We start from the raw sequence: 144,179 nt of genomic DNA, 5'->3' as shown, positions 1-144,179 counted from the left end.
AAATAAGTTTTTCACATTTATTGCTACATTTGTCTTTATTCAATGCTATTCCCACGACTTTTCTAAATAATCAAAGAGATTCTTATTCTACTTCATCAACAAAACTTAATTCGAATGTAAATAGAATTGTTCAGAAAATAGTAATCTTCTCTATAGCACCTAGTATTGCATGCGAGCCGTTCTTAAATATTATAAATACCTTTTTTTAATTTGTTGACTGAATAAGTAATATCCTGAATAGTATTCCAAAAAAAAAAAAAAAGATTTCAAGCAGTGCTACAATATCATTTTCTTAACAAAGTTTTTAAATTAGTGAAATAGCTGAAATATATATCTCATTCAGAACTAACTCAATCTGTTATTAAAATGCGGTATTCTGTAGTGTAGTATTAATGCATAACTGTACTGTCTTTCAACTACACAAATTTAATTTCATATAAATTTATAGTTGATAACATCTTATAGAAAAAGTGCTACTCAAACGCACAAAATACATTCAAACATTTCTTCAACGAAAATGGCCATTCTGCGCATATGAAATTGTCGTCGCTTTTGCGCTGTTGGGATCAGTGCAGCGGGGGATATTATTTATCGATTCGTTATCATTCATAACAACCCAACGATTATAATGAAGATTTAACAAGTTTTCAACTAACATCTTCAGAAGCTGAAATTGATCATCATTAAAGAGTTTAAAAGAAACCAAAAATAGGATTCCTTTTCTAGCACAACTGTCATCCTTTAAAATGAAGAAAATAAATGAATTTATGGACGTATAGGGTTAGTTTTATTTGCAAATAAAATGGCAGTTAGTCCATGTACTAAACACTTATTCTTCTTTCATTTAGCACGTAGAGTGGACATAAGTCATGGAATCTTAGAAATTTTATTAATTAGTGTCCATGTGATATGAATCGTATTATAATTTTATTTTATTATTTCTAGAGTTATTATATAAAGTCAGAGAGAACATTTTCTTATTGAGCCTATGCTATATAATGCAGTAAGGTCTTCATAATATTGATTTTAAATGGTAAGGTAAAATATTAGTAATTTTTTGACTTATAAACCGTATCTTCGATGACGTGAATCTCCACTTGGAAGACATCGAGCCATATATGCAGCGCGACCGAGATACTACGAAAGTATTATTATTTATGTAGCAACATAGTTACTTTCATTTTTCTTAAAGGCGCACTATTTTTTATCTCTCAGTCCATATCTAATAATTAATAATAAACTTGTTAGTAGAGATATAATATAATTCATTAAAAAACAAAAACATTTATTCCAAAAATTAAATTTTACAAAATAAATCTCAATTCCTTTCATACTAAGATATTTTATTACACCTTTCACATAGAAGCAAGCTAATACCTACGTTCACCAATGCGTTCTACCAATTCTGTTCGCCGAAATCGCGAATAATATGGAATCAAAAAGGTTTTCTAACGATTTAAAGAAGTGTGATTTTCTCCCATCTCATTTACCTACATACTCTTATCAGCCCCTTGCGGTGAAGTGGTTATAATATTCTCGAGGTAAGGCGTTCCAGTCGTAAAATGCTACTAAAATCCCGACACTTGTGCAAAAAGTATACATGGTAGTAGGTGTTGCCCCACCCTACGACACTTGACCAGTGGTGTGAATCTGGTACTATGAAGGTCAGTGGCCCGCAGTTTCGGCTGTGCTGACCAGTTGAGCTTGAACTTGTAGTGGCTGTGGTTAATACCCAAACTTATGCGGGATGAATGATTTCAGGTTTGTTTGTCATTTGGTGTAGAGTGGCGTATTCATCACCTGGTGCTGTGATCCAAAAATTAGCAGAGGTTTGTAGGTTGCCTCGCACCAAACCAAAGTGGTAGTTATGTTTTGCACACATTTTTTTATTGATACCGGCAGAAATTTCTTTTGAAATTCCAATGGAGATCTAGATACTCTTATCAATCATTTAAGAGTATTAGTTTGACAGTATTAGTTTGACATTAGTTTGACAGAATACTTAACTATTAATAATTGAATAATTTAAACAGATTGTTTGCAGTAGCTAACTTTAGAGTAAACTACCTAACCCAGTTATTTGATGTAAATGCAACTTATGATAAACACTTATAACAACTGCGATGAATTTTGAAAACATTTTTTCAGTAAACTTTATACCTGATATAAATAACACAAACTATCTAAACCGAAGAAGAAGAAAATTGGTAAAAAATAAACATATCTTTAACAGCTACAATGCGAAACTTTTTTAACACCAAAAACTTTTGAAGTAAAAATGATAATAAAATAGATACTGTGAACTGAACTGAAAATAAACAGAAATATTACAAAATTTGAAGCAAAAAAATATTTAAAAAAGGTAAAACTGTCAGAAAAAGTATTTCGAACAACGAACAAAAAATCTCTGCAATTGCAATAAACCCGGAAACTAGGGAAAAACATAGGCAAAAAATATTACCGCAACATGCGATGTTGTCCTCCGTGTTTGCAGTAAAACTTAACCGATGCGAAAAATTCAAAATTAATAGAAAAAATTCTTTTGCATAATCCTCCGGAGATAATCTAAAATTACCAAAAATTTAAAATGCACAGAGAAATACTTGCAATCTGAGACGATACCTTCTGCAGAAGGTATTAAAAGCTTAAAAGAAGATGATAAATGAATGGAATAGAATATTCTCTAACGAGAAAAAGTAAATAGCTAGGCAAGGAAACCTCTAAATAGGTATTTCTAAATATTCAAGCAATGCAGCAGTTTCACATACACTTAATTAAAATAAAATCAATTCCAAAGGTCATCGAAATATCAACTTTTTGGTTGATATAGTATACTTTGGATACCGAGTCATATGAATGTATCGTTGAACATGCACGATATTCCCTGTTAGCTATTAAAAAATAACCCTAAGTTGAGTTTCATGTCCGACGAATGTGATGAAATTGGAGCACGCTAATTAACTTGTCCCTGTTCCAAATGTAACGAGAATCGAATTCGCTTATTACCTAGTGAGACTCAGTGCCTCTTTGACGGTACTTTTCCTAACAAACTCTGTTCCAGTTACTCACAGGAATTTATTGATGCATTGCCACTTTTTGTGACAGGCAAAGAGGAACTGCTTGTATGTTTTTTTTTCAGTAACAATGTCAAGAGCGATATCGCTTACATTCGAATCCAGAACTTAACTTTTTTCCACATGAATTTGGTGAAAATAACTGAAATAATAACGGTTTTCACAAAACGATGGACTATGAGACGATATGTGACTAAGCCATGATAATTGAAAGTGTTGTAAATAAATTTGATAAAAATTAAACCCATGATTATCAGAGATATATTCCATGCATGGACTCTGCTTATATTTATTTATGTATTTCCATTTTAATATGCTTATATTAAATGGATTATTTATATATTAAACAGATATATTCAATAAATTTAATTTACCAAGCAACTCCAAATTTTAAATTGTGACTTAAGTACTACGAAAAGATATATCGAAATTCAGAGCTAAAATGGCAAAACCTATGGCTCCCTAATTTTTCATTTAATTACAGTCCATTACAATAATTCCTTCCTAATAACGAACATATGCCAATTAAAGTAATCGTTTTCAAACTTTCAAAGAATTTGCACAAAGGTACAAAGTTATTGGAACTAAATTACGATTCCATGATATTTGTACTCACTCCAAGAATTGCTAGCTAATGAATGCATCATACAAACTCTCAAAAAAACAAAAACATCTAACTAGAGTAGAAGTATGAGAGCGAATTCGCTGCAAATTACCCGGATTTCAAAGTTTCGATAAAATTAGTAAGTTGCTAACCGCGAATATTCTCAAAAATATGAAATAGTGATATACCATAATCGAAGATTTCACTCGAAATTTGTGTGAGAGTACTCTGTTAAGAGAACGAGACTACTATGTCACAATACTTATTCGTAACCGAGAAACTATGCAGAACTCGTACGAAAACCATGTATGCATCATGCAAACCATCCGTCCATTGTAACAGAATATATATGAATGGTGTATATCAAACCTTTCAGAAGTTAGAAGCTCTTCTTGCTATCTCAAACTCATTGCAAATTGAAGGTCATTTAAGGACACAATTAAAGACTTTATGTATGCCTTATGAAAATCGTAAATAACTTCTTCGCATATGTATGTGTTATAAATAAATCATGTGCTCATATGAGTTATGTGTCTTAAGTAGAGGATCAGAGTTCTATTGAAACATATGAAGAATATGTATGATGGCTATATCTTATACGAGCATGGCTATATCTTATGGTTCAACTCGCTGTAATGTAATCGCCAATAATTTTAGATTTTAAGATGACAGCAGCAATTATGGCACTTCCAAAGGGCATTGCTATTCTTTACGTTAGTCATGTCTTATATTTCCACATGATACTAACTATAAGTATACTTTAGCATAAGTATATTAGTATATTTGTAATATTACCATATATATAAAAACAAAAATAATAAAAACAATTATGTAGAAGAGTGTTATAAATTGAAAGTTGAGTTTATTTGCAATGAATGAGAATTAACTCCATATGTATGAGTTAATGGATGGAGCATATTCAGTTCTTGCAAACACAATATTCTTGAAACTCCAATACTTAAAAACATTTCTTTCCATTCATACATTTTATCTAACCATGGATGGTTTATACGATACATACACAAATATTCGTCTGTATTGATCTTCTACTCTATTCTTCTCACTATGAACTTTCATAGTAAACCTCTGTAAATTTAAAAAAGGTTGCAAACTAAACTGATTGAATATAGCATACACACATTGAAGCAATCGAATATATACTTTTTCTCCAAGCAACAAAGAAATATTAATTAGCAGAAACTGAACATAGATAATATCTGTGAAACTCATGAAAATTAATGTTAGCGTCTGTCACTCGCTTATAGTTCTAAATTCTTTGTGTTGAAACCTTCATAAAAAAAGTCTCTGATTTGGTTCTATTGGTTCATAAAGTTCAATACTTCGTGGGTTAAAGAACTATAATTATACAATATATAAAAAGAAACTCTTTTCACAGCGAGGATTGAACTCAACTCTTTAAAGCTATAAGGCGTGAGCACTGATAACTATGGTACCGGGGTTATAAATCATCTTATTTATTTTTAACTGTTGGAATTAAAGAAGTCAGAAAATTCATTTAAGAATCTATAATGTGTCTGTGTCATCAGTTAATTTATTTAGTCCGAATATACTTGCGCGTGACAAGTGCGATACTAGTGCGATATAAGCAGGGGAAAGGAACGATTTAGGCGCGAAATATTGGATAATACTAGGTATTCAGAAATTCAAAATTTATAGAAAGTAAATACGTTCTCCAATTTAAATATAAGAGAGAAAGAGATATGCATATGATTACAAAAAGCTTCAGTTTCTATGAGTACTTTCTTCTCTTTTCGATTCATTGAAAACGGACTTAAATTATAATTTTATACACATTCCTGAATAGTTTAAGTGAGAAGCTTGCATTAAAATTTAGGCATATAAAGTATCTTGAATAGACGTCATTACCAAATCATAAGCAAAAACCGTATGAGAAATGAGAATATACTGGATCAAACACTATTTGCTGTTATTTACTATTCATACATAGGCAATTTATATTGAGCTTGCCAAAGTTGAAGTTGTCATCATTTTGCTTAGATAGATTTGATCTTCTACTCTATTTTTTTTTATTTTGGATTCTAAATTCACCAGTTGATGTTCTTGAGTAACTTCAGTCAATCAAATAAGTCATGCATATTCAGATGGCAATATCTTATACATACTGTCTCATTTTCTGTTTGTATCTTTATGTATGTAGATGATTAATTTTGATCGGCATTTGGACCAATATTGCCATTGTTTATTCTAAACATACATAAGTCAAATACATCTAATTGTTCATACTTATAAGAGGAAAGAACGAGGAACGAGACATAGTTATGTGTCGTGAGTTTATTGGTTGTGTGTTACCCCTATTAGTTAATTCAGAAATGGAAATGCATGGAGAGAAACCTACTACTTGTATTGAATTTCTGAAAACCGAGTACTGTGTAGCATATCTCTCCAATACTTCTTCTTCTATGAGATGTTTTTGTTTTCTTTGAGAGTTTGTACGATGCATTCAATGCTTAGACTGAGTACAAATATTATTGACAAATTATTCAGTTCTACTAATTAGATACTTTCAACAAATTCTTTTAAAGTTTTAGAACGATTCCTTTATTTACTGTTCACATAACATAAGAGCATGTGTTCATTATTAAGCGGAAAATAACATATTGCGATAAAAAAAAAAATGTTAGGAAGGTATAGGTTCCACCATACTATGTCCGAGTTTACATCTCTCTTTGACTAGTAATTAAGAATTTATAGTATGTCAAGTATGAAGTTGTTCAACAAATTAAATTGATTGAATAAATCTGCTTATGCTTAAAACAATCCGTTTAATATGAACATATTTCATATTTCAAAGGATGCAAATAAATTTATGGTAGTAACATAGCAATCACATGTGATAGTTGTATTCTCAAATAATAAGTTTCAAGTAACATACTCGTATCATATCGTCACGTATGAATAATGTTTTATAAGGGTTAATATTTTGTCAATATGGGAGATATCGGAAGTTATTACCAAATAGCCACTGCTCTATATTACGTCTGTTATAACATCCTTTTAGCGCATGTGAATCTTGAATTAAATATACTCAAATATAAGTGCATTTGAGTTAAGCCCAACATGTGTGTTCTATATAATTAATATATTCGTAATGGGTTACTTCCAATAGAATTGTCTCTGCTAGAACTGATGGTGCTTTTCTGTGAAATGAAGTGTTAAAATTAGTCAGTTTTTGTAGAAAACGCTAAGTCATCCCTACCGATATCGAATTAAAATATCAGAACATGCTGAATTCTAATTGAATGCGAATATATAAATATATGTGTATTATTTTAGACATCCCTGTATTTGCGTTGATAATCTTTTCTTACTAGATTAACTTATGTAAAAGAAAAACATCTTCCATTTCATAGCCTCGATGGCGCAGTTGGCAGCGCGCAAGTCTCATAATCTTGAGGTCGCGAGTTCGATCCTCGCTCGGGGCAATTTTTTTCTGCACTTCCATTACTACTTCTTTTTTATTTGTTATCTTTTATTTGAACGTTTGTTTAATTTAATTTTGGAACATATAGAATTTAATAAATATATTACTATGCTTATGTTCTAATTATACTGTAGATTAAAGCCACATTAAGAACCGAATAAAGCCTACCTTTTAAAAATTAATGAGAATTTCTGTGATTTTACTAAATTAAGGGAACGAATAAAATTAATAACTCATAACATTAATATGCAGTACATGCGTTACGCTGTACAGTATTTGTTGTTAAGTTTCCTACGAAACCAATCCATATTCATGTATATGTCATCTATGATACAAACCATCCATTGAAAGTGGTAAATATATGAATCGGAAGATGTTGTAAGGTATTCGGGCTTTAGAAACTTATTGTTTGTAGAAACCGAATGCACATTAAAAAAATATATCAAACTTTTCACAAGTCATAATTATTTCTTTCTCCCTCTAACTAATTACGAATACCAGCAGATTAAATGCCAATGACTGGCATATGAGACGTATTAGCATGGTAACTATCTGATTTACATAAGCGAGTGTAATAATTTAGTCTTACGATTATATGGATTAAATAGTTAATACAGAGGTTTAGAGCTATGTTGAACATTTCCAGAGAATATATGATGACTATATCTTACTCTAGTTTATAGTTAAATTCGCTGCGATGCATCCGCTTAATCGATTGGATTTTATGACCGCTACAACATTGCCAAGCTCAAGGGACATAACACGGCTTGCTTAGGAACAGTGGATGAAAACAAATAATGGGAGCGTATATAAGTTTTTGCTCTTTTTGCTCTTCATGAAGATATATAAAGATTATTATATAAGTATGCGCAAAATTTTTTATTAGAAAATTTAAAAAAAAAACCAATTATGTTGGAGAATGTTTTGAAGTGAATTAAGCCTAAACGCAATGAGTTAGAGTGAGAAAGGTATATTGTTACATTTACAAGCAACTCTTTTTTGAGCATGGATTATTGAAGAAAATATATTCGGTTTCTACAAACGTTTAATTTCTGAAAGCCTAATACCTTGCTACATTCGTAAACTCATACAACTCTTACCATGCATGGATGGATGGATTGATTGTATGGTATGATTCGTCACGAATACGTACGTGTTGGACTCGCACGATATGTATAGACAGATACTAAGCACTTTGCGGAAAGTAATTAGTTTCTAGGCTGATTGTACTGCCATACTGAATCCCAGCAAATTCAAAAAAGTGTTTGTCATTTGGAATTTAAATGAGGGCAATTACTAATTATAACGTTGAGATATAAAATACTTACAAAGAGTATGCGCGTCTTGCTTTGTCTGTTTTAAATTTAAGCAAGTCTTGCTATCATTATATATTAAGAATTTAGTGACTGAGGGTTTCCAATAAAATAAACTGAGTGTAAATCCTCCAAAATAAAGTGGGTATTTCGTTCCTATGAGCGTGGAGCTTCTGTGTACATATTCTAGATTCTTTGCTAATATTAAACGCTTTATTTATGTGCAAATTAGATATATTCAATTAATTTAATATTCAATTATATTTAATACTGAATTTAAATAAACACACCCTACAATAAAATCAGACTCAATAACATTATAAAGTGGAGTGGAAATTCGGACCTAGCACGGAAAACTGCTAGGTCCTATTGCCAGTTTGATGACATGATCCTATTTATTTCAAAACGTCTGATGTTGCATTTAGAATATATAATTATAAAAAAATCAAGCAACAAATCAAATCTATGTAACCAAAACCCGTGCAAGTCTACCTTACTTAATGGCCTTAACAAAGTAATTCCTGGCCATCATAAACTCATGCATCCGTACTAATGCCAGTAAACATTTCATTAGTTACTGATGAATGAATTTCAATTCTACTAAGAGAGTACATTCAATATTATTTTAAGCTTATACTTGGAAAGTAACGCTCAAGTCTCGGAGGAAACTTGAATGAGAATAAGAAAGAGGGGCAAGTAAATAGTGCAGGATCAATCAGGTCTTACACGCGCGTCCAGCATACCGGACAGACTTCCAACACCTTGTTTTGAATAAAGCTTGTAATGATGACATTCTTAATTATGAAATATACTTAAATCAGTTTTTTTTTGTTATATTTAAACAATTAAGGTTTTAGTCCTAAACGAAGATAATCCTTATTGTTTTTTAATGAAAGCGCTCCATCAGTTTAGATTCATTGCGCCCCTTCTGCATTACAATCTCACATACATAAAATTGGCAGGAAGTTGAGCAGATATTAATACAGACTAAACAAGACACGTATGTCTAATTTCGTCAATATTTCATATCTTTGAACTAAGTTTCTTGCTTTACGTAGGTACACACATCCCGGCTAAGGCCAAAGAAAAACTTTGTGGAAAATTTGTGTAGCAGCACCCAGTTAGGACAGAAAAACTAGTGTATCAGTACTACTGTTTCGTAACTGATTTGAAAATGGAGAAATAAAGTAGTAGAAAGGTATTAGGGTCTCAAAAACGAAGTATTTGTAGAAACTAAATGCACATTTAAAAGTATATCAAAAGTTTCGCAAGTTACAATTATTTCCTTCTCGCTCTTACTTATGGTGAATACAAGCAAATTAAACACAAGTGATTTCATATGACTTATTGACATGGTAATATACTGTTTTGCATATGTATATGTAATAAATGAGGTCATTGTAATTGGGTCAAATAACTTATGCAGAGGCTCAAGTATATATGATGACTTTTACTTATACTACTTCATGGTTGAATTCGATCCAATGTAATAACTAAGCATTTGGGGTTTTATGATAATAATGATGACATGCCAACTACATGTCATCATTAAAAAGAAACTCTTTTCACTGCGAGGATTGAACTCAACTCTTCAAAGCTATAAGGCGTGAGCACTGATAACTATGGTACCGGGGTTATAAATCATTTTATTTATTTTTAAATGTTGGAATTAAAGGAGTCAGAAAATTCATTTAAGAAACTATAATGTGTCTGTGTCATCAGTTAATTTATTTAACCCGAATATACTTGCGCGTGACAAGTGCGATACTAGCGCGATATAAGCAGGGGAAAGGAACGATTTACGCGCGAAATGTTGGATAATACTAGGTATTCAGAAATTCCAAATTTATAGAAAGTAAATACGTTTTCCAATTTAAATATAAGAGAGAAAGAGATATGCATATGATTACAAAAAGTTTCAGTTACTATGAGTACTTTCTTCTCTTTTCGACTCATTGAAAACGGACTTAAATTATAATTTTATACACACTCCTGAATAGTTTAAGTGAGAAGCTTGCACTAAAATTTAGCCATATAAAGTATCTTGAATAGACGTATATGTGAGATGTCATTACCAAATCATAAGCAAAAACTATATGAGAAATGAGAATATACTGGATCAAACACTATTTGCTGTTATTTACTATTCATACATAGGCAATTTATATTGAGCTTGCCAAAGTTGAAGTTGTCATCATTTTGCTTTGATAGATTTGATCTTCTCAGCTTTCAAAATTTCAAAATAAACAGTAAAATACTTTCAATACATTTCTATTTCTGAAAAAAAAGCTGTACCACAAATTAAGATTTCAGACGACACAAGTGTATCTTTCTCGCTCTTTCTGCTATAAGAATGAATAAATTACGAACCACGTCAGCACGTTTGACTTATAAGACTTTTGAATAAACATTAGCAACATTAGTCGAAATGTTGTTATTTATTTTTTAGGACGCAAGACTAATCATCTACATATGTAAAGATACAAACAGAAAATGAGGCAGTATGTATAAGATATTGCCATCTGAATATGCATGACTTATTTGTGTGTACAATACCAACTACATTTGATTGACTGAAGTTACTCAAGAACTTCAAGTGGTGAATTTAGAATCCAAAATAAAAAAAAATAGAGTAGAAGATCAAATCTATCTTAGCAAAATGATGACAACTTCAACTTTGGCAAGCTCAATATAAATTGCCTATGTCTGAATAGTAAATAACAGCAAATAGTGTTTGATCCAGTATATTCTCATTTCTCATATAGTTTTTGCTTATGATTTGGTAATGACATCTCACATATACGTCTATTCAAGATACTTTATATGCCTAAATTTTAGTGCAAGCTTCTCACTTAAACTATTCAGGAGTGTGTATAAAATTATAATTTAAGTCCGTTTTCAATGAGTCGAAAAGAGAAGAAAGTACTCATAGTAACTGAAACTTTTTGTAATCATATGCATATCTCTTTCTCTCTTATATTTAAATTGGAAAACGTATTTACTTTCTATAAATTTGGAATTTCTGAATACCTAGTATTATCCAACATTTCGCGCGTAAATCGTTCCTTTCCCCTGCTTATATCGCGCTAGTATCGCACTTGTCACGCGCAAGTATATTCGGGTTAAATAAATTAACTGATGACACAGACACATTATAGTTTCTTAAATGAATTTTCTGACTCCTTTAATTCCAACATTTAAAAATAAATAAAATGATTTATAACCCCGGTACCATAGTTATCAGTGCTCACGCCTTATAGCTTTGAAGAGTTGAGTTCAATCCTCGCAGTGAAAAGAGTTTCTTTTTAATGATGACATGTAGTTGGCATGTCATCATTATTATCATAAAACCCCAAATGCTTAGTTATTACATTGGATCGAATTCAACCATGAAGTAGTATAAGTAAAAGTCATCATATATACTTGAGCCTCTGCATAAGTTATTTGACCCAATTACAATGACCTCATTTATTACATATACATATGCAAAACAGTATATTACCATGTCAATAAGTCATATGAAATCACTTGTGTTTAATTTGCTTGTATTCACCATAAGTAAGAGCGAGAAGGAAATAATTGTAACTTGCGAAACTTTTGATATACTTTTAAATGTGCATTTAGTTTCTACAAATACTTCGTTTTTGAGACCCTAATACCTTTCTACTACTTTATTTCTCCATTTTCAAATCAGTTACGAAACAGTAGTACTGATACACTAGTTTTTCTGTCCTAACTGGGTGCTGCTACACAAATTTTCCACAAAGTTTTTCTTTGGCCTTAGCCGGGATGTGTGTACCTACGTAAAGCAAGAAACTTAGTTCAAAGATATGAAATATTGACGAAATTAGACATACGTGTCTTGTTTAGTCTGTATTAATATCTGCTCAACTTCCTGCCAATTTTATGTATGTGAGATTGTAATGCAGAAGGGGCGCAATGAATCTAAACTGATGGAGCGCTTTCATTAAAAAACAATAAGGATTATCTTCGTTTAGGACTAAAACCTTAATTGTTTAAATATAACAAAAAAAAACTGATTTAAGTATATTTCATAATTAAGAATGTCATCATTACAAGCTTTATTCAAAACAAGGTGTTGGAAGTCTGTCCGGTATGCTGGACGCGCGTGTAAGACCTGATTGATCCTGCACTATTTACTTGCCCCTCTTTCTTATTCTCATTCAAGTTTCCTCCGAGACTTGAGCGTTACTTTCCAAGTATAAGCTTAAAATAATATTGAATGTACTCTCTTAGTAGAATTGAAATTCATTCATCAGTAACTAATGAAATGTTTACTGGCATTAGTACGGATGCATGAGTTTATGATGGCCAGGAATTACTTTGTTAAGGCCATTAAGTAAGGTAGACTTGCACGGGTTTTGGTTACATAGATTTGATTTGTTGCTTGATTTTTTTATAATTATATATTCTAAATGCAACATCAGACGTTTTGAAATAAATAGGATCATGTCATCAAACTGGCAATAGGACCTAGCAGTTTTCCGTGCTAGGTCCGAATTTCCACTCCACTTTATAATGTTATTGAGTCTGATTTTATTGTAGGGTGTGTTTATTTAAATTCAGTATTAAATATAATTGAATATTAAATTAATTGAATATATCTAATTTGCACATAAATAAAGCGTTTAATATTAGCAAAGAATCTAGAATACACAGAAGCTCCACGCTCATAGGAACGAAATACCCACTTTATTTTGGAGGATTTACACTCAGTTTATTTTATTGGAAACCCTCAGTCACTAAATTCTTAATATATAATGATAGCAAGACTTGCTTAAATTTAAAACAGACAAAGCAAGACGCGCATACTCTTTGTAAGTATTTTATATCTCAACGTTATAATTAGTAATTGCCCTCATTTAAATTCCAAATGACAAACACTTTTTTGAATTTGCTGGGATTCAGTATGGCAGTACAATCAGCCTAGAAACTAATTACTTTCCGCAAAGTGCTTAGTATCTGTCTATACATATCGTGCGAGTCCAACACGTACGTATTCGTGACGAATCATACCATACAATCAATCCATCCATCCATGCATGGTAAGAGTTGTATGAGTTTACGAATGTAGCAAGGTATTAGGCTTTCAGAAATTAAACGTTTGTAGAAACCGAATATATTTTCTTCAATAATCCATGCTCAAAAAAGAGTTGCTTGTAAATGTAACAATATACCTTTCTCACTCTCACTCATTGCGTTTAGGCTTAATTCACTTCAAAACATTCTCCAACATAATTGGTTTTTTTTTTAAATTTTCTAATAAAAAATTTTGCGCATACTTATATAATAATCTTTATATATCTTCATGAAGAGCAAAAAGAGCAAAAACTTATATACGCTCCCATTATTTGTTTTCATCCACTGTTCCTAAGCAAGTCGTGTTATGTCCCTTGAGCTTGGCAATGTTGTAGCGGTCATAAAATCCAATCGATTAAGCGGATGCATCGCAGCGAATTTAACTATAAACTAGAGTAAGATATAGTCATCATATATTCTCTGGAAATGTTCAACATAGCTCTAAACCTCTGTATTAACTATTTAATCCATATAATCGTAAGACTAAATTATTACACTCGCTTATGTAAATCAGATAGTTACCATGCTAATACGTCTCATATGCCAGTCATTGGCATTTAATCTGCTGGTATTCGTAATTAGTTAGAGGGAGAAAGAAATAATTATGACTTGTGAAAAGTTTGATATATTTTTTTAATGTGCATTCGGTTTCTACAAACAATAAGTTTCTAAAGCCCGAATACCTTACAACATCTTCCGATTCATATATTTACCACTTTCAATGGATGGTTTGTATCATAGATGACATATACATGAATATGGATTGGTTTCGTAGGAAACTTAACAACAAATACTGTACAGCGTAACGCATGTACTGCATATTAATGTTATGAGTTATTAATTTTATTCGTTCCCTTAATTTAGTAAAATCACAGAAATTCTCATTAATTTTTAAAAGGTAGGCTTTATTCGGTTCTTAATGTGGCTTTAATCTACAGTATAATTAGAACATAAGCATAGTAATATATTTATTAAATTCTATATGTTCCAAAATTAAATTAAACAAACGTTCAAATAAAAGATAACAAATAAAAAAGAAGTAGTAATGGAAGTGCAGAAAAAAATTGCCCCGAGCGAGGATCGAACTCGCGACCTCAAGATTATGAGACTTGCGCGCTGCCAACTGCGCCATCGAGGCTATGAAATGGAAGATGTTTTTCTTTTACATAAGTTAATCTAGTAAGAAAAGATTATCAACGCAAATACAGGGATGTCTAAAATAATACACATATATTTATATATTCGCATTCAATTAGAATTCAGCATGTTCTGATATTTTAATTCGATATCGGTAGGGATGGCTTAGCGTTTTCTACAAAAACTGACTAATTTTAACACTTCATTTCACAGAAAAGCACCATCAGTTCTAGCAGAGACAATTCTATTGGAAGTAACCCATTACGAATATATTAATTATATAGAACACACATGTTGGGCTTAACTCAAATGCACTTATATTTGAGTATATTTAATTCAAGATTCACATGCGCTAAAAGGATGTTATAACAGACGTAATATAGAGCAGTGGCTATTTGGTAATAACTTCCGATATCTCCCATATTGACAAAATATTAACCCTTATAAAACATTATTCATACGTGACGATATGATACGAGTATGTTACTTGAAACTTATTATTTGAGAATACAACTATCACATGTGATTGCTATGTTACTACCATAAATTTATTTGCATCCTTTGAAATATGAAATATGTTCATATTAAACGGATTGTTTTAAGCATAAGCAGATTTATTCAATCAATTTAATTTGTTGAACAACTTCATACTTGACATACTATAAATTCTTAATTACTAGTCAAAGAGAGATGTAAACTCGGACATAGTATGGTGGAACCTATACCTTCCTAACATTTTTTTTTTTATCGCAATATGTTATTTTCCGCTTAATAATGAACACATGCTCTTATGTTATGTGAATAGCAAATAAAGGAATCGTTCTAAAACTTTCAGAGAATTTGTTGAAAGTATCTAATTAGTAGAACTAAATAAATTGTCAATAATATTTGTACTCAGTCTAAGTATTGAATGCATCGTACAAACTCTCAAAGAAAACAAAAACATCTCATAGAAGAAGAAGTATTGGAGAGATATGCTACACAGTACTCGGTTTTCAGAAATTCAATACAAGTAGTAGGTTTCTCTCCACACATTTCCATTTCTGAATTAACTAATAGGGGTAACACACAACCAATAAACTCACGACACATAACTATGTCTCGTTCCTCGTTCTTTCCTCTTATAAGTATGAACAATTAGATGTATTTGACTTATGTATGTTTAGAATAAACAATGGCAATATTGGTCCAAATGCCGATCAAAATTAATCATCTACATACATAAAGATACAAACAGAAAATGAGACAGTATGTATAAGATATTGCCATCTGAATATGCATGACTTATTTGATTGACTGAAGTTACTCAAGAACTTCAAGTGGTGAATTTAGAATCCAAAATAAAAAAAAAATAGAGTAGAAGATCAAATCTATCTAAGCAAAATGATGACAACTTCAACTTTGGCAAGTTCAATATAAATTGCCTATGTATGAATAGTAAATAACAGCAAATAGTGTTTGATCCAGTATATTCTCATTTCTCATATAGTTTTTGCTTATGATTTGGTAATGACATCTCACATATACGTCTATTCAAGATACTTTATATGCCTAAATTTTAGTGCAAGCTTCTCACTTAAACTATTCAGGAGTGTGTATAAAATTATAATTTAAGTCCGTTTTCAATGAATCGAAAAGAGAAGAAAGTACTCATAGCAACTGAAGCTTTTTGTAATCATATGCATATCTCTTTCTCTCTTATATTTAAATTGGAGAACGTATTTACTTTCTATAAATTTGAAATTTCTGAATACCTAGTAGTATCCAACATTTCGCGCGTGAATCGTTCCTTTCCCCTGCTTATATCGCGCTAGTATCGCACTTGTCACGCGCAAGTATATTCGGGTTAAATAAATTAACTGATGACACAGACACATTATAGTTTCTTAAATGAATTTTCTGACTCCTTTAATTCCAACATTTAAAAATAAATAAAATGATTTATAACCCCGGTACCATAGTTATCAGTGCTCACGCCTTATAGCTTTGAAGAGTTGAGTTCAATCCTCGCTGTGAAAAGAGTTTCTTTTTATATATTGTATAATTATAGTTCTTTATCCCACGAAGTATTGGATTTTATGAATCAACAGAACCAAATCAGAGACTTTTTCTATGAAGGTTTCAACACAAAGAATTTAGAACTATAAGCGCTGTTACTGGGAGTGAGAGATACTAATAATGTTCAGTTTCTACTAATATCTTTACTACTCATAGAAAGGTATATATTTGATTTTTTATATGAGTTCATGATGCAAAACATATTCTATCAGTTCAGTTTATTTGGTAAAGACAAGACAAGACAAGACTCGCAGCAGACAAAACAAAACGCACATGCCTGCCTCATATTCCTTGTCAGAGTTTCATATCCCAACACTAATATTTGCCTCATAATAAGTACTTGCACTCATATAAGTTCCAAATAAAGTGAACTTTTACGAATCTACTAAGATTTCGTATGGAGGTATGGAGTTAGGAACACACGATTACTATTCCATATAATTTGCACACAGACCATCTCTTATAAGATCTCCTATGAGATCCATCCATAAATGTGTATGCATCATTCAAACTATTCGTCGTAAGGGAAAATGTGTGAGTAGAGGAATGTTGCATGGTATTAGGGATTCAGAAATTGTCTATTTGTAGAAACTATATACACTTAATTTATTAACCATGAATAAAGAAAGAGATGTTTATTAACGGTTGCACAATATATGAGCTCTCTCTCTCACTCACAATCATTCCACATAAACTTTACTTTCAATTTAAAATACTCACCTGCATAATTGATTTTAATTTTTTTTATTTTTAAATAGAAAACTTTACTTATACGTAAGTACCTATGCTTCAATTTACTTACAGTTAATATCATGACCAACTTATTTCAGGTCTCAGTATTTATTTTCATCTACTATTTCGCAACAAACGGAGGTAAGCCCTTTGGAAGTGCCATAATTTTACTTGGTATCTTAAAATCCAATATACTTGGTTATTGCATCGCAGCGAATTTATATATTAATTGGTATATAAGATGTAGCCGTCATATATATTATCCAAATGCTTTAATGTAACCTTAACTATCTGCATAATCTATTTAATGAATCAATCATTTAAAATATGTCTGATTTATTAAATATACATATACAAAGCTATTAGTAACCATGTCAATAAGTCTCATATAAAATCACTGGTTTTCAATTTGCTTGTATTCGTTATGAGTTAGAGCGAGAATGACATAATTGTAACGTGTGAAATTTTTGATACATCTATTTTATGACCGTTCAGCTTCTACATACACGACATTTCTGAAGCCCTAATACCTCACAACATCTTCCGATTCATACATTTTCCCCTTGCGGTGCATGGTTTGTACGATGCATACGCGAATATAGGTTGATTTGGTAGGAGACCTAATAAGAAGTACTACACGGAGAAGTGATGCATAATCAGTACTGAGCACGGATGTTACTTTTTGAATGTTTTCTTAGTTTAGTAATTAAATATTGTTTTGTGTACATGTAAATTTAACTACATAGAGTAATCTACTATTGCTTAATAAATATGCCTTTATTTGGTGAACCAATACAATGCAATTCAAAACAGACTCTTATATGTCGTTTTTAGAATTTTTATGGCTTTCCCATAAACATCACCGAAACTTAATTGGACCTATTCTTAGAATTGACACTAAAACATCCAAACATCTTAAAATTATTTTATTTCTATAAAATAAATTATTGTGCAAAATATTTTAAAATTCAGGTTCTGTTAACTTCAATAATTAATCATTTTGGTGATGTTATCAAGATGAAATAAAATCTTTGTAACTGAAGTAAAAAAAGAATTTGCCCCGAGTGAGGATCGAACTCACGACCTCAAGATTATGAGACTTGTGCGCTGCCAACTGCGCCATCGAGGCTATGAAACAGAATAGGCTCTTCTTTTATATAAATTAATTTGATAACAAAAGTTTTTCTAATACAAATACAGGGTTGTCAATATTATGTACCTATATATCCGCACTCAATTATATGTTCGCATGTTCTAATATTGTTCTAACATGTTCTTCTAAGTTGTGATGTGTAAAAAGTTTTTCTGATACAAATACAGGGTTGTCAATATTATGTCAATATTATATATCCGACCTCAATTATATTTTCGCATGTTCAAATATTGTTCTAACAAGTTCTTCTAAGTTGTGATGTGTAAAAAGTTTTTCTGATACAAAGACAGGGTTGTCAATATTAAGTACCTATATATCCGCACTCAATTATATGTTCGCATGTTCTAATATTGTTCTAACAAGTTATTCTAAGTTGTGATGTGTAAAAAGTTTTTCTGATACAAATACAGGGTTGTCAATATTATGTATCTATATATCCGACCTCAATCTTATTTTCACATGTTCTAATATTGTTCTAACATGTTCTTCTAAGTTGTGATGTGTATGGATAAGTCCTGTAGTATTAGTCTGCACTTAAAGCTGTGCGTTTTCTGTAAGAATCGACCAATCTTAACATAGAAAAGTTTCTGCACCTCATCTTACAGAAAAGTACCTTACTTATTACTTATTTGGCCAAAACAAACCGTCGCCGCGTTTCAGCCGAACGCTGCATTTGTAACCCCTCGCTTCCGCTGGATGCACATCTTCTTCGAAGAGCTCATATACCATATTGTGCAAAGTTTTATAAACATCTCTTTGTCATCAAAATCGATGAAGAACATACAAAGCAATTTCCTTGGTCAATATCTTTTTTTTCAAAATCAATTCTTTCACTTTAAATAATTGATTTGCGACATATACCAATACCCGAAGTATTGGGATTATGGAGGTTCTAGAAAAGTCAATACGAAAATTATTTATTCGATTTGTTTCGAATTGAGTTATATTATTTAATCGTTTAATTGTAAGTATACGTATACATATTGATAGTAATTTATATGCTTTATTTGAATAAAATTGAAGTGTTTTTATAATTAGAATTGTTCAATGTAAAAAGTAATCATAGTGTAAATTTTTTGGAATGATGTTTTGAATAAATAACAATTTATTTAAGTTCTCTTGTTAAAGAGAATAGCTTCATTGACTCACTAAAATTTCTTGCTGTATTTTATGTTTCATTCTGAATTGAGTTTGCTGTATTCTCAGGCCATATTCAGTTAATTTCTCAACTTCACAAGCACTAAGGATTTTTTTTCCATTTCCAACATCCATTTGTGTGAGGGGGTAATTACTTAGCTTAATAATTGTAATTATCTGATTAAATTTAAAAAGGGAACAAGTAAATTGGTGCTTTTATGTGAGAATTCTTTACTCTTCCGCTTTATTGTATTGTAAGAATATTTCATTTGAGGCTAATTATGCATACTTAACCGGCAATCTACTTTGCACTTCAAGAACAATCCAACGCATTCCGAACCTTCGTTTACCATTCTGAAGCTCTTAACTCTTTGCTGTAATTTTACTTTAACTTTTGCGCCTAAATTTATGCAAAGCTTTATTTTGCATTGCATTGCATTGTATTGCATCGTGATGCGTGGCTCATGAGTCATGACTGAGCTGAAGCAAAGCGCACCGCACCGACTGCAAATGTGCGTGTATGCAATAATTCAAAGAGTGCTTGTAGTGTGTGCTTATGATCCTCCAGCCTTGCTCGATGGACAAGAGGTGAGGATATGTAAGGAACTTCACTTGCTGTGGAATCATTTTAAATTCATTTATGAATTTATAAATTTACATTAATGCGCAAATATCAAAAGTGGGTGTTTCACAATGAATGAGGAATCTGAGCATGCGAAAAGTGCATAATTTTTAGTTTTGCAACTTTTGCCTTTTCGAAGGAAGCTGAAGCTGAAGCTGAAGCTGAATCCAAAGTTGTCGAAAGTGCAAATTACAAACTTTTTACATAAAACTCATGCTCAGCAGGCGTGCTAGGCACCAATAATCATTAGGAAAGTTTGTGTAAAATATCTTACTCTTTATCCAACTCAAACGTTAACTACCCGAAATAACACTGCAAAAACTAATATGAAATCAAAGTTAATGGATTATGGCGTGCTATTATTATTGAATTTCTCAGATAGAATTTTGTTTTTGTTGCTTTTTCCCATTGGAATGGCAAAAAGGAAATAATTGCACGAGATTCGTTTAGAAGTACCAATAAAGTTTAGTACAAAACTTTGTTTACTTAATATAATTCAGTAACTTTATTTAGTTTTTTTATTTTTAACAAAGATTTGTTGTGAAAGTATATATTATCTATTATTATTAAGCATGTAAATTTACATGCCAGTAGCGCATTGATGTAACATATATCACCATAAATCTATCTATATTTTATTTGATTTTGTAAATATTATTACTGAAATTGAATTACTCAAAATTAAGACATAAGAAATTTTTTACTGTGTCCTCAAAATAAATTAATAATATTTATAGATTTGTTTATAATGAGGTTTCTCGAACAGTAGTGAACTACAACAACAAAAATTTATTTTATATTATTTTAATTAATTGAATTTTTGGCTGACCATACAGCTGTTTTGAGTATTGCCAAATACCCATCATCAGTGGTCTTGGAAATAATTCTTGTATTTAATTATTCGTAAAAAACTTTTTGAGACTGCGTGTACCAGGATTTGAACTCGAGTCCTATCAAATTTTCCCTTTATCGCAGCGGCCTGAAATTTTAGATGTAGTGCTTTAAATAATATTTTTAAAATTTTAGAAAAATATCTACACAACTTTCTAAGACATGAATCTAAATTGATTTCACTCTCAGTTAAGACGTCTACATATAGTTTGTACAAAGTAATGAAAGAAAAAACATTTTTTGAAGACAAGTTATTATTAGAAAAATTAAAAGCTTTATATAAAAAAAGGAAGTTCGCTGATATAATGGTTTTTTTGTCTATTTTCTTAGCATAAATCACATATTGCATTGGAAACAATGTACTCATCGCAAAAAGATTTCACTCAAACCAACACAGACTTTGGCAAAAAATGACAGCTACCAACAATTGTGATGGCTCCACTTTGTCATAAGGGACTTTAGCATTACTTCCTGATTCGGTGTCAGCAAAATACGTCGTCCAAGTATCATTTCTACTGCGCTCATCAGTTTTACTCATCATTTTTTTGTTTGCACTACGATTTGAAGCCATTCATATCTGTTTGGCAACACCTTTGAGGAACTTCCTTCGTTGATCCTTTGTTTTTAACCTTGGGCGATGCTCTGTATAGATAATATAAGATGCCAATCCAATGGCTAGAGGTTTGCGCACCAATGAAAATAAATTGCTCCTATTTCGTTTCAAGTCAAGTTCTACTGGTTTCTCAATATGAACCTTTCGTTCAATTTTAGAGCAAGCAAGCTAATTTGCATTACCTATTATCGTTTAGGATTTTCGTTGTATTTATGTAGAGTGGTTTATATGGTTTCAGTGATGATATATTATCTGACTAATGGTAACTTGCAAACTACTTATGAATGTGAAAGATGGATAAAAATCTCATTTACAAGTGTGTTTTTTTCGTTCACTTTAGGAACCATAAAATGGATAACCATATATGTTACAGTGATAAAGACATTTCAGTGATTTGTTTGATTTAAAATTTAATAATTCCACTATGAAAAATAGATTACTAAAATGAATCTAGAAACGTATTGAAAGTGAATAAATTTCTCAGAGGTAATGTGTGCGACGAACTATTGAACTGACATTAAATTCTAAAGAACTCCATTTACGAGGAAACATCTTAGTAACATTGCCTTCCTTGGGCTCAAAGTTCAAAGTTTCTTACTCCATCAAATAATAGCGAATAATAAAACTGACGTCGTCAGCATAAAGAATTTATTAAAATTAACTTGTTTAAACTCATCTCTAAGGATTATTATGTCACATTATACTCGCATAAACTCAAACTCATTTATCATAATAATATAATTTTATATAAAAATTTGTTATTAAAAGAGTTTATATAAATATTTTCTATACACTGTTTTATTTTTCTCTTTCTATTTTGTTTTATTTTTTCAAATTTTTTTTTTGTTTATTCTATTTATTTTATTTTTTGAGGCCATCATATTTTAACCCAAATGCGTGCATGTGGCTCTATAGGTTGTGTGCCTTTTTCTGCTTGTCATCCATTATGTGGACCTACGCATTTTGTACACATATCGACTAGAGCGAAGCACATATATGAAGTGCTTGCGTATCCCAAAATTTGATAATACGTGCGTTTACTTTGAAAGAAAAATCGTTTGTAGTTCCCCGCATTTTTCTGTCATAACTTCTCGAACTATTTTGCTGAAAAAGGACTTCTGTTTTTGGCTCTGCCGTATTGCAATCGGGAGCGTGTGTAAATATTTTAACTCGTTTGTTTTCTCATGAAAAATTATCAGCTCTGCAAAGTAAACACATAAATCCAAATCATTTAGGTGGCACCATCGGAAAAAGGGTTTCAAAGTTTGCGCTGCGACGTACGCAGCAGTAAAACAAGCAGTAAAATCAAATTTTATTATTTCATATTTTTTGAAATAATTTTTGAGTACATAAATTGGATTTTTACGTCTTTTTTTCGGCAGCTGCTGTTACCCTCGGCCACTTTCTTATTGATTCTGTGTATATTACCAACCTAAATTGATGTAATTTTCACATCTCAAATACTGGACAACAAATGCCAATAATAGCAAAGCTTGTTATATTTTACGATTGCCTTAAATAAGTTCAAATCTTACAATAAACACACTTCTGAAAGCCCTTCCAACAATTGTCCTAGTAGTAATTAATGTGTTAAGACATATATATGAGTTTCACTAAAATTCACTTTGTACAAATTATTTAAATTCATTTTGAAATTGCTTTAATTAATTACTGGTAAGTATTTTTTTTTTATTAGGAATTAGTAAGAATTTTAGCTTTTCGTCACCAGATACAATCCAATCAGTTATATTCTAAGGTTACTTCAAATAAAACTTGATAATAAAGCAATTTATGTTTTTAAAAAAGGTGTTAAATTACAACGACAACCGCTATTCAAAATACCTCTCTAATAAAAGTATATTTTCTTATAATCAACATGATTTCCTTCGTAATAATTGACTTTAAACAACAAATTTAATTTTTAAAATCAATAAAAAACTAAACAATTGAACTAATGAACTAACTCCACATTTAATCATATTTTTATATTTTTAATAAATGTTTGATGCTTCGGGTTAATGTTTGTCGTTTCGGAAAAATCAGATAGAAATTGTTAATGAATATAAATACCTCGGAATATCAACCCTCTCCTACAATAAACATTTGACCGCTAAACTTTTATTGGGTAAAAGTGCAATTAACTCCGCGTGGATACATTACTATATTACTATCTTTTTATAGCCAGTATTTAAAGTATGCATCTTAAATTATTTCACAATAGTATTAAAACTTTATACAAATGGTATGAACACGATTCCTTTGTCGCGAATGCTAGGTTGGGATCTCATGACATGTACCCACAGTTGCAATACGTAATACTATACATTATTTTTATTACGAAAGCACACAGCAACTGTAAAGCCAAGTTAGATAGTTACTCAGAATACCCCAGATAAGGTAATATTGCTTGTTGTGATATGTACCAAGCAAAAAATAAAGTAGCTACTCTGACAAAATATCTATAGTGTTGTAAATTAATCTCAACTTCTTGATTCTTCTTCTTGAGTTAGTGCTATCACGGACTTTTACTCTATAATGGTTGAGGGGCTTATCTCTACCCCACTCTAGATTTTAACTAGGCTAAGAATTCATATCATTTAATTAATCTCGAGTGTTATATAGATTTACTAATCGAAAATGAAAATTGCATTAAGAGTTAAATTCGATTCAAAAATTACCCCAGTTTTACTCATCGAAAAAGCCATTACTATTGCATGAAACGGTATTTCTCTTAGATGTAACTTGAAGATTATAGATGTGGTAGAAATTGACTCCTGTCGAATCTGTCATGAAGAGAAGGAAACATCAGAACATGTTCTATGCAACTGCCCAGCGGTAGCAAGACGTAGACTCGATTACCTTGAAAGCGGGATATTAGTCCCAACTCAAATAGGTAAAATTAAGCCGACAGCAATAACAAGATTTATAAATAGTCTAAAATTGTCCTAGTTGGGCCTTTAGGCGCACAATAGATCTTTTAGGTCGGGGTGCTTTAATAGCCTTTTACTTAAAATAAAAAAAAAAACGGAACCCCGAAAAGTATGCAACAAAAATATTTATATTTGTATTTTACTTCACACGATCCCATACGTATGAGTTCTTTCTAAGATATGTGTTTAATTAATTTTTTAATTAATTAATATAAACAAAAAAAATTAAATCAAAATCAAAATAATAAGTGAATAAGAGAAAATTATCTATAAATTTTTAAAAAGCGATCACATAATATGGATCGTGCTTAACAAACGTGAATGTTAAATGAAGAAAATGTGTGAAAAACTTGATTTGAGAAAAATAAATTGAACTTAAATGGTGGCCAATTACTTAAATTGAAGTTTATGCGAAATTATTTCGCTTTAAAAGTAAATCATTTTAAAGACCAAAAAAGCAAAAAAAAAAAAAATAATAACATGTATATGTGTATTTTGAGTTCAGAAAAGTTTTCGACGACTTGCAACATATGCTGCATAGCAATTGCGGTAGAGCAAGCAGTAAATAATTTACTGCGTTCGTTTATATTTTTATACATTTTATTTACAAAACATTTTTTGCAGTTAACATTTGCAACAACAACAATAACAACAACAATAACAACAACAGCAGCAACAACAAAACAAAATATAACAAAACAGAAAAAAGTAAAATTCTGAACCAAACTTATGTGACCAATTTCAGTAGATTTATTAACACAAAAAATGCAGTGGAAAAGGGCAAAATCACAACAATAACAGAACAGAACAAGAAACAGGAACCACACAGTGTGCATGCCATAAAGGACATTCTTATTGGAACACACAGACATACACACACTCACACATACCACATGAGAACTGAAAATCGCCACACTCACGCATTCATGCTGCCATGAGATGAATTGCCTTGCAGTTGAGCTCTTGTGTATTTTGTGCTGTAGCCAGTCAGTAATGCGCACTGCTTGTTACAGCTCAAGTGAAGCGCACTTCGACACTCGAACATGTACACACACTGTTTCACATACACACACACACACACCAATGGATACTGCGAAGTTTCGTTTCAATACACATGGCTTTTGTGTGTGTGTGTGCGTGTGTGTGTGAGTGTGCGTGAGTGCATGAAAGCTGTTTAGATTGTTGCAAATAAAAATTGGTTTCGTCGACTTGACAACGTAATTTTGCAGATTCAATTGCAGTTGCAAGGACTATTGTTGTTGTAATAATTTAGAATAAAACACAACTTTAGCTACATGTCCTGCTTGAATTCATTTCCTTTGTAATGGAGTTGAATATCCTTAAAGTATTTGGATTTCGTTTGTATCATTTATTTGAGTGCATTATCCGTTAGCACGGTTTGCAACCAAAATGTAATCTGGTGTGGTCGTAAGTACCGGAAATAAACCTCTGCTAACGTGCATCAGCCTGGAAGTTACTTACAAACTGACAACAATGAGATGCTCCACTACTCCATGAGTTATGCTCACAGGTGGTTAATGCTCATTTGGAATAAGTTTGTGTAATTGCAGAGCTTGTCAACAGAGTGTTATAGTCAATTTGACAAGAAATTAGTAATGCAGTGCAGTTATCATATGAGCTTGGTTTAGAGATTGGTTTTAATTTTAAGTCTTCATCTAATGTTCTGCACAGATTTTCGTTTATTCTATTAAGATATCTGCAGTTGAGAATCGCATTCCTCGGTTGCTCAAGTAAAGCATATTAAATAATTTAAAAATTTCATTTATCAACGCAATTTAGAAAGGAAACTATACTGATAAGTTTATCACGATTAAGCTTAGAAGATAATGAAAATTCCTTATTTTACTTTTCTATCTTAAAATATGACATTACAACCACTTACTAATGATATTATACAAATTGAGTAGTTGTAAGCTATTGATTGATTTAGTCTACTTCCAAATAAAATATGTGACTATTTACTAAATAATAACTAATCACAGTAAAATGATGACCATAGTGACAGATTTGTTGCTGCGTGTGTGCCTAAATAGACACTAAATACAGTCAGATGATACTAAAAAAAATAAATAACATTAAATAATAAGGAATAAAGTATGTATAAAAATAAGAATTTGTTTTAATTTTCTATTTTGAAACATAAAATTACAACTACTAAAAAAAAGATTATTTTAGAATCACACTATTTTAAATAAAGTTAAGTACAAAATAAAATTATACAAATTAAGTAGTAAAAAGGTACTGATTGGCTGATTGACTATGTTTACATAAGATAAGTGCCGTATGTGCCTAAATATATACTTATTACAGTAAAATGACAAACATAATGAAACATTTGTTGTTGTGCATGTAACTAAATAGACACTAATTACAAAGAGATGATAATTAAAAATAAATAAAAAGCTTAATACAATTAGGTATGTTAATGATTGAACATCTTAATTACTCAAGAATAAGATAATAGCTACATGTTCATACTTGAATACCTTGACATCTGCATTTCTATCAAAAATAGGATATAGTTCAGAAATTATGGTTTAATACCAATGTGTATAGTTATTTATATTTGTGAAAAGTTTTTGTATTAGGAGACATGAATAATGTAACTTTAGTACTTGCTACTAATATGTAAATAAATATTTTTGACTGAAACTATCCAGAATAGCCATCCTTTCCTGTGCAAAAAGAAGTTCTTCAAATATTTCTTATATTATTTTTTGCCTACGCTTACTTGACTTTTATTAAATCAAATGAGTACTAGAAAATAAAACCAAAAGACATTTTTCGTTTGCGGGCAACTTTAATTTATCTAGATTACCTTAGGTCAGAGATACTCTTTAGGAAAGGAACAACAGAATTTAGAATGAATTCAGAAATAAAGAATTCAGACAATTCAAAAAGAATTCAGAGAACTCTGAAAGAATTCAGAGAATAAAGTAAGAATTCTAAGAATTCAGAACCAATTCTAAGATTTCAGAAATTCCAAATTTCCAAAAATTAAGAAAGTCTCTCGAATCATAATTATACAATCAAATATTTTGTTTGTTTCTGAATTCTTTGCATTCATTCTGAATTCTAAAAATTCTTTTAAAGTTCTCGGGGTTCTATCTCAAATTGACCTGTCTGAAGTGACCTGTATCGCAATAGCTGTGATTGAAACCCAATGTTTCGCATCTATAATGACTAAATTTATTCCTTAGCTCTCTCCCAAGCAAGAAACTATTTCCAGTATAGCTTCAGTTGGTACCGACAGACTTCTCTAGAATTCTCATGAAGCGTTTATGATTGTAATATACTCATGTTAAGAGCACCGTGGTGTCGATACTTAATGACAAATAATCATGTTAAAAAACTATAAACTAGAATCAAGTACTAAGATTTCTTTTTGATCACATATCAATGTTCAGCATTTATTATTTTGGTAGCTGACAAGTTTTAAAAAATAATGAAAACATCTTTAAACTTACATATAAAGATCTCTTTATTTTTCATTTAAATAGATTTAAGAAATTGATTTAAGTAATTGATTTGAAGAAAACTAAAATGAAAAATAAAAACTAGTGTTTGTCACCAAAAAATTAATAATTTATAACCCTTATAACGCGTTTTCATATTACGTGATTTCAATCCCACGTCTTATCGAAACCTTCTTATCTTCAATGAAAACCCTATACGGTCTCTTTGATTTAGGCTTGTAACTGTCAATCTTTCAACGTAGAAATCAAACAAGAAGAAAACCATTTCTCTGAAGTGAGTCGAACAGTGACATAAATTGAGCGAGTGTTCAATTGCTCTTATTCTAACAACTTCCACAAAACCCTCTATAGGGGACATCCAATTCTGTCGGGTACATAACTGTCAAACAATGGCTTGTAATAACAGACGTCAGCAGTTGGACAACATTTCTACTTTGTTCTCTCGTGACATGTATTCGGCTAAACTTGCCATTATCATATGACAGATTTGATTCCATCTTTTAAAATTTTTCTATTTTCTTACTGTTGTTATTGGTCCAACAAGACACTTTAAAAACTAAAGCAGGATATCTATCTTGAATGATTTTGCATATCGCGGTTACTAAGTTTCGTACTACAGTAAATGTATCAATATTAGTTGTTAAAGAATAAGACTCATTTTCTCTACATATGTTTCAGATTTTTTTTGTATTGAAGAAATAATGAATTTAAAAATATTAACTACTATGTAAACAATTAATTTATTAATATTAATATTTAAATTACTTCCAGAGACCCATGACTCCATTTGAAGTCAGTTGAACTAATATTGTTTTTCAAAGCACTTAAGTAAATGTGAGGTGTACCAACATCATAAGATAAATTGCACAAATTGCTACAAGTAACGTTAAAGTTTAAATTCTTTTTCTGATTTACTTATCTTTCACAACTTCAAGTACATTTTTACGTTGTTGCAGCAGCACAAATGCATTGACAGCCTTGCCAAAGAGCAGGGAGTGGCCCCATTTGCCAGGTTATTCAGCGATTCAATAGTTTGTCTGCATGTGCGCTTTATATACTTCCACCTGACGTGCACGCATTCAGGATTTATCTCGTATTTCATTCAAGTGGCTTATTTGTCTACTTACTTGTCTATCTGTCTGTGCTATGGATAACTCGTGCTCAATCTACATATTTGCCCAAAACGATATTTCACCGCAAAGACAACTCATAAATCTTAAGCTACTCAGCCTGCTTGTCAAAGGATGCGCTGTTTACAGTAGCGATTTCACTTCATTGCGTTATTGTTTGCACAAAGTTTTCGTTTTGCTGCCATTTAAGACTTGCCTTCTTCATTCTGTTATGAAGTACACCTTAAACCATTTCGATTTCTACACAAAAAATTTGTCCATCAGTTTGTGACATCAAGATATACATATTTATTTTAGACTGTAATAGTCTATCAAACTTCTAATAGAAAAGATAACAAGTCTCTGAAGCATATCATCATTTATTTTTTTATCTGAATACTTTGAGAGAACTTTCGAAATGACCCATATGAAATAATTCCCTCACTCACAATTCATATAAGCACAATTTTGAATTAAAGACGGTTAGGGTAGTTTTAAAAGCGAGTCTACGACAGCCTCTATTTGCCCCCCTTATGGGTCCATTGCGTGTATATTGGATTCGTGTTTTAAGACATCCCACCTAAAGTAAATGGTTTTCTGGAAGGCTTAAACCACAGGTAACTTTATGTAAAGATTATGTATTTTCCTAATTTAGACCAATCTGCTTTATTTAAGTTAATTAATTTTTTCCCAAAATTTTGTGATACTTTTTTGGATTCCTCAAAAAATCTTTTTTCAAAAATTATAGTCCTGTACAATAGATAAGAGCTTAATTCTTCTTCTTCAGCTTGGTAGAGGTCGCAACGATCGACGACTAAAACTCTAAATCTTTGTGCGTTCCTTCTTATGTGTTGACCGATTGCTAGGAATATAATATTATTAGTCATCTGCAAAATCTCTGTGAATGCCCAGCTCTAGCATCCAGAAGATATAGGTTCTTAGGAAAATACTTTTGTGATAGTTTATCAGACTGCTCAATGGTGAAGATGAAAGACCTATTAAATTACTCTACTACTCTCTCCTCTTCTATATTAGGGTTCTTGCGAGGAGCGTGGTAACAAAACGGCGAAAAATCGCTAATTGAGGTACATTTGAAGTTATCTTATGACCTGCCACTGCAACCAACCAACCAACCAACCATCAAATAGATTGCTTAAATTATTTCTCTCTTTTCTCAAGATCGCCGGCTAAAATTCGAAAATTTATTATAGTATATTTATTATATTTATATATTATTTATTTATTATTATATTTATCATTATATTTAAATAATGAAATAAACTATATTTATAATATAAACTATTGTTTTCAATAAAAATGTTTTCATCGAACAATAGTGAATTGCAACAACCGACATTTTTTTATTGTTTCCAATTAATTAAATTTATAGCTGACCATACAGCTGTTTCAAGTATTGACAAATTCCCGTAATTACTGGTTTTGAAATTATTTTTCATATAAAAATTCGTAAATTAAATTAAACTGCAAGTACCAAGGGTTGAACTTTCACCCTGCAATTTTTGAAGCTCAGAGTCAGTGTTCTTTAACCAACTGACCTAAAGCAGTACTGGGCTTATATGTTCGTACTTACTGTTTTGTTTTTCTTTTTCTTTTTGTCATTTTTTAAAAGAACTAGGTCCTTTCTACCTAGTTCATGCCCTTGCTTTCTGATTTAGATGAGCCTAGTTCACTAGGTATTAAATCTATTTTCTTATTCTTCTCTTCCATGATTACTGGAATGAAGTTTCCACATTGCTGTGGAAATCTTCTTTCATTCCTAAGAGGTGGTTTTAGTGGGTTCAAGTCTCAGACTGTGGCTTTCGATGCTTTCCACCTACTGCAAAAAAAAAAAAAAAAAAAAAGACGAGGATGTCGTCTAACCTCCATAAGACTTTTTTCATTAACGAATATAAAATATTACTTAGGTTACACTTATTGTTATTATTGTCCAAAAATATGAAGGATGGATGAAAACATGGATGGATTTTAAACTCGAAAATCCATCCTCGTTTTTTTCATCGTCCTATGATATTCTAATAACTACAGCTTTCTTTAAGTGTGCTAATTTTTTTACAAAGACATTTCTTTAACACATTATTCTTAACATACTATACTATATACTCCTATACTGTACTATATAGTATATACTATATATATATATAATACTACATGCGAGCATTTTGATGAAACGTGTCGTAAGGTCGGTACCGACTGTATGGATACTTATGTTGTCATATCCTTTATGTGCGTACTCAGATTGGTGTGGTTGCTGTAAGTCAATCAATATTATTGCTAAATGACACATAATTGAATGAATCTTTTTACAACTTTAGTGAAAGTATTTTACTGCTCTGTAAAGGATTTTGCGAAAATGAATTCAATTAAAACAAATGTGAATAATAAAATTAATTTAAATTATTTACAATAAAAATAATTATGTAAAAAATTTTTTTTAATTTAATTTTTAACGTAAATTTAAAGTAAATATTGAAAATATGAAAATTATGTTAAATTTATTGATTGAATTAAATTTTTCATTCTGCTTGATGAATGCATTTATACAACACGATAGCTTGATTGCCGCGCATTGGAAGTCTTCATATGACAGCATAAACATGGCCAAAATCAATATTTTCATGAAAATGAAAAATGACTTTCACCTGGCACCAAAACGTAAATGACCCCGCCACAGAACAAATGATCCCAAGGCGCGCTAAGCTAGCCCAAATGTCCGACACGAAAAATCATTTCATTTCAGAGGACATGTTTGCTGTACCGACTATCAAATCACCAAAGATAAATACACACAAGCATTCCGTAACGTAAACATTGTATCCGCCACTAATCTTCGCATCGTCGGGCAGACTGGCACTTTTTCATCCACTCTCTTGTAACGCAAACAAATTTTGTCAAACCAATGTCCTTTTATCCCGATTTCACTTTTTTTTAGGTTGGTAAAGTTTTTATGGTTTTTGCGCAGATAAAAGAATTGAGAAATTTGCTCGAACCCCGTGTTTGAGTGATTGCTTTCGTACCAGAAAAATTGACCTTATTTGAAAGACTGGAACAGCCAAGTTATGAGTAATGCTGCACATATCATTCATAGTAGCAATTTAGTACATAGGAGACTAAAATCAAGTAGAACAAATAGTTACTAATTCATTTTTTTTTTATTTTACTGATAATTAAAGAATGTTTAAAATATTTAGAAAAATAAAGTAGTTCCCTTCCCAAAAAATAAAAGTTTTAATAGTAACTCTATTTTTTATTGCTATCTCATTTCATCGAACTAATAATTCACTTTGTACTTCCCTTGAATGATAACCAATCGTTGAATAATTATATCCTGTCTGTTATTGATGGAAAAGGATGTTGTCACTAAATTATGCTTCGACGTATATAAAAATATGGAATTCCAGTTGTTATAGTTTTATTTATTATTTTTAAAAGAGGTTTTCGAAAAGTAGTGAACTACTACGAAAAAAATTCATTTTTATATTATTTTAATTAATTGAATTTTTGGCTAACCATACGAGTATTGCCAAATACCCATTATCAGTGATCTTAGAAGTAATTCTTTTTTAAGACTGCAAATACCATTAATCGAACTCATACCCTGTCAAATTTGTAGCTCAGAGTCAGCACTCCTTAACCAACTGTTCTAATTATTTTTATTTTATAGTTATGTAGACAATAATTTGCCGAACTCATAAAACAATATAAGTTGACAAATTAAAAATTTAATTTAATTGAAAATTATTTTTTGTATTTTGTGAAGAAATATGAATAATCTAAATAAAAAAGGGATAGTAGCAAAAAAATTATATATTTTATTTTAAATTATATATAATTTCTATGCACAAAAAACAGTAATGAAATCGTACAATAAATAATGCGTCTCCAAAATAAAAGTACCGAGACACAAATTTAAATAAAAAGCAATTAAATATATAAATATAATTAATTAATTCAATTATTCTGGTTTATGATTTCGTTGTAATATAAACACAGCTGCTTTATGTCAGTTGGCTTATGAACACTGACTCTAAGCTTTAAATTTGGCAGGGTTTGAGTTCAACCCTTGGTAATTGCAGTCTCAAAATTTATTTAAGAATAATTAAATATAAGCAATAGTTCCAAGACCACTGATGATGCTTATTTAGCATTAGTCGAAGCACCTACACGATCAGCCAAAAATTTAATTAATCAAAAATAATAAAAAATTTTTCTTGCAAAAAAACGCTAATTGAGGTACATGGAAAGTTAGCTGATGGCTTCCCATTGGAACCAACCAACTACTTAAAGCCTTTATTACCAGTAAGCAATTATATCAAGTATTAGATTTTTTTTTTAAACATGCATTTATACTTAGCATTAGTTAAGAAATTCTACGTCCTTGAAATGAACTGTATCATCGTGCTTAGTATGCTATTAATAAGATCTGTTTTTTATATTGTTTTATTTTTTTGTGTTCTTTTACGATTTTGTCGTTTAAAATCTTTAATGGTATTATCCATAAAACTATGCAGATATCTTCTTCTGATACAATGTGATAATCAGAGGTTAACACTGTATGTTTCATCTCCCAATTTAAGATTCTTGGCTCAAATAGTTAAGAGACTGGAACAACATACCTATATTATCTATCTAAGCTATACATTTGTGAAAAGATAACTTAATATAAATTTGATTCATTTCTATATACTCTATTTGTTTCTGTCTATCTATTCTATCTATTTCTATTTATCTGTAAGCTAAGCAGCTTAAATAAATATAACATTGGAATACTATATCTTTGCTATTTAATATATCCCGCAATATCCCGCAATATATTTGTGGGATGAGGTGCTGATATCAATTTGATCTATTTTGATCTATTCTATTTATTTCTATCTATCTATGAGCTAAGCAGTTTAAATAGATAGAACATTGGAATATCATATCCTTTCTATCTAAGCAATATATTTGTTGGATGAGGTATTGTTATCAACATAGTTCCATTTTCATCTATTCTATTTATTTGTACCTACATATTCTATCTACTGGCTAAGCAGTTTAATGAATTGGAGATTCGAACACCATTTGTGTGATGAACTATTGTTATGGTTTCGTATACTGTGCTATCAAAACCATCTATCGCATACATAAAGCAATTTCTTAAGCCTAAAATCCATTTTGCTGCACATACTGATCATACATTGCGATTAGTAATGTCAACTTTACCTTAAAATAGCCAAACCGTTTGTAGAGAAGAGCTATAGAACGCGAGTTAAGAATCTCCATAGGTGACTTTTTTTAGTCCTGGTAGACGAATTCTAGTTTAGATAGATTTGTGCGGTTTTGTTATATGCGGGTATAATTTACTGAATATGCAGTAAATAATTGATTTATAAATAAATATTAAAGCTCCACCAAAATGAAAAAGACCTTTCTTCCTCAGTTGAAATATATTATTTCTATTCTTATTGTGTGTGTCTTATATTTTGTAGGCATTACTAATACGTTAATCTGTAGAATCCAAATCAATTCGTTACAAATGGCATAAACAATTTACGTTGATTAAATTTTTCTATCAAAAGCACGCAATTTACACGTACCAAATTACAACAAAATAAAACTAAATTACGCTAAGGATATTTATTTACACATATTATCATATACACGACTTCATACAAGTATTATATACATACGTATATATATATATATATATATTAATAAGAGCAAAAACAAAAGCACGATGTACTGCTGTTGGTGTTGCATTGGAAGATATGTTCAGTTTTAGATAGAAAGATTTGTCTACTCATAACTTCACAAGTGATTCAGAAAATGAGGATATGTCAATGCTCAACACCACAAAATCTAACATAAATGCTTTCATCAAAACTTATCGCATGGAAACACTTGGAAGCGAATTGAATTTGTACAAATGTCAATACAATAGTAACAACAGCAGCAACAACAGCAACAACAAGAGTAGCAACAACAGCAACAACAGGAGTAGCAACAACAGCAACAACAAGGACTACATCAATTTCAATCAATGTCAACGATAAATTCGTCAATTACATATTCACAGCAGATACAAAATTTTCCTGTTGAAGTTCAAAATAGGATTATTACGACAAAAACATGCTAGAACATAAAAGGAAATCGAATTGAATATTTTGCCAATGAAATGAAAGGACCCAAAAAAAGGACGAAGCGAAACGAATATAGTTCACATGTGAATGGGAATCATATGCAAATGTGAGGCGAATAATTGAATTCAAATTAAACCAAATGAGACAACAAATGGTAGTACGGCAGAGAAATTTATAACGAAATCCTGTGAATCAACTATATAAATCGGATATGCAAACTATTTCCTATTAGGAATTTAGCGTCGGAGGCGTAATGATGTGATGTTTGTTTTACTCTTTAAAATTCTTGTATTATCTTTAACTAAAGAATTGATAACGAAATCATAGTAAAGTCAAATCGAAAACTGAAAAGTGAAAAGTGAAAACGGATATAAAATAAAGCAAAATCCTCGACAGAATAGCATAAATGAGCTACAAATCTTGTATCTTTGCTACGTGACACTCACACAGATTGCTTTGTCCCACAAAGCTGCTGAAAGATGTATCACACGTGTTTCTTATTTAAAAAAAAAAAACATCATTACAGGGTGTGGTAAACTATAATAAGCTATACTTCCAACAAACAGTTTAGCTGCAGTTGTGAATTTTAAATTTTTTAAATTTTAATAATTCAAAAACTACACCAATCAGGATTTTCTAACATCTCCACAATTTCTAATGAAATTCAAATCAATAAGAATATATAATACATCTACTCTCCCCACAAATCAGATGGAAGCAGGACAATCATATTTTATCACCCATTCCGGCAGAGTTCTGTTCAATTTTTATTTCTAAACCAATGTCTATCATAGTGTAGCACAGGTTTACAGCCAGGGGAGGGGGGAGAACTAAGACCTCCCTGTGAAATAAATAGAAAAATCGGTGTTGATATTTCATTGTTAAACCAACGAATGTCATGCTTCAAGACAGGTAGCTTGCTAAAGTGAGGACGTGAGCTTTAGAGGCTGAAGCCACATGTTATGGTTTATAAACTAACATATATCACGCTTTACGTTAGGCAAATATCCTCGAAATAAATAGAAGAACTGATGTTCAAATTTTATTGTTAACAACAAAAATATCATATTCAAACACAGGTATGCAGATATTAGTTTTTTGAGAAGCTGAATCCTTTTTGAGGAGCTTCAGTTTCTAAAGGCCAAAAAGCATCTTTAGAAACTGAAGCAACGAAATTTATTTAAAACTTATTTATTTATCTCATAATAAATAGAAGGATCAATGTTTAAATTTGATTATAAAACTAACAAATGTCAAGCGATAGCACATAATCAGGGGATGTTGAGAGACTGGAACCAATTGTATGACTGCTGACTGCAGTGCATCTTTTGACATACAATCAAGCCAATCAAATAACAAATGTTATGTTTCATTAGAGGCACATACCCAAGAAAATCTTATGAAGTTGGTATCAACCCTCGAAAAATGGAGTGCTCTTAAAATTTTATTATTAAACCCACTATATAACCCAACTGTTGTGTTTGAAGTAGAAAATCGTAAAACAACTGCACCATATGAAGAAGAAGAAAGTTCTCTATCACCTCTTTATAGAACCTTAAAAAAAATGCTCCAGGAAAAGATATTTTGCTCTAATAACAAAACCATCGCTGAAACTAAGACATATTTTAAGACCAAAGATGAAGCATTCTACAAAGGAAGTATCGAACTGTTTGAGAAGTGCTGGAATGACTGCATGCTATTGTTTTTGTAGGAGATTAAGTTGTGGAGTAAAATCGAATTTTGCCAAAATATTGTTTTATTGGTTATCTTATGGACTAATTTATGTAAAAATATTAACAAGATTTTAAAAATAAAATAAAAGAAACGTTGGAAAAACTTAAAAAAAGAAACTATGGAAGGACAACGATATTAGTGTATTAATGATAATAAGAGTCAGTTTTCTTTTTGTAATTAATTTAGTGAACTGCAAAAAAAAATTTGACACACAGACAGACAGAGTTCTGGTTACCCCAATGATCATTGGTGGTAGTAATTTGGCACCAGAATTATAATAAGAAACCATTCATATTATATTATTAAATAGAATTTATATTAAGATGTTATTAATATATGACAATATATTAGAAAACCGATCACAGATGATAGACTGAACATTTGATGAAATGACTTGTAAAGGAGATATTACCCACAATAAGTGATACAATTGTGATACGAGTAAATACTTGATTTTGTTCCTAAATTGTATTATGGGAGTGGCTTATGTTCACAATTAATGAAAAATTACTTAATTCAAAAATTTATGGCTGTAGTATCTAGTTAACCAATCGATTGTAAGACTGTTGAAGATGTACAGATATGCATTCACGAATATGTCGATTTGGATGCCGAATAATATATCATGAATGCAATTAGGCATTCATAAACAAGACAACATTAATGCAGTTAACAGCAATATTTCAATTGTCATTGCTGTTGTTAATGCTGATGATCATTGCCTGTATGGCAGCAACTTTTGCAGCCAGCAATGCCAGTGAATGTTTCAAATTACTTCGAAGCAGGAAATGAACGTTTCATTTGTGATAAATACGGCAAACAATAATAAAAACTCAACAACAAAAATCCAAAAGCCAGAATAATTGACAAAAAGAAGAATAATCAGCCGTGAACAATATCCAAAACAATGTTGAAATCAGCCACGAGCAAATTTCAAACAACATTCTTAATGACAAGTAACAGGATAATGATTTTAATTCTGAAATCTCAGTTATACGCAAAGCCGGCCACATAGGCGGACTCACATAGTTAAATATGCATGTGTTTACATTACAACATAAATGCGTTAGCTCAGACATAAACAAGTCAGTAAACAAGCAAATACATCACAGACTGCATAGGAGCAGTAAATTTGTTGCTTGATTGTGCTTATAATCGCATTAAGTCCACAGACACCGCACCGCATATACAAGTGCAAATTAAGTTGCATACTAGAAAACATGCTTGCATGCAGCTGAAAGTGCTCAATTAGCATGACAAAGGCATGTCCCATCCTCCTGTGAGCAAACACCTTTCATATATGTATTTTTCAAAATATCTCAAAATCGTTCGACACATAGTTTGCATGTCCTTCAACGCAATTCTTGTAAACAAACTCAGTGCCAAATGCTAATTGCCGAATTACAATCATAATTTCAAACATAATTCAAAATAATATCCAAATAGCAGAATCACAAGGTTCCCGTTTCTAGGTCGCCACAATTTGACAACCGATTTAAGTAATATCACCTATTCAAAATATCTTTTTTCACTGCTCTGTACGCCGATATAATTTAGTTCTAGAGATACGGAACGTTAAACGTTATTACTTTTTACAATGATAAGTCCATCTCTATCCAACTTTAAGTGGTATGTATAATTTTTACGTCGATAACACAAGGAACTGGTGACAATAAATAGACTGGCACCATCTGGCGCATCTACTAGTTTTCTGTAGTCTTCACATAAATATTTTCAAATTGAAGATTTAACAAGAAGTGAGAGAGACTTAAGAAGTCTCTCTCAAGAGAGGGACTTCTTAAATCCGTGGTTTAGTCGAAGTCGTGCCAGTGATGAATAATTACGATGCAATGGATCAGGATAAGTTAGACATAATCTTTCCGACCTTCATGCTAACTGCCACACTTGTCATGGTACCCTACTCTTAAAAGTTCTGGTAAATGAATCCACAGCGCAATAGCCATGTAAATAATTTATATGTACTACATATTTTGCAAGATAATGTTCATTAACTGCTTACAGATCTTGTTGTTGATGTGATTGTGTCTGTTGTTTTCAAACTCTCGTTGATTTTTCTAGTACAATGTATTTTAAAAGGGACACTAAAACATGTGGTTATAGTGTCTCCTGTAGTACATATCCACCGGAGCTCGAAGAAAAAACTCTAAAAAATCTATTATGTCTATGTTCAGGCTTGTCTAGAACCAGGCTTAAACTATTTGACACACCATTCTTTAATATACTTGACGATCTGGTCAGCATTAGCATTAGTCATATACTTGCTTTTCTCAATACATCCACCTGACCATTTTTCTACTCATTACTATTAGTAATGTGAAATCAAAAAAAAATAGCTAATTGTGTATAATTCGTTTCTCCTTCCACTACACCTAACCTAACAATCTTCCGGCAAACTAAAGTTTGTACTGATATATTTTTTGTTATTTTTCTTTGTGCTTCCTCGTAGTACAGAAGGATTATCACAGAAACTCTCGCATTATCACACAAGTTGCTTTGCTAGGTTCTTCTTATTTGCTTGCTCCACTCAAATTTTTAATGGTAACTACCTTTAAAGTAAATATAGAATATCAACCAGGATAACCAACATAGGGATTTACTCCACGAGTTTTTATTATACCATAGGTAGTATTAAACTAATTGGTATAAAGAAGATCGTTAAGTTTTATTTACATATTATATTGTAGAGTAATAATTTTATTAAAAGTCTTTTTAGAAATCTCTAAATATTAGTCAAAAATATAATTCAATAAATTAGGAAAATAAAATTTAATAAACAAATTAAATTTACGAAATTTCTATTTAAAGGGCTTTATGGATTTTTGGAATGACTTTTAGTGGGAAAAGCTTTAAAAACGTTGGTAACAGTGATTTGAATACACATTTCAGACTCATTTCATAAGAAACTTTAGGTGTTTAAGTGCAGAGTAGGTATTGCTGATACTCTACCTTTTTTAAAATGTCTAAGTCCATCACGGAATAACTGAGTAAATACCTCACCTAAAATGGAAATGATCTCATTTAAGAAATCATACTAGCAACATTACTTAGCAGATAGCGACTCTGCCAACAAACTTTTTCAATCAAATCTAATATTGAAATAACTTGTATTAGCGTTTTTACAACCAGACAAAAAAATCAGATTGATTTTTCAATAACGAATAATGGCTTAAGAACATAGAGTCGATTTCCATATAGTAAAAATAAAAACACTATATAACAAAAAAAATCTCCAATGTGATATTTAGTGCTTAAGAAGTGTTCAACCCTATAAATATAATCATTTAATAAGTAATCTTATATATTAAATTTTCAGAACTCCCAAGATACGTTTTTTAATATTTTTAGGATCACTCATGCAAAAGTGTTTCAGCCAAAGCTAGGTTATGTAGTGAGAAGTCATCTCTTTCGTGAAATAATGCCCAGTTTAAAGCATAGACATACAATAACATATATATATCAAATTTTATAATAATGAATTCCATATGATAAAATTTAATTTTTCTTTTAAAACTTTAATATTAATGAACATTGCCCTAATTTAGAACAATGAAGCTATTCACATATTATATAAATAGAAAGTGCATATTAAACAGCACTATATTACAACAACTGAACCCTTAATATATTCCTTAATCTATATAAACTAACAAACAGAAACTGCTATATTTTTTCAGACAGCAGTGAGTTCTGTATATCATTAATATAAGATTTTAAAATTGGCTCCCAATTTCTCCTTCTCTTCCTTCTCCCAAACACCAATAATTAAGTCAAACCCACCCAATTTTTTACTATGTATATAAAGTTATGTGTATAAGGACAATATTAACTAACTATAAACTTCCTATTAACCTGTCTATTTGCAACCAACTACAATTAGATTGCTCTGACTTGTTGATACTATAAAACGGAATAACTATCAAAACATTACACTATATTATATTATTTGAATGTGCGACAGTATAAATTACTTTCAGAGATAATTGCTTAAAAATTATTATAGATAACTGTGTGCAGTCGATCTGCAAAATATTGCAGTTCAAAATTATAGATTTATTACTGCCTTGTTTATCGTTGCTAACCAGAAAACATATTGTGACAGAGTGTTTTGAAGAATATCACATAATCATTCACAATGGATGAATACAAATTATATAGCAATTTTTTAAAAGATTTTTGAAAGTTGTACGTCTTTCCTTACTATTCGTTACCCTGAAAATAGTCTATCCTTTAGCAAATCTTTTTTTTTTACTCCATCTCACTTGGCATAGAGTAGTGGCTTATTATAAATTTCTATAATCAGTTATAATCTTTTTACTGAACAAAAGAAAGTTATAACTGACCCATTCTCCGTTGGATAATATATAGCTGAGCTACTGTCAGTTGTATGGCGAAATATCATCTAGAATTTCCTTAAAGGGATCAAGTCTGGTTCGATTTAGACCAATACGTTAAACGGTCAGAGTCTGCCTGTGAGAAATATGTGTGTAGCGATCTAAATAGCTTAAAATCGGATGGACTAATTTCAGATGAAACAGGCAGACAGACAGACACATGGACAAGACTAAATGAACTCAACTTGTTAAACTAAACTAGCTTATATATACTTAATAAGATCTACAACGTTTCCTTTATGCAAGCAAAAAATCAAAAATCTAATACAACATTTTTATACTTTTTTATGTGAAGATTAATGAAATAATTAAGAGTAAAACAATGATAATATTATTATTTGCCACTGTGTATTATATGCCCCTCTGTATAAAATTTCAAACAACTGGTTTGTGTGTAAAATATACAAATAATAAGTATAGCAAACAATTGGTTTGTGTATATGGTAAACCAACAAATATTTATGGTATTCCAGGATTAGTCGCAAAAGCTTTTCGGTGGTGACTTCTTGCGCAGAATTCAAATTCAAATAAGGCTGTATTTAAATGCTTGTTTAGTGAAAACTTTCAATACTAACGAGACTGAGAATCACTAAAAGTAAGACTTCAATCCACAATCCAAAGAAGACAATAAATAGGCCATAATATTTAGCAGAGTCTCATCAATAAATAAGGATATAGCATGGAACTAAACCTACAGCACATATCTCTTACTGACATCTGCTTCTGATTTTAGCAAATATTAAATAAAGTGTTTGATAGAAAGCTTTCAAAATTAACGGTCATAACTCAATACATCAACCACATAAGCAAAGTTCCGAATTACAATAGCATTGTATTTCTTTTCTAAAGTTGATTTTATCTGCCTTTTTTGAAAGCGAACTCAATGCTTTTTTTAATTTGCGAAAAATACGCTACCCCATTAACATATATTCTGAAAGATAATACCATTTTCATAAAATTTAGAAAATAAATAGATTTAATTAAACTAAATCTGGTTTTTTTGAACGGATCCAATTCAAATCTTAATGCGTTTTGAAATATCCCAAATTCTGCATTTAATTATGGGGACAGTATACTTAAGTGTATGGATGGATTATAATATATAATATCGATCTAAAAATCTCACGTTTACCACAAAGGTAAAGTTTTGAGCTTCAAACTAAAAAACTTACTTTGGAGTTTTAATCAATATCTAAAATTTTTACCTAAGAACAAGGCTTTTATTTATCATTGTGTACTGACAGCCATCTAGAGTTGTGGACTACACCAACACTGATGTAAATCGAAACAAACATCAAAAATCGCAATAATCCGGCGCTACAATCCAAAACATTACTTTGATCACAAATGCGGTCTGGGATATTATTAACAAGGATTACACAAACATCTCCGAGTTCCAACAATCCAAAAAAAAAATCTCTGAAACTATAAAGAAATATGCCAATCGAATATATAATCATTCAAACGATGGACCTTATGTCACTTTCAAATACCCTCACTATGACAAAAAAATTTCAAAAAGCTAAACGCTTAATTATTGCTGTCTTTTACTTTAATTCTCAACTGAGAACTGCCTAATTCATAAGGAAAAATATTGGTTAGTGATTTACATTAAAGAAAAAATATTAGTATATATAAAAATAGAAAAGGCAGTAATATTGACCATATGGCTATGATCACAAATATCCAGCTTTAGTGATCTTTTAAAACATCTATTAGTTTAACTGTTCATATATAATTTTAACACTGTACGTTTAAGTATCAAAATTGTTTCAGAAGTGAAAAGTTTCTTATTAACTCTTTTCTTACACAAAACAAATTTCTTGCCATACAACGTAAATATTTTTTAATTAAAAATAAAACATTTATTCTATCACTTAATGGTTGGAAAATTTATTTGAGAATTTCAAATAACTTTATATATGTAATAAATATTATTGTATAAAATACTACCCATTTTACTACGTGAAAAGTATTAATATGTATGTACAATGCTTATGAAGAACATTTAAAATTCTCACTTAGTTTAATGTCAACAACCTTAAATAGATTTATAGCAATTAATGGTATTGTATTTAATTTTAATATAATATATCTCTTGTTGCACCTTTAAACTTCTTTTAAATTATTATACTGAGGGTATATACTTTCTTCCTGCTTATGATTTGCGTACTATATGATGGCCCTGTTTTACTTTGCTATTAGCCCCAAATACAAATGCTTATGTTGAATAAAAATGAAAGCCTAAAACATTTATTTTGTTACTTAATGGTTGGTAAATTTATTTGAGAATTCCAAACATTTTACTACGTGAAAAGTATTAATATGTATGTACAATGCTTATGAAGAACATTTATAATTCTCACTTAGTTTAATGTCAACTACCTTTAAATACATTTGTAACAATTAATGGTATTGTATTTAATTTTAATATAATTTGTCTCTTGTTGGACCTTTACACTTCTTTTAGATTGTTGTAGTGAGGGTATATACATTGTTCCTGGTTATCATTTGAGTACTGTATGATGACCCTCTTTTACTTTGCTGTTAGCCACAATACAAATGCTTATGGTATGTTGGGTAGAAATAAAAGCCCACAATTTAAAAGTTAGAAAATATATAGCTTTTTAGTCCGCTGTTAAGTCTTTGAATATTGAATATTATTTTAAAATTTCAATTTTTAGTATGATTAGTGAATCTTAAATTAAGATATAAATAAATATGATCAAAACAGCGACTATGACACATGTCGCTCAACGACTTATAGTACCTATAATAGTAGTAATATAAATAGTTGTGTAATAGTGTGTATAATGGTAAACTAATATATACACGTTATAAATAATAAAATTATATGATATTATATTATAATTATTATATTCTGATATTAAGTAAGACCAGAATGCTATACAATTTTTTACATATTCTGCTACTTTTTGCCCATTGATATTGATACGTTAAAACTGCAGCTCAGCAGATATATAATATACTAAAAAATTTCTGAAAACATACAATTGGACATACTACGTACAATTGGACATACTACAGCTTTACAAATACACAATGATATATTGCGACAAATGGATTGCGCAAGAGTTACCGTGATGATGAAGAGATAGTGCAATAATTTTTTTATATCCATCCAAAACTACAAACGAAGTAACTAAAATATCTGGAACAATATTTTTGCACTGGCTTGGCAGAGATAATGAAAGTGAGTTTGCTGGAGCTCTTCACCTCTTTGGCGTTATCTAGAGAACTTAATAACTTAAGAAGGATAATATAAGCAGATAACAACGTTCAGTGTAACCCACCTCTCGTAAATAAATTTGAGAGCATCATAGTGATTATTCGATTAAAAATGTTGTTAGTTGTATTAAAGCGCTTCCCTCTTAATTAAGTCTAACCTTTCAAATAAATCATATATATTTCAAAATCTTTTTGGAGTTTTTTATTCATTTTTAATTATATATTTAATTATATTAATTAGCTCTTATTATATTGAAAGATTACTGTTTAGATATCATGTATCGTTTTTCTAAAATTGACAACAGATATATATATTTATTGTTGGGGTGTTACCACACCATACAAATGAGTTAAACTTAAAGATTCAAAAATTTATTAAGAAACTGGGAAGAAAAAGAACTGAATTGACAGTTTTGCATTACAATAACGATCTTTTATACAGTGTAGAAGAAACGAACAACTTCACTGCGCTCTCTGGAATTATACAATTTCGCTCAGCACCTAATTTCCCGGACCGAACGCTATAAAAATAAAAATAAAATGACTTTGGCAATAATGAGATGATAATTAGTGCTAATCTCGAAATTGGAAACTTAAAAAATGGGAGTATCAGTACACTAAAGATGACTATATGTTAGTTCTATAGTCGATATATCGGTATTAAAAAAATGTTTTCTAAACTAATTTAAAAAGCTGTTCTTTATTTAATTTGATTTAAATAATTTAAGTATTATATTTTAAGTATTAAGTATTATAATTTTCTTAAACCGGCAAATACTTTGGATAATTATTATTATTATAATTGTTATCATAAATTGTAATTAAATCAAAGTAAAAAATAATAATATATAATTAAAATTGTTAATATTTTATTTAAATAATTACAAAACTTTTTTGTCATTATCACGAAAATATTATTTTTATTTTGTGTGACAAAAAAAAAATGTTGGAGTAAGAAAATTGTTATGCTACCTTTTCTACTACATTTCACCAACTACTACGTTTTTCTATATTGATAACGGTAAGCCGTCGAAAGCTCTCTCAAATAACGGTAATTATTTTGTGCTTACGAATATATATTTATGTCAATTTCGAAAATCAATTTCGAAAACTTTTTACTCTCTTTCGCGCTAACATCTGAAAGAAAATGGGCTTTTTGTGGGATTTGTAGTGTGGCATTGCCTAAAACGCGACCGAACATCGACCGAAAACGTTGATAAATATTTTTGCTGTGCTGAAGGTGAACATGATTTATAAAAATTAATATAAAAAATAATATTATTAATTTATTGTGAATAAAATTATAAGAAATTTATTGCTTATAATTAATCTAAGAAATTTTTTGTCTTAATCTTAGTAAATTTTAGTAAAATATAAAAAAAATTGAAAAAATTCTTAAAAAAGAAAACGAAAATTTGTGAAAAGAAAATTCTTAAAATAAAACCGTACATTGAAAAAAAAACAGGAAAGAATCAAATTGCAAAAAAAAAAAAGAATAAAAGTGTGAGTTCTTGGTTAGAATTTAAAATTTTCTTATTATCTTGTGTATAAGAATTGAGGGAACTTTTTAAAGACCTTTGTGGGTATACAAAGATTAAGCATTGACAAATATATTTTTACAAATTTCTCAGGATTGAGTTTAAACAAACTATTTTAATAGTTTGAAAGGTTAATTAAATTTATTCATTCTGTTCTAATTTCAAATATTTGTAAAAACTTTTGTTTTGTTTTTATGTATTTTCATATTAAAATCTGATTTTATTTTTATAAAAAAAATTTTTTTGTTTATAAAAATTTTTTTTGAAAATTATAATTATTTATCGTTAAGTAAAATTTATTATGAATTTAAATAAACTACATTTATTTTATATTAAATTTCCCTCGAAAAAGCTTTCGAAAGTCTATAAATTACGAAAAGAAGTATTAGTATAGTTTAGAGAGAATTATATATTACTTTTCTTTTTCATATAAAAGAACGAAAACTAAAAAGTTAATAGAATAAAAAAAAATTAAGACTCTTGTCATATATTAAATAATAAAAATTGTATAGAATTCGAGTGATGTCCTGTACCGACATTGTTTCCTTCAAAAAGAAATTAACGTAATACAAAAGACAAAAAAAAAAAATATTTTAATTAACATAGAAACTCACCTACACCCACTTACTTACATACTTATAACTATTATTATTCTCTCAAAAAAAAATTCCACCACATTTGCGTTGCGTACATCGCCATAACATTGCATAAAATTTTATCAAATTTACTTTTGCACTGTTTTCTCTCTCTCTCTCTCCCTCATACTCATGCCAACTTTTTCTCTCTTCATTTGCTCAACATTTGTTTTCGTGAATTTGCGCTTTGTCACTTGCACATACCCATATCCATGCTTGTGGTAACGCATACATACGCAGGATTTTAGCCAACAGCACTTTGACCGACCGACCGTACAACCATCAAAATCATCATCACTTATACCACCACCACCACTACTAGAAAAAAAACCACAACAACAACAACAACAAGAACAACAAAATTTATAATAATAACAATTCAAAGAATTATTATTAAATAAAAAAACATCACGACCACCGTCACTTAAACATTAAATAAGTTGTACCAAACAAACAACCAATCAACCAATCAACCAACCAACCAACCAGCCAACTAACTAAACTAGCAAACTAGCAAACAAGCAAACAACAACAGAGCAAATCAAGCAGGCAACGCGTGTACATGTTCGTGTGTTTGTGTTCCAAAGTAATATCGATTTCATATTGTATGTGTCGTGCGCTCGTACTTTGCCTTAAGTGAAACACAAAAAAAAATTGATAAAAACATAAAAAATATAATTAATACAATTTAAAAGTATAGAAACAAACTACAAAAAGGAGTTTGGTTTAAAAATATACAGAGGAAAAAACAACAAAACAAACAAGGCGAAGTGAAGGAAAAATAGAAAGAAAAAAATCTGAAATCTGTGAAATCTGAAAGCACTCAAACAGTCGACCCAGCAGGAATAACAGAAACTGAAAGCAAAGTTAACAACTTCAGTTCTCTGCCAGCAGCGTTGCAACGTGCACAAAAATTAATTTCCTCACAGTTCCGCAGTGCGTCTACGACAACTGAACGAAAGCCGTGTACCAAATAATTTCGTTAACGCTACGTTACAATTAAAGGTGAGTTAAACAAAGAAAAAAATATATATATATATCCTAAGGCTTGCACATATAAATGTCTGAAGAAAGCATCAGATGGTTTTCTATATATAAATAATTATGAACAACGTCTTAAAAAGCTATTAAAAAGACAAGCTGAATTTTATATAATATAAATATAAATATCTGTAGAATGTATCAGCTCCTTTCCTAAATATCTCATATATAAATAATTATATGTTATATATAAATCTTCTTTTAAAAGTCAAACTTAAATTGGAGTACTTTTCTATATGTAAATATTTATACATATCTATATACATATAGCCTTTTTAAAAAGTCAGGCTAAATTTATATAATATAAATATAAATATCTGTAGAATCCATCAGATCCTTTCCTATATATCCTATTTATTAAAAAAAAAATCTTAAAAAGTTTTCCAAAAGACAAGCTGAATTTTATATAATATAAATATAAATATCTGTAGAATACATCAGCTCCTTTCCTAAATATCTCATATATAAATAATTAAATATATAAATCTTCTTTAAAAAGTCAAACGTAATTTGGAGTAACACCAGTACGTAATAAATTCTACATATTCATATATACAAAAATATGAACAAATTATCAGATACTTTTCTATATGTAAATATTTATACATATCTATATACATATAGCCTTTTTAATAAGTCAGGCTAAATTTATGTAATATGAATATAAATATCTGTAGAATGCATCAGATACTTTCCTATATATTCCATTTATATATATATAGCTCTTTTTAAAAAAGTCAAACTTGTTTTGGACTAACTCCAGTACATAATATATTGTACATATTCATATAAACAAAAATATGAACAAATTATCAGATACTTTTCTATATATAAATATTAATAAATATATACATGTGGTCTTTTTAAAAAGTCAGGCTCAATTTATATAATATAAATATAAATATCTGAGGAATGCATCAAATCCTTTCCTATATATTCCACTCATAAATAATTGTATATATAAAACTTTTTTAAAAAGTCAAACTTGTTTTGGACTAACCCCAGTACATAATACCCATGTTATACATTTTCATATAAACAAAAATATGAACAAATTATCAGATACTTTTCTATATATAAATATTAATACATATATACATACGGTCTTTTTAAAAAGTCAGTCTAAATTTATATAATATATATATAAATATATAAAGAAGACAGCAAATCCTTTCCTATATATCCTATTTATAAATCATTATGTACACATAGAGCTTTTTTAAAAAGTCAAACGTGATTTAAAGTAAATCAAATAATATTATTTAGCCAAACTTTATTCAAACTAAATAAAATTTACAAATTATTAACTCTAAGTCCATTAGGAAACAATAGTGCGACTAAGTGCAAAAAATATGAAAGAAATAAATTTCCAGAATATGAAAATCCTTACGACGCCGCTTATTGCGTGCAACTTTCCACTAATCAAGGTTACAAGACTTTACTGCTCCAGCATAGTACACAGATACACACTAACACATAGACATAATGTTGTTCCAAATCAATGTTGGAAGAAATCCAAAAACGCGACATTAGTGACAGCAATAATATATACATATACCTAACATATATATATATATATCTAAATATATATACAAGTTTTTCATAATGAAAATTATATTGCAGCAGAAAAGTGGCAGCAGTTCACTTGGCATTTGCAGTTGAACTGCACATATTCACTTAAATGCACACAAAGTTCAAGATTACAAAAAAAACTTGCAAATAAATGCACTAAAGTCAAAACGTTAATTAAATAATAAATTTAAATAATACAAAACACTTTCAAATGTACTTTGGCAGTAATAAAACCATGAGTTAGTTCACTTTAGTCAAGTAATGAGATTTTAGTTAAACTACATAGGTAAAGCCTTTAGAGTTTTTCAAATAAACAATACAATTTCGATATAATTAAAAAGAAAAAAAATTTTTAGTTTTTAAAATATTTTAAATATAATGAAAATTAATTAGGAGCGAATGGTTTGTATATATATTTAAGTTATAAATTAAATTAAACGTATAGCAAGTTTAAGTTCCGTCCGCCCAATAAGCAAACTCATCAACACGTCCTAAACTGGTAAGTACAATAGTTCAGTTTATAAACAAACTTAAAGCTTCTAAATATGTTAACAATATTAAACTACATTATTTATATTAATGTTAAACATTATTTATAAAAATTTTAAAAGTATTGTATTGGTAACATTTCACACTTAAAGTTACTATTATAATTAATGCTCGGTCAAGACATGGGATCAAAGAACAGTCGAGCTTAAAAATTGTTACAGATACATAATACTTTTTCTTTAAAAAAAAAAAATTACTATCTGAAATTAAAAAGGAAAAAAAACAAAACTAAAACTTAACTTTAAATATATAAGATGTTTAAATATACAATTTTAAATTGTATTGACTTTGGAGTGCAGTCCATATATAACGCACGATTTAGATTTTGGATCTAAAAAAAACGAGCTTGAAAATTATTATATATGCAAAATACTTCCACTTTCTTTATTTAAATATAAGCAAAATAAAATAAATATAAATAAAATTCATTCCAAAGTGTATTAAACTCGGAAAGTCACTTTATGACTGATTTTAGACGCAAAAAAAGTGTTATCAGAGGGTTGAACCATTTTGCATATATCAAAAAAAAAAACAAAAACTCTACCTAAAATAATGTTTTGTTAAAAATGCAAAATTAAGGACCAAGTAAAATTAACTGTCCAATATATTTTTATACTTAATGAGTTAAAACCTAGTAGGGATGTCTAAGATACTCTATGGAAGAGTTTTGAAACTATATTGAAGTCTTTTTTATATGATAATTGATCCTAATATTTAAAGAATTAAATATATTTATTGATTAGTTTATTATTATATGGTATATGTACATATATAAAATATATGTATATATGTATCATATGTATCATATATTTTAAATGACCATTGAGGTCACATTCATATGGTATATATTATAATACATATATAATATAAATATCAACAATTTTATTATAATAATTTGTTATCGGGCTAATTGGTCAAATTTAAATAGAAATAAAAAAGACATTATTTATATTTAAAAATCGTTTATACTTTATTAAAAATAATTCTTCCAATATTTCGACTATCTTAGGTAGTGATCTTCAGGGAAAACTAAACTAACAATTTTATGTATTAATTTATTTTATTATATATACATTGAAAAATATAAACGGTTTGCTAAGAAAAGCATGTTTTAAAATCATCGGATTGCATTTTCAAATTAAGCAACATTTATCCTTGAAGTTCTTACCAAACAAAACAATAAAGTTTTCTTCCCAAAAAATTATGTCTGAATCAGAAGTTTATATGCTAGCTATATCTAAGTCTGGGTTCTGGCTTTCATTTCTTTATAGACATTCTGGGAATCGATTTAAATCATTAATTATGACTGGAAAGTTAAAAAGTGTACTGAAGAAATTTTGAGAGTGTGCTCGATATCATTGACATTATTATTATTATTATTATTCTATCTAGATCAGCATCGATATAAATAAAATTTTGTTCATTTCCCTATAGAAATGTGAGTACATTCTATACCAAATTTTATGTCTTCAAAACATTCTTCAAAACAAGGATTATTCATATCCCATTGTTAGGTTTATTTGAGAGCTATAAGATATAATATAAGATATAGTATTCCGAATTTAGCAAATCCATATTTAAAGTATATTAAAAGCTAAAAAAATTTTCCTACCCAAAAACCTAAACCGACAGTTTATAGGACAACTACTTCTAAATCTGAACTGATAATAATAAGCAGAATTTATATAAGTTGGAAATTGTCTCACATATAAGTACATTTTGTACCAAATTTTATTTCACTACCTTTATTACAAACGGAAAACATAACATCCGATTGTTCAGTTTATATGCCGGTAATAGAATATTGTGGTTCGACCGCGTCAAATATAACAATTAAGCCATTACATTTTATAAACTACACCTAAGTTCCGAATTCTAGATAAATACATTAAAAAAATAAAACGATTTTTTAACAAAAATCAATCGAATTTGGTCGTTCACATAACAGCTATATCAAAATCTGATCCAATAAAAATAAAATTGTGTGTATTTTCTCATATAAATATAAAATCAGTATAATTTTATACCATTTTTTAGTTGAAAAACTTTATTAAATATGGTAATAATTTATTTCAGATTGTTCAGTTTATATGACAACAATAGGATATAGAATCCAATTTTAGCCAATTCGACAAATGACCGCAGTCCGCTCCGACATATTCCGAAAATTATGTGCAAAGTTTCAGTTTGATGACATAAAAACTGAGAAGGGATTTAATTTGAAACAAATAAGCGATTCGGCGGACAGGACCAAATGAACTCAGTTCATCTAGCTGGTTAATAAAATATATGCCCCTTATTTGTTTAACGACATTCCCTTTAATGCATGAAAAATATTTTGACAAACCTGCTAAACCTTTTAGGCACTTTTTTCATTAATAATTAGTATAATAAATAAATTGATTAACACTGATTCAGATTCTTTTTTAACAAATATCGGTTAAATTTTTATAAAATCTGCATTCATCTCATTACCTTTTCACTCTAAAAGTACTTTCTGCAAAATCAGTTTTAGAAAGGAGCTACCAATAACATAATTGTATTGCGTTGATTTTTTTTCAGACATTATATATTACATTATATTTAGTTTTGAAAATTTATCACCCAGGAATTAACTTTCGAAATGCATGGACTTTAATACAAAATAACTTGTTTAATTCTATGGTGAAAGGCCAAGAATTCTACTCTTATTATCTATAGTATAAAATTTAATGTAATGTTTTATTGTATTAATTATTAATTAATACTTTTAAGAAATTTTGTTATTATTCAATGTAACTTACTTTTTCGAATAGTCAATTTCGGTTATATTTTTTCTATAAAAAAAATTTAATACTTTTAAGACAAATTTCTTAAATTTTATTATGATAAATATATTACGTACTTAGTTTACGAATACTTCTGCTTTTTCAAAACAAAATATTTCCATTATTCTATTTTTTACTACCACTACCACTATTTTTATTATTATTGTACTACTGCTTCTACTACTAATGGTCCTACTTCTACTCCTGCTGCTGCTATTACTCCCACTACCACTCTTACTACTATATCTTTTATTTTCTATATCTTTATTATTTCTACTACTTCCCGTATCGCTCTTATTATTATATCTTTTAAAATTTATTGTAACGTGGGCTCTATATATCTTATTTCAAAAATAAACGCAACGCTTTCTTATTTCCACTCCTCTTTTCTTCATTCTAACCATAATGATTCTCAGTTCCATCACAGCCGTAGGATGCCTAATTAAAAATTTTGAATACTATAATCGTTTCAAGTGTGTTGGTTATTCAAAATATCAAAACATACTACATCATACTACAATCTTATTCATCATTGAGATAATGTTACTTGTTACTTTATTAGAAATCTTCCTGCTTTATTCATAAACAAAAGATTTATTCAAAGCTCTATCTTCAATACTTAAGAAGACTGTTTTTTTTCTGAGTTTTCTTCACATATTTTATAACTCCAGTATTCATTCTATTACCAAAAATATTTTATCATCTTAGAAAAGTAAATAAAATAAAAATATTGGATTCTCGTATATGTGTTTTCAAATCTGAAGATACTGAAGTGTATCCACTACCGTCATCTTTCCTAATATTTTTTTCATATTATATATGACTTTTAACTTTAATGATTATGAGTTATTTGAAATAAAATAAATCATAATGACATTTCTGTGATTTATGGATACGTAGCTGATATTGTCAAACCCTAACCTTACAAAGTGCCATACAGAAATTTATTCCGAATTTCGATTATTTTGATATAAAATGAAAATTTGAAAAATTTAATATAAACATAGGCTTTGCCAAAGGTTCTAGGTGCTTTTAAACCCCAAGTTTTTCTTACATATACGTAACACAATGGGCAAATAAGCCTAAGTGCATCCACCAGAGATCGCTGGTGTAAGCTAACCTAACCTAAGAGTTTTTAAACCGAAAGAACAAAATTTTTATTTTAATCAATATAATTTTTGGACTGAACAACTAATATGAATACTGCAATATACTCATTATCAGTGGTCTTTCAAAATATTTATTGCTTTGATCAGTCCATATATAAATATTAGTTCAACAGTTATAATATATATAGACTTATATATGGATAAGTACTAAAATTAAAACATTGAAATATTGTTATATTAGAAACAATGAATTTAAGCGTTTTACCTAAACGAGTTAAACTGCACAAACATTTTGGTAGATGAAAAGTTCCGGAAGCCACTGTGTGACACCTGAACTCTAACTTAAATCACCTCTTAGGAATAATAGGATTTCCACAGCAATGTGGAAACTTCATTTCAGTGATCAGGGGAGAGAGATGAGAACAGATAGGCTTAATAACTAGTAGACTATTTTCATCTAAGCCAGAAAGTGAATTAGGGAGTATGCGTGATACTGAATGGTGTGGGAAAGATGATATTTCAAAACTCTTTTATTGTTAAAGAAATCGTCTTTCGGCATACTTAATACTTAAGAAATTTTGAATTCAAAAATTTAAAATTTCATCAAATTAGTTTCTAAATTTAGTCGACTATAGTGCTATTTCAGATATCACCATTATTTATTCATTTTCATTCATATTTCAACCCATCTATTGATTTCATTGTTCGCAAATGATTTTTGGGTCGCAACTATTTGCGGGGAACATTATTTTTGTTAATAAATAATTAACAAAAATTAAAAAAATTTTAAATATGAATAACTCAAAGTGTAGGTTAGGTGTTAACACACAAGTTCACATTTAAAATGTAACGAGATTGAACTACAATTACTAATAATCCATAAATTATATAGCGACATCTAAAGTATTCAATGGAAATCAAGTATATGATTTTAATAACTCAACAAATTATGTGTTTTTGTATATTTTATTAAAAGAAAGCATAAGAGAAATATACTAATACTGACTATTAGTAAAACAACTTGTAGTGTTAATTTGTTAACGTGATGTACTCTTCCAGAAGATGAAATTTGCAGAAATTTTATGAAGAAGAAGATGTAAATCTTCATACTGAAGAAGTGAGCAGAATTTTCAAACAGTTTTCCAAAGAAAATAAAGATCACAAGAAAAGAATATATATATATAATACATATATTGATGAACATATATAGATGATGATCTTCGCATAATAAAACCCTTGTTAGAAATTTTTATGTGACGGAGGTAAACATGAAGACTTAGGAATCTTACAACTGTTAAAAATTATTATAGAAAACTTTTCTTTATCATTCTTGACCTCTGATATCCTTGACCTACTCTAGCTGTAGCTGTAGATTTATATCACCGAATATATAAGTTATTTTATATTAAATATTAATAAATTTTAAATAGATTTCTTTTATTCTATCCATTACAACGAATAGAATAGATCCTACATTGATGATGGATATGTACATTTTAGATATTTATGTGTTAGATATTTTATCAGATTAATAAAATTACCTTGAAACTAAAAACTGTTTTATGTTACTTGTCAATATTATTTAGGGATTACCCTAAACATGGTTTAGTTTACAAATTTCAAGCAAAAATTGACTGCTCCAGAGCAAATCTAGAGTAAGGTACGCTATAAAGTTTAATGAAATTCATGTTATCATAGTAGAATTATTAATATTAATTTTTTGTTTTTATTGTATATTGTATATATCTGCGGTTATTTGTATATACAAATATCTTATGTATACATATATTCATATATCTATATTTCAAAATTGTATATATTTATATAGTATATATATTTAGTTACTTGTATTCATATATCTGTATTTTAAAATTAATTATGTATATATAGTATATATCTCTGCATATTTGCTATAGTTTATATATATAAATATGTATATCTGTATTTATATATCATATTCGTATATCTATATTTCAAAATATATATATATATATATATATATATTAGATATATATATATATAATATATTATTTACGTTCTATACTAAGTTGAACATTAAACTAACATAAAATTGTGAATGATTTCTTTGCGTCGCTGATAGTCTTTCTGAAAGACTATCAAATCCCTTGGATGTGACCTCCATTTGTGGCACTCATGCACAAAATGCTGATAAGCGTAAAAACGTGGCGTTTCAAACTTTTTGCAATTTTTAATACATATTTTTTCCCATTTTTTTTTTAGTATTTTTTGTAAATTTTTATTTATTCAATAAAACATTCCTGCCTTCTAAAAAATCACGCACGGCAGTAACAACATAATTCTGGCATTTGGAATTCAACTAAAATCCTTAGGCACATACCAAACGTTAAAGCTGAGCCATTGGGCTCACATATTTCCACAGCTCTTTCTGGTACTGATAAACACATATTTTTCAATTATTTCACTTAAATAAATCGTTTAAATAAAATATTTAGATAAATTTAAAAGAAATTAATAAAGCTCCAAGCTTAAACGCATTTAAATAGACTTTGTAGTCCAAAATAAAAGCGAAATCCTAACCCAGTCATCTGTTTTCAACACTGCAAGGAAGTTTAACACAAGGACCTTGCACATTTACATCTATACGTGTAAGTGTGTGTGTTTGCTTATTGTTAAGGACATGATGTGTGTGTGTGTTTGTGTGTGCTGTGTTCGTGCCGTAATGGCATATATATTATTGTTTAAGTAGTTTAGCGAGTATGAATTTGTTTGTGTCATTGTGTGTATATTGAACCAATTTTATTGTGCCACAGATGCCTGACATCTTTTCTTTGCTCCAACATTTACTGCAAATCAATAGAATATGTTATATATATTTGTATCTCACTCACTCTTTCTGTTGTTCCAGAACAAAATTTCGCCAATATAAAAAGAAGCGACATAATGAAGTGGAAAATTAGTTTTTCGTAAGCTTATGCGCTTTTCATTTTGTTTCGTTGTAATTTTATCACACAAAGTTAAGAAAAATAATTCAATTTTTCCATTTACGTTAATTTTTTACTCGTTCATTCATTACGAAAATATAATAAAATGTTGAGCTTTCCTTTTTTCGAAAATATTTCGAAAAATGAGCAAAGAGTCGGAGCAGAGCTGACTGAGTATATTTTGATTGTCAAAAGTTTGGTTGACAGTGTACCACTCAATGTAAAAGAGAGCAAAAGGACCAAAACATCGAAAGAGAGTGTAAAATTCATGCGAGAGAATTGCGATATGCGAATTTACAAAAATGTGACGAAGAGCAAAATAATAGAAAGGCTTAATATGGAAAAGGGGTTGTATTGGGGTGGAATACGAATGGTAATGGGTTTCTTGTCATTCCTTAGCTTAATTTATATTTGGATTATTCATATTTTCTTCGTTTTCTTCTATTCTATTATGAGCAGACATTTTAAATATTTTGTTGAAAAACTTGGACTCATAGAAAACGTGTCTTGAGTTACATTTTTATGCATATACCGTTATGTACTAAATAAACAAATGTATCTGTGTTGATAACGTAAGTAGAGCGTTTAAAATTTTCTTCATATATTTTTTTTTTTAATGGTTTTATATTTATTTTCTTTATTATAAATTCATGGTCTTGGAAATTAAGATTGAATTATATCGACGAAAGCAAAATTATTAAATTATTTCTTTAAAGTAGTTATATATATTCAATTCTCAAATGAAGATTTTGTATCTAACCGAATTCATTGATACAAAAATATACACACACCATAATATATCTGTCCACATAGTTGCATGTATGTCCGGCATGTGCTGCTGGTTCGCTGTAGTTCAATTATGGAAATGATGGAATCGGTTTATTAATATAATTTCGCAAAAAGATTTAATAAAAAAATATTTTTATTTTATTTAGTTTTTAGAAAAATAAAATATTAATTTAAAGATAAAGATTTTTTTTTTTAATATTTTTTTATATTTTAATATTTGAATCACTTAATATAAACAATTATAATACACATATACATTTATGTGGACATTTGGACATTATGCAACTATATATATTATGTGAAGAAGTGATATACTAAGAAGAATTTTAATTAATTTTTTTTGTCTTTTTTTCTACCTGCTATCTGTACAATTTTAAGAGTTAAAAATAGTTAATTTTATGTGAAAAAGATACAATTGCAATATTCAATTAAAAAGAAAGAATATCAAGAAAAGTATAGCAAAAAAAAACAAAAAATTCAAAGAAAATAGTATAAAATATAAATAATATAAAATAATATAAAATTTTAAATTTTGGATTGTTACTGGACTTAGGTAGTTTAAAATTGAAAATGTTGTTTTAAATAAAAAATTACACCTATAACCTAGTTCTTAACTTGATTTGAATTTGAAAAATATATAGATACTTCTATAATATGATCAAGAGTTTGCATTCATAAAAGTGTTCAATATGAACATTGCTGAATACATCAAAAGTCAATAGCTCTATGCCGTAGCACCTTATTACCTTAAAAAATGATTTTTATCTTAATAGATTACTTGTATTATATAAAATTAAAGAATTTCAATTTTAAAACATTTAGTGATTTTTTTTACTACATTAATCTTAATGTTTTTGTGTGGACTATTAGGTCAAATTTGTTTTTGCTACCAGAATTAAAAATATTTAATATATTTAATCGAAATTTATGTTTAAATAACATGAATGTGATTTGCTCAAAATTTTTATTTTATTAAAGATAATTTTTTTAAATAAATTTTTTTTTATTTATTTTTAATTTCTTAAAAACTTTTTTTTATTTAATTTTCTTTTATGAACAAATCTTTTTAAGTTTTTATTATTGATTTTTTTTTAAAATATTTGTTATTAAAAACTTTTTTTTAATAAATTTTATTTTTTATCAAAAACTTCTTTTTCTTCTTAATTTATGACATTCTTTCTTTTTAAATTTGTCTTTATAAAATGTTTTTTATAAAGTTTCTTCTTTATTATAAAGATTTTTTATTAAATTATTTTTTTTAATTAATTTTGTTTATCAATTTTTTTTTTTAAATATTTTTTAAACTTTTAATTAATTTTTTTTATCCAAAAACTAAAATATGTTGGTTTTTTTTTTTTATTAAAATAAATTAAATTAAAATTTTATGTTGTTTTTTACAACAACATAAAATTATTCATTAAAAAACATCAAAAATAAAAGAAATATATATTATAAAAATATAAGATAAAATTAAATTTCACTTCCATGTTATAGAATAATAATTACTTAACTTGAAATTAATGTATAAATAAAATTTTATGTATAATATATATACATATATATTACTAAAACCATTTCGTCAACTTATAGAAAAATATATGATGTACAGTAATTTTTTAAATATATCTATGCATTTAAAAACACAGTCATGTTAGCAACATACATTTATATATATATGTGGGAAGCCAGAAGTAGCATTTGCCTTGATATTTTGATATCCATTTCAAAATTAAATGCCAAATTGAGTATGTAACTGACATCATCTGGTCAAGTGAATATTATTTTGTAATCTGATCTATTTTGTAACTACACAGCATTCAACTTTACTCAAAACAGAGGAAGAAGTAATTTTGATTATCTTGACAGTAACACGCAAAACAATATCTTAACTAATTGACAGGTTCGCAAAGTTAAGAACTTCCTTTGAGTTATAACATATTGCATTAAGGTGGGAGGAGGAGAACTTATTTGTCTTAGCACAGTAAGCCATTATTCCAGTTATAATTTAATTAATAACAATTGATAGGAAAGTAAAGCTAAATTGCATTTTTGTTTATTTTTGTTTTTTCGTAAATTATTGGTAAGTAATATTTGAAGATGTTGAGAAATGCTTAGTAAATTAGATGAAAATATTTTTCTATTTATGAAATTATTTTAAAATGCTTCAGACAATATTTTGATACATACTCCATAAATCTCTATTTGATGCTGAAATTGTGACTGACTGACTCGTACATAGTCTGCATCGCTTCTAGAAAAATGAGAAAAATAATGAAAATATTTTAACGATATTGCTCTATCAGATATTGTATTAGATATTAGTGTAAATTCAAAGAAATATATGCACACCTAAAATATAATTGAACTATAACACACCTTTTAGAAGAATATTCTACCAACCAATTATTTTTTATCTATAACACTTTTAACTCTTGATATGATTAATATCTTCTATGTTTAAAATTCATAAAAGAAAAATGTAACATAAAAACACCAAACTAAAGATACTAAAGATTTGAAAGATTTATCAATGAAATTGTTTACAAATTCATATAATATTTAAATAAAACATATTCCCTAATGCATGAGAGAATTGATAAAGCTTAATTAAGCTCTTTTAGAATCGAAATAAGTTAAAACAATCTAAACAACGTATACAAGTGAAAAAAACAATATCTTCATTAGCATTCCAAGCATTAAGTATAATTCATATATTAAAGTCATTCATTTCGGTACAACATCAATGCGGCGTAATACATATATCGTATATTAAACTGAATGAGAATTAAAAAACTTTAACCGTTTATATTTGCATAATTACTGTGGTATTTTATAAGAGTTGCCACAGAAATTTTATACTATTTTATACTGTAGAATACTATCTTAACTTACTAAACATCAATCAAACTACAGTCTAATTGGTTTATGCTGAGTTATGCGAATATTTAGTTATAAGGACATTGAAATATATGAACAAAAAAATGGGTAAAACTTAAAAGTAATAATTGACCATTGTTTTTATACATATATTATATTATATAACACATTTATATAATAAACGGCTTTTCCTATTTATATATTTATAAAACACATTAACCTTATAACACATTCCGAGGTTAAGTTATAAAAATGAATGATAATTTTCTTATAGTAAATAAATAATTACCAATTTGCATTTCCAACAGGGCTAAAACGGGACATGTACTATAGTTTGTGACACGATCCTGTTGCATCTATTTTTCTGTCATATACGGATACACAATTTTATGCCTAAATATTAATAATTATGTGACTTGAAAATAATAGTAAACCTACCTTAGTAGGGGAATCACATAGTGGAAAACTATAACAGATACTGCAAATACTAAGAAACACTAAACACTGAGGAATTCCAAACCTTATAATGTTCACATGTTTTTAAATTTAGGAAATTCTTAGAATTCTATTAATAATATTTGTTTTTCAATTGATATCTGTTAACAATATCACAAGTATTAGATTTTGCAGACTTCAATTTCTTATACCTTGATGACATTTTTTTTCTTAATGTTATTTGATTTTAATGCGCTTTTCTTTAATATTTTAATTACGATCAATTTAGTTATTAAACTGAAAATGAAGTTCCAAAGAATATTCCAGGATATCGGATTTATGTTATTTCAAATTTCATTTTCATTGAGTGTAGGTAGAATAATAATGTAGTTCTTAATGTGGAAGTTTTTATGTGATCGCCAGAATGCTATGATCAATTAATTATTAAATAAAAGGCTATGAATGCACTCCGACCTATAAGATTTATTATTAATCTCATAATAACTGTTGGCTTAATGTTACCTATTTGATTTGGGATAAAAAGTAATTCCTTTAATTCAAAAAAATTTGCAAGAACAAGCCTTTAGCAACTTGAAAATAACTGCAACGTAAGTTCTTTAGATGCAATTAAGGAAAATGTACAGGTGCACCTCAATAAACATCTGAAGCCTATGGGTTATCTCTTATTCGAGAAACTGGATGATTTCTTAAAAAAAACTTAAAATTAAATGAAATTAAATTAAAAAATGTCTTAATAAAAATTGAAAAATTTGATGTAAAAATAGAAATTAGGTTTCTGATTGTTAAATCTCGGTTAAACTTAATAAAGTTCTCTTGAACCGATTTGCAAATCATTTGAAAGTATGTACTGTATGCATACAGTACTGTTAATATTAGTACTTAAATATCAACAATTTTGATTGTTTAAACAATTTCATAAAAGTTCAATCAATTATCTTTGAAACGCTGTAAATTTCAAGTTTCTACCTTTTATAGAACTTGAGGTATAGCCATTTGAAAATGTGTCTACTATGCCAATTCTCAAAACCCCATGGGTCCATATCTCCTAGGAAAAAAATCACAAAATTTTTTCCCGAGATACGGGTCTTCTTATTTTATGAAAGGGACTCATAAAAAAAATTTCAGCCAAATCGGAGATCATGAGGTCATTTTTTGCCAAAATCCGTCCGGTTTGTAAAAGAATGACCCATATACAGATATATAAAATAAAGTGTTAATATAAAAATAAAAATTTTTTTTTAACTTATTTATATTGAACACAATGACTAACTTCTGTAACTATTTCTTTACCCATGGAAAATTATATACATTTTATTTTTTTATATATATCCAAAGTTTTAAAATGAAATGGATTTTAAAATTGTTGTCATATTGATTCTTATTTTTTAATTTCGAATCTCATTTTACTTTTTAATGCTTTTAAAATATTCTCGATTGGATACGAAAAGTATCTACAATATTTATATAAATTTTTGCTAGAAAAAGCATTAAAAAAATAATCACTTTGTATGCATTTCCATGGCAAATACATCGTTTCATATCAACTTTTGCTGTCAAAACATTAGATGGACAGACAGACCCATTAATAAAAATGATTGTCACTGAAATACACACATCCATGTACATATGTAAACATTTTACAGAAGTATTTGCATATATATATGTATCAAAATGATACCATATCTGATGTATAGTGTGTGTATATGTAAGTCCATATGTAAACATGTATGTATATTGATTCATTTATATATATATGTACACATATACATATATATTTGAGTATGACATTTTTTAAGTATCAAAGTATGTCCTGTCTTATGTCAGTCCATGACATGGATTCACAATTTTACAATTTAGAACATTTTTTATATGTATGGGCTGGCTGTATGTATAAAATACATGATAAGCTTATTTTATTTTAATTAAAAATTTACAAATTTTTTTTTTGTACTTTAACTTTAATCTACAAAATTTTTCTAAATATCTTAACCATAGAGAATAATTCGTTTTAATGTTAACATATAAAAGTCTTTAAGAATGATTTATGTTGAAGTTTCTTTTAAAAAGTTGCAACATTTTTTGTTTGTCAAAATCTCAAACCTTCTAAATGAACTATACCTTGTTCTGGTATTTCCTTTTCGATGTGTGTTGCTTGTCAAGTTTCAATCTCAATGTGACTTACTTTTGATTTTTTTTGTTGTAATTTAAATCTATTAATTGTAATATTCTGGAATTTTCTTAACTGCATTTGGTATTAGCCTAATTCAAACAATATCAAAACGTTCCTATCATTGTTCATAAATTTTTTGATGCAACTTTCAATGAATCCTTTTTCCAATGTTTCGCAGAAATGGAATATTTTTTGTTAACTACTTGTGCGTCTGGAGTGAAAAAGATTGCTTGTTAACATATATGATTTAAATATTTTGCATAAATTTACAACAAAATTAATTGTCAAAAGTGAATCGTATGTCAAAAACGTGGACTCTAATTATAATATTTTAAATATAAAATTATTGTTTGCCCAATGAAAAACTAAATTTTATAATCAGTACTTACAACAAATTATAACAATTTGCGGATACTTTAAAACTGTTTCTTAAATTGGTAATAGTTGTGTAATCATACTCAATAAAAAATCTTTAATAATAGAGTAGTATGGAGTATCCAGACGAAGGAGCATATTCTATTCAGATAATAAATATGTGTATTAATGAATACAATTGTTGATAAGTACAAAGACCATCAACTTCAATTCTTGAAAATATTATGGGGCCTTTATATAGTTTGTATTAACATAAAAAAAAAAAATCTTCACTAAAGCATATCTATGATATTATAGCATTATTTTTATTAGATATAAAACATTTTTTAACAATGAAAGTCAAGTTTAATTATTTAAATTCGATGCGACTCAGTTTAGATTCATTTCATATGATTATATTTAAAGACTTCTGACGAGGAATATAATAGCAAGACTTCGTAAAATCCCTAAATCAGAGGAATGTTATCTGTTGACCTACTATATACACTATATATATTTAGTCGGTCCTATTCGGATTACTTTTGTATAATTTTTTGATTTTCTTTTTTAGAAATATGTGAAGAGTAACTTTTAATAAATTGTTCACAATACATTCATATGTATTACATATATATATATATAATTATGAAAAAATGAAAAACTAAAATAAAAAATAATTACTTATAATAAAGAGAAATTAAAAAAAAATATTAAAAAATTAAAAAAAATAGATAAAACTTTAAAAAAAAAATAAAATAATTAAATAGTTTAATAATAATAATAAAAACAAGTTTATGTTATGAATTTAGTTTAGTTTTTATCAATTCTTTTAAGAATTCTTTTTTGATCTGGCTTTGATTTCTTTTTTGAAATTTTTTTAATTCATTTTTAAACAATATATGAAAAGTGATACTTTTCATATGTTATTAATATAAACTATACATAATATAATTTTTATATAAACTATTTTTTAAAATTAAAATCACAAGAACAAAAATTTTTTGTTTCGAGTTTTGCTAAATACCCATCATCAGTAGTGGGCTTGGAATTATTTCGTATATTTAATTATTCGTAAAAAATTTTTCGAGACTGCAAATACGAAGGGTTGAATTTGCACCCTGCCAAATTTGAAGCTCAGACTCAGCGCTCCTTAACCAACTGACACAAAACCGAACTTGTTTTGCATGTTCTGACTTGGAGTTTTGTTAATTTGCTTATTTAGTTAATTAAAAATAATTAAAGCTTTTAACAAGTATTTATAATTTCTGCAAAGATCTTTATGTAAATTATTAACAAAACCTAGAGAATAAATTCACAAAGCATTTCATGGAACTTACTTAGAATTCTTGAGAAATAAACTTTTCTATTTATTTTCTATTTTCTATTTAAAATTATTATTAAAAACCTTGTAATATATCTGACCATGAAATAACTAAAGCATACTTAAAATGTTAATTCATAAATAAATTTGAAGAATTCATGGTATTTCAGTACAAAAAATAATTAAACATCATAAGTACAGTTTTTATGTGTTCTTGGTGGAAGTAAAAAGTATTGATCAAAACCATTTTAATAAAATTACTTTTTTCTTTGAAGATTGAGATTATCTTTGGTGCAGAAAAACATCAAAAACATTTTCATACAACTACTGCTATCTTTTTTTTTGAATAATAATGCCAAAAGTTGAATCCATCATCTCATCGGCAACATTTGGTGACAGTCAGGCATACTAAAGTAATGTGTAGGAGTATAATGGTGCCTCTGGGCTTGTAGTCAGTGGAATAAATGAAATTTAATTTGAAAATTTCATTTTAAAGTCGACAGTTATTTTGACAAGGCATCAGAGAATATAAGAAGCTTTACAGGAAATATTCAAAAAAAAATTTCATTATAACAAACGCACGAGTCCACGAACATCACAAGCCATAAAACAGAAATAGCACGGCTCTTACTTATGCATTGTTTCACTGGCTAAAAATAACTTCTGAAAGTATAAATAGGATTTAGCAGTTACTGTATGTTAGTCCATATAACAGTAAATTCCAGCAGTTACAGTTAGCAGCACAAATTATATTAAATTTCCATCTTTGCGATACTTTTGTGTGACGCGCCGTATTTCGCAGTACAAAGCAATAAAATAAAAATAAAAACTTATTGGTTTCATTAACAACACATCTATCTGCACAATTGTATCTATTTGTATCTTAATTAACTTTACACGTACATGAGTTATCATTATATTGAGTTTTGTATTACGTTGCATATCAGTTTGCTGACGTTGAAGGATGTGCTTCGATAAGTGGGCAAACAATTTTCAAACACAGTTCTATAAAAAAAAGATACGCGCATTACAGATAAGGCCATTTGTGCCCGACTGATAAGAATGACTCGCATTTCATTTTTATGGCTGCTTAACAATGTGATTTTATATATTTAACGCTTCATATATAGTATATATAAATTTAATTAAAATAAATAAAACTCAGAGGATTTTTCTGAAATTAATCATACATATATTGTGATTCTTTTCACTATAATTATTTTAGTTTTATATAAATATAAATTCAATAAGATAAAAAAGTCTGCTCGCAGCCCTTAAAATAAATTTAATATAGTTCTACATATCACTATTCTGTCAGACTATTCTGTATTAATTTAATAACTGCATCTAGAACGAACGACTTCTAAGAATTCTATTCAATTTTTACTCTTAACATATTTTATATGTTTTTATAGTTAACTGGTAAAGAATTGCAGAACAGCAGCCACATTGAAATGGTTTCTTTAATCCCTAGTCAAAGTCTCCCAAAATCATTTATTTGTAAATTCAAAATGCTTCTAGTTTCAATAAATAAGTTCAAGCAACGTTTGCTTGGTCCTCTTCCCATACCAACAATCTTTTCCAAAACATTTTTTTTTCTCTGACGAAAATCAAATTTTTATATCATACGCGATACAAAAAAAAAGTATGTAACTTCTGATATACTTTTTGATATACTTATATGCAAACACATATTTTTGGCATTTTTTTAAATTGGTGTTTTGGTGGTTTAATGGAACCAGTATTACCCGGACGGACATGTATAATAATAAGATATATAGAAAATAATATAATATTTTCAAAATGGTTTTTTTATATTATTTGGTCAGTTTTTGTTAAATAATTCGTTTAATATTTTTTTTATTATATTCTATATTGCAACTCTCCCTGAGAGTTGTCATCAGGAGCACGATGTAACATAAATTAATATTACTAAAACTATATCTACGTCATCCTCTTTATCCTATCGTCTATATTGCACTACATATTTTTAATTAAGCACTAAAAATACTTCAGATGAATGCAGTCTATAAAGTATACCTCTATTTGAAACAATTGAAATTTGTATTTTAAAACAAGACAAAGTAAAATTTAGCACACCAGGGCGTATGAGCACCCAAAAAAAAAACTACAAAAAAATATGTACTTCAAAATACAGTGTGTAACAGAAAAACAATATTTTTTAAAAAATAATAAGAAGATTAATACAATCATTATATGAAGTTTTCTGACAAATGTTCAAAAATGTTCTCAAAAGAAACTTAAAACTCTAAACAAATTTAAACCTTTCAAGTGAAAAGTCTTCTAATAAAGAACTGAGTATATTTAGGTAACCACACATAGATTAAAATATTTGATAATTGATAATTTAATATAATCTATAATCTATATTAATAGATCGTGCAGTATGTGTTTCTTCGTTCTTTCCAGTGTATCCTGTTTGCTGCTTATGAATATGATTGCAGCTCACCTATGCATGTACATTCTTATTTGCTCTTTTTAAGTCAATAGCATTCACTCATTCAAAAGCGAATCATTTGTACGCTATTCAATAATTTGTATACATAAGATATTATTTATTTTTGATATGTGATTACCTCACATACGGTAAAACAATATCTTTAGCTAACAAATTGGTTTAACTTAAAATTGTTTTTGTAGTTTTGTGTATTTGTATTGTTCATACAATTATTCAGTATCTATTCAAATATTTGAATAATTCACATTTTGTGATGCAAATAAGTTTTCTACTGTAATACATAGTTAGTTAAATAGATTAACCTTAGGTAAATAATAAACAAATATTTAAGTAAAACATAATGTTTGTTAATAATTTCCAATTCAAGAAATCAAGTAACTATTTGTCAATAAATCGAATTTGGTTGTTTAGCTTGAAGTTACAAAAACATACGAAAAGAATACGAGTCATTTTGTATTATTAAATAAACATATATATAAAACTTTAAATAAAATAGCATGCTGTGAAATGGGTTCTTGGCAATCAAATCTACAATGAATCCATTTCAATCTTTTCGGGTAGCCAAATTGCTATTCAATTAATAAAAGCCACTTCAGCCACACTAATTATAACTCAAAACTGCCTTGATTCTCTCAATTAAAGGGGAGTCGTTACCTTTTTCGGGGTTAGTTTTATACTGATTTCACTGATTTAAGTATGTAACAACGCTATTCCAGCGGTACCTCAATGAGTTCAAGTGGGCTTTTTGGAAATATGGCCGACAGACCAGCATAACTATCTGCTTATGTATAAAATTAAATGATTTTAAATATATTTTAAATATATTTGAAATTATAATTATAATTATATTTCATAAATCCACTTTGTTTATATAAAAAATCGAGTTACTATTGTTAGGGAAATCGAGTTATACATAAAAAACAATAAAAAATGTATTCAAAATGTATTCTCATCTATACAAAGTATATGTGTCAGTTTAGTAAATTTTTCATAAATATCGATTATTATACAATTAATAAGTATACTAATGTTGTATTGTATTGTGGTAGAATTTCTTCATGGACATCATTACTCTAAATTCATCAGCAAAAATTTATTTATTTTTCTACCTAGTATATATGCTCATTATACAATTAAGCTCCTTTGCGTGTTTTGTTAACTTTTTGCTAACTTATTCATTTGATACTGAATCCGAACATCCTTCCATGTTTATGCTAAAGTTTTTCACTTGATTTCATTTGATTTTGCTTGAATCAATAAACTTCCACCTTGCGATTTCTGTTCTAGAACATTGAAACCGCTTACCTCTCACAGCTTTATCCACTTTCCTAATAAATTTCGGCACTTTTACTGTCATTTATTAATTACGTTAGCCATAAACTTTTCCCTTTTGTATTAGCCATAGTCGTCTTCATTCCTTGAACCATTATTCCCAAATCCTGTATGTGAATATGTGGCAAAGCAAAGAGAAGAAGAAGACTGAAAGAAGAAAAATTGTATCCATTACTTTTTGGACTTTTTTTTTTTTTGATGTTCTGAACTTCGGGGATTTCGTATAGCAATTTTTAATGCGCTGCAAAGCAATTATGAAAAGTGAAAATATATTATTATTTTCTTTATATATAGATATTGCGCATTACGATTTTGTATATCAAATAAAAAACATAATTTTTACAAATGTTATCTTACTCTGCATATTTAAATTCGTGCTTTTATTATGTTTTTTTTTTATAATATTTCATACTTTTACATTTTTTACTTTTAAAGTTGCGCCACCATATTTTACGTCACATAATTTTAACAGATTATATCATTTTTCAAGCTCCACAAATTATTTTATTTGTTAAGATATATATAGGAGAACCAGAATAAAAAGGATTACTGGGATAATATACCAAAATTAACAGAATCCGACTCACCTACTGATACCTATAGCAATAAAAAAACCAGGATTGTATGAATCTATCTAAAGAAAAACTTAGAATCATAACAGATTATGTGATTTTTCAAGCCACACAAATTATTATATATATTAAGATATATATAGGAGAACCAGTATAAAAATGATGGAATTATGTACCAGAATTATCATAATCCGAATCACTTATTGGTACCTATAACAATAAGAGATACATGGATTGTACAAAATTGTCAAAAGAAAAACTGAGGATTATCACAGAAATTCTAACAGGGCACTAAACTAAAATAGCACCTTACAAGACTGGGTATACTTAAGAATGCAAACTATAGATTCTGTGAAGAGTATGAAGAGTACGCCACAAATTTGCTGTTAGAATGCGCTACGCTAATACACATACGGAATAGACTCCTGTGAATGTATATTATTACGGAAGAGACAATAAAACTCTGTAAAGTAGATTTTATACTACATTTTATTGGCGCACACACAACAGGCCTTAGAGATCTACTCTAAACTCAGATGGGAAGGGGGGTAGTTCACATATAAAAATTGATTGACTGCTAATCGAAATCCCAAATAAAATATGAACAGAACAATAAAACTTATAATTATATACCATATATATATATATAAATTATTTAAAATATATATTAAATTTATTTATATAAATTATAATTTTTTATAGTAAATTTATCATTTATTTTTATAAATTATAATTTTTATTTATAAATTTATTAATATTATATATATAAATTTAATTAAATATATATATTAAATTTATTTATATAAATTTATAATTTATTTATATAAATTTATAATTTATTTATATAAATTTATTTATATATATATATATAAATTTATATAAAAATTTTTTTTATTATACAAAAGTAAATCCAAATTACTAAACAGTAAATATTTAATTTGTGATATAGCAATCTGTATTCAAATATCCTTCACATTTTTATTATTTGATACATACCTAAAAGATTTTTTCTGGTAAAGAAACAACCTTTCCACTTGATTATTTTTGTGTACAGTAGATAAGATATTATTCATAATTTAATCTATTTAATACAAAAGGTGTATTATGCCTTGAATAATACTTCAAAAATGTACAAAAAATTCCACAAAATGGCGGAGCAGTTTAAGTAGGCGTAAAAATTGCTATTATCCTTTTTAATTAAGGAACAGAAATTTGTGGTATATTTTATTATAGAAACTTTAGGAATGGTTTAAACATCAAAGCATTTAACAATTTATTGCCCATGCCATTTTAATTTCAAATATTTATGCAAAATATTTACTTTCATCAATTTTTACAGTTAAGTAGTCAGGATAAATAATTTTAAATATTTTTTATACATGATTTAACCTAGCAATACTTTTAAGGATTATTGGATTTTATATGTCTATAAAGCATTATGGTAATATTCATGTCTATATATTTATTTAATAATTAATAATATTAGAAAATTTTATTTGTATATTGAAATTTCTTTTAAATTTTTATCTAAATTTTCTATATTTTTATAAAACTTTTATGCAGAATTTTACTTTTGTTACTGACCATCTGCCGTCCTTACTTCACTACTGCGTAATATAGTAATGTAGAGTAATGCTGAGTTGAGATACATTGGGGAACAAAAGAAATAATGATGTAAATGGAAAAAGTGCATATTAAAAAATTTACAAATTTGCAACAACAATTATGTTGTATTTTGTACTGTAGAAGTGTATTTGTATTTGCTAAATTTACAGACCTTATGGTAAATTTATTCACAATAAGCATCGACTACCATAATCGTTTCTCAATTATTATACATCACTTTATTACTAGTAAAATTGAATTAAGTTGAGGAACAAAAACAACAATACAAGTGCAATGACTATGTATGAAAACAAACAACAAATTTGCTACAACAATTATGTTGTCTTGCCATGCTGTATGAGTTTGTTAACATGCATAAAATTTAACTATTCATTTAAGGGAATAGTGCGAAAAATAAACTAACATATACATTAATTATATTAAAAATTTAAAATAATAAATTTAATAAATATAACTATTTATGTTCAGCGTATTTCAACAAAAAAGAAATCCACTAAACAAGCAGAATATTTCATTAATTATTTAAATAATTAATTATAAGAATGTTTAATTATTTAAATAAACAGTAGTGATTTTTCTCTTTTTTATAAGAAATTTGTATATAAATTTACCTTTATATTTTGGTTTATATTGCATCAAAAGTTTAATCAAGAATGACGACAAATGTTCAGATCAATGTAAATCATAATAGGATGAACGCCAAAAATTTCTGGGTATTTACCATTATCTGCTATTAGAATTTTGCTTTTAATATAAAAAAGAGGGGAATATAAATCTATCTTGTCATAACTTTGATATTCAGTGCACTTTCGATTTGATGTGGGACCTATTTTTGGAACTTATTTCGTCCACTATATATTATTAGAACCGATCCATCATATAATATTCTTAAAAAATACTCTAATACTCTAATATACTTTTTTTTAATTGAGAATAAGCATTTCAGAAATGATATTTATAAAGTAAATAAAGGTTGTGTCAATCGATTTTGGGTTTGCACGGCCTCAAATCTTAGATGTGGTCTTAAGATATGATCTTAAGATATCTTGAGAACGGCAATGTTGAGAAGAAATCAATATTTTTTTTAAACCCAAGTGCATATTTTTGTGTGTACGTTTTCTTCATCATTTATTCACGTTCAAAAAAAAACTCTTGTATAGACCACGACGGTCTATACAATTGGAAAAATTTTAGTAAAAGTTTGGTAACAAACTATCAGAATTTATTTTGATGAAAATTACTAAATTTCCAATTATTACAAAAAAAATTTTAAATTTACTTTATATTTACTGCCAAGTAACAGCAATTAATAAAAAATTTTCTATAAAATGAACTAAAGATTCTCTTCAAATATTAAAAAAATCGAAAATTGATGATTGTAGACCAAAATCATTACAATATATGTAAAGATATCTGGTATTATCTTGTTTTTATTATGTTCATCTAAGAAATTGGTTTAGCACTGCTATATTAAAATAAGAAATGTCTGGTTTGGCATCTATATCGAATAAAGAAACTATACTCGGTATAGTAAATATGTGTTTTGAACTGGGTCTTGCAATAAGCAGTTTTCGAAGAATGGCTCTTAAATTGTTGCACAATAATATTATGACTTTATACAAACTGAGTGAGCAGGAATCCTTTATCGTGAAAGCGAGGTCAGGATTTTATAACATATACCATGACAATATAACACATTTGATAAACTTTTTTTAGGAAAACACTGAGCAAATATCTCAACACAGAGGCGATCTTTTTAAATTGCCAAAGATATTAATATATATAGACGTGTTTGTTTTTTATATAATCGTTATGATGTAGAAAATATATGTCATATTATTGGTGTATGTCCGATTTTTAGTGGATACTGATTTTTTTTTATTGGAAAAATCCAACTCGGAGTAATGTTCTGCATCCATTGAAGGGACGCAATAGATTACAACTTATTAAGACATATTTTGAAAACTGCAAAATTATTTTATGATTTATTATTAAATCAATCCCAACAATAGCTTTTGTTGTATTATTATTATTATTATTAAAGAGTAGACGTGAAAATTGCCCAACAGCCGGTACTGCGGCCAGAAGAGACATATTGTACCAGAAGCTTTTGTCGTATATTTTATGTTAATTGAAATTACTTAATAAAAATAATAATTCATATTTAATTATAAAATTTCTTTAGATATTAAATAAATAAAATTTATACCCAACCCAACATTCATTCTGTTAAATGAATAAACTTGAGCTTCGCTTAAAAATCCTTTTTATATGATTTGTTTTACTACAGAATTTTTATAATTTAATGAAGATTATTTTGCAAATTCCTCAAAAATCTGAACTTTTATTTTTCGACTTTAGCTTTGCTAATAAAATACGCTCCGATGGAAGTCATTTTAAAATTTAATATTTTTACTTGTAACCTCAAAACCTCAACCAATATTTAGCGATGTAAGGTATAACTTCCTGGTTGAGGTTCCGATTCGTAAACCGCATTTGTGGTTTCAATAATAAAAAATATATATATAGTATATCACATGCTGCGAATTTTATAGAATTTAAATATTTCAACATGGCAGCCAGGATATGATATGAAATGAAATCATTGAGATATTTAGCAGTAGTAAACTGTGCGAAATTTTATTCTCGTTTTATAGAAATATTAAAAAAGAACTACGTGATTTTTTATTAATGAAAAGCACGCACCATAAAGTGAATCCATATGTTGACGTGAAAGGAAAACATAGTCAAGTGTGGAACACAGCTGGGGAAGAAACGTTCTAGGGTGATGTTACGAAAAGAGAGAGCACTGAAACAGCTATTAAGCACAAACGTAAGAGTCTTGTTTAGTATTTTTTATGTATTTTACTTTTCGTTTTCTAGGAAAATTCATTGCATAAAATGCTTTTTAACATCACGGACAACGTAGTCACACTAATATACCTACATAAACGGGCAGACACTGACACAGAAGTCCACAGTTTTGCACAATTTTCCATGAATGCGGTCGGTTCTTGGATGGGAATTTGGTTTTTGTATTCGTATATATACGCTTACAGTTACAGTAACTGAAATGTATCTAAGTACGAGCTTATATAACAAACTGAAAAAGCCATTAAGCGAACACCAACACAGTGACACGTTTTTATCGAACTGGAGACCATTTGTCTGCGTTAAAAACGTACTTTCGGTAAAATTTGTTGAAGTAGTGCCAAACAAAGTACGCCAAACGCCCACTTTTAGATGAACAGCGGTCTGAAGCGAAAACAAACAAACAAACGCTCTCACAATTCTGTGCAACGCAATGTGGTTGTGCCTGTGTAAATATGGAGAGATATAGATACAGATACAGATACAGATACAGATACAGATACAGATACAGATACAAATACAAATACAAATATACTAATCCAAAAGAGTAAAAATGAAAAACGCTAGGAAATAAGCAATTGGAGTGCCAAAAGTTTTGGTAGGGAAAATTTTCATTTGCCCAGTGGCACACATTGCCATGTAGCTTAGTTGGCTTACTTACGTTCAATATTTGTTACAATAACAAATATCATTCTATATAGTTTTTTTTTTTTTAATTTTATTGTTTTGTTTTTAACTTTAAAAATATTATTTGGAACTATTTTCAATATATAATATATGAGGTTCTTGTCTCCAGTTCACTATGCCGACAACACTGACATCATCTAGATAATAATTTTTATGAAAGTAAAATTTATATTAGAACTATTCAGTTAAAACTCGGTAACTTGGTAAATGGATATTTGGTGAACTTTTCTTTATTATTTGTTTTTGACAATAATTTTATAAAATTATATTATGAGAAAAATTTTATATATTACCAAGATACGGATTTTCTAGTCAGAATTGGAATATTTCAGTATTTACTTGAATCGACATTTGAATGATGAAATGAAATAAAATTTAAAAGACGCTGTTTTACGAAAAAATTGTTCAGAAATTTATAATTTTATTATAAAAATATATGTATAAATATTTTTATATGTTATATGAAATATTAAAGGGGTTTTTTTTCAAAAATAGTGAACTACAACAACAAAAGTATTGCCAAATACCCATCATCAGTGGTCTTGGAAATATTTGTTATATATAATTATTCTCAAATAATTTTTTGAAACTGCAAATACCAGGAATCGAACTCGTGCCCTGCCGAATTTGAAGATCAGAGTCAGCGCTCCTTTACCAATTGACCCAAAGCCGTACTTGACTTTTATGTTCACACATTTTTCTGGAGTTGAGTTTTGTTACATTGTTGTAAAAGTTTTTATTAACAAATTCACTTGCTGTCCTTATATTAAAATGAATTCATAAACCAGTTTTAGAATAGTTAAATTAATTAATTATATTTTTTATTTTTAGTTGTTAAATTTCAATACTATTCTGTTTGAAGAGACATTATTTGTTGCATAACTTATATATTCATACTTATGTATAGAAATATATATGTATGAAATGTATATATATGAAAAATATGTTAATTTATGAAAAAACTATATAATAAAAAACTATAACTAAGACAGTTTTATATTTTTAATAAAAAATAATAAACTAATTAAACGGTTTCTAACTTTTTAACTAACGGTGAGACTTCGTCCATTGTTGGGCTACTAAATCTTAACGTTATAATATAAATCGCTTGCGATACAATTTTGTGATGGCACGTAGGTAGTTTCCAACATTAGAGTTTAACATAACATATTAAAAAATATTTTTATAGATATATCTCTTAAAATGTTTGAGATTTTTTTCTTGACTAATTTTACAACACCATCTGACCTAATCGACACCTTAATACTTCTATCGAAAAACCGAATACATAAATTTATTGATAATCATGCGCTCTGTTAAGTGAATGTTTAAGAAAAAAAATTCAATAATTGTTAATTAATTATTCATTTTATTTAAAATGAAATAGTGTAATCCATACCAATTTTAATTAAGAATAACAATTCTGAAGTTTTGCTTTGAAAAAATGGAATTTCAAATTATCAAATTATTATATGTTTTTAAAGTAATCTTTTTAAAAAGTTATATTGTTTTTCAAATATGTTTATCTATTCGTACTATATGCCAAGTTTTTCAGAGTTCCCAGCATCATAAAAAATACAAAAGAAACTATTTTGACATATCAGTACAAACCGCTAATACTAGTCATCAATCTGACTATATTCTCAAAACCTAAAGGTGTAATTTCATGAATTATTACTGACTCCGAGGTAGAAAGCAATATAATTACTGTATTGTAAATATATAATACTAGTCCACTAATGAATTTTGGATTCTGTAATTATTTCCTTTCAAATATGTAAATATAATTAAGGATCTTATTATGTATAACATTCTTTTATGGCATTATAAGGGACGACCTGTTATCTTAACTAAGACTCAAATAGTCGTATTTTAAAAAATTGTTGAATATTGATTATTCCAAGACTTCTTATATAATAATTATAGTAATTACAAACCGAAAAGAACTTTGTCAATCATAAGATGAAAACAAAATTATAATTTTGAGATATAATAACTTAAGACTCACTCTCAGTTCGATCTAAAGCCAAAATTTAATATTAAAATTTATTGCTATTTATTCAAATTCTGATCTTCAAAGTTATTTAAAGGAAATCAGAAAAACATATATTACCAATTAAACTAAAAACACTCAGGCACAAACAAATTATATACGAACTATAAACTAATTAAGAAATTCGTATATTTCCTAAGACCACTGATGATAAGTATTAAATAAAATTGGCATTAAATAAAATTTTGTCCTTGTTTTTTTTTGCTATTCGAATCCGTTTAATTTTTAAGTAGTTTCTTTTCGTCATTAAGACTCGTCCCTCTCGGCAAGAAAAAATTAACGTCAAAAACTATTATATATTCATTATTTTGGGCTGTTCTGATTTTTCTCGTCTTTGGATTCAGATAAAATAAGTTTTTGTTTTGGTTTTTACACAACTACAGTATTATTAACAATAATAATACTTATTAAAAATAATTTAACAATCTTCATGTATATATATGGATCATAAATATTCTTTTTATAATTATTATTAAAAGTGTCATATATCCGGAGATAGCGTAGTGTGATTCATACTTAAAATTGAGAGAGAATCACACAAACTGTGTTTTTAATCTAAAATAAAATAATTGTTCATAATTTACAATAAATGGAATATGAACTACAGCAATTATAAAAATCATTAAAAATTGTTAAATTGTACCAAAAAACCTACTATTATTTTATAATCTCTTATGGTACGATTTTGTTACTATTTAATCTCTCTACTATCATTTTTTGATAAAATCAATACATTTCAGTTTTTGATTTCAAAATTTTATTTAATATTTATTTTTTTATTTATTGTTTTATTATTTATTAATATTAATATTTATTATCTATTTATTTATTATTTAGTTAAAATTTATATTTAATTTTTTATTTATATCCATTTTCAACTTTTATTTAAGATGCTTATAAAATATTTTTTTTTGAAGCCTAATAAACCAATATTAAATATTTTCTTTTAAATAACTATATATATTATATTAATACACAAAATATATAAAAAAATTTGTTATTCTATGGACTATATTTGACACTTGAATAATGTTCCTAATGTTATCCATAACTTTCTAATATAATATCTGGCATTATTTTATAATAATTTTATTTTACAAAAATATTTTTCTTGCTGTTACTGTGGCATGCATTAATGCATGATTTACTGAATATTCGTAATAGAAATTTACATCACTATAGCGAGTAATCTCTGCTCAGTTTCAGTCGTTACTTTATATATTGTAAAAAAAAGATACAATCCCGGTTTCTCCGTGTTGATTCACGCACGCATTTTGCACAAAAAATGGGATTTTGCAAATCTTTTTATTTAAAGTCTGTGAAGTGTAATAAATATTGAAAATTTTTAAAAATTGTATATAATAAAATATCGTATAAATATAAATATTAAGTTGGTTTTATAGACAATTGTTATTGCCTTAATACCGAAAAACATTCAGTTGTCAACAACTATGGAAGCATTTATTATCTTATAAAGGAGTTTGTGAAAATTTCATTTGAGGTATTTCATTTTTATAAGAGAAAAAGAAAGTCATAATAAATTAAAAAATTTATTTAATAAGCATTTATTAGCTTATATGGCGTACAGTGCAAAATTAAATCCATCTTATTGAAATTGTTTATATTTATGGCTTAAATTAAATAAATACCTCTAACATCAGTGTTCAGTGAAAACAAAATATTGAGGTACATATATAAAACGACTACTAAATATTATTATTAAATAGAATATGAATAGATTAGACCGTATAATCAAAACAAGTTTAACATACTTTGTGCATTTGAACACATAAACAAAGTTTATAGTTTATTCCCAAAAATTCTCAGTCGAATTATAATCAATCAACTTAAAAACTGATTCTTTATTACTACTAATACTTTTACTATTGGAACTAATCATACCTATTTACTGTTTTGAAGCTAAGATATATATTTTCACTAAATATATTGAATTTTGCTTAGCAGTGTTAATATTACGTTGCATTCCTTAATAGAACATATATGATAGTTTAAATATTATCTTCTGTACTTTAATAGGTCAATGACACATTGACTGAAAACTACAAAAAATATAAAATATATGACGAAATTTTAACTCAAATTACTAATATCCTCTTTAGACTTTACAAATAAGCCGAAACATAAATAGTGAACCAGCCGAAAGGACATTATTAAGATACTATTTGATTTCTCATTATATGATATATTTGCTTTTACTTTAATAATAATTTAAATTGTTTAATAATTTTTTAAACAATTATATTTATGGAAAATAAAAAATATATTATTTAATTAATATAGTTAATTAAATAATTAACGTTAATTTAGGGATAATGTTTTCAATCATATAAAAATAATGTAAGAATGGAACAATCATTTTTTTATTTTAAATTAAATTAATGAAATTTAATTAATTTTATTAATTAATTTATCTTTACAAATCTTTTAAGTTGAAATAAAGTCATGTTAATCAGTCTTAAAATCATTTAGTCCTCTGAAAAAATTATATTCTTAAAGTTTCTCCTCTCCCGTTTGTGCTCCCATGTCAAACCTACATCAATTTTTGTTTTGTCGATTAATATTCCATCCTAATCCATAATCTAAGATGCAATAGTCCACCAATGAATACTGTATCATGAACAAATAATGTTCGAAACCATACTAATGCACAATCTAAGCAGCAATAGTCCACTAATGAATGCTGTATCATGAACATATAATATTCGAGACCATATAACCATAGTGTTCATAATCTAATAGTAAAAACCTTTTTGCTTTTCCTCACATAATTTAGCACTGAACTATAAAGAACTAGCACAACTAATATATGCTATATGCTAATATATATAATATAAGAGAAACGCATACAGATTGCACATCACTCGCTATTAAACTGAAGTTATATAAATCAGTGAGTCGTACTTATTAATTATAATAGACAACGTCTGTGATTAAATTTAAATGAACATATGATGCAGTTTTATTTCTTTAACACAATCATAGAGTTCGAAATCATAAACATAGGTGCATTGCGACCATAGTTGAACTTTTGTGCTGCAACAGACCCTAACCGAACAGAAGACATTCCGCCTTCCAAGTGAAAGCCAGAATGTCAGCTGTTGAGGACCTCCCAATGTCAGAAGGGGAGAGTTGTTTTCGACCCAGTGACCTCCTCCTGGCCCAGATCAAGGCTGGGAAATCATAAACATATTCATATATAACAAAAATAATTTTTAAATTTTTTTTATTTTTCAGTAGAATAGTAATATAAAGTTAAAGTTTTAATATTTTAGTTACCATTGTGCTAAAAATAAAATTTATTGAGGAATCATATCTCAAAAACTTTAAATAAGAACTACAAACACGTGAAGGTTTTCTGAATCAACAACCTATAAATATCGTTAACCTTACTTGGTATGCTCAATTAGAGTTTCTGTGTTTTAATAATTATTAAATTAGATTTTATGAATTCCAAGAGAAGTCCTAATGAGAAAAGATATTGTACACACATACAGTTTACTGTATTGATACGCTTTAATTGATTAATATCTTATATTATTCTTAACTTCAGAAACATGAAATTACTAACTAGCAATTACTAAGATAAGCAAAAAGAGCTTATACTAGAAATTCACTCCTAAGTTCCTATCAAACAAAACCACTAATATATTTTTTTCAACATTTGTCTTATATGATAGTAAATGAATATTTAATGAATAATTATATTATACAAAAAGAGAATTTGTGATAATTAAGTTTGCTTATTCCAATGCCTTGACGTGTGTGCATTTTGCTTTGACGAATCCTCGCTGCCTGTTTGCCTTGTATTAAAATTAAGTACGTATTAACTCATTAATTATATTTGCTTTTATAACTTGTTTGATATTAATTAATAAAATGCTAAAATGAACAAAATACATATAAGCAAATATATGTATTTCACATACATTTACATAAGACTTGTTAATAAAAAATTTGGAGGCTTCAACGTATACGTACTGCGTAGTTCAAAAATGTTCCTCATACGCAACGTTGTACGCAACATTAGTGCTTTTTTTATGAAATTCTTTTACGTCTAATTAAAACGACATAATTAACAAGAGCAGAACTGCTTATATTAATTAGAACAGAGCAAAGAAAATGCAAAACTAGGACAAATCATTTTTGTTTTTTTTTTATACTTGGTATAAATTATTTAGTATGATTTATGCTCATTAAAGAAAACGTAAAGAATTTAAGTAATTATGATTAAAAAATAAACTACTGATTTAGAGTTGGTATGTCTTGTTTTATATATATTATATTGTATTAGTATTATTACAAAAATATTTAATATTAATAAAATACGCATTTATTAAACAATCATTAAAACTCTAAAAAAGCAAGTAAAGCAGATATAGATATAAAATAAATAAGTAAAATAAAAATAAAATAAAATAAAATAAAATAAAATAAAATAAATAAAAAATATAAAAAAATCATGTGGGTTCAAATGTTTAAAATGAATTTTGAACCCACATTAAATGCTTAGAATGCATTTTCCACCTACATTCAGATAGAGATACTTTTAAATGCATTAAAATGAATATAAACAATTATATATATCATTTTTTTGTAATGTGATTTTATAGTTTTCAGACGAATTAATTATTCTCTTGATATGTTTATGTCTTCCAATATTCACATTGTTTTTATTATAAGACAACAAGTCATAAAAATTTATAGCTTCTACTTGGGCTAGACATTAATCGCTTTTGAACATTTGTACTTCTACAAATATTTACATTTTGAGTTTATGTGTTTAAATATTTTCAAAAGATATTGTTTACATCTTAATAAAAGAGACTGCAACGTCTGATATGTTTATGTTCTGCATCATCATGAATATAGTTTAAGTATTTGAGCGCTCCTTAATTTCGAGGATGGTTTTTCTGACTCAGGAATGAAGCATCAAGAATATCTTAGATTCGAAAAAAAAATCTATATAAAGCTTACTATTAATATACATATCCATATACTTATATATAAAAAGTTTTTGTTTACGGTCAGTCTAATTTACCTAACTTAACCCCCATAAACATTTTATATATAAACAAAAATGCTTTTGTTTTTAAGAAATAAAATGAGCGTTTCTCAGCAGAAAAAAATATCACTTTACAAGATACCTAAATCTATTTAATTTCGTTTCTAAATATATTTTATTCTGTTGATGAAATATTTTCAGTTTATTATTTCATTACTTTTGAAAACATGACTTCAGCAAACCCACTTCTAACGACGATTATAGAAAATTTGAACAGTATCGATTATATATTTTATGCAGATTAAAGATTAGTTATAAGGATATATGTGCTACTTAAGCGAATGAAAACCGAATTGATGCTGTCCTGAAATCCAATTCGAAATTTATTCTATTTATGACTAAAAAATGTTGGCATAACGTAATTTTTCCAAGAGCAAAGTACTTTCAAAACGAAATAAAACATTTTGGAAGTTATAATTAAATAATTTTACCTAATTTTTTTATCTTTACTGAACACTAACTGATTTTTCTTTCTATTCTCATATATTTTCTTTTTATTCTAATATATTTTCTTTCTATTGTCATTGGTGAAAAGTGTTCATATTATGCACTTTCCACTGAAATATAACCAGCTCAGGTACTGTATAGTATTGTTTATTTAATGAAGTTTACACTATTAATATGTTATAAATAAATAAATAAGGTAACAATAAAAAAAATAGTATTCACAGTATTATATAAAAATATAACAAAGCACTTAATTAGGAATTGACGTGACTATAAAACTAATAGCCCAAATAAAATAAAAATAAAATAGGATTTTAATCGATTTCATAGAAAGTAGAAGTGAGTTTGTTTAATTAGGTGACAAGGAAGCATAAAATTTATATCTACTTAACTTATTAATTATTTATTAATTATTTATTTTTGTGTCATAACTTCAAAGAATAAATGTATAAAAAACTTATAGGATTTTTGTAATAAAAACTAAATGTACAACAATATATACATAAATATTTAATTTGTAATTAAACTTTAACTATCATATATCCATTTTGGTGATCATATATCAATGTATTTATGTTACAACGAAATACAATACAAATACGACTTATAACCGTACTCCGAATACCGTCATATAACACGTAAGTGTAGGAATAGAAAATAAGTGCCTGACTGACTGCACTAAAAAAACTTCAAGATATTTTACTCAAGTTATAAATTCAGACATTGACAAATTCCGCATTAATATATGAACTGATTTACTTTGAGACATGTTTTTGTGCCAATAAAGGTACAATTAAAATAGAAAACACCCCTTATATTAAGTCAATTTTAATTTATGTCACATCAGTTGCAAAGCAAACCCTATCACTTCACTTACACGTGCCGTCTATGCTCAATTTTCTGAAATAAACACCGACCAAAATATTAGTTGGCAGTGAAAACTTAACAGAATTAATTACTTTATAAATAATATGAAATATGATATTTTCAATACATAAACTAAATACCTTAGAGATTGAAATGGAAATTAACATCGCTTAAAATTGATTAATCGACACATTAAGATTTAAAAAAAAACCAAAAAAAACAATCGTTTCCTGAAAAAAAAGAAGTAGATTTTTTTAATAGACTTCTCTGCCTACAATTCTCAATCCTTGTTCTTGAGAGAGCGTGATGGCATATTATATGTTAAATGCACATTTTTTATTTCGGTGCGCCATGTTGTTCGATCTTACGCAATGTCTATCGCTTCATTCATCGTTTTTCTAAAAAGAAGAATTTGTAACTGTTTCACCTAACATGTAGGCGACCGTCCTCGTCATCTATATCCGCTTACTTTCCTCTCTACAACAAGTTGTTCGAGAGTTCCTGAACGCCTCGCTATGTAATTTATATGTATGTTAAATATAAAAATCATTGGAAATCATTTTCATAAGCCTGGTCTTTACATTCAATCTTCAATGCGTCCAATTTTTTTTCAGTCCTTGTTTTGGATGCAAAGATAGCTATAAGAAACACCAAGGTGTTTACAAAGCAAATTTTTGTAGATTTTGTTATAGTTATATCATTCCATATCTTTTAAATTGTGCTGTTGCAAAATCGTATCATTGTTATACGATGTTTAGTTTCTTCAGAGCTACCGTCAGTGTTAGTTATGAAGGATCCCAAATAATTAAATTTATCTACTACCTGGTAGCCTGCAATCGTACATTTGGCTGGTTGTTATTTTGTCTGCCAATAATTTTTGTTTCGAAAGTATTGATTTCTAGTCCATAGCGTCAACTTATAGATGTTAATGTCTCTATCAAAAGAGTAAATGTGTCGTCCGCAAACCGAAAATGATTAATTTTTCGTCCTCCTATAGATATGTCGCCATTCTAATGTTCAAGTACAAGTCTCATAATGTCCATATATGCCGATATTATATATGAATAAAAATTAAATATATATAGGTATTAGTAAATATATTCATACCTAATAAATAAATAAATATATAAATATTTTACATCAAGGCAGATCTCTGATATTCATTTTGAATCCTTGTCGCTTGAGTAATATATAATTTATTTTTGAAAAATTAATGATTTGAAGAAATTTATTAAAATATTATTTGTTAAAGCAAATTATAGGTTATTGAATTGGAATTTTGAAATTAGAAAAAAAGAATTTTTATACATTCTTCTATGATTAGTTACATTTAAAAAAGTTTAAGCACAAAATAATTGCAACGATTTTGCTCTTTAATTTATTTCTCCTCTGGGGCGTAAATATGGAAATCACTGCTTTTGACAGATATCATGTTGATGTTAACAAAACTACGGAACTGAAATTGTTATCTATTCGAACAAAGATTACTTTGTTGACGGCGAAACATACATACGAATTATGGTGTCTCTGACTTTGACTTTAGAAAGCATATGAATACCAATTCTGCTTTTGTAATATTCAATTAGTTATTTCAAAAAATAAACACATACTCATATAAATATCAAAAAAAACATATGTAATTAAAAAACTAATTGAAAAATTTATAATTAAAAACTATTAAATAAATTTTTTATTACTAATATGTAGTAAATTAAATTACTGATAAAAAAAAATTAAATTTGAATATTATAATTAACTAAATGAAAAAATTTGTTAAAAAAAATATTTACTCAAGGTATAAATTTGATTAAATATAATATTCTTACAAATTTTTCGTTTTGTATAAGAACTCTACATATAACCTTTTATCGATTTTCTACCACTTTCTAACAGAGTGCGATATTTTTATTGGTTAAAAATGCAAGGATATATCTCAGGAGTTAATAAAATTAATAAAATGCTTTTATTCAGGAGCACAATGTTCCATTCTTCATATGAGTTATATATCTAGCCCTATCCACGTAAATTCTGGAGAACGGTCATATTTTACGTTTTTTTTTTCTCCACTTTTACACCACATTTCAACCGATATTCTTATGTCAATAACAAATGGCGAAAATCAAGAAAATAATAATTAATAACAAAATCAACACTTGCACTCAATAAATACTAATTAACGATCAGTTTTAAATGATAGTAAAAAGTCTATTCATTAGTATTAGAACACAATATAAGTTAAAAAATTATTTTCGTGGTCATCAACTTTCTAAATTTACCGACAAAACTCTAACACCAAGTTAGCCCTTTGCGATTGCACATGTTTTCAGAAAACCCCTAAGATGTTATCCTTTGTTGAAGTCTATTGTCATCTTAACTTGTTTGAAGTGTAAATAGGAGTGAGTGAGATTTAGTTACGAAACCCGACCGGAAGTGTTTATCTAGTAACACGAAGGTCAGTGCCCGCAGCTACCACTGCCTGACTAATTCAACTTGACAGTATCGTGGTGGGTGCGGTAATACCCAAACTTACGCAAAAAGAATGATTTCATTTGACTTTCATTCGACGTGGAGTTGCTGATTAACGCCGGGTGCTGTGACCCAAACATCAGCAGAGGTTGGATGGATCCGCTCCTTACCAAGGAGGAAGTTATGCCAAACACATAACATTCAATTAATTAATACCGGCAGAGTTCCTTGGAACTCCATGTGGCCTTTTGACGGCTCATTATCTTGATACGTGAGTTTTTTAGAACTCCGTGTTCTTGAGCCTTCAAGACAGGTAACAACACTTAACAATACTGGATTTTATTATTTTACCTTGATACAAAAATGTAATATTGTCATTCTTGTCTTGTTATAAGCTAAATGGACACAGAAAATATATTCTATGCCTTCTTCTTCCTTCGCATTAATGCAGCTACTGCATGTATTCTTGAGATTCGTCAACTTATTAATCAGTATCTGATAATGATACCTATTAAGTATAAAATTTAACTTCTCAACATTGGAGAAAGCTTATCTAACCTTTTTATGTTCTATTTCGTCCAAATAAAACTATTATATGAATATGGTATGTTGGATGATACGAAATTGTTCTTCCTTCATTCATCCATTCACAAATAAACTAACTGAACACAATTTTAGATTGTTTTGTATAAATTACATATTCAATTATTTGAGTTGTAGTAAGATTGGTTTCAATTAAGAAGGGGCTTTCATATCCAATCGGGAATATGTATTGCCCCACGTAATGCCTTGAGAATTATACAAGAAATATGAATTGACTTGTTAGTCAATTTAATGTTCTAGTTGAAAATAAGAAGATACCAGAAATCCATTCTCTGTCTATGTGATCAGTGAAGAAATGGTTTCCAACACATTTTAAAGACACTTTGTTTGTAGTTCCTGACATAACACATGCAGTGATTAATTAACTCTATATCTTCTTGACTCGATGTTGTAAATGCAGTGAAAAAATTGTGGGTTCTCATAGCACACGACCGTAAAATAAAATATATTATTTTTTATAAAGTAAAATAAGAAGATACTTTCACGTGCGCTCCTATATCTATTTGAGAGGATTTCGAAAATAAAAATTATATTTTAAAAAGGAAAAAGAATTCATAATTCATTTTGTTAAGAAAATACTTTAGTTCCTCTTATTTTTCATTTTCAACTCATCATTTTATTTTCTTATTCAGCACGTTTACCATTTATAATGAATACGGCATTGAAAATGAATAGGTATTACCTTTTTTATTATTTATAGAAGTAGAATCTTCTTTTGCGAAAGCTAATCGGCTTTGTCGTGCTGAGTATTTGCTGAGTATCTTTAAAATAAAAATAAATTAAAGTTTTAAGCTACAATCGTACTCACAGCGGTAGTTTATAAATACTGTATAGATATTGTACCTCAGAGTTTGCACTTAGGTGGAAGTTGTTATTGCTGCCACTTGAAATTAAGTTCGGTACAACAAATGCTTTTGTTAACTGAATAGACTCGACTCATGCCGTGAATGGGTTAGAAAAAATATACACTAACACGTAGCTACCAGATGGAAGGAATGAAGTATCTGACGCTGTGGGTGTCATTAACACAACTGAGATGCAGTTATCAGCTCAAATTAGTTTCAACAGTTAAGATAATTAAAAATATATATAAATAAATTGAGTAGAGGGTAGAGAGTAGAGTTCACAGTTTATTGGCGAGTTACTTATTCTATATATAATTAATTGAAATGAAACAGTATTGAAATATTTTAACTAATTGCTCAGTTATATTGTATACTTGTTAATCCTTCAATTTTAATGTCACTAATTGATTCGAGTGGTGCTCTGTCTCGTTATTCTACAAATATTTTCTATGACAGTTTAAACAATTAAAACAAAAAGCATACAGAAAATAAAATAAAGTGTTTAACATAAGAGAGATAAATAAAATAAAATTATTATCATTTATAATATAAATTTTGAATTGTTATTAATATATTAAATGCGCATAATTTGGTAGTAAAAACAAATTAAAAAAATAATTAAAACGAAATATGTAAAGCAAATATACACTCCATATATACTCTACATTTGCTTAATAGTTATTAAATAAATATAATATGATACCAAGTCCACAACTTACTTACCTGATTAACCAGCCACAGCAGTCAATTACATTGTCGTCTACATATTCCAAAAAAAATCCTATTTTATGTTCCCTCAATATTTCTGAAATCTATGCTTTTTTTTACATTTATCACTTCTCTCTTACTATAGCATATGTTTTTGCTGTAGATATACACTAAAGATGGTCTAGGAAGTAATCCGAAATATTTTATATATATAATATATATATATATATATGTATATATATATATGTATATATATATATATATATATATATATATATATATATATATATAAAATATGTATATATAAAATATTTTTAATATAAGTTGTGCTTTAACGTCAGTTATGGCAGAAGTGTTCATATTACTTAATATAAACTAGTACATTTGGTAAAGAAGTTTGGAAGAGTTGTGAACTACAACAACAAACTTCCAAATTTCTCTATAAAATATTTACAAAATATTTTAACGTTTACAAAAACTTAGTAAATATTATTTGTTAATAATTTGAAATGGTTTATAACCGATGTAAAGTCTGGTTAAATTAAATGTATATATCACATAATTTTGTAAGCTATATATCCACGAGCTGACGTTTGACACTTATCCTTCACCTTTATAAGCCAATATTATTGTTTATTTTCATTAATTCGTTTAATATCATATCATATTATATATCTATATATATATATATATATATCATATAATAAAGTTTTTTTTGTTTAAGCAAAAATATAACGTATTGTATATGAATTGTTTAATGACTGTCACATTAAGAAGAAGTTTAAAAAACAAACAATTTTTTGAAGAGTTTCTAAAGAAGCAATTTAAATATAAACGGATCTCAGAAGACCTTCAATATAGAAAAACAGCAAAAAAGTGGAAAATACACCATTTTCATCAAAACAAAGGTAGGATGTGGAATTTGCAATCACTGTTTTCCAAAAAAGCTTAAAATTTTCTGAAGAGAAATAACCTATAAACACTACAGTATTCTATTTTAAATTAAAATAGAAGAGTTATTGAGTAGACAGTTTAACAATACTAACTAGACAACACTATCGTGTTGATAGATCTTCTTTATATTCTTTAGCTCTTTATTTCGAAATGTTCTTAAAAATGAGAAAAGGTTTTATTTTTTCGTACGTTCTTCGTACCAATATGGAATAAAAACTAAACCCGTTATTGTTAGTACAACAAAAAATCTATGTTTGAATAGAAGTTAGAACTTTCAAGTAAATTATTCTCTTAATAAGAATGCGAAAATGCCAATATTCGTTCCAAAAAAAACTCTTTTCTGCATACATTCTTTTCATTATTAAATAAAGCAATATATCATATTATTATAATATTAGATAAAGCAATATATCATTTCTTAACCGAGAACTGTTTTTTTGAACAGGTTTTTCCTTCCTTCTGTTCGTCAGTTGGTAATTAGAATCCAAGTCTAAATTTTAACTGTCGATTCTCGTACTTTACCTATCACAGATGAAAACTCATAACATGGATAAGAAAATTCAGTCTTAAACAGGCTAGATTGATTATCGCTTATTCGTGGAACTGTGTTATATTAAGCGTAGTAAATAAGTGATTGGTTAAACTTTTGTGTAATAAAAAACTGAGACTTTAAAGATCATTTGATTTTAAAACTGATAATTATGATTCATTATATGCCAATAGGTTTTGGACCAATAAAAGTTACATCTAATTTGGCACTAAAATATTTTATCTGACTGATTCGAGAAGCTTATAAGAGTATCATCACTAAAACTGTTTTTGAATTTTAAATTTCTTGCAAATTTATATATATTTCTCATACGTTTCCTACACTTTTTAATATGTTTGATGACTTACTACAAGTGGTTCATTCTACTTTAAATGCTGCGAACTTGAACCATCAATTACTATCCTTATAGAGAAATTCAATAGTCTTCAAACCAATTGACATCATTAAAATGCAAGTTGTTTATGTCCTTGTCAGTCAATTGATAGCTAAAATAAATTGCGTTGTTGTGTCATCGCTATTTTCATTTGCATTGTAATATAATATAGCAAATATATATTGAATATAAAATATATCACACAAACAATTTAATTTATCTGTATTTTGCGAAATAAATTTACTTTCATATTTGCTTAAAAAAAAACTTCACTTATAGAAAACTCTTGCAGGCACTCTTTAAGAAACTATTTTATTAGATCTTTATTATTTTATGGATCTTTGAAATTATTATATACAATTAATTAACTTCATATATCTTCAGTTTGAAATTAATAATAAAAACTTTACTTGTGTTTACACAGTCTATATATTAATTCTGTTTACGCCTGGAACCATTTCTTATTCAATTATATTCTTTAACTTTATATATGTAAGTGTTGTATATATATTTTAATTAATATGGGAAGAACTAACTTAGTAAGAAACTGATTGAACTGTTCTTAGATATAAAATAATCACTCTTTTATTCTTAAAAGAGTTTTTTGCAAAACATATTTCGATACCTCAAGTATTATGTTGTATATATGCCTACAACGTTATGGAAAAGTTGGGTTAAAATATGCGAATTTACTTAAATCTGCAGTCAAACAATGATATATATATATATATTAATATATATTTGACTATTCTTGATCTTTAAATAAAATAGTTTATACTTAAACTTTCATTATATTAATAAAAATTCTATGATCCACAATATTGGAGCATGAGTGTATACTTTGTAGAGCTGTACTAACTTTAGTTCCCCTATATATTGTTGAACTCTTCAAAATTTGAATTAATTTATAATATATAATATATATACATAAATGACGTGTTTAATTAAATTCCCAGAAATCTAATAGTAATGTGATATTACCGTGGTTACATTGCTAAATTTAATTTAATTTAAAAAAGTGCTACAAAGTAGCACAATAGTGCACACAATTTCACAATTCATTTTCATTCAGTAGTTAGTATAAATAGAAACATAGACATTCGACTAATTTTGTCTCATTTTAATGTAATAATACTGTAAGCTATTGGATTGAAGAAAACCTTCGAATTCTTGAACAAATACTCTTATTTTGTTTGTGAAATTAAAATAAAAGTTTAAAATTGTAATAAATTACTTAAAATTCCAGTAAATCCATAGTAACTTAATTCAATTATGCCAAAAACTTTATAAAAATACCAACAGAATCTGAAGCATACATAATTGTGATTAAGAACTCAAAGTAGGAACTTCTGGAAGTCTGCAAATATAGGTTATAAATTGCCGTTAATTTCAGCTGAATCGTTAATAAAAATCTTTTAAAGTGATGCTTCTAGATATGATCAAATTTTAATCGATGGACGTTAGTTATTATATGAACAAGCATTGATTTTTTCAATGTTATAATTATATTGAAAGTGAGTTTTTATCATCTAATTTTATTTATAACATACCGAGTAACATGTTATGTTTTATGGTAGAAAATAGTTTATGACGGTAAAATTGACTACAATCCTTTTAATTCAAAGTGAATTTTATACCGACTTGTATGGCTATTTCGAATTGTCTCGCAAGTTATCTAAATACACTGACTTCCTTATTTACATCTGTACCTTCCTTAAAATACATATCTGCGCCCACAATTTGAATGTAAATGTGTAGAGTCTTTTTATCTTCTTATTAGATCTTCTTATTAATCTTATTAATATTAATTATCTTCTTAGTAGCTTCTTCTATATTCTCATACATAAAACTAATATCCATTATATCCTTACTATTGTATATTAATTTACAGTTGACTTTGAAAACAATGCAGATGTAATTATCTGCATTATTATATAGGTATTGGATATAACATATGCTAGTCTATCCAAATGATACAATATCCATATATAGGGGTTTAATATGTTTATATATTAGATATATATATTTATATATATAAATCTTCAGTACAAAAAGGATTAAAAATATATATATATATGTACATATATATATATATATAGTAATTGATATTACAAATCTAATTTTTATTATAATATAAGTAATAATTATTTATTATTACTTTCCTAAATTTTAAAAGTAATTTATTATTTTTATTTTTTAAAACAATATTTTTAATACAAATTATTTAATCTAAACAGAACTTTTTAATTAATGTTACCCTCACAAAATATGCGTTCGATAAAATAAAAATTTAGATATGACCTTATGCTATCTACTATAGCATTAATATTTCACAAATTAAAATGTTTTTGCAATGGAAAATTAAAATTGCATGAACATTTTCAACTCAGTTTTCGTTATTAGTTTGCATTTAATATTCAGTCGAGTCTATCAAAGCAATTGAGATTATACGTTGTGATATGATTCAATGCAGAGATAGTGTAAAAAACCTCTGAAGGGCTTAACTGCAATTTGACCTAAATAAATGTATCTTTAATAAAAAATGTATCTGCTCTTTGCTGTTGGTTGTGCTATTATTATCGGCATTGCTGCTGTTGTTGTTGTTGTTGTAGTTGTTGTTGTTGTAAGTTTTGCTGTTTTCATTGCTGACATCAGACAACACTTCACACTTAACATTTCAGTAAAAGCAATACATAAAACCTAAGCTTGCGCATGGATGAGATACAACAATGAAAAATGGGTCGAAGCCAATTTATTCCGCCGTCAAAGTGTAACAGAGGTTGTGTGCACAATTTTAATAAAATTATCAATTTTCAGCTATATGACATATTTCGGATTACCGTTCTCCTACAATAACGCTTAACACCCTTTTTTCTTAAGTTGAGTATTTGCAAAAATGCTCTAAACCTGATAAGGGTTTTCCATAGAAACTGAAGTGTATGAATCCTTTAGATAAATTATGACAATTTTCTACTTCACAATATTCAGCATTTCAATATTAAAGATTTATTATCATTTAATAATTTATATAATATGTATATACACATATAACTGTATATTAGTATTTAAAAGTTCTATTCATAAACTAATCAATATACTTGTTATGAGACCATCCCTTCAGGTTTAATAAATAATGAATGGTTTTAGTTAAATTTTTTCGTCAGACATAACGATATGAAAGATGTTTCCTATCGATTTAATAAAAAAAATTTATTTGAATTTTTTTTTCATATTGTTTTCTACGCTAATAGTAATATAGAATTTAAATATTATATACTATTTTCGCTAATGGTATATAGAATTTAAATATTATATACTACTTTCATAGCCCAATGGAATGGCCTATGTGGAAAAGTCAAGATAGTAATTCCCAAAATATTTGTATTAAAATTAATATTAATTTTGTATAAATTGAAAATAATTTTTACTAAATTATTACATATATAATAAATATGTATTTATAATAAATATTATATAATAAATATTATATTGTAATAATATATATTATGTAAAAAATAAATATTAATATGTATATTGTTTTTGTAAAAAGTAGTAGATTTACTGTTGCAAAGAATAATTAGAAGGAAATGATATATAAGAGAAAAAAAATTATTTACAAATACATAAAAAAAAATTTTAAAAAAATTTTCTAATAACTCAGGTTTTTCGCAAAAACTAATAAAAATGTTATTTGAAACTAACAAAGGTTAAAATTTTTCAAAAATAAAATTAAACTTAAATCATCATCTTATCAGTTTTCACTTAACTGCAGACTTATTTGAAAATTTTATTTTAATTAATCTTTTTATTCAGACTGTAAAGAGTTTGCGACAAAATATATTAGATATAAAATAAATAACATACAATGAACTAAAGGCACTGGAACCACTGTTAGTAGATGTTTCTCCTAACTGCAACAGATAATATATTTTTCCTATGGTATTGTTCTCTCCATGTTTTGAGAACATATTCATTTCAGATTTTTTTTCCATTAGCAATGGCTAGTGAATGTTATATCACTAAATTATGTATTTTATACACCTTATACAATCTCATTTGTTCATTTGGTTGTAAACTCCGTCTTTAGGACGCTCAAACGACTCGGTAAATAAATTTTGAGTCATTATGCAAACACTACATATTGCTTTTTATATTCTATTACATATATATTTTTTATTTAATTATTAAAAAAAAACACATAATGCTTATTTCTCCGTTTTTAATTTAAAGAAAAAATCAGCAGTCATTTCGAAGAAATAAAAATATAACGAAAGTACTTTATTCTTTTGAAGTCCGTTACTGTTAATAATTTGATTATTTAAAAAAATTATATATACATTTTAATAAAACTACTTCTTTTATATTTATATTTTTGTTGTAATTGAAATATTCAAAAACAGGCTTTATATAAACGCACATATTATAACAAAAGTATTTTATAGTTACACAGATTTGAATAGCAAAGAAAAGACAAGGACAAACATTTTAAGTAACTTATTGAAATTGGGTTGACTATACAACGCTGTTTCGAGTATTGCCAAGTACTCATTATCAGTGGTCTTAAGAAATATTAGAATTTCTTTTAAATTAATTCATAGTCCGTATATCATTTATTTTTTTTATATTTATATTTTTATTATTATTGAAATATTCTAAAAAAGATTTTATATAAATGAACATATTATAACAAAAGTATTTTATATTTTACTGCTGTTATAACCAACTCATAAAATAGCCCGCTTATATTATATATACTCTATGTATATGCTATATAACATATATTTTCCTTATCTATCTCACTATCTATTTCACTGTCAGATTTGTTATCATTAAAAACATAATATGCTTTTACGTTTCATTTTCTGAATATCTATCTTGTGGTCACCACAGGACTCTGTGTTCAAATGAACACGCATAAAACTCAATTTATGTCTGAATGACAACAGAGATTAATAAAATTTAAATATGTTAAACCAACAACCCACACACATTTTTTTAACAAAGTTGTCTTAAGGATATTTTTCATAAACAGGACAATGCTGACATTAAATGACAAAGAAATTAATTTAGATATAAGAAATTATTCACAATTTTATATATAATTTTTTTTTTCAAAATCTTTCTTTTAAAGACATTTAAAATTTTATAAATTTTACCACTAAAGTATCTACTGGACTATAAGCTCGCTCTATTTCTATACACTTTTGACGTAAATTTAGTGGGTTCAGTTTATACACAAGTATATGGTATGTGATATGTCCATATGTATGTGCATTCTGCATCAACGAGTTCATGTATATTAGATAAAGAAATAGTACGCCTAAGTAAATATGCTTAATATGGTAATAAAAGTGACTTTAGCACTCCTGACTGTCAACAAGCATAAAGTCAAAACACACATAAAACAGAAAACCATTAAGCCACGAGCAATGAAAAAGCTCATAAAATTTGTTTATTGTGGTTTTTGCGTTCTTTTATACACATCCCCCCCTACACATTCCCGCCTCAGTTCTACACTAAATATTTTTAATCATTTGCAGTTGCATTTTTTCTTGAATGCTTGCCTAAGGTTCGAAGGCGACATAAAGCTTAAATTTCATTAAAAACAGAAAATAATATTAAATTAATTTAATCGTCTGCATGCATAGTGCTTTCAGGCGAAATTGTGGCTCCCACCAGAACTCCTATGTTAACATAACATAAAAATACCTAAGATATCGTCCGTTTGTTGGTCTCTCATTGTCTTGCATTGTCATTCGTTCATGTGTGCCGCTGGCTATTTCCAATAGCTTTTCCTATACGTATTATCTATAAAATTTATTACTTTTATTTTTAACAATTCTTTCATTTCACTTTTTGTTGTGGATTCATCGTATATTTTCTTTCTGCTAGTATTTATGGCGTATGCGCTTAACCATCTTCTTTCAATGTCAATTGCAGTGTACGCTCGTGGTCATTATATTGCAGTCACCACCCCACGGTATTGACATACACAATTCCGCTACTACAATCGCATAGTATATACCAGCACTAGTAGAAATTTCATCCGGAAGTTAACACGTTTCCATATTAGACATTATTGGGTTGCGGTAATGCCGATAACGTCGTGGTCAGTGAGTGCGCGGCAGTGAGCAAATTGAATGCTAAATACATGGGTTTGGGAGGGACAACTCTAGTGCTTACACAAATTTTATTAATTCATCACAGATTGTGAAGTTGATTTTGTGATATAATAAATCCACTCCACATAAAATCAGAACAGATTTGAGATGCATTAATTGGGTGAAATTGTGTTTGGCAGGAATGTGTTTAAAAGGATTGCATAAATGCTTGATTTAATCGTAGCATTCAGACAGTACTACGATTAACAGTAAAATTTTAAATGTTAATGTTAATGTTTTAAATGTTAAAAACAAACTATTTAAAAGTTACAAGGACTCGAATAGAAATAAAAAGACAACAACAAAAATTTGAGATAATTTGTTAAAGTTTGGCTGACCATATAACGCTGTTTCGGATACCACCAAGTACTCATCATCAGTGATCTCAGGAAATATTGGACTTTTTTAATTCCTTTATAGTTCGTATATAATTTGTTTAAACTGCAAATGCCAGGCTTAGAGCTTAGAAGCGATGTTATACATATTTTTTATTTATTTTTTATATATAGTAATGTAAAGCGTCTTTTTTGGGTGCAATTTTACAAAGAAGCTTTGTTGGTTACTAATTAAAAATGGTTTTCATAAAACTTATAGCAAAAAATGAGAAACAGAAAAAAATTTAAACATGTAGTGCCTCATTCAAATGAAAAACTACATAGAAATTTTTCATAATTCCATCCAAATAAAGTAGACAAATTAATTAAATCGGTTAGCTATATTATTAAGCATACTCAAAATTAAGTACATGTGCACACATTTGTACATTACCATAATCAATTTAATATATCATTTATATATATCCTTCTCCAGCAGAACAAAGGTAATGTTGCTGTAATGTTAACAAAATGGGTCTGTCCGAAGAGGTAGATTGTCGATTCTGTTTAAAGGCAGACGATACTTCCAGATACATTCTCTGTGACCACCCAGTTTTGATCTGAGCCCCGAGATCGTCACTGGGTCGAAAACTACTCTTTCCTTCTGACATTAGAAGGTCCTCAACAGCTGACATTCTGGCTTTCATTTGGAAGGCGGAATGTCTTTAGTTCGGTTAGAGTCTGTTGCAGTACAAAATTTCAACCATGGTCGCAGTGATCCGTTCCGTTGGGAGCTTGTGCCCTGTTTATTCCTATTCCTATTATTTATTATTAATACAGATTCATATACACAAAACCACATCAATGTTTTGTACTATTATAGAATATCTACAATATTTTATGAGAAAACGGTCAGTACCAAAAGAGTTTCGATATAGCTATCTCTGAATTAATAAATCTATTAAAAATTTCAAATGTTGTGGAATGTCAAAAGATTTATAATATTGTAGAAATGGAAGCTTTTTTATTAAGAAATTTAATAAAACTTCACGTTTGAGAAACGGTTCCTAAAACCATAGCGTATTATATGCTTAAACATATAGAAATCGAATAATTGTCTTTACTACTCCCTTAAAGAATGAAGAGAGGCAATTGACAAACTAAATCTGGATGGTTTTCTGTACATAACAACATTGAAGAAGCAACAATGAGGTGGTGCTAAAATCTATATTATCTCTATAATGGCTTTATCTCGTCGGCTTAAAATTGCATAAAGTTATTACTGATGAAAAATTTCTATCCAAAGCTTAATTTCTTGTAAATAAACACAATAGTTGATTGGGTGAGAGTAACCTATTTTAACTAGAACATACTACTTTTGGAAAATTTTCTAGGATCAACGCGTGTATCTTCAAGATTACTATTAGAGCATACATAATTGACAAATAAATGAATTAAATTAAATAATACTTTAATACTATCAAAAATGATTCGATTATGCTGTTTTTATACTTGATTATTTTAAATGGAATAATTAAGAATACTAATTAATTATTCTTTAAATAATAACATTTTAAAAGAAAAAATTTTAAATTTGTTTTTTTTTGTTTAATAATACTATTAATCATACTATTAATTTATACAATTCTTGTTCATTTTAATTTAATATATTGATAAATCAAAACAATTTAGAAATTTTAATTTTGTAATTTTAATATATTCATATAATTTATATACAGTTTAAAACACACAGCCACCGGACTATATAAGCTAAATATTATTGGCATCTTAAAATTAATTTTGGTATCCTTAAAATACTTATGTGGTATAGTTTTTGTAGGCTAGAATCCAAGGTATTAAATTTATTTCATAAATATATGTGACATAAATTCCGAGGACTAAAATGCTTTAACCAAGAAAATAATATACTATTTGCCAGCAACGATTTATAATGTAAAGAGATTTTGATCATAAATTAGATAACACATCAAATTAATATGATATCAATCCTCAAAGTTTTTTCCCAAATTATTTTACAAAAATACACTCCACCGAAAATTAGAAAACTTTCTCTTCAGTGATAATGAGAACACAATTTTAAATATCAAACCGAAATCAAATAAATGAATCACTGAAATCAGCCTACAAAATATTCTTTCTAGACAGACTCTCCTTATAAGAACCATGAGTTCACGAAACAGAAAGTAATGAATAACTTTTCCAATGGAATTCAAATTGAGAAAATATATCCCACATTCTTAAAATAAAATAAAAACCAATTTAGCTTCGATGAGACCATATGGTATCCTTTGATATCCTTGTCTTGCTTTAAATCAAGGATGTCAAATAACAAATGGCCCTATGCTTTAATGTAATATAATTACTTTATATTATTTATTATTATTATCAATAATAAACATAAAAGTAAGTTTTATACTTACCAATGTATATTTATGCAAAGAAGTATAGTACTACGGCGACAGGGCAACCCTGAATACAGTGCAGTGATAAAAGGAGTAGTAGTAGTTGTGTGGTAACAGTAGAAAACAGGACTCGAGCTGCTTTGCTTCGTCGCTTGTGTGAATATTACATATTATTATACATTATATATTAATAAATATTGAATACTGTTGAACATTAGATATTATTAAAATATATTAGATATATGTAAAGTCATAAACAATGAAGTCCGCACGCTTAAAGTATTGAGTTTAGGATGGGTCTGATGATTTGTATAATGTTAAGTGGATGTGCTTGGTGAATGTGAATTGCTTCAGTTGTGTTCAGTAGGTATAAAAAGACGATATATTGATTTTTTATTTTGCAAATAACGTCTTGCACATAATACTTAACACTGGTGAATTCACATATAAATGAGTCCATTTGCAGTATTCGAAATTGTGCAAAGTCTGCATAATGCGTAAATCCAACAGAAACAAGTAAGTGCCACCCATAACCTAGTGACTGGCCCACCTTTTGCAAAATTGCTGCTGCTATTTAGTTTATATATATTTCAACAATAAGTTTTTTGTACAGATATATAGATTAATAAAAAATGATAATTGTTAGTTAAATAATTTTAAGAATTATTTATTAAAAGGCAACGGAAAACCTATATGGCAACTTTCGTGTTTCTTCAAATTCATTTTTTGAATTTGAATAATATATTTGCAAAGTAATATATTTAAATACTTCCCCCAAACACCTTTCTAATTATTAATTATTTAATAAATTAATAATTTAATTTATTATATTAATTAATTAATATACCTAATTAATTCAAGCACTATATAGTCAGAAGTAACCCTTCTGTTATTGAATGTTATTGATTTCTCAATACAAATAGCATAATAGTTTTTTCTCAAAGCTGACTTTAAAATTAAATTAAAATCAAAAATACATATTAAATCAACTTTTTTAACATATTATAATATTATTCATTTTCATTAATAAAAGTCGGTACTCTTATTAATCTCAAACTGAAACTTTATGCTGCTATCATCATATGCAAAATTAAGGAGATACAGTGCAAGTGAAAATCATTCAAATTGTGCGATCTCGAAACGCTCAAAACGCAACAGGGTTGGCATTTAATGTGTACCCTCCATGGAGATGAATGTGGTTTAATAGTTAATAAAATTGCTTTGAATTCATTAATCTCAATATTGTGGTTTTACTAACTACTTAAGCAACGTATCTAGCAGAGAATTCAAGTATTTTGATTATTTTTAAATTCAATTTTTAAATACAAAAAAAAAATAGTTTTAACATTTAAATAAATAAATATACGTTGGTTTATGTTTAGATAAATTGATTCGGAAATGTACTCAATTCAACAGATATGTTCAATAATTAATATTTATTTTATTATTAGTAACAATCAGTTTTTTATTTGGTTTTGTTATATGAAATTATGTCAACAACTAAAAGGTAGTCAAGACATATAAAGATTCAACATATTATATCAGATTCAGTTGCATATATCAATATATTCCTTACCAACTCGATTACTAACATTCTAAACCTATTCATTCTAACAACAACATAACTTACAGATAAAAGATTATCTTCGAGACAGATTATCATCAAGTTATATATGATTTTCTTAATTTAGTGCAGTATAAACACTTTCGAAATTAACTTAATTTTATTTTTACGAAATTAAGGAAATTTGGCTGTCTGAACATAGCAATAGACTATCATCAAGATAGACTATCGCTTTGTCACATTATCATTATTTAAACATTTGACAAGAGATAATAGTTATTGAACATCTGACCTGAAATATATGGCAAATGGAGATCAAAATTTCTACTTTTTTACTCATCATTATCATAAGCTTGTGGTACTGACATTATCTCGTTGATAGAACATGTTCTTGTTGAAGTTTTTTTCTTTTTACAACTATATACTTCACTTCTATTAATGCCACTATTCTTTATGGGTGAAACTTTTTTTTATCAAAATAATTAATTTTTTGACTGAATGTAAAACTACAAAAGTAATGAGTGAACATTAAACGACAAGTGGCTAATGAATATTTAACATATACCATGCCCACCTATTTAATTATTTTGGTTAATATTTTTCGATATATATTTTGTTATAATTATATATAAATTATATATTAAAACGTTTTTAACTATTTTTAAACGAATTGTTATGCTTTAATCAACTGTTATACGTCAACGGAAATATAGGTGGATTGCACTAACCTGGAATTTGCAAGGCAATAGAACCCGAGGACGACCAAACAATTCCTAACGTAGAACAATAAACAATGAAACAAATAAATCGAAAGTTGAACTTAGATATATCGCTCGAAATAGGCAAAATTGAATGACTTTTGTAGGAACTCTTTGTAAATAGGCTAAGTTTATACAATCATATATTGTACTTTGGTTTTAGATATCATTTTAGCTGTTAATTTTTTTTTTTTAATGGCTTATTCATGAGATTGCAGTACTTTGAGAAGAAACTTTCAATCAAATATATATTACAATGTTTTTTTAAAAACAATAAAACATGATTCTATAAAAACAATTGCACATTTGTAATAGTTAATTTATTTTATACAGCTGTGGTATATGCATTCATTTTTAAAAATAGTACAATAATTGCTGCTTATGAAAAGACAACAGCTTTGGCTCTGTGTTTAAACATGTGAGTCGATGTTAACGTATTAATAGGGTTTAGTTCTTGACACTTGAGTCTAAAAACTATATAATGCAATTAAGTCAATTGACGTCTCCACAGAATATTCATAACAGATATTTAATGGTATCACAACTAACCATATAGTCAGCGCAAATTAATTACGACATGTATTTTTAAATTTTAATTAATTATTTAATAATATAATATAATTAAAAATAATATAATTAATTAATTAGTTTTATTTAGTTGTATTTTAAATTTTTTAAAGGACAGTATTATAAAATTATCATAGAAAATAAAGAAAATAGAAAATATAAAAAAATGCAATTAAAACTAACTAAATTAGTCTAAAAAGTATAAATAATAGTAGTATATTTATTTTTTTCTTTTTCACAAAAAAAAATTTGTTTTAACTAAATAATTAATTTATATTTTAGAGCAATTTAAACGTTTAAAAATCGCTTTGATTTTAAACATATCTACATATATATATGTACTTAAGATATGTATAATACATTGTTTTAAGCATTTTAATGCTCAGAATAATTATTATACATTTTTTAAATATATTTTAAAGTGATGTGTTTTGTTTTTGTAGCCTACAGCTCATATATTTAAATTACGCAGAGCAGCAGTATATTTTCTGCACTAATAAACTATTTAGTCTAATGCAACTAAAAAGGTTTAAAAAGCCCACTTCATATCCTCCGGCTGTATGAGAATTACTTGGCATACTTGTGTGCATATAAATATATATATATATATATATATATATATATATATAAATGTATAGAAGTGCTCTATTAACATTTATTTTTATAAGGCTTGGGCTTGGTACGTCACACCAAGTGCTGGAGTGGTTCACTGCATGTATCAAAGCAAATGCAAATGTGTCATTTCGGCTTTGGAAGCATTTTACGCTGACGTACATCAGAACAATTGCAGTTGGCACAGCGTGCAGGATTGTTGACAGGATTGTTCGCCTTCGAAATATTTCATCCGAGCGTTCAAATAAAATACGTAAGAAGCGGAGATGCTTAACTGATGAATGTATATTGGTAGTTAGTTCTGCTTTCAGAGTCAGGCGCGTTAAAGCACATTCATCATCCAAAGTCGTTTTAATTACAGGATTAAATATTTTAGTTCCAGATTGTATACACTTTGCTGAAGCTGAATTCACTGGAGATCTATGCATGTGTAAAATAAGAAATAAACAAATCATTTACTCTATAAAAAAAATTTTGCACAACTAACGAAATTTTCTTAAATTAGTAAATTTATTTTTTTTTTTGAGCTTTTGCAAAGTATTTTTATAAATAATTGTTGTAAAATCTTATCTTATTTCATTTTAAAAAATGTCAAGCCATTGTTAGAATTTTTTGTATAATTTAAAAAATATTACAAAAACACATTCAATTAATTAGGAATAGGAATAAATAGGACACCTGCTGCAACAGACCCTAACCAAACAGAAAATATTCCGCTTTCAGAATGAAACCCAAAATGTCGGCCGTTGAGAACCCTCTAATGTCAGAAGTGGAGAGTAGTTCTCGACTCAGTGACCTCCTGCTGCCCAGAACAAGGCTGAGCAGTTACAGAGTATGTGACTGGAAGTCTTGTCTGCTTCTAAGCAGAGTCGACAATCTATCTCCTCGGCCAGACCCATTTTGTCAAGGTGATAACACAGTTCATGGTGACCCGTTAACCAATAATAAAATTTTATTGCTGTAATTTACTGCTGTTCGAAATATTTCTCTATTGATAACAATAGTTTATATTAAGAATTTAGTTTTTTTTGTCAAAACGGACGTTAAAATTCAATTTAATTAGAAAAATATTATAACTTCTCAGATTTCATGGCTATTATTAAGACTTGAGATTTTAATAAGTAATTGCTTCAAAAGCATTTTAATATCTTTAGGTAAATTTTGACTTTTATATATTGAATACTGTTTAATATATCGTTGATTAATAAAAAAAGATGTAAATATTTGAGTACTCTTAAAATTTTTGTCGACATTATTCTCCATTAGCAATTATTGAAATAATATTTCAATGAAAAGGTATTAAAATTTTTCAAAAAATCGATTCTTTAAGGCCCGCAAAAAAATCTAATATCACTGATGATATCAGTTCTATAGTATAATTTTGAACATTTCCTCACTCCTAACACTTTTCCTATTTGAAATATATATCCCGACATAACAATTTTAATCTAATAATTTTTAATCTTAATACGAATCATTTTATGAAAATATATACATAAGTACAGAACTGAAATCTGATTTCTTTTAAAATTTATTGACTTGAATTTATATTTTTCTTTTAGAATAAGTTAAATATTTAATATTAAATTCCTGAAGTTAAACATTTGTGTCATTGTGAAGCACAATTTCCAAAGCGTCAAGAAAACCGCATCAAAATGAACTTTCATAAGTTTCTCTAATATTAATTTTAGTTATTTCAGAATATCATCCATTTTATTATGTGGATTAAGTCATCATTTTGGTTCCATAATGGCGGAATTAATCATCTTTAGAAATTGTATATATTTGTTTTATACGAATTTTCAACTCATCGTTGAGCACAAGCAAAAATATATTGTATAAAATATTTTAAAGTTTGAAATATGCAAATTCTATGCTATGAAACACAATAGCTTTATATGAATATTAATTAAAGTACTTTGGACTGGAAATATTAAATATCTAATAGGTTTCCACTTTTAAGTGCTCAGCTTCTAAGTTCTATTCCAAATAATGTCATCAATGCAAAACACATAAAAATATGGTTTTGGTCTGTTGAATATGCATAACAATAAAAAGGATATAATAAATTAAAAGCCATCGGTACGTTATTCAAACAAATGTATATATATTGTATTAAACTCATAGATATACCTATGAATAGTACACATTAAAAATTGTTTTTTGTTCTTTGCAAAAAGTACTCGACGTTTTTATAAAATCCACAAATTCCGTCATTTATAACTAAGCAACACTGTTAAAACCACCATGACAAGTCTTGATTACTAGAAACTTCTCTATTGCATCTTTAAATTGTTTACATACATTGAAAATAACAACAACAACTAGATACTTGCAGTGACCATGACCGTATGCATACCATATTCGAGTAAACGAGTTACTCACAAATAATCGGATATAATTCGATTTAGTTTTTCTTTATTAAACTACAATTAATTAATATACCTACATCACACATTAACTGTCATTAAATGCTCCAATATTTTAGAATGGACTCTTATTTATTACTACTATATTCACCAAATGAAATCTAATTCATTTTTCTTGCAATTAAACAATTTTCGATATTATTTGTTTACATGTTTACTTATGTAGTTTAACGTTTTAATTAAAATTTAGTAGCTCTTCCTTTAAATAAATATAGAGTACAAGCTTTTATATAGATATAGTAAGCTTCATATATGCTTATAAGCTCAAAGACTATCACATGGGTACATGACATCAAATGCCGAACCAGTAGCTATTAACAAAAAAAATTGTGAATAAACCTATAGTTACTTTAGATAAAAATTAAAAAAACATATCAAAACATCTACAATGTGCCCTAGGGATACCGAAGTAATAAAAAATTAGTTAATGAAAAAATTTAACATACATTGTGACCGAAAAGTTTCCGGAAATTTTAAATAAAACGCAAAATTCTTAATCTTCATCAATATTTATTTTATCTCCTTCAAAATATGCTCCATTAGAAGCGATACACAAATGCCAACGTTTCTTCCAATCATCAAAACATTTTTTATAGGCGCTTTCCGGTATGGCTTTGAGTTCCCTCTGCGAATTCTGTTTTACGTCTTCTATGGATTCAAAACGCGTTCCTCTGAGTGGTAATTTGAGGTTGGGAAACAGGAAAAAGTCACACGGTGCAAGATCAGGTGAATACGGTGGCTGTTCGATGGTATTTATTGAATGTTTGGCCTTAAAATCGTTGATAATGTTGAACAAATTGAGGTGAATCGGAACAAGCCGGGCGTTGACACGTCGCATACACAAATTGTCCACCAAAATCAAACGAGCCATCTCACGACCGATGCCTAGCTCTCGTGCTATCTCTCTAACACTCACATGAGGATTTTTGAACACGATTTCCTTTGCCTTTTCAATGTTTTCGTCGGTGGTAGAGGTCGAAGGTCGTCCAGAACGCGGCATGTCTTCGACGGTCGTACGACAGTCCTGAAAGGCTTTGTACCACTCATAAACTTGAGTTTTCGATAAAACTGATTCCCCATAAGCCTTTTGTAGCATTCGCAACGATTCTGCACACGAAATTTCGTTCGAAAAACAAAATTTGATGCAAACTCTTTGTTCAATATTTTTTTCCATTGTTTTTTTCGCAACGCACTACTGAGGTGAACTGGTTTCAACAGCTGCCGTAAACGAACTGTCTGACAGATCGCGCTCATTTTTGGCATAGTAATTAAGGACAGTGCTGCCAAACTACATAAACTTAAAATATCGAAAAATATACAGCGCGCGAATTTTAAATGAGAATTTCCGAAAAATTTTCGGTCACAATGTATACCATATAATAACTCGACAATACTTATTAACTGATAAGTTTTAATAATTTTTATAAAATTATTAAAAATATTAAATTCCTCTTTTAATCTAATTTCTCACTTTTATGTTTATAATAAAATAATTTATAAAGAGATTTTTTTCAAAAAATAGTGAGCTACAACAACAAAAATTTATTTATATAATATTATTTTAATTAATTGAATTTTTGGCTGACCATACAGTTGTTTCGAGTATTGCCAAATACCCATCATCAGTGGTCTTGGAAATAATTCTTGTAAATTCGATTTTATGCTCTGCCAAATTTGAAGCTCAGAGTCAGCGCTACTTAACCAGAGCCGTACTTGACTTTTATGTTCGCACACTTTTCTGAAGTTTTTGTTAATTTGTTGTGAAAGATACAATAGATACAAAATTGTATATGTGACCACCCCATAAAATATATGCAGTTTGGTACATATTTACACCGTAGATATAAAATAAACGTCAACTGCTCCAGATTAAAATATTTTTGCATAGAAAAATAATCAGTTTATGTCAAAGCAGTTATTATGTTAAAGTGCAAGACAGTGCAGGATATGCACATCCTTGTTATCACGAGTGCAGTTCATACTTAATTATTAAAGCAAACGCTTTTAAAGCTCTAAGTGATGCTAATATGCTAATGTCAAATTTAATAAACTGCATATTTGATATGACATAAAGGGCTTGTTCTCACACTAGATGATTTCAACGGAGCGATCTATGAGTGATTTTCAACCGCAGCTGTGATAGAATGGAAGTGCACGTTACAAATAATATATCATGGTTATATATACATATTTAATTTTATTCAATAATTATATTAACATTGCAAGCCATTTATGTAAAATTTTATATTTATTTTTGATTTTAAAATTATATTATACAATTTCAATAAATAAAACATACTTATTTAGACAGCAAAAAAAAGAAAACAGAAATCGAGATAACAGTATAGATTTTATATATCGTATATCAATATATCTCCCAAGTATCTATAAATTTGACAGCACATGCTCTTCGAAAAAACAAATTTTTTTCAAGAATGTACAATTTTTTGAAGTCTTCATTATTAATATAATAACTTAAGCAAATCACTAAAAATAATTTTTTTTATATGTCTTATATATAATTTCAATTTTTAGTGCCATAAAAATCGTTTCTTTCATGAGACCTAATCGGTAACTTACTTTAACTCGAATTAAATACTGTAGATAGAGTGAGACGACATCTAAAATGTTGAACTTCATCTCTTCTTAACAGTTGTCAAAGAACTACTTTACCTAAAATCTGTTTAGTACATAAGACAATCATTTACTAATAGACTGTATGACTCTCTTAAAGATTTTGGTATGATTAATATTGCAACTAAACAAATTCTTTAGTCTATTACTACTTATTCTACTATAGTAGAATAGTATCTTGCAAATAGTATCTTTTCAGATACATTTCATCTCTTCCTAGCAGTTGTCAAAAAAATGCTTAACTTAAAATCGCTTTAGTACAAAAGACAATCATTTACTAATAGACTGTATGACTCTCTTAAAGATTTTGGTATGATTAATATTGCAACTAAACAAATTCTTTAGTCTATTACTACTTATTCTACTATAGTAGAATAGTATCTTGCAAATAGTATCTTTTCAGATACATTTCATCTCTTCCTAGCAGTTGTCAAAAAAATGCTTAACTTAAAATCGCTTTAGTACAAAAGACAATCATTTACTAATAGACTGTATGACTCTCTTAAAGATTTTGGTATGATTAATATTGCAAATTCTTTTGTCTATTATTGCTTGTTCTACTATAGTAGAATAATAACTTGCAAATAGTATTATTTCAGATTCACTTTATAGATTCAGTAGTAGCCAGTTAAGTTGGTTATATGTGTATTACTTAAAATATGGAATTTTATTCTTTCTTAACTACTGACAAAAGTCTACTTAGTTTAGAAATATATAGATCCATAAGGTTCTATTTAGTCAAAAGTGTATATGATATTATCCGACGGTTTGGCTTAATCGATATTGCAACTAAAAATATTTCTGTTGTTTAATTGAATCGAATTGCTTATTGGTTGTTTGTGCACCCCATAGAGTTAAACATCTTTCCTGCAGCTAATATCTTATCCAAACAATTTTACAGATTGACTAGTGTTCTTATGTATTAAATATATCAACATAATACTACTTTTTACATATAACCTGCTAAGTAGACCCTCAGCGACTTCTACTATTCTTATTGCACCACTATAAGTACATTAAAGATAGTTTCCGTAGAGTAGTTGAAAAAAAAATTTAATAAAATATGAAATGTTACTAAAGATTTCACAAAAAAAAAATTCTAGCAAATAAATATTTATCGCTTAATTTTAATTCTGTAAGTAGTTTATGAAATCTTCTTCACAAAAGTTGGACAATGAATGACTTTAAATCGAGTACGTGCTAGTATTTTATAGAAGATAGTTTGAATACTAAATTTCTTTTTTAAATGCTTTTAAAGTTTTTGTTACTACCATTTTAACCTATGAAGCATTTTGTGAAAGTACAGTATGTCTGACACTTTTTTGAAGTATCTTAATGAGTTTCCCAGCATAGAAGCAAATTATGTTCCATGACAAGTAATTTGAAAAATTATAATTACATGTACTTAAAAAATTCTTCGTACTTGTTCCAATTTTGTTTTAAAACTGAAATTTAAAAATATTCTATAAATATTTGCACTTACATATACCCGTATGTTAACATATCCTTCCTTAGCAGAACAGAGCTGAGGTTACTGGTGGGATATTTAACGGGTCACCATGGACTGCATAATCACCTTAACAAAATGGGTTTGTCCGAAGAGATATATTGTCGACTGTGTTTAGAAGCAGACGAGACTTCTAGTCACATTCTTTGTGACTACCCAGCCTAGATCAGGGGCAGCGGGAACTCACTGGGTCGAAAACTATTCTCCGCTTCTAACATCTTCCAATCTATTTGGTTGGGGGCTGTTGCAGCCCTGTTTATTTTTATTCTATTCTATATCCGTATTTAAAAATAAATACCAATTTAATTTCATTTCTTGTTAAGTTCTTATTTTCATAAAAGTCCAGTTTAAAAAAATGCATTAAAAACACTCAGTGACCTAAAGATGACTATGGGCTATAATTGAAATTCCGATGTAAGAAAAATATATTTTTTAAAACTAATGCAAACTTTTTGTATTCTTTGACATTGATCAATTAACCCATTAAAAAACTCGTATCTGCTGTCTCAAACAAATTATTTTAAAATATTTAAATACACGAATTATTTCCAAGACCACTGATGATGGGTATTTGGCAATACTCGAAATAGCTGTATGGTCAGCCAAAAACTCAATTAATTAAAATAATATAAAAAATAAAATTTTTGTTGTTGCAGTTCACTACTATTCGAAAAAACCTCTTTATAAAAAATAAATTAAATCTTATATTAATCTCGTTTTCTTAGTTTCCAATTCCTCACTCACTTTCTTTTAAACCTCACTTTCTGGGCTGCTTAACCATTTGTATGGAATATTTCAATATCACATTTAGAATTGAATGCCTCTTTCATTATGTTCTATATTCTTCAGAATATTACAATGATGTATAATACGTTTATATGTATATGATTCACCATTGCGTTGGTGACGACTTGGCAGGAAACCTCAAGCTAAATGAGCTGCTTGCATTAACAAAAGATGTAGTTATGTGAACGGAAGCCACTCCAGCTTTAACTCAATAACAACATCCGAGAATCGAAAGACGAAAAAGGACCCAAGTCGTTTCGTGGTCTACTTCGACTAATCCTTCACTTCAGTGGGGCCACTTGTTGGACAGCGCACTGACCCAACGTCCCACCATATAATAATATAATATGTATATGATTTCAGTGAAAGTTATAGAGATGTAAATTTATTTCAATATTTTTTTAATGAAAACAATTTTAATAATATTATATAAAATATAACTCATACATATCATGGTTTATTTCAATAATTTTGTAATGAAAACAATTTTCATAATATTATATATATCATACCTCATACTTATCGTGGTATGTGTACTATGTATGTGCAATCTAAGAAATCTGTGACTCCATTTATTACAAATAAATAAATTTAAATAAAATTTAAGTAATTCCTTAAATATATTATATATAACATTTATTCTTTTTAAATCGTTTCAGTAATTCAAAATGCCTCCAAACACAAATGTGGAAGAATCGCAAACAATCGAGCCCGCGTCTGAACCAGAAGTCGCTAATCAAAATGCTGAGGAATCAACACATCAGTCGGCGTTCCGTGAAAATGCACAACAGATAGAAAATCAAATGGTTCAAAGAGAAACGACAACTTTGATTAGTAAAATAACAACAGAAGCTGAGGGTAAGCGAAACTATAGCAAATCTTTATTTCTATTATAAAATATTAATTAAAAAAAAAACAATTTTTTTGAACATATAGAAGAAAAAACTACAACTACCGCCACGCCTGTCTTTAAAAAAATTGAACATGCCAGTGAAGTGGTTACTGAAGTAATTGCTGAGAAGACTGGCTTGCCTACATGGGGTGTTGTCGCCATTATAATACTTATTTTTCTAATTGTATTTGGTATTATATTTTTCTGTGTACGTAGATTCTTAAAAAAACGACGGACTAAAGATGGTAAGGGTAAGAAAGGTGTCGATATGAAGTCGGTTCAATTATTAGGATCGGCCTATAAAGAAAAAGTAAGTATCAAAAACGCCACAATATCTTAGTAGTTATTGGGTTCTGGTATGTCATAGGTTCAGCCTGATATGGAGGAATTAACTGAAAATGCTGAAGAAGGGGATGAAGAAGATAAACAAAGTGAACAAAAGTTAGGCAGACTTAATTTTAAGGTAAGTTCAACTTTATTTCAATTATTGTGTAAACCTATAAGTGATGCAGCGGTTCCACTATGATAACAATCCAAACACAAATAGTAAAAATTATAATATTATTCCTGTTAAATATAAGGAAGGTTGAAGTGAAGAGGACATAAACTATGTACATATTAATTAACATTTTTTTTAATATGTTAATTATGTTATATGTATAGATTCGTGTATATCATAACAAAACCCGTAAAAAAAACAATCTCATCATTGAAATTAACTTAATAACTTCATTAATTAATTATTAACTCAATTACCTCAATGACTGAAATTAAGTCATTGACATGAATTTATATATATTGCCATTTATTTTAGATTTCTATAAAATTCTAAATTTTTTTATATAACATTAGAATTCTAATATGTAGAAAATAAATTTACAGTACCAGATATTATATCATAATCATAGAATTATGAACAGATATTTGTTTAATAATTAATTTAATCATTGTGTGAATTTAATTAATTTAATATTGCCATACTTAATCGCCATTTAATAAGATTATCCATATATTTAATTCTTTTTTATATTCACAATATTTATGAACTTTATATGTATTCTTTCTTAATAACTTTAAATGTTATTATAAACGAAGTTTTATTATAAACGAAGTTTTATTATAAACGAAGTTCTAGTTTTAATTTGCACGACTTTTAATCGATACCAAAAATTTTTAATAAATTTATTTTTTTTTTTAGAATTAGTATATAATTCTGAAAATTTGCTCACTCAATGAAAATTATATCACTGAAAACTTTTTTTAATTTTCTTTTTGATCTCCAATTCGAATATTCTACAATTCGTAGTTTTCTTGTAATTAAACAAATATATCATATCTTATTTCAAATCAATGAAATCAGATATATATATATTTATATAAGCCTTTTATTATTATCTATAGTAATATTGCAATCATACTATCATGATCTTTTTTAAAAAGCCTCAGAATATACAATACATATAAAATACATAGCAATTAAACATTTTTTATCGTAGGACTGCTCACATTTAAATAAAATATATATAAGTGTGAATTTACTAATGATTATTTCTTTATTTTGATTTTTTTCTTTGCTTCCCGGATTACCAAATTATCTTTCCACCTTTTTTACTGCTTTTTATTACTTTTTCCATTTTTTCCAATTATGTTCTTTTACTTTTTTCTATTAAGCTTGAGTATGACTTCAATTCAAACAGTCTTGCTGTAACTGTTATTCAAGCCGAAGAATTGCCAGCGCTTGATATGGGTGGTACATCAGATCCGTATGTTAAAGTTTATCTTCTACCAGATAAAAAGAAGAAATTCGAAACCAAAGTGCATCGGAAAACGTTGAGTCCAGTTTTTAATGAAACCTTTACATTTAAGGTTTGATTTTGTCTATAATATAATCTAAATTTAATTATTTTTATATTAACTCATAATTATTTTATATATAGAGTTTACCCTATGCCGACGCTATGAATAAGACCCTTGTATTTGCAATATTTGATTTTGATCGTTTCTCCAAACACGATCAGATCGGTGAAGTTAAAGTACCACTTTGCACAATTGATTTGGCGCAAACCATCGAAGAATGGCGAGATTTGGTCAGCGTTGAAGGAGAAGGTGGTCAGGTATGTAAACGTCTTATAAATGAATATTCATATTATAAGATTAAAACATTTAATGTTTTTTTACGTATGATTAAAATTTTTATTACAAAGCCAAAAGATGAAATTAGTAATTGTAATAGTTTACACTTTTATTTAATGAAATGTTTTAAGAAGAAAAGAAAATAATTAAAACATTTAAAGCAAAACAGTGTGAAAAGAGATTGTGTCATGTGTGTGTCCTCATACCTTTTCTTACAAAAATTTATTAAATTTATCTGTAATTAAATCCGAAGAGAGTAAACTACTAATTATTAAACAATTCTTCGTTATGAACAATATAACAACAAAACAATTAAGTACTCGTAAAAAAATCAATACCAAAAACAAGTGCAACAACCTACACACCCAGTTCAAAATGCAAAAATTATCTATTAAAACTCCGAATTTATTTATATATACTACAATAAATATATATATTATATATATATATTACTAAATTTTACTTTTTTTTTCTTCTATTTTTTATTTTTAGTCTAAACTTATAATTTAAGATATAACTTATGAGTGCTTATACTAAGCAAGATTATGAAAATAACAACAGATTCCTATTTAAGAAATTTAATAAATTATTAAAAACGATTAATAAAATATTGACCTCTCTCACTTTCAGTTTATTTCACAGTATATTCTGCATCCAATCTGAATATGAAATTATAATAATAATAAATGTTATAAGGTTTTATTTCCTGTTGAGTTACCAATCACCGTTCTTCCGAGTTCTCTATGCATATCCAATTGTTGGTTATTACATACTTACATACTTTCCCCAATTTAAAATACTATATGACAGCTCAAAATGACTTTATTTTATTTAAAATATATTAATAAAAAATTCAAAAAAATAAGGAGTAAATCTGTATGATAACTGCAGACTCTGTTGCAAAGAAGAGAAAACAACAGAACACATTCTGTAAGAGTCTTGCCAGATTCAGACTTCGTTACTTATCAACTGCCTATCCACTTATAACGAAATTAGGCAACATCTTTCCAAAGAACATAATGGCGTTCTTAACTGCTACTCGTCTATGGAACTAAAGTGGATTTGTCACAATAATCCTCAAAGGATGCAGTGACATGGTGATAAGTTCTCAACCCGTTTGAAATCTATCTAATTTATCTATCTGATATATATCTTATAGTAATATTCATTTTGTGTCCTTCTTTTCATCTTAGGAACTGTAGGATACAATTCATCAGTTTTGATTATCAGTGATGAATATGTTAGAGTCCACAAAATTAAAAAACTTAACATATTTATATTAAACTAATATATAATTATTTAAATTAATAAATTAAAATGTTGATATTTGTTTATATGCTAACATAAAAACAGATATTCAACAAATTGTTTAAATGTTATTACAGAAGTATTTATATTTCTAAAATTGCTCTCAGTTCTCAGCCTATATAATTGCTCTCAGTTCGAAGAGTTCAACTGCAGTTAACGATTTTTTTTTAATGCTAATTCAAATCAGGGGCATAGTAGACCCGACGGTCGCTGTGCCACATTTCCTAACATTCAACGATGTTGTTATATATATAATAGTTTCAAATAATAATAAACCAAAATCAGTGGATGCAGAATATATTTCAATCTATATAATAGATCAAATGAAGAATTTACTTACCTGTTCTTATTTAAATTGAACTTTTTTTAATTAGGTTTAAACTAATTTTTTTTTTTTTTGCATTGAACTTTAAATTTTTTAAACTTTCAAAAAACACAATAAATAAAACTTTACTATATTTTCTTTTTCGATTCCTCCCTCTATCATAAATTATATAATAACCTTGATTTCAACCTTTGTAGAAGGTAAATAAATATCAACATAAAACCTTTTAAAATGTTAATTTTTAAAAATAATTGAATTAAATACAAAATAGTTAACACTATGCATATATATTTCTTAAATTAATTTTATTTCACAATTTCACTAACAATTTTACCAAAATTTACCTTAAAATAAAATAACGCATACTTTACCTATTTAATAAAGTTTTATGCATTAAAAATTTTTTCTCAAATTATTAATATTGTAGTTAAATTTTTGTGTTTTAATTTTGAATGGAATTCCTTAAAGCAACTTTTATATAATAAATAGCATTTTAATTGTAAATTAACAAATTATATACATTAATATGTCATTATTGAGCATATGCATATATTAATTTTGAACTTGTAAAATAAGAAATCATTTTTACATTAATAATTATATATAAATTAAATAAAAAAAAAAATTAATAATACAAATGTTTATGCTACAATATTATTTTATTGAGAAAAATAGAGAATCCGAAAATTTCGATTTTGTTTCATTTATTTATTATTATATATTTGAATTTTAATATTATATTTTTTTGCCAAATTATTCTCTACAAATTTTAAACAAATTGTAAAATTTTGCATTTACGACAAAACAATTTATTTAGAAATTTTATTCAATTCCATTAAACATCTTCCAGAATATTTATAGCAAATAATACTAAAAATTAAAAAACTTATTTAAAAAATCAAGAAGAAGACGAGTCTAATAAGGTACTAGAAAAAATATTTACAAATCTCATATAAGTGTTTCCTCACAACAACTTAAATGAAAAAGTTACTATTAGTAAGTTTTCTATATCAAAATTATTGTTAAAATAAATTAGCATTTATGTCAATAAAAGTTTCAAAAATATTTTTAATAAAATTACTTACCAAATACAAACCCGAATTATTCGAATTGTTCGAATTGTAATCGGCAGTATACATAATTGCATTTTAAAATACGAACAAGACCATATCTTAAAATCATATCAATATATATATTTAATACTGATCAAAAACTATTCTTAGTTACTATAACTATAGTACAACCGTATAAGCGACATACTGAAACTAATATTATTATAAATAATAATATACAAAAAAGGCTTCAAACAGTAATAAACAAACAACAACAAAATTTTAATTAATTTATTGAAATTGGGCTGACTATACAACCTTGTTTCGAGTATTGTCAACTACTCAACACCACTGATTTTAAGAAATATTCGATTTTTTATTAAATTAGTTTATAGTTCGTATGTTATTTGATGGACTACAAGAACAAACCCTTCTAGTTTCTTTTTGTCATAAGACGCGTCACACTCGACAAAAAAAATCGACGTTAATAATGCACTAATTTTAATAATAATTTTAATACATACACTTTTTGATGCTGAATTGTGCATAAGTTAATTTATATAGCTGTGGTTTATGCGTGCATATTAAAAACAAAACAGCAAAATTATTGTTTACAAATAAACAACAAAAATTGACAAAACTTTTGATTCAATTATCTAAGTTGAGTTTACATTGGCTTTGTGATTTAACATGGCTTAAATTTGATAGTCTTCAGTTCTTGACTCTTACAGTTTAAAAGTTATATATGAAGAATTAAACCAATAGTTCGTAGGAAACGGTACTGATAATGGCTACATAATCCCCAAAATAGCTGCATATTCGCTGAAGAAATTTCTTAATTAAAAATTAAATTTTTAGATTTGAAAATTTCATCACTCTTTCCTTCTTTTCTATACGAAATAGATAAGAAATACAGTTTTAAATTATTAGTGTTTAATTAAATACAAATTTTGAATTTTATAATTAAAAATTATAAACAAAAATTATAATTCAAGAATTTTACAATTTGTCTCTCGGTTTTGATTTAAATTCTTTTATTTTTTAAAATTTATTTAAATAAATTGTGTATAATATTTTTTTTTTATTTTATTTTCATACCAATTAATAATTTCACTTAATTAATATAAAGAAGTTCTACTGCACCATAAAAACTTTAAATATTTTTTTTTTTATTTTTTTAAAAAATATTTAACCCTTTAAACTTGTAGAACTGTGCACCCATTTTTGCATTTAAATAAATTAGTTCTTAAAAAATAACAAAATGCAATTTTATTCTATGCCCGCCCCTGCAAATGCCAAAATCGCTCTTCTTAAATACTTTTTTTTAAATAAATTCAAAAACTTTTTTATTTATTGCACTTTAAATAAACACCAAAACAACATATTTCAAAAAAAAAAACATTATGAAACATGATTTTCATTAAAAATCTCAGATGTAAAACGTATACACATGTACACTTACATTTTACATACGAATATGCGAGTATCTAAAAAAATTCTTACACTAAATTAACACACAGAGGAAAAATTATTATAATAAAATTATTTAAATTGTTATAAAATCGGATGATAATATTATGTGCGTATAAATATATATATTTTTGCGATACTATCTTATTATCATCGAATTATACTCTGATATTCTTTATAACTCTGCAGCGCTTCGTATACATGTTGACACTTAAAGATTTAATATAATGCAATCGTCATGACTTTTTGTATAGATATATTTATATATTATATTTGTCTCACGTATTCCACATCCTCAAACGACCTATAAATTAAATAATTCAGAGATACACACACATAGTTACACATACAAACGCACACATTTATTTGAATTTAATGCTTACACGTATATAATGAACATTAGCTTAAGACACTTTCTTTGGACCTTCTTTTAGTATTACTGCCTATCCAGAAATTAGAAAAATTAAAAATAAAATAATTTTAAAAACTAAAAATAAATCAAAATCAAAATTTAATGCTAAATAAAAACACTTTTTTTAAAGAGTGCATTTTTTAAAAAGTATTTTTAATAGTAACTGATTATTCAATGATACTTTCAGTTAATTAATATCTACAATCCTTATACAAAATCACTTGATTCACCATTAATTAAGAAAGTGTTTGCAATTTATTATATTTAATTAGTAGATGTAAAACAGTAATTTTAAAAATCTCAATTCTACATATCTTAAAAAATTTGTTTTTGATTTAATTTCATTTCATTATGAAATATATTTAAAATTAAAAACATATATATAATTTAAAACAATTTGCCAACATTTTCTTGACCAACTTTACAAAGAATATTTGGTAAATTTATCTACAAAGCCATTATATTCATTTTATATTGTAATGTCGTTAATATTACCATATCGTCTCATTGATATTATTAGTATTCAAAAAGCACTACTATCCTTATGCTGTAATAATAAAGCATTGCAAGCATTATAGCTAGAAAGAAAATATATAAAATGCTACTAATGTATTATATACATAAATTTTTTATATCATTTATAAAAAAAAGTAAACACAAAAGATTATAAAACTTAGTTCAGAAATTTTCTCACAAATTTTGTGACATCCCTGCTTGGGATCCTTATGCTGTAATAATAAAACATTGCAAGCATTATAGCTAGAAAGAATATATGTAAAATCCTACTAATATATTATATATATATATATATATATTATATCATTTATAAAAAAAAGTAAACGAAGAAGTTTATAAAATTTAGTTTACAAATTTTCTTACAAATTTTGTAACAACCCTGCTTGATTACTAACAACTCTAACAGTTCTCTAGTTTACATAGGAACATTATTTTTCTGTTTAATAAATAACTAATGAAATAATCTAATTCATGCTTAAGTTATTTATTTAAGTTAAACAAATTTGATAAATATTTAAACAAAAAAAAAAATTATATATATAAATGGTTTATAAAACGTCCATCATTAAAAAAAAATAAATATAGGAATATCATTTGGTAGTAAAAGTAAAGTGTCATAGGCATGTAGTTTCAATTATATCTAAAATGCAAGTAAAAAAAAATAATAATAATTTTTTCATTGCCTAAGCTTATCGCCTGCGAATGAAATTTTAATAAACAAAATATTTAATGCATTTTTTTAAAAAAGTTATCACACATTTTACAATAATTAACTATTATGACTAAAGACGAATTTTTACTAATATCAAATAGTTAGATTACATTATTAACAATTTTATTTAAAATTTATTTACATTTATGCTGCATGCTTTGCTTAATAAATATTATATCAATATTAACATAACAAAACTGATAATTATATATATATATATACATAAGAACGTAAAATTTTTAGCTTCATTTATTAAAAAAAAAAAAAAAATTTTAAATATAAAATTAAAAAAAAAATACAATCATTTATTAAAACAAGCATTTATTATATTTGTTAACTACTTACAAAATTACATCAAATTTGTGATATACATTTCTTTAGTTAATACAATTATAAATAATATATAAGCAGTCAAAAATTATTTACCAAATTATTTACCAAACAGTATAAACAAAAAGATTCTTTTATAAAATTTATCTATTTGAAAACAAAAATTTTAATCTTTTCTTCATTCTTTCTTCTAATTATTTTTTTATACGTAACGTTCGTATCGCTAATCAAATAAAAATCAACCAAATATATCAAATCAAATTAATACAAAATACGATAAAAAATCAATCAAATAATCATGACATAAATTTGATTAAAACCAAATTTATCTCAACCAATTCACCATTCCACCAAATAATTAACAAAACAAATGCCAAAATAATTTATCATCATCTTTTAATCAACTCAACATGATTGAATTGCCACGATTATCACGTAAGTAAAAATATAAAAAATTATAATTCTCATTTGGTTTCTATTAATGCTTTTGTTGTTATTCATGAAGCAAATAATTTGGATGTGTTTTATAAATTAGTTTTGTAAAAAATTGGCTTAAAGTGCATTAACTTATTTAAAAATCTGTTTCAAAAAATATATATATTATATATAAAAATTTCAATTAATTATTGGGTTTTTTTTTTAAATTAAAAAGTTTTAATATTACTGGAAAATGCTTTTTTATGTTTATAACTTTATTTGATGTTGTGGTAATATAAAAACAAATTAACCATTTTATTACTGACTTGTTAAAAATTATAAAAAAAAAATAATTATTACAACAAAAAAAAACGTGTAACAAATTACTTATTGCTTAATTTTTATATATATAAAATAAATTTTTTTGTAATTGCTTTTTATTTTTATATTTATTATTTTTAAATAATTTTATAAGAAAACTTGAACTTATTATAATATACGATAAAAATTTACATTGAAAAAATTGTATAAACTAATATATATTTTATTAATTAAATTTTAAAAAATTGTTCACGTATATTAAGAATATTAAGGATATTCAGCATTCTCTTATGGCGTTTTAGATTGATAAATCTGGATTTCATCTAGATTTACTCTTAATCTGTCAAATTTTGTTGCCCATTCGAATGTTTTTAGATTAATCTCACATTTTCATAGTAGTATAAGTTGCCATTTATATTATATATATGATATATATAACATGCTCGAAATTTACGAGTTGAAAATAAAAATTGCACTAAAAAATACCCATTGAAATTCAATTTACTAAAACGGCATAAGATTTAATAGTTTAAACAGCAAATAGTTCTACATGCTTAATCTGTTCTATTATCGAATATAAAACTATATTTATTTCCTAAAACATACAAATTTTAGATAAGTTACTTCTTATTTTCCTGTACTCAAGTTAATTCAAACTTATAGGATATAATGAGATAATTTTTTTTTTAATAAAATGAATTAGATATGTATAATAAGTAAAAGCTATATTATTTTAAGTGGATCCTCAACCATATGATATGCAGTGCATACACTCCATTGCTTTTACGTTAACGTAGCAGTATGTAAGAACTATTCATTAAAAAATTTGCTTAATGAACTTATTGACGTGATCTTAACATTATTAACTGTATATATTTTCTTATGGCAATCCCTTTAAAAATAGATAAATATTAAGTCTTAAACATACTGTGAGAATTAGTTGACTTCAATGGTTTTTATTAAGAAACCATCTTTGATTTAGATATCTAAGCCTATATTGACATGGTATAAATACAACAATGTTACGTGCATAATACAAACTTAAAATTATTAATAATAATTATTATTACAATTTAAGTGTAAAAAAAAAAATAAATTAAAGTTTCAGGCGTGAGATCGCCCAGCAGCTAATACTACGTCCAGAAGAGTCCTATTGTGCCAATTTCACTATTGATTACACAACGTCCTTTAAAGCTTTGTGAAGAAAGTCCAGAAATAAATCTAGAGAAGAGCTCTGTTATGGTGACAGAAATTCCATATGAAACAAGTTTGTTCTATGTGTTATTAATGCTGGACAGTCACAAAGAATATGCATGTTAGTTTCCCCATCTTCGAGGCGTAATCTGCATTCCGAATTAGCAGATAATTGTAGTTTATAAAGGTGATATTTCAGTGTAACATAATTGCATAAAAATAAATTATTTGTATAAGAAAATTACTTAAATATTCAAGTTTTCTAATAAGACTAGTTAAATTCGTATATGATTTATATGTGTTATTTTTTTATTTTGCATAAATATATTAAATTATTATGTACTGTAATGTTAGAAAGAGCTTCGATATGAAACAAAATGTATAGAATATATATATTATTTGATTAAATTTATTATTTTTATTTACCAAAAAAAAAAAAATTACTGTTATTATTTTATTTTTATTACTTTTAATTTAATGCCAAATAATTATATTTTGAAAAACCATTCACCAACATTTTTAAATTTACGAAAATAAAATATATTATTATTTATACATAAAAACTATATTAGGTAAGTGGAAATATTATTTTATCTTAAAGTTAGATAAGAACACCTTAAAATCTTTTTTAAAATCTTTTAAGTACATAAATAACAATAACATCAGGCTGTACATATATACGATAATACAAGAAAATTATGTACGAATTGGCAAAAAATTAAATAAAAAATACTATTGTAGATTTTATATATATATATTTTTTTATGGTATATGGTATATCTACGATAACCGTTAAAGCAACCTATCAAGGTTTGATTTAGAGTAGTGTATTGATAATATTTACTATAACAATGCTATATATATTTATATCTATATATATGTGTATGCATATATATATATATATATTATATAAAATATTTTTATTTAACTTTTCTAATAAAAATAATTTTGAATGCCAATTAATTAGCGCTTGTTTTTAATATTAAATTAAATTTACATTTTAAATATTCGTACATTCTCATGCTATATTCTCTTCTTTTAAGAATGATACTCAACAAATCAACAATTTTAAATAATTTTTTCATGTAATTTTTAATGGTTTTATTTTTCGAAAGGAATTTTAGTAAAATTTACTTCTGAATAAAAAATTTTAATTATTTTTGTCTTTTTTATTCATTTGTAAATTCCCAATATTTTCAGCTTAAAGCTGTGTTCCAAAACTAAAATTCATGAAAACTATTTGAATTTCGCATTTGTAAAGTAGTTACACTTAAATAAAAATTGTAGAAAATATTGCTACTTTTCACAAATTTTTTGCGAAAAAATTTATATAATTTTATTAAAATATTTTATTAAAAATTTAGTGAAGTACGTGCAACAATTGAACTGAATAATTTTGTATTTTGTTCAGTTTTTGTTGGTGATTTTGAGCTGGGTGTAAGAGAGAGTATTACGACTAATATAATATTTCTGAACCTTCAGAAATAAGCAGAAAGGCGTATTAAATTTAATCAAAACAATATAATAATATTTAATTTATGAGATATATAGAAAGCATATAAATACAAAACAATATTAACAGTTATATATATATATATACTAACTGCTATACATCTACTTAATCATATATGTTGACATACATACATAGATGTTTGTCGTCTAAGCGTAAGTGTTTGTACTGAGGTACATAGTCAAAATAATATCTTTTACTTGTTTAATGCCAAAATTATCGTCAGATAATTAATACTTAAATACACAAAAACAATTTATTTTTGATTTATTAAAATATATTTTAATTTATTCTTATTTTGATTTTGATTCTTATATAAACTTAAGTGTATATTTGTATTTATATTGTGTGGAATTGAATCGAAGCTCTAAGACGTGCAGTAAAATGTGTTCTCTGTGTTTATATTGTGTGTTCTCTAAAAAAAATATACAAGTTACTTATGTACTCAATATATATATACATATATATATGTTTTTATAACAAAATTTTATACTAATATATACTTATACAGTACAAGTAAGAAAGTAATTATGATTGTTGTTGTAAAGCAAAACAGCAAGACTTTATTGTTATTAATTGTTATGTTTTTTTTCTAATACTTTATTTATTAATTCTTTAATTATTTAAATTATTTTAAAAATATTGTCATATGAAATATATAATCTTTTCTTTTTTTGTGTTTTCGTTGTTACACATAAGCTTCATCATAATTCCAAAGTATTCTTTTCAATGGTACACTTAATTTTCCCTCAACAGTAGGTGATTACCAAAATTATCTATGATAGTATGGTTTTATGTCTCATTATGATATATATATAGGTGAAAACTTTAATAGAAGAGATTCATCAGAAGTTCAATATACATACGTTCAAGAAACAACAGATTACCTACGTATATAGATGTTCTATTGCGACTAGATACAATTTTCAAGGTTAGGGATTATAAATTCTAACGCAGTAGTATAATTTTTTAATAATCAATTTTCTTAGGTTAGGGATTATACATTCTAATGCAGTAGTATAATTTTTCAATAATCAAGTATTCTATAAATATCCAGTTGCGACTAGACACAAAACGAATTTTTAGTGATAACATTAGAATTGTCTAGATCAATAATTTAGAATTGTGTTGACTTTAAATAGAAAATCTTCTTAGACCTTGAAAAATAGTACTTTTATACTAAAATGAAATTTAGCAGATATATGTTAATTAATGTTGTAGAAAGCTTTGCCTTAAGTCGCTCAAAATGTATAGTTAAAGCTAAGCCATACAACACCAATATTTTGGTTAAAGGCTAAGCCATACAATACCAATATTTTGGTTAAAGGCTAAGCCATACAATACCAATATTTTGGTTCAATATGTAGCTATAAATAGCGATCAAATAAATCATAACAGAAAATACATTTTTCAAGATACATCTACTCTTGAATCAGTTTTCTTTCAATTTAATATATTGTTCATTTTACAAAAAAAAAATATTGGTTTAATTTGATTTAATTTAATATATCAGAATCTCCTTTCGAGTTTTGCAAAAATTTATCTTATATAATTACTTTCACTGTTCAGAAATTTCTCTATCGATTATGGAAGACTAAAATAGTCAGCTACTTTAACTAAGGCGAAAACTGCTCAGCTCCATGGTATCTGTGCTGACGGGACACTGCAATATAGGAAGGCATACTATGAGATTGAGTCTACCCTATAATGATTTTTGTCGAGGCTGTGGCAAACAGTATTCTAACAGTTGGAATACCAATATTATAAGTTAAAACTGATAGCAGAAAAATAATAAAAAGAATATATGTTTAGTAAGGGAGTGTTTTCGTTATAAAAAAATATATTAAGCTCACTATAATGTATTCTATGAGAAGCTTCTAGTATGGCTTAGTATAATAAAAAATTCGTTAAGTTAAAGAAATGTTAAGAATCCATCAAATCAAATATAATAGAATATTTTTATTAACAATACCTATGAAGAAGTCTTTAGAAAAATGTACTCGTACACTACAAGCGTACACTAAAAGATAATGCATTGAAATCTACTGAAATGTGGATTATAACTTCATAAAAAATTATATATTATTTAAATATTCATACACTTTTAAAAAATTTTTATTTAAAATATGAATTTATTTATATATATTTCTTATTTTTTTTTAAATTGAATTTTAAATTTATATATATTTCATATTTTTATTTAATATATAAACTTATTTATATATATTTTGTTAACGTATTATGTGTATTTAAATACAATTGTGTTATAAAATATTAAATGTATAAATATGTAATTAAATGAATTGTTGTTGTAGCGTTAAATATTTTTTTGTTGTTATTTATTAGAAATGATATGAGTTTATATAATTGTATACATAAATGTTTTTAATATGAAAGTTCTATATTAATCGATAAATTTTTCTCCTTCTACTTTTTTCTTCTCTTTACGATTTTACGATAATTCAATAATGACATATGGAACCTTTAGGAAAAGCTGGGTGACATTTGCTTCTCACTACGTTATGTACCTACCGCTGGCAAATTGACTGTTGTTATATTGGAGGCTAAGAACTTGAAGAAAATGGACGTCGGTGGATTGTCTGGTAAAAATTTTAGGCACCAATGCGATGCAAAACTTATGACAATTCTATATGAAAATTGCAAACAAAAAAACACTGAAAGAGAATTTATAATATTATTTACAATTTATAAATTTTTGTTAGAAGTAAAAATGTTTGCTACAGGTATTGTCAATTTTTGCATCGCTAAGAAATTATATATATGTAAATACAATTACATATATATAAATTAAATATTTAAAGTGCTAAATGTGTTGTACGTATTTATTTTATATATACATATATATATATATTTAAGAATTAATTTTATGCAAATAAGTTTTTAAAAAATTTCTTTTAATTATAGCATTGTTACACCTATATCCAATTTATATATTAAAATTTTTTTTAATTTCTGAGCACGTTAAGGGTTTTTCTTTTCAAATTTTATTAAATTGTTGCGAATGGTACAATTACTTTGTTTTAAATTACAAAACTTTTAAGTGATTTCTTATATATGGACTCAAAACATGAGATTCAGATAAAATTTCAATACATTGCTTGTATTCAAATCATCTTTACGACCCATTTTATAGTACTGATTCCCTTGAGGTCATTTGCAATGACTTGTCGATGCACAACTAGTAATAGCTTGGCCGTACTTACTCTTCTCGAAAGCGTCGAGATCTTAATCATTTGCGCCACTCCAAAGTTTAGTGGAAATAAATCTCATTATAATGATAATCAATATTCACCCATATCTCTAACTACCGGCATAAAAAATTGATAATTATAATATTATATGATTATATAACATTATATATATTATATAATTTGTAGATGCAATGACCTTGTAATAGTTCAATTTTCAATTTTCACTATCCCAAAAGCGATCGTTTTATTTTTTAACACATTTATCAAATTAAAAATGTGCCTTTGATATACACAAATTATCATCCAAAACGTTATTGTTCAGTCATCTAAGGTTCTACGCTTTGTATGATCTCTATCAGAGCTATCCAGACAAGATAAGATCGTGAGCCAATACAAATCACTGATTAGGTTAGAGGGCCGTATAAAAAATTATATATGTTATTAATTTATCTTTTATAATTCTATTAATATCAACATTATTAATATTAGTAGTTCTTCGAGCCGTTGCATAAAGAAATATATACTAAAGTCTTTGTCAATAAGGTTAATTAACATGAAGTATAATACATTATTTAAAACATTTTTATTCATTTATTTAGGATACAATGAATATAAAACAATGTAGTTTCACCAAAATATAACAAAGACTGTGCGTTGGACGACCCTGATCTATATTATAAAATGGTTAACCTTATATTACGCCCACATTGGCTAAACTTAAACAAGATTTTTGCAAGACACTCCCAATTTTTTGGTGTCTATCCATTGTAGATACGTTGGATAATAGCTCTGTTTGACATATGTCACTGAAGCATTGCTTCAAATTCAAAACCACGAATTATGAAACCTTATATAAGTAATATATATTTACATATAGTATTATATATTTATGAATATATACCATACAACTCCTTAACTACCATATTTGAAGTCTAATGGGAGAGTCCTCTTATATAAGAGCGAATACCAATATAGTTAATGAGTATCAAGCAATCCCATAAAGTACTCGACAAAGCTATATAAATTTTAATAAAGATATACTTCAAAATTTATTACGGATTTGTGCCTTTCAATACAATTGTAGAAAATTAAAAAAAAAAGGTTTTAATTGCTTGTCTTAAGTATTTATTAAAACAATAGTTTTTTTTAATAAAATTTTTGATTATATGCATTGAAAAAACATTATAATTGTTTCAACTTTTTTTTTTTTTTAAATGAATTGTTTAAATTATTTTAAGCTAGTTTTTATTATGCGTGAGAAATATATATTTTGCGCAAAGAAAAAATTAATTCAGCCCTTTTAACATCAGTTCATCTATGATATTTTCCACTGGCAACATTTCTTCCGCAATTCAAAATGTTGAAATTAAAGCGAAAGGACTTAAAATAATCCATTTTATTAATTTTGTTATGCTTTCCTAAAACTTCTTCAGATTGTTATGGAAATGTTCAATTGCTCTTTTCTTCTTCTTATTGCATGACTACGCTTTTATATAAGATTTAAGTCCGGTATATGCCACGCCTATTTTTCTTAATAAGTACTTAGTCGTTCGTTTTTTTTAATCAAAGTCACTAAATATTAGCAGCATTTATGCACGTTTCTCGCTCAGATCTTTTATAAACAAATTTTTAATTATAATAAAGCAAATCACTATAGTTGCCAGTGTTGAAAACTGTTGAAAATATCAAAATCCGTGCTCTTCTAGGCTTTTACAAACAACGATTTTAAATTATTGTATTTCAGAATATTAATATTTTTGAAAACAAAACTTTGTGTTTTATGTAAATTGTTTATAAAAATTAAAATTAACTTTAAATTTTTATATTTTCAAATTTTTAAATTTTTTTAGTTTCTTTTCCCAGTTGTTGCTTAATACCTATATATATATTTCTATAAGCGAATTTTTTTTTTTTTTCATTCAAAAGTTATTCTTATATATACTATTTTTTTTTTTGGCGTAGTATATATTTTTAGTTAACAAAAAAGTAGAAGGAGTGTTCAATCTAAAAAGTTAATATGCATATATAACATTAGTTATAATTAAAAGTTTTGAGCACTCTGCCTACATACCATATTCCAGTGAAAAGTGTTCTGATTGTTGGGTATAATATATTAATATCTGTTAATAGTTAAACCAAATTTATATTTTATATAAAATCAATATATAAAAATTAAAAAATGCTTTGATTGGTATAAACCCATGAATCCAATTTTTTTTGGACTTTGATGTCCTTTCTCATATATTACAAAAAAGTGATTACACTTACGAAAATTTTAGCATCGTATCACATAATTTTTACTTCGCTTAATCATATCTTTCAACTAGTTTATTCTCTCGCATTATCTGGGTGTCATCAAAAAATATTTTATTCTCATATAAATACATATATACATCTAGGTTTTCTAACTGACATTCTACGAGTTAGAATAGTTCTACGATTTAAATTACGCTTTGTCAAATCATTCAGAAAGTGATTTGCAAAGATTTTTAATCATCTTCTAGTCACTTGTGGGCAGTGACATATAGCATGGAGTACAGTCTCCTCCTTATCTACAAAGTCACAACACTTACAGAACTAGTTAGATGATAAACCAAAATTCACTTACTCTAATAACATTACCGTATAAACGATTGTACTAAAATAGCACATCAGTAGTAAATGTCTTTAATTTAATAGGATTGGAGCCTGAATAAGAAAAATATTCTTTAAGAATTTGATATCTTGAAGTACAGTACAAACAAAAATAGTTAGATGGTATTTCGAGATTTACTAACTGAAATTCGATGACCTATAATAGTTCTATCATGTGAACTATTTTATTGTGGTAATATTATATACCAGTAGATTGTGTCAAACCAGAATTGTGCCTAGAAGGCGACGTATCACAAAATATTTTTTATCGAATTGTCTTTGTAGTTCACTGCATTAATTATGCTACTTGTAGTTATTTTAAATATAAAATATATTTATATATTTTTATATATAAATAAAAATAGTATATAAATAATTTTATGAAAAAAATTATGTTATTATTATATTAAATCTTCTCAAAGCCACTGATTTAAACTTACATGTAAGGAGATCATTAGTCTCTATTCTTATATTTTCAAGAATTTTATTTAAAGACATTAATCAAATCTACATCTTCTACAATTACTTTTTCATAAACATTTTTAAAAGTTTCAAGTCAATATTTGTACTTATATAAAAAAGAAAAATATTAACAGAACTGTTTAGTTTTAATTATTTTAAGATTATTTTGCCAATGGTAACGTTTACTTTTTTAGCATTCTTCTGTATATGCCAATTCTACATATTGTAACATATTTCTTATTGTATACCTCTTTTTATAGAGTTTAAGCTCTGATACTTCTTCAAAAAAATTTTGTCTCTAATTTCCAAAATAGTACAGGAATTTATAGCCCTTAAAGTAATTTTCTTAATAGAATTTAAATTCGATGCATTTTTTTAAAAACAACTTTGTCGCCTATACATTATTTATACGATATATATAATATATTATATTATATTTATTTTTCCTATATTCTCTATATATTGTTATATTTCTTAGTTATTCTCAGATTTTATAGCACTTCAAGATTTTTCCTCTTATCAGAAGTGTATTCGTTTACACAGAAAACCAAAAAGATAATGCAGTTAACAGAAAAAATCATTTTTTTTTTTAAATAACTCTCTGAGATCTCTGGATAATTAAATTCATTATCTTATAATATTTATCCATATCCAATATTTATGAAAATTTAAATTTGGAATTTTTGAAGTTATCTCTTCAAGTAAAAATTGTACTCAATGAATACTAGTAATTTAAATATTAATCTTTAGTTAATAAACTTAAATGTTTACATAACTCTGACCTTAATTATATAAGCTTATTTTAATATTGTGTACAATCAACATAAAATATTAACACAGTAAAGTGCTCTATAAACCTATCTGTGGCCGCAGTACAGTAGGGTCTTTGGGACCTATTTTCTTTTCCTTCCAACACACATTTTTTATATGTGTGAAATAATGCAGCAAAATAACCAAATCAATCAGAATATATTTAATACATATAATCACTGAATATTCAATTATAATTATATATAAAAATTTTATTTATTAATTGCTTAGTTATTAATATTTTGTTTAGTTAGTCCGTTTTTGTTTAATATTAATGCTTAAAATTTCTATAAAAATTTTAATAAAATGTTACAAAATTATTACTGTAATTAATGTTAACTTTTTATGTGTGTATTTATTTGTTTTAATAAATTCAATTCAAAATAATCAACAAACTAATTAACATTCAGTTATTGAAATTGATGGATAATATTATTATATATACAATATAATTAAAAAAAATTGTAAAGCAGTGCACTTGAAATTTGTTGTTAAAAAATTGTTAAAATTGTGCTATTGTTTTTGTTTTAAATTACATTTTGTTTTTATATTCGTTTTTCTATTTTTTTCTATTTTATAGATCCATATGTGAAAATTGCAATCATGCAAAATGGAAAACGTTTGAAAAAGAAGAAGACAAGTATCAAAAAATGCACCCTCAACCCTTACTATAATGAGTCGTTCTCATTTGAAGTACCATTTGAACAAATACAAGTATGCGAGAATGTATTATACTATCCTATAAGAAAATACTACTACTATTTTACTTTAACACTATACTACTTAACTACCTACTATTATTACTGCTACTACTACTTACTACTACTAATACTACTACTAATATTACTACTACTACTACTACTACTACTACTACTACTACTAATTCTACAACTACTATTTATTTTATTATTACTGTTCTTACAAAAACAACAACAACAACTAGTACTACTACTACCACTCAAAATACTGTTAACTAAAACTTTAACTAAATACTCTCACAAATTATATATTAAAAACAATATATAAGTTATTTACTAATATCCACCCCCTCACTAGCCTTTTTCGTGCAACTTTGTTAATGTTTGAATGAAAACTTAAAGTAAATTAAAACTTATAACTTAATTACCATAAAAAATAAATTATTAATTGAGCAATGAACAATCTAGACAAGTATGCAACAAAAGTTTCCTACAAATTCTACAAATTAACTACAAATATTTACACTCACAAAAAAAAACTACTTAAGTTCTCCTCCTTGTAATTGTTGTACTTTATATGCAACACAAACCTTTCAAGAACTCTCTACTACCACTATTAACCCTTTAAACAATAATTCATTTGAGTCCCTTTTAGTCGTGCCATATAATGTTCGATGTTCTATGTTGTGTTTTAAGTGTTATAAAATTGCTTAATTTAATATTTAAAAATTTTCTGTTAAAGTAAAGTCGGCAAGTTGCGAACTGTTTTTTTTTAGTTCTAATTAAAAACTGTTTAATATATTTGTTTTATTTTTTATTTAATTTAATTTTTATAACTTTTATTTTTGCACATTATGACAGCTTGAATTTTTTTTTGTATATTTTCTTTTCTTTTATTAAATTTAAATTAAAATTTTAGCTGCAAACAACTTTTTTTTAATTTAATTAAATGTTTTTACATTTAATTTATTTTTTCGTATTTTATTTAATACAATTTTTAGAATTCTTATTAATGCAGACAATAAAAATTTAAATTATATTTTTATACTCTTATATATACATTTAATCTTTATATTATTAAATATAAATTAACATTACTACTGTAAAAATTTTTTTTTAATTTTTATTACAAATTATTTAATATTTTTCATTTCTTTTTTATTTAATTTAATTTTTATGACTTTAATTTATGCATATTATAAAAGCTTAAATTCTTTTTTTAAATTCAATATACAAATAATTTTTTTTTTTTTATTTTATGAAACATTAATTAACATTTTAGCTGCAAACAAATTTTTTTAATTTAATTAAAAGTTTTTACTTTTCGTATTTTATTTAATCCAATTTTCCGAATTTTTATTATTGCATTAATAATTATTTTTTTTGTACTTATGTATACATTTTTTCTTTATCTTGTTATATATAAATAAAAATTTCGTTTTCTAATTAAATTTAATTTTTATTAGTCTTCTTTATGCAAATTATAAAAGCTTCAATTATTTTTGTTATACACATTTATAAAAGCAAATTTTTTAATTTTTTGTAAAATATAATTTAACATTATAGCTCCAAATATTTTGTTTAATTTTAATTAAAAAAATTTGTTTTGTTTTTTATAAAATATAGCTTTTATACATTTTATTTATGCACATTTATACACAAGCTTTAATTATTTTTTTTAAATCAATTTATATACAAATTTTTTTTTATTTTAAAATTTAAATTTTAAAATTTTAAAAATTTCTTTATTTATTTTAATTTAAAATTTTAATTTTAAATAATTGTTTTTTTAATTTACTTTCAATGCATCGTTTTTTATTCATTTTTTATTTAATTTAATTTTTACAATTTTTATTTATGCACATTATAAAAGCTTCAAAAATTTATTTTTATAAATATTTATTTTTATTTCATTAAATATATATTAACATTTCGTTACTTTATATTTATATAATAATTATTATAAGATATATTAATCAATAATGCATATTCTTGTCTTAACAATGAAAGCTTCCTTTACTTATTTTCTTATTAAGATTTACAATTATTTTATATATAATAAAAGTTTATTGTAATATCATTAGCCGTAATAAAATAATATATTATTATATATTACATTATGTATAATTTTTTTATAAGCAAAAAAAAACATTTAAGATTAATAAATACTTATGTTATTGCTTATTTTGCTTCTGTTTATATGGGATAGTAATATAGTATTCATTAACAATTAAGAAACGTTATAAAATTTTTCAACTGCTTTAGATTTAGCTATACGTTAGATTAGTTTACAGAGGCAAACTGCCTTGTGCACCAAAGCTTACATAAACTGAAATAATGGCATGTTGTGGTACCACAGATAAGACAAAATCCGTATACCAAACCTAAAGGAGAAATATAAAGCTAGAAGTTTGAAGCAACTTTGAAAACGTGCAACTTCTTCAATCATGTGGAAGGGACCCAACCTAACTAATCTATAAACTTCCTGTGTGCTTATTTTTAGAAAGTGACAATTGGATCAGCTTAATAAGATCAACAGAATTTTAGAGGGTTATATCTTTAAGCTTACTTTAGTATCTGTGGAAACTAATTTTTTTCCTCACATATGTATAATATGACATTATTTGAACTATAATAATATATTTTAGACCTACATAAATACGGTTTTTTATATTGATTTAGAAACTTATACTCAAATGTACTAAAAGTTTTATTTAGGTTCAAAAATTTGAAACTATAAGTATTGATATTTAAGGCCAGACAAGCTGTACTAAATTAAAAGAAAAAATCTTTACACGTTCTATAAAACAATTTACATATAATAATTTACATATAAATTCACTAGTTTATTTTTAGTTTATAAAATAATATTATATATATTAGAACAACATTATTCATTATTATTTTGTTATTTACAAATAATGCACTATTTTGTTTGTTTGTTGCTTTTTTATGTTAATTTTTTACGTAAATTTTTTTTTATTTTTTTTTATTAAATTTTATAAAATAAAACCGACTTTCTTAAGCGATATTTAAATGTTGTAATTAAACAATTAAAATATTTCCTTTTCGTAAATATATACAAATATATATATATATTATAAATATATATGAAATATAATTATTTTTATTCGGTAGTTCAATTGCTGTTGCTTATTTTCATTGATATACTATATATTTTTATTTAATTATAAAGAGGCAAAAAATATTGATGTTTTTTAGTATTTATAAAAATATAGAATTTTTCTACATATATATATTGATATATATTTAAACCGAATTATGTGGAACTATAATAGTTCTACTATGTGTTTATAACCTATTGTAGTAAAATTTACTACACTATAAAAAATTTTAAAAATTATTCATATAAAGATGGATTAATTAAACAGATACACTAAAAAAAACCAAACCAAAACTAATTGAAACAAATTAGATATAATATTAAGTGAAAAGCAAAATAAGCCAGGATATTGTTAACACTTATCTTCAACACAAAAAAGGATCTTTCTATTTATTCACACTTTTTGTTTAAAATTTTCACATAATACAAAACATCGCAACTGCTAAAAAAAAAAGAGAAAAAAAAACAAACCTAATATTTTTTTTAATATAACGGCGTCAATAATGCCCAACCACCCTGGGTCCATTATTTTGACACTGTCTTCTGATTTGATACTGTGCAAATACAATAATAGAGAAAACCAAGCAGAAAAGAGATAGCAATACAAGAACTCATAAATGTACAACAACACAACCGAAAACTACGCGCTTCAAGTACATTCACAGACTCGGGATCGGGCTAAGTGCAAGGTTACACTAAGTGCAAGGAAATGGTGAAATTATTACATAAAAATTTTTAACGAAATAACAGTTATGTTTGCTACTTAACAATTAAATGCAACACATTTACATACATACATACATCCTACCAATGCTTACATACAATATCCAGTAACTTACAACATACGCCAATAATAAGTTAAAGCTACAAACTCCAAAGATCCTTTTTAGGTACAATCAAAACGCACAAGGAATTTTATGATCACTTAGAAGTAAGGACTTCAGAATACAGAATATGTTAGAAAAGTCAGAACGTCTTTAGGTTATAGATTAATCCCTCACATAAAATATATATTGTGAAGCAGATTTGATACTCTTCAAAAGCAAGTACCTAAAACAATTTTACTCAACTGTAGCACTAACAACAACTAATACAATAACCTATCAAATGAGCCGAAAACTTTCAACAAATGGGATTGAATATTATACATTTTCGTTTACCAGTATTTAATGAACATCTATTCTTTTTGAATAATTTAGCAAAATAGAGAGATGATTTCGTTGATATGGCAACATCGTTAACACGTTAAACGAATATTACCAAAACAAAAAAAAGTTCAAAAAGAAATTTGTTCATTTAAAAATAATTTTTGATAATAAGTTTTTTTAAATAAAGCGGCAAGAACTGCTACATACCTTCCACATACATCATTACAATCACTAAACATCACGATCTTTTCACTATATGCAAAAAAGATATATGGAAAATACTGCATCATGACTATTATTTAAGAATTGCCTCCGCCTTTAGTAAAGCAATTTATTCAAAATTAGTTGAATTTATTTTCATTTTATTCTTATACATATATATTATTTTAATGAATTTTCAATTTTAAATTTTCAATTTTAAATGTATTGCTTCATACTATTAATGTAGCGTTTTGTTTCAGTTGTGCTATATATGCTATTCTATATTATATGCAAACATATATACGAGTATATAATATATGTCTATATGTATTATGTATATACATATAAGTACATATATGCATCCGTGCATATGCGAATATTATTACAACTATATAAAACTATAAGCGAATAGTGTGAATATTTTTTTCTGTTCAAAAATATAAAAAAAAAATTTAATTGATTCAAAAAAGAAAAAAGTTTTTAATGAAATTAATAAATATTATATATAACTTACACAATATTTAAAATTATTTTTTAAGCACATATGTGTATGCAAAAACAATGATAATTTTATGGACTGACAATTTCATGCAGACAAATATAAAAATCCTCGACATCTCCAATAGTACAAAAATATAGGATATTTACCACATTTTTCTTACCATCCGTAAATCCCAAATTACAACTAAAAGAAAAGTGCATATTTCCGAATATATGATCAATTTCAGATTGTGTTAGAAACAAACGGATCATAAAACAAATGTATAACTATTTTAATATATATTTATATTGTATATCCTGTTATCCAATATGTATTATAACAAATGTTAGAAAAGGCTTCCTTAAGAAGATTTATGACCGTGCTTCAAATTTTTTATCTGTAATTTTATTGCTATTACTAACTATTTAAATATAACAATTCTAACATATCAACTATATTCTTATCCAAAATTTATGATCGTACTTCAAATTCTTTATCAGTATCTTTATAATTCAAGTATAATATAAAAAAGATCAATAAATACCGATATCGCAGTGTTAATATTAAACTAAATACTGACTGAAATCATGCCTATGTCATCAGCTTTACTGATTTAACACAATCCCTAAGTTAGCTTAGAGATGAAAATTAAGACTGTGATATGTCGCCACTAAGTTCTATAAAAACCGATTTCGCAGTGGTAAAATTTTTCTGAATATTGACTAAAATCATGCCTATGTCATCAACTTTGTTGATTTAACATAACTAAACCCTAAGTTAGCTGAAAGATTAAAATTAAGACTGGAATATCACCCCAATGTAAATGTAAATAAATATATAATGTGGCCTTATATACAATATTTAACACATCAGGCACTTCGCTAGTAGGGAGAGAGACCTTAAGGCGCTAAGGCAAGCCCGCACCCTCTCCCATATACATATATGTACATTCATTTTTAATACATCCTAACTATTGAATATGACAAAAAAGTTTTTATAAACTCTAATTTTTTTAAATTCCTAAATTTTAGGGTAACTCTCCCTAAAGTAAATTTCTAGTAAAATATAAATGACTGGACTATATACTGATATATCTGGTTATATATATATCTGGAATTTTAAATCAGCACACCAAAATAATTTATTTAAAAGAGTATTTTAAGATTTTACTAATTTTTTTTATTTATTTACAATTCAAACTAAAAATAAATAGTTATTAAATAGTAGGAGTGACGTTTTCTTACATAGCAGGACTACCATTACAACTCATAGTTGCCATAATACTGTTGTCATAAAAAATGCTCTATGGGAACTTTTTTAAAATCCATAATAGCCATCGAACAATTGTGAATAAATATATTAGGTTTCATTTTTTTTAAACATAAAAATATCATTTATAATTCTCTTTAAATAATACGAAAATATTAATTTTATATGAAAGAAAAAAAAATAATCAATTAAATTTTTTTAAAATTAGTTAATAATATAATAATATTTATTTTTCATTTATTTGCATAAAACTGTTACAATAATTATAAATTTGCAAACACCCCTGATAATCCTTTCTGTATAGCACATCCGTAAGTAGTTTTAAAGTTCAAGTGTAGTGTGTTCCACAATTCCTTATCTAAATTTAAGTCACAAATCCCTACTCTTTATCTCAAATACTTAAAAAAATCATCAGTGTAATAAAAGAAAAAAATCCAAACACCAACAAACAATGAAATTCTTCTTCTCGTACAAACAACAACAAAAAAGTGTTATTTAAAAATATAATTAACCCACGATATACAAACAGTTTAGAAAATTATTTTTTTTAAATTATTTTTACTAATTATCATTCTCTTTCTCTGAAATTTCTCAAATAAAAAAATTGAACATAGAAAATCTGTCTCGTCGTTACTGTTGTGGATTATGATCGTATTGGTACATCTGAACCGATTGGACGCTGCATATTGGGTTGCATGGCTACTGGTACTGAGTTACGACACTGGTCAGATATGTTGGCCTCTCCGCGACGACCAATTGCTCAATGGCATACACTCAAGGACCCAGAAGAGACCGATGAAATTCTGAAGAATATGAAATAAATTGTTGTGCTGTCTTAACATGGAACGGTATAAGGCTTGAGCAAATATTTTTTAACTGAACAAAAACCAACCAATCTAATCATAAAATCAGCAACAATCTTAATAAATAAAATAGTTAAAAATTAAATAAAATAGTTATGTAAAATTGATTGATTTGTACTTTGAAAGATACTTGGAATGGAAGGCGTGAGTTCCAGCACAGAATTTTTACAAGTAGCACACGTACACAGTAGTAAAGTAGAATAAGCGGTAAGTACACAAAAAAAAAATTCAGATTCAAAAACACACAATTCTAATATCCATCTGAAATATATTTATACAATATTCAATAAATTAATTTCATTATATTTATAATTGCTTTTCCGGTTCTTTGACCCATTCGTGAACAATGGCTTTTTTTTAGCACATCCATATTGTCATATTTTTTAGTACCCACTTTGCTCTCCACCTCACCAAAATGGCTCAGATGCAATAGTTCATCGGATTTGTATCTGGCGAGTTCGAAATTCATTAAGTGTACGAAATGAAGTGAGGAACATGATTTTTTAAACACTCTTGGTTCACACAATATTTATGAGACGATGCCGAGTCTTGTTGGAACGTTCATGGTCTACGACTAAAATGTTTGCGTGCCTAAAACACGCTCTTAAGCAACATCCAAAACATTTTCCCGATAATAAATCAATGCGATTTAAAGTCCAAGCTTTAAAACCAAGCTCCATGAAAACGATTGGAGAGCATCCCAATCGACAGCCACAGCTGCCTATACCATTACTTAAGGTAGAAAATTACTTTGGGTAGCCAATTGCAGTCTTAAATGGCAGTGAATGGCAGTGCGTTCAGTTTAGTAAACATGATCATTTTGTACTCTTCAATGGGGAAATTTTTCTCATCAGAGAATACAATGTTTGGAGCTCCTTTGCTCTTTTGAGTCTAACTTTTTGTTGCTTTGCTATAAGATCTTGTGGCTTTTGAAACTTGTAAGGCTTTACCTTGAGCTTATTTTAGAATATACATCGGTCGCTTCGCTGGGATATATTCAGTTCTTTGGTCATTTGACTACGACTACGACATGGATTTCATTCAAGTCGACCCTTTACTTTCCGAACCATTTTTGATGATATTGCTGTTTTTTTTTTCGTGCATCACCATAATGTTTGGCGACGCTGCCTGTACTATTATTATGTACTATACTATTTGAGGTGTTGGGGTACACGATCAAACTTTAAGGTGTTTGAGCTGGTTGTGATTTTGCAGCCAAATATAATGCAATCACAATATGAAGTTTGAATTTCATTCCGCATAACTTTTGTTCTATAAAACTTACATGCAAATGCTTGTGTTAGCTTGTAAAGAATATAAGCAGTTGTCAGACAGATATAGGCAGTCTGACAGATATACCTACAGATATGTGTAGTTGGTAACACTTCAACCGTTTAACCCTAATCGCTAATATTTTGAAATACATTGCTTATATTATATCTGTTACTTTGTTACATTTCAGTCTTTCGACAAATCAATCAATTGTGACAACAAATTAATCATCAATCAACATTGAATTAGCATTGTTTTTTTAAATGTCAAATCGAAAATCGCTTCAACTGGATCTCAAAATCATTCAAAATTGACATTCCAAAATAAAGTGAGCAAGTCTTCTGCGTTGGAAACTAGCTGGTGCAATAGCACAGTGAGAATTATTGCACAGCATCTAATGGAAGTCATACATGCAAATATACATATATATAAGAGAATATACAAACTAAATAAACTAACAAATTTATAAAAATATTTAAGAAATAAATAATTCCATGCATAAACTTAAAAGCAGAAACTATGTTAAATTATTTGTAAAACGAAACGACTTTTTCCAAATTAAAAACTTTTAATGTAATTTATAAAAAATATATATATATTAAAAAATACAATAAAAGTTTCTAGTAAAAGTTTCAAAAAAAGATATACATATATATATAACAGATTATTAAATCTATATATTACTTTATATATTAAAGTCCTGTTGTTAATTTGTTAAATTTTCAAAGAATTTTCTGGCCTAACTTAGCAGCTTTGTACAAAAACAATGGGAATACCCCTCACATATTATCCTTTTAAGAGAAACTACCAGAGTTCATTTGCGGTACTTAAATGCATTGATTTAATAATGCTCGGTTAATTACGAATTATTCTGCTTTCGAATTTGAATGATATAGTCAAAAGACTTTAATCCAATGATTTGCTAAGCTCTATCTACTCTAACTTTCGTGAAGTAAATTTTTATTGTATTTTAATATAGATTAAATTTAATAATATTAAAAGGAAACAAAACGAAACCGAAAGGAAAGCTACTGTTTATTACATGTGCTGCTATGTTCAAACAACTTTAAAACAAAAATAGTAATTAAATTAAATATAATTTAAGAAACAATCGTTGATAAAGTAAAATAAATATATGCAGCATTTTACTAAATAAATAAAGCATAAAAATTTAAAAAAAAAATTTATAAAACAAAAACCTAAAGAAAAGCATATATACAATAATAATTTTGTTTCTTTTAATTCAAATAAATGTATTATTATATTTAAAACTATATGAAAACCTAATTTTTGCATAAGAAACTGTTACATATTTATTAAAAGTTACATATAAATATATATATTTAAATGAAAACTAAGAAAAAATTCTTTACCTATTAATTTATTTAAAAGAAATATTATGAAAAATTGTTATGTACATTATTTATTAATATTATGAAATAATTATAATTATAATTATTAATTATAATCATAATTGTGTAAGTAAATAAAAAAGAGATAAATTCATATAAAAATACAAAACTGCAGTTAAGCAAACTTAATATTTATATTAATTATTATTGTGTAAAATTAATAGCTACAAACTAAATAATAGACTAACAATAAATTATAAAAATAAATAAAAAAAGAAAACCAAAGTAATAATTTTAAACAAGTAAACAAATTTAAATAAATATATTAAAAATAATAAAAGCAAATAAAAGTTTAACTTTTCTCGTGATTTCTATGAAAAATATCAGTTTACTTATAACATATGAAGAAAAACCAAAGTAAGTAATCAGAAATAATAAATAATTATTAGACAAAAAATTAAAAAAAAAATATATATATATAAAAATTATATTATAATTAACAAAACTTGTTAAATCTTTTAGTGTAATTAAATATTAGTATATATGTTAATATAATTTAATTACTTTCACGTTCAAACAATTCAGTAAATTTATTAATTATAAATATTATTTCATATTTATTTGTGCTAGAAATTTTCTCAATAAAATAAAAAAAATAGTTAGCAAATATAATAATAACAGGAAAATTTGATTTTTTATTTTTATTATTTAAAAAAAAAATGGACAACGGTAAAAATCGTAGCAAAAAAAATAATTAAATAATACTTTAAACTAGTAAACTAGGTACGTATATATATATATATAAATATATATATATATATATTAATATTAATTAAATAACGAAAATAAAAATGTGTTAATATATAAAACTTTTTTTATTTCTTAGCGGATAGAATTATTTATTTTCTTTTTTAATTAAATTTAGAACGATTCTCATGTGAAATACTGAGGCTACAATGTCCGAAAGCTTTACTTAGCAACACAGCCGTTCCATTGTATAAATATCATATCATAAATAGAAATATCTGGCACCTTTAGAAGGTTGCAAATGCATAAAATAATATAAATTTGAATTAGTATGGCTGCTTTGCACCAACTTTGAAGAGCTACTAACATATTATAAGCAAAATGTCTATGTAATCTAGAACGCATTTTCTATTTATCACTAAATAAAATCAAAAACAAGCCTGCAGATAATATATAGTACTTTTTAATAAGAAAAAAGTATATAATTCGACAACACGTTTAGAAATTTCAAAATTGGACATAGGTAAATGTACCTATGTTTAACTTCCTATATTATTTAGCTACTTTACGAATGAGAGAGAGAGAAAGAGAATGTGGGTGATATACCATTCTTCTTCAATGATACAACTTATTTTAATTCTGCTCTGTTTATTTAGACCAATATTATAGTTAAAGTATAGCATGGTTATTAACAATTATACATTTTCACTTAGTCACCGACTTGTACATAATAACACAGTTAGCCCCAAAAAGAAAAAAATTAAATATATAATAATACAATCAAAAGTTGTCACCTGCACTGAATTTACATAGAAACATATTTAAACTCAAATTTATAGCTAATTTATATATATATATATATATTTTAATATATATACTAATATCTCATATATATGCAGTATATATATACGCGAAAGAACAAAAATACATGCACTCACATATAACTCATAAATTTAGAGACTTAGTAATTTAAATGTGCTGTGTCAGAAATATGTAATTGGAAAAAATATCTTAGAAAATAATCAAGAAAAATTAACTCAAAATTTATGTTAGCTTAGAAATCTCCACATTGATATCATCATTTAAATTTAAAAAAAAAATTATTGGTCTAAACTTCATTCTAAGCAGGAAGCTTTGGAACCATTTACAGATTTCATTAATTTTGCTGATAATTTTATGAAGCTTGCATCAGAGTTTGCTTGCATTTAAAGTTAGGACATGACTTCGGACATTGTTTCTCGTATTGCTTTCGAAGATCTATTTTTGAAAAAATATACCACACAATTTAAATTGCTTCGACCTTAAGAAAGGATTTTGTATTAATTATTTTTAATTATTTAAAAAAAAAATACTCTCATCTAAGTTCGTTCGTCATATGTTTGCGACGGTTTCATTGTGTGTATCTATATAAAATCTATATAAGAATTATAATCGGTTATGAGCATTCGATTTATTTAATTTTGTTCAGTGGAGAAAAATAATTTTTTTTAGTATTTAACACACATGTAATACATTTTCTTCATTTAATAATTAATTTTATCTAATTCATTTATATAAATATTTTTATTTTTATTTTATTTTTATTCATTATGACAGTTTTTTTATTTAACGAAATTAGAGGAAGACCAAACACTTATAAAGCATTATAAAGCATTATTTTATATTGTGATGAATATTTTTATCTACGAATTGTTTAAAAAAAAGTACATTTCATTAATTGGAGTAGAAGCTAAATACGAGTATATTAGCTAAATTTACAGACCGCAAGAATTTAGCATGTTAAAAGCAATTCGTACTTTAAATAGATTTAAAATACAGGGACATTTCAGCAAAACCTTATATACTATGGAAAACATTAATTCACTATTTTAATTTAAAAATTTTCAAAAAACTTTGAACTATTCACTCATAAAAATATTTTGTTTTATATATGATACTATGCTTTTATAAAGCACATATCTAATACCACTCCAGCATAAGGAATTTCATCTAATTCTTCAAGTTCTCGTATTTTTTTTTTTCGTAAGATTAAAAATTATATACATTATTTTTTTAATTCTTTTCTTAAAACTTAAGTTCTTAATTATAATGTAGAAAATAAAATTTAGTGTTTAAATGACTTAATATATATATATAAAAACAAAATTGAATATGCAAAATGTTTGAGAAAATATTAAGAACAATAATAGTTATATGCTAATTAAATATATTATATTCGTAAAATATTAAAAAACATATTTTAATGAAAATTTCAATAAACAAAAAAAAAACAATATTTTAGTGTGAAAAATTCAATAATAATTATAATTAAGCTTAATTATAATTAATTTTATTAAATTGGTAAGTAATATTGAGAAGAAGAAAAATTAAAAAATTAAATAAAAATTTTCAATTTACTTTTTTTATTAATTTTAAATTATGTTTTAAGCAACTTAATAATATTTTAAATGTAATTCAAATTGATTTTTAACAATAATAGATGTTTTTGACTTGTAAAGATACCTAAGCATATGAAAAAAAAATACAAATACATAATATACAAAAATACTGAATAAACGATACACACACAGTTGCAACTAAATCTAGATAACTTTAATGTACAATATAATATATAATAGAATCATGGAAAACTAAATCATTATTTCACATTAAATAAATAAAATTAAATGTTTCACGCATAAATAAATGAATGTAACTTATTACGAGTATATGGCAAAATTATAAATAAAAAAACACAAATAAAATATTTATATAAAATATAAATTGTAAAAATTTAATATAAAAACAAAAAAATTTATAAAAATATATTCAATGATTATTATCATTGGGCGGACATAAAAAATTATAATAATATATATACATACAAGTATATAAATATATATAGGTATGTACCAATAAAAAGCAAAAAAAAAGATACACAATACATATATAAAACATATTTAAATGAAATAAATACAAATGGAAAAAAAAACAAAACTATTATATTATATATTTGCATTATATATTACCAAAGTATATATATATATATTAATTTAAATAAATTTAAAATGTTGATTATTAATTTAAAATGATTATGGAAAATACAAAACAAACTATATATAATAAAAATGTCAAAAAAAAACACTTAACGCTCTTTTCTTATTTCTTAAGTTTTTTTTTTTTTGACACTAGTTTGGAATTTCATTTATCTATTTTTATTTTTTTTTTATTATACTTTTTTATATAATTTGAATATAAAAAAATTTAAAACTGTACTGGAATTTGATTTCAGCTTGATAAACTTAGATAGAGATCGTAACAGACGTTGCTGAAGTACATACAAATTTTAAAGATTGATATGTAACTTATAGCGTTTCAATTGGTGAACCTAGGGTGACTTTTTTAATCGAGATTAACTCTTGATACAATTTTCATTTCCAATTAGTACATCTATATAACACTCAAAGATTAATGTTAAATACCTAAGATTAATTTATAACACTCCAGATATTTTGTCAAATTACCTAAAAATTATCAACTGTTTTATATGACTTGACTAGTGTAATGTGATTTGATTCAACATATGTATTTATGAAAAATATAAATGTCTACTAACATAACTACAAAAATTATAGATTACACTAACAATGTTTGATTAGGCAACAAAATTTGACAGATCGAGAGTAAATCTAAATTGAATACAGATTTATCAATCGAAAATGCCATTAGTAAGACATACCAAATAATCATTTCCTCGTCAACTTGCCAGAGTATCTCATTCGATAATAAAACTCCTTCAGGGATAATATTAATTTTTTTTTATTACATATACATTATATCTTCATTCCATATACCATATGTCTGCTATTTATTTTTTTTTAAAATTTGATTTCTTAAAATAAATGCAAAAATTTA

The 144,179-nt window shown here is 26.9% G+C and overlaps 1 protein-coding gene and 3 non-coding genes across 7 annotated transcripts; 2 read left to right on the top strand and 2 right to left on the bottom strand.

Moving 5' to 3' along the window:
* Positions 1–7,069: 7,069 nt before the first annotated feature.
* Trnam-cau lies at positions 7,070–7,142 on the top strand. Its single transcript has one exon. It is a non-coding gene; the product is annotated as a tRNA-Met (tRNA).
* Positions 7,143–14,619: 7,477 nt separating this feature from the next.
* On the bottom strand, positions 14,620–14,692 carry Trnam-cau. The gene has a single exon. It is a non-coding gene; the product is annotated as a tRNA-Met (tRNA).
* Positions 14,693–18,537: 3,845 nt separating this feature from the next.
* On the bottom strand, positions 18,538–18,610 carry Trnam-cau. Its single transcript has one exon. It is a non-coding gene; the product is annotated as a tRNA-Met (tRNA).
* Positions 18,611–47,883: 29,273 nt separating this feature from the next.
* Positions 47,884–138,726, top strand: LOC119687777 (synaptotagmin 1). Of its 4 annotated transcripts, none has more exons than XM_038102262.1 (10): positions 47,884–48,146; positions 110,080–110,278; positions 110,357–110,622; positions 110,686–110,775; positions 111,984–112,178; positions 112,250–112,426; positions 124,507–124,615; positions 129,711–129,844; positions 136,666–137,121; positions 138,377–138,726. In XM_038102262.1, exons 2-9 carry the CDS (start codon positions 110,089–110,091, stop codon positions 136,870–136,872), a joined length of 1,368 nt encoding a protein of 455 aa, XP_037958190.1. In that variant the 5' UTR covers positions 47,884–48,146; positions 110,080–110,088; the 3' UTR covers positions 136,873–137,121; positions 138,377–138,726. The 4 variants fall into 4 exon arrangements, with proteins under 4 accessions (XP_037958190.1, XP_037958188.1, XP_037958189.1 ...); XM_038102260.1 differs by having other exon boundaries at positions 124,501–124,615; XM_038102261.1 differs by having other exon boundaries at positions 110,680–110,775.
* The last annotated feature ends 5,453 nt before the right edge of the window (positions 138,727–144,179 follow it).

The sequence above is a fragment of the Teleopsis dalmanni genome, chromosome X (genome assembly GCF_002237135.1).
Source record: "Teleopsis dalmanni isolate 2A chromosome X, ASM223713v2, whole genome shotgun sequence".
Taxonomy (NCBI): domain Eukaryota; kingdom Metazoa; phylum Arthropoda; class Insecta; order Diptera; family Diopsidae; genus Teleopsis; species Teleopsis dalmanni.
Note: the sequence above shows the minus strand (reverse complement) of the source record. Positions and strands in the feature narration are given on the sequence as shown.

Excerpts from the sequence above, each read along its gene's own strand:
- LOC119687777 (XM_038102258.1), top strand. The coding sequence starts at position 110,089 with ATGCCTCCAAACACAAATGTGGAAGAATCGCAAACAATCGAGCCCGCG. Across the intron at positions 112,427-124,500 it reads TTGAAGGAGAAGGTGGTCAG|GAAAAGCTGGGTGACATTTG; the intron begins GTATGTAAACGT and ends TGGAACCTTTAG. Across the intron at positions 124,616-129,710 it reads GGACGTCGGTGGATTGTCTG|ATCCATATGTGAAAATTGCA; the intron begins GTAAAAATTTTA and ends TCTATTTTATAG.